Source organism: Xiphophorus maculatus, chromosome 8 (genome assembly GCF_002775205.1).
Source record: "Xiphophorus maculatus strain JP 163 A chromosome 8, X_maculatus-5.0-male, whole genome shotgun sequence".
In the NCBI taxonomy this organism is placed as follows: Eukaryota; Metazoa; Chordata; class Actinopteri; order Cyprinodontiformes; family Poeciliidae; genus Xiphophorus; species Xiphophorus maculatus.
In genome coordinates, this window is record NC_036450.1 from 5340163 (window position 1) to 5484341 (window position 144179).

Below are 144179 nucleotides of genomic sequence, written 5' to 3' on the forward strand. Positions count from 1 at the left end.
CTTGTAGCTCTAAAGAACCACAAGTGTCCCATCAGAACATCTCACCTTAACATCATTGCCAACAAATTCTGTCCATGGTCCAGATGACATCTGAAGACAGACTTCTCTGATGATACAAAGTTTTTAAGTTAAAAGTTAGCAAGGGTATATTTCACAACATAAAAATTATAAACATGTGTAAACTGACAGTGGTCCGTCCCGCCCCTTTCTGTTTGCTGCAGCGAGGTCCATCCCATAACTGTCTCCATGGGGACGGTTTCGTTTCAGAGCTCCGCCATCTTTAATCCTCTATCAACAGCTCCGTTTATGGATGACCAGCGGCGCCCTCTGCTGGATGGCGACCAAACTGCAACACAAAAAGTCTAAGCGGAAATCATTAGCTAATCGATTGGAACTAATTTTAATCTAATAAATTAATTAACAATTAAATGTAAGTCGGTTATTTGTGTTACTAATATACATGTTTTGTTTTGTTTGTTTGCTCCACCTGTAGCTGAGATTCCACATTTTCTGCAGCTTTTTCACCGTCACGTTTTTGTAATCTGTTTATTTTATTTTATTTTTTAATTAATCCTTTATTTAACCAGGTAAACCCCGTTGAGATCTAAATCTCATTTTCAAGAGGCACCTGGGCAAAATAAAATGCAATACATAGCAACCTGGTTACAAGATAAAAACAATTAATACATATGCACAAGTATAAAAAATCTGTACAGGATGTAAAAAGGTTTCGGTGCACACAGAACCAGAGGAACTGCTTTTGTGGCGTTAAGTGGCCAAATACCAAGTGCCTCGTTTACCACAAAGTTGTTAAAGTTTCATCTTTGCTCCGTTCAGATGTAAATTAAAGGGGGTTAAAGGGTTTAAGGGATTGCAGCGGAGGTTTTTATCACACATTGCAGACTGAATGCAGCGACAGCGCCTCAAACTATCTAATTTCCTGTTCAGAATACAAAATGTAATTAGAGCCGTCAACATTTATTCCCAGAAATCATCCTCTAATTACATGTCGTCCCTCATTTAGAGTAAGTGCTTACTAATACATCATGATTACTGCAGTGCATGCATGTGAGGAGGGATTGAGATGAAAGACAGGAGGCTGAGGTGTAAACTGGGAAGTTGAGGGAGAGCCTGAGGAGGAGGAGACGATTGCTGGTGGGAGGAGATGGAGAGAGTAAATTGGACCTTTAAGGCTCTTCAGACCTGAAGTTCATGTGCAAAAATAAAAAAGAATAAATAAAAATCACACAGAGTTAAATTAAGTAGTCTAAAATAATGAGAGCTGCAACAGAAAATGCTGCAGTGGCAGGAGGAGAGTTTAAAAGTTTCACTGTTTTAAGTGGCTCATGCAACTCAATCTAATTGCAAGAAATTCAATGAAATCTCCACTCGTTTCTGTGGCCAAAGTACAGAATATATGTAATGTGTTTGTGTCAAAGATGTGCAGTGCAGTATGACTTCCTATCCTTGGCGGCATCCTGCTGAAGGGCGGCAACTGTTTTGCGCTGAAAGATTTTTCTATTGTCTTTTTTCTTCTTTCTCTGTCCAACGAGGGGGGAATGTGTGTCCTCTTCTGTCCTACACAAACTATGGTGGCACATCACGACATGCTAATGACCCTGAAGTTTGAATCTGAATTGTAGCTTGTTGTTTTACCTGTAAGAGCTATTTCATCTGCTTTTAATTAAATCTGGAGTGCATTTAGTCATATCTGCTTCAAAACCTGAACTGAACTCTTCTAAAATGGACCCAGATTCTTTAAAACACAGTCGGAAGTTTGTACCTCAAAGCACAAAAAGACCATTTAAATTCTCTTGACAATGAGAATATAGACACCTAAAGGATTGGATTCTTTAGAAAACAGTTTGTGATTTGTTAAACTGTTATATATTACTTAAATTTACTGATATCTTATATTGTTGGAATTAGTTTATGAAATTAAGGCCCAAAAGAACGGACTTAACCAGGACTTCATGCATGCAGATACATTACACCTCAACAATTATACTTCTGAAAAGGATCAAGCTCTGGTTTAGGGAAAAAAAGTAAAAACGCAACCAATTTCCTTTAAGATGATCACAGGGTTTCCCCCAGTGTATTATAAGCCTGGCGGGCCACCAGGCTTTATTTGTTCTCCCATCAGGCTTAGCATTGCGCTTTAAAAAAAAATCTTTTTAAAATCTTAGCTTTTTTAAGGCTTTATAGTTGGTGTTCAGATATTAATCTTTCAATAACACATAATTATCAAGTGATATTTTCAAATTTCCTGTCAACTTTAAACATTTTTTAACTCAAAAACACGACAGACGGCTGGATGAATGACTGTCCTAACACCCAACTACCGGGTTTAGCAGGTTTTCTGGCGGAAACCTTTAATCAAAATAAATTAGAAGAAGATTTTATATACATTCACATGTCGGATCAAAACTCATAAGTTGCAAATTAAAAAATAAAAAAAGATTCCTAGATACTTCCTGCGTTCCTGATGTTTGATTCTCTGCACTTTTGTCAGGTTTAGTTACTGCTGATGAAGGTTCTGTTAATACAGTCGTGGAAAAGTGCCATCAGGATCAATTCTCGTTTGCCTGCAGCTTGGGATCAATGAGCTATTTAAATGCGACACATGCTCACATAATTGTAAACAACTGGAAAATAATTCATCTGGCGGAGTAAAAGTGGGGAAACAATGACTAGTTATCTGTATGTTTCCGATCCACCTGTTTGAAACGGGAACAAATGGATTCTTCAGTATGTAATAAAGATGTTTTATGCTCCTAAAAAACATGAGAAGTCAACAAGAATCTCAGGATCTGACTGAAATGTTTTTTGCACTTGCTGAGTGTTGAGTCAAGCTGCCAATAATGGAGAGAACTGCTTGTCTTACAATAGTGGATAATGGATTTTCATCAGGTGTTTGATGGAGTTGTTTCTTTTTTGACACAGATCTGGAGTGTTAAAGATGGTTCTTTACTGAAGGTTTGTTCCCAGGACAGTAAAGACGCCACTGATTCTGTACATGGAGGTTGGGTGACTGATCTGCACTTCTCCCCAAACAACTCTGTGCTCGTTTCTACCGGAGGCTACATCAAGGTAGGCAAACGCAAGATTTATGTGGAGTTCACAGTAGAGAACGACAAGGAAACACTTATTTTTCTCCTCAGAAAATCGAGTTTCTCTCAGTTATCCTATTAAACATGTGGGCGTTAGTTAAACACAATATAGCTCAGTAGGATACACAATCATGGGGAAGACTGGTGACTGAACAGATGACCAGAAAACGGTAATTGACACCCTTCACAAGGAGGGGATGCCACAAAAGATTGTTGTTATATTCAACTCTGTTCATAGAAGGTTGAGTGAAAGGAAAAAGTGTGGTAGGAAATTGTGTACCAGCAACAGGGTTTAATGCAGCCTTGAGAAGATCTTAAAGCAAAATTCGTCTAAGAACTTTGGGGATCTTCACAGCTGAACTAAGGCTTGAATCGGTTCATCAAGAGCCACTACACTCAGAATCAAACATATCTGGGATATGAAGACAAAGAACTCAGTGGTCCAAAGTCATCTGTTCAAATTAAAGTTTGCAATTCATTTTGGAATCAAGGTTACAGAATCTGGAGGACGAGAGGAGAGACAAAGAATCCACATTGTTGGAAGTGTCTCCTACTCATTTGTGCAGAATACTGCTGACATTCAAAATATTGATAAAATACGACATAAAAAATCATGATTTAGAGAATCTGAAGATAGCAAAAACCATTACATTCTGGAAGTGTTGAATTTATTATTCGGCTGATATGACACCAACTAGATCGTTTTGAATCATGAACTTCCGGCTTGCGTTTGAGGCGACGCTCGCAGTCACTCTGGCAGCTCGACTGGCTGCCACAGCCAATTCAGTAAGCCTCCCAGCAGTTCACAGATAGGCCTGCATTTATTGCAAGGACGATTATTGCTAAGGAAGGCAGAGAAATAACTAAACATCTGACACTTGGAGCTGGAGTTGGCGTAAGGGAGCAGATGGAGGAAGGCAATTGCTGTCTGCCAATCTAGCAGGCCTTAAAATATCACTTTAACCAAACAATCAGAAGAAAATGAGGCTGAGTTTAGCTGCTTTTCTTTTGTATTGCCACTGTAATGAAGCAGTGCATCTTTTTACAGTTATATATCTAGAGATTGACTGCAAACATGACCTCAGTACCACCTTGTGATGTGACTGGAGTTAGCATGAGCCTGATTGTTGCTGCCTTTACTCTTATAACAGACGGGGTCACGGAGCGGCTGATCTCAGCCTGCCTCTGATTGGCTATTTGCTGAGCAGTGATGTAATTCCCATGGGAAAGCACTACTGATCGATGAGGGTTTATGTTTGAAGATAACTCCTGATGCCGTATGTGTGGGAGCTGACATGTGCTTGTGTGTGTGGGTTGATGTTCCAGCTGGTAGCAGTGGATGCTGCTGCTGTTTGGGCCAATCATGTGGTGACATCACCCAGAGCTGAGAGCTACTGGTGAGATTAGAGACTCTGGGAATGAACTGAACTGAACAAGGTGTTCAGTAGAAATAAAGTTTACAAAAGTTGCAATAATAACATTAAAAATATACAAAACCAGCGACAGATGGATGATTAAACATTCACTCACAGACATTTGTGTAGCCATTAAATGATATGAAATTAACTTAATATTTTATAGCAATTAAGTTGCCTGGACTAAAATGTCTGAAATATAGTCGAGTGTGTTTTATTTCACATTTTGTTACAATAAAACCACAAACTTCATAGCATTTTATTTGGAAATTTATATAATAGACCAACTAAAGTTGGTGATTTTATACTTTTTTTTACTAGGAAACATAAAAAAATGTGTTATGCATTTTTGTATTCAGGCTCTTTAATATGATATATTCAACTTACAACCATAGTAGCAGTAAATAAAGCTCCCAGTGTGTAATTTAATCGAGGTACATTTAGTAGATCTACCGCATCTGCTCTGTGAAGAGAGACAGAAGATAGTCAGACTTGATTGGATGATGGATGGAGCCACATTTATTTCCTCTCTTCTGTTGCTGTTTTCCTGTATGTGGAAATGGAGGAGCTCGCCTCCCATGTTAAATAGATTCACACAGACGGCATCACACAGTCTTTACAACTAGAACGCTCCAGTAAAAGCTTCAACCCACTGATGTGACTCATGGTTTTTTTTATGTAGCTGGAAGAGGTTGCAGTCCCCTGCTTTGATGTGACATTATCATGCTAAATATTGTCAAAGATGAGCCTCTGCAAACACACTCATCCCAAGCCATCAATGATTGACTTGATGTGCCTTTGATTTTTCCCGGTGAGACTGAGCTGCTCTGGAAAATGTCGGCTTTAAACACAGATTAAACCGAATTGGTGAGGGAAGCCGAGGGGGATTGAGAGCTTTTCCATGTGCGTTTGTGCTACCCGATGCTAGAAATCCATCCTGGTCCGTTTTGCATACCTCCTAAAGCTCTCATGTGGAGTTGTCTTCAATTATTAAATGTGTTGTAGCAGATATGGAATCATATGTTTGAATTCATCGTTGTTGGTTACATTTAGTAGAGGAAGAAATACCTCACAGTCACCTGTTATGTTTGTTTAATTCAAGTTTTTCCATATCTAAAAAGCTGAAAAAAGGAATCACTTCAATGTACTTCACCGTAAAAGTTTAGAAATATTGAAAATGAAGTGATTCTCTCTTCTCTGTGTTGCATCCAGTGGTGGAACGTGGCGAGAGGTGAATCCCTGCAGACGTTTTATCCGACAGGAAGCGCCCTCAAGAAGATCCACGTGTCGCCCGACTTCTCCACCTTCGTCACCATCGACAACATCGGTATCCTCTACATCCTGAAGAGGGTAGCATGAGGACAGGACAACAACATTCACAATAACAAATCACTACTATTCAGAAAAATGTGTAGCAGCAAGAGCAAGTTTACATGTTCGCTCTTCACCGTTATCAGTCAGACATGAGCCATTATCAGCAATGTATTGCCGTAAACACCAGCAAGTTCTTTGGTACTACTTGACTTTAATGTTGTGGTTAGAGATGCACCAGCCAGAGATTTGTGGCAGATTGCTAAACTCAGGGTTCTGTAAAACCGATTTCCACCTATTTATATTTCTCTTTAAATATTTCTCTCTATCATTTGTATCAGGGAGTGGAAATGGTGCAGCAAAGCAAGATTTGGCTAATTGAAAATAAAACTACAATGGCTTCTTTAGCATCTTAAATCAATGGCTGGCCTGGTTAGCATTGACAATGTGAACCACATTCTCTATAGATTTTCATTAGCTGGCCAACATTTTCTAATCCAGCAAGTTTCAGAAGAAACAAAAATTAAACACTTGAAAGAATTGAACAAAGCGACTTTGCTACTGACGTTTGCTTTGCATCAATTTGCTACCTGGAGGCGTAGAGGGGTGAAAAACAAGTTGTTAGTAAACAAAACCAAGAAGTAAGAAAATAGTCACCCCAACATAATTTTTCATTTTGTATCTTTAATTTCTTATCGTAATAAGTTCTGTAGTGTTATTTCAGTTAGTCCGTGCAATTCTACACATGTCCGCTAGGGGCGCTGACGCGTTAGTGACCAAGAAAAGATTGAACACACCAGAAGAATAAATCTTCCTGTTGAAGGTAAAAGGAGCTCAACGTGTGTCTCGTCTTTTCTGTATCGCAGGTCAGTAAAAATGTATTTTGATGCATAAATGTTTTGTCCTTTAAGAGGTTATACACTCGAGAGTCAACTGGTGGGTCACTTTGTGCAGCTTTGGATGGACATTGTGTAGAAAACGGGACGTATTTCTGGAGGCTAACTAATGCTAATGCTAGCGAACATTGTACATGTTGAGCTGAGAAACAGTTGAAGGACTAGAGATTGAATTCATTCTGAACTTATTGTATTTTTCACTTTTGAAATGGTAAAAGACATTTTTCTGGTGTCTTTTCTTTATGGGTTATTAAAAAAACACAGAAACAAAGTTGTTGTCAAACTCAATGAGTAAATGGTTGCATGAAGAGACGATATTAACGGAGCAGTTTGTAGTTTTTTTGTGTAAGAGATAAAATACTGTAATGTTGTTAAAACAGTGGATACAGTTAAAAGCTACATTGCTTAAATATTAAAGTAAATGTGCAGAATAAAAATTGTAAAAGCTATTAAAATAGTTAAAAGCAAATCCATATATTTTTATTTTGACAGTTAAAAATACAAAAGGTCTGAGGAAAAGGGACAAGATATTTGAGTTGAAACAAAACTAATTGGTTTGGAGAATTAAAAGCTATCTAAAATATTTTGTCATTCAATAAAATTCATGATGGAGCATGTTAAAATAATTCTCGTTCTGTTTAAAGGGATATTGCAGTCATTTGTAATGTACTGAATCTAAGGGTTATTTGTTGAAGTTATACGGTGATACCTGAAGTATTTGATATGAAGTATTGCATATGTAGTGTTGTATATGGAGTACGGTCATCACCAGGAGAATAAATCTTCCTGTTGAAGGTAAAAGGAGCTCAACGTGTGTCTCGTCTTTTCTATATCGCAGCATCACACGTTGAGGGAAGATCATCTACTACATTACCCTCAGCCATCCGAGGCGGCAGGGTAACAGAGGCAGGTACAAACTGGCTTCCTGCACATCAGTGCTTCCTTCAGTAACAACTTCCAGAGAGTTGTGAGCACAATCAAATGGGTGTCATGTATGGAGCATCGCAAAAAGATCCGATTTTTGAGTTTACAGTTGAACTGAAATGGATTTGATTCAATTAGGTGCATCTCAGTTATACAGTTTTATACATTAAAAGATACAAAATCACTTGTTAGAATATATTTAGAAAGTTTTTTCCATCTATTTTTAAACTTTCTAACTTCTTTTCTGCAGTTCCAGGGTGAGTCTTTCTTCATGACTCTTTAAGGAATGAGAAGCTCAGCTCAATGTTTTTATCCAACCTTGTTATTAATCAGTGAAATAAGTTGGAGGAGAGACGTTTGGTTCCTGTTGCAGCTCAGTGTTAATCTGGTTAATCTGAGAGATGAGCTCCAGTCTAACACTGCAGTGAGGATTAAAACCGGCCAGACAAGGTGAGGGACGGAGGAGAGGTCACCATCAGGACGTTTGAACCTCTGCAACAAACTGCATTTTAATCACAACCAGCTGCTGATTTTACTGGGTTTTGCTTTTTCCACTTAAATCCTTTATTTTCCGGTTTGGGTTGAATCAGGTGTGGCCCATGTTGGCGCTGTGGCGGGTCATATCCATGTTGGTTTATTCACTAAAAACAGGTTTACTTTTTGTTATCAGATTTAAATATAAAATATAGCAGAGATGCAGCGATCAGACCTTTTCTGTCCAACACTGATCTCCAGTTTTCATTCTGCTCTGATCTTCCAGTTCCTGGGATTTTTCCTCCAAAGAGAAAAATGTTCTGCAGGTTCTGAGTTTCAGGTAGAAGTTCTGAATGAAACAGAAAATATGAAGATTTTCCCACTTTAGGCTTCAAAGCATTGACCTCTGACCTTCATGGGATGGGAATGTTTTACTTTAAATCAGGACTTTCTGAAAGGCAGAGTTGATGAAAAAATCTTTTTAATGCAAATATTTAAATTTGACCAGGAAAAGAACAGAATGAGCAGCAAATGAACCAAATGCAGAAGAAAAATGTTTTTATTTAAAACACATGAAGAAAAACTGCAGCAAATTTACAAAAGGAAGATTTAATATTCAAATCTGACATGTTGAGAAAAATAGGAGCCGATAGAAACAGAAAATGATCAGTGATTGAGAAAAACTGATCAACATTTCAATGAAATCTGATGAATGAAAGGAAAAAAAATAAGAGAAACAACATCTTGATATTCAGTGTGAAGCTTTAACTGGAAAAAGACAGAAAAACATGAGGATCCTGGAATAATCCTGGAATAATCCTGGAATAGTCCTGGAATAATCCCAGCTTCCATATTTAAAGGACTGGAAGAAGAAAAAGTTTCCAAGGACTCAATCAGAATTGTTTCACCAAGAAATAGATTGTAGAGACTGAACTATCTGTTCAACAGTGAGAGAGTTTCTCTGACAGGAGGAAAATCTTTAGACTCAACTCAGCACAGAAACACTGAGGAACCAGAACTGAACCAGAACCTAAATCCAGGAATCAGAAGTTCAGTGAATGTGGTGTTGAAAGTGTGGAGGAGGATCAGTGAGTCAGAGGAAACTCTGTAGAAGGACAGAATGCCAGCAGGACAGTCCACATACACTGCTACTCTGTTAGAGACAGAGGAGGAGGAGAGACGAGTTTCTCTGTTATTGTGACAGACATAGTAACCATAATCAGAGCAGCTCAGACTCCAGGAATGATCATTATATCCAAACCAACAGTCTCCACTGTCTCCTTTCCTCCTGATTCTTCTGTAACTCACTGATATATCAACATATCCTCTCCACTCGACCTCCCAGTAACAGCGACCAGTCAGACCAGTTCTACACAGCAGCTGATCCCAGAAATCAAATCTGTCTGGATGATCAGGATATGACTGAAGCTCCTTCACATGTGTCACCTTCCTGTTGTCTTCAGACAGTTTGAGTTTTCTGCTCACTGTGTTTGTGTCGATGGTGAGTTGACAGGAATCTGATGGAGAGAACAAACACAATCCAGCTGCAGTTATTGATCATTTATTGACACTTTGATGATGACTCCTGAATGAGTGATGTGACAGTTTGAAGATGGTTGAATGTGAGCTGCTTTGTTGTCATGAATCAGATGAAAAACACACTTACATCTCCATGGACCTGGTGTCAAGAATGGGACTCCAGCAGGCTCCACCCTGAAAGGAGGAGGGGGGTCAGACCATCAGTCTCTTTCAGCAGCAAACATGGACATTACATGTCTCTCAGACACACATTGTCCTCCACTGAGACAGGAACAGTCCAACATTTGGATTGCAAACTGCGGTGGATGTAGGAAGGACAGTTGGTGCTGCTGCAGCACAACTCATTTCTCCAAACACAGGAAAAGCTCCAACAGAGAGGAGAAAGGAAATCCCTCAGTAACAACCTGAAGAAACTCACTGAAGCCTAAAAGGACATCAGGAAACTAAGGAAACATTTCTGGAAGCTCAACCTGATTTAATAATCAGCATTAAAATACAATCAATCTAAACTCTGACACAACACCTGGATACCTGTTCCATCCACACTCCCACACACAGATGAAGGAATGAAACACTAAACAGCCCTGCTGCTGAAAACCTGCTGTGGCCTCACTGTAATATCCAGAAATACAAACATTAAAAAGGAGAAGCTGCATCACATTCAACAAAGAGTTCAACAAGAATCAAAGATTTGATCTCTGAGCTCAGACTCACAAACCAGGGAGAGGCTTCCATCATCACACACCTCTGACAAACACCTCCAACCTTTCAGCACTTCCTCTACCAACCAACACCACCAGGTGGCGCTGCTGCACACATTTACAATGAGACCAAGAAGAAGAAGCAGCATCCTGAATCCAGCAGCTGCAGTAATGGCTTGTGAAAGTGTCCAAGGAGCATCTGGAACCAGAACCAGCAGATCCAACAGTCCAGAGAGTCTTTGTTTGCATCTTTCCTCTCAGATTTCCAAGCTGCTCTGAGAGGGAAATGACATCATCATTCTACTGATGATGTCACGCTCTGATGTCACTGATCAGGAGCTGCTGGACTTGTACATTTCCAGCATGGAGGACAGAGAAGATCTCAGCTCTGATGAGGAGCTGGCCTGCCTTCAAACTGATTCAGGGTCAAAGAAATATTTCCAGATGAAGTCAGACTAAAATGTTGGATTGTCCTGCTGTTGCAATCAGAGGCCAAGAAGAAGCTTCAAGTTCTTCTCCTGTTCAGCTCTACGTTCCTGCCAGAGACTTCAGCTCCTCATGAGGAGAACAACTAAAGCCTGGAACAGACTGACACTAACATCCTGACATCTCATCCCTGAACAAAGCTTTGCAGCATCAAGGTGACTCTTAGCGCCATATATGGACAGATTTCCTCTAAAGGGGGCGGAGCCTGGATTGGAGGAACCAGCAGCAGCTTCCAGGAACAAACCTTGGGAACCTCTGGAGGAGAACATGGAGATGAGATTCCTGCTTTAATCAGTGGATTCATTGATAGAAAACATGATGACTGAAATATCTGAGAGCTGCAGCTCCATTTTCTACAGATCTGCTGGAACATCAGATAGAAATGAAGAATTTCATCATTTCACATCAAATCTGTTCATCTTCCACAGAAACAACTGAATTATTGACCTGAACTGGTTCTAAAGGTCTGGATGGTAAAAACATCCATTGTTTTTATGTCTCATTAGTTTCCAGAAAGAGTTGAAATGTTTCAGAAGCTTTTATCCAGCAGCTCAGTAAAGATCTCTCCTCTTTCCAACCTGATTTAGTCCATGAAGCAGAACATCTCTGCTGCTGCAGCAACAGGAGGAAACTTCTCCAGCTCTCAACTTCTACACTCTGACTGCTTGGAAACAGATCAGGGAGGAACAGCCTTTTCTCCAGGCTGCCTCCTCCTGACTCTAGCGCCACCTACTGGCTGTTCACCAGAGGTGGAGAAAGAACTCAAACAATGTACTGAAGTAAAAGTACAAATAAACAGACAAAAATGTTCTCTAGTAAAAGAACCACATTAACATTTTTACTTGAGTAAATGTAAGAAAGTACTGACTCTTATAAATACTTAAAGTATTAAAAGTAAAAGTACTTGCTGAATGTCTTACCTAATGGCTAATACAGTATCATTAAGTGTACCGATCATATTTAATTTTAATACATCAGTAATGAGCCATTTAATGATCAATGCTGCAGATAAATCATGTTTTATTGTGTTTACTCTCTGTGACAGTTTAGATTTAGATTTGTGATTCTATGCATCAGAATTTCAGGATGACCTGCGTCTCTCTAGCAGTTCTTAACTACAGTCATTTTCAATAAATTAGAATATTTATGAAAAGTATTTCAGTAACTCGGCTCACAAGTTAAACACATCATACAGATTAATTCCCCACAAAACTGTTTTAAAGCTTTTATTTGTTAATGATGATGATTTGTTGCTTACAGTTTCAGCTTCAAACTAAATGTTTCCCAGCAGACTGACTAAAGACATTTCTCCCTCTTCCTCCTCTATCAGACCTTCTCTGCTCCTGCAGCAGGTTCCTCCATACCTGAGAGCTTCCAGTCTCCAGTGTGGATCCTTCAGTCCAGCCGACAGCAGCTTCACTCCTGAGTCTCCTGGATGATTGTAGCTCAGGTCCAACTCTTTCAGATGGGAGGGGTTGGAGGTCAGAGCTGAGGCCAGAGAAGCACAGCCTTCCTCTGAGACCAAACAGCCTGATAAGCTGCAGACACACAATTCATCACATGATGAGAACATTGAGGTAGAACCCAAGGTCTGAACTGATGGATGGAGGGATGGAGGGATGGATGGATTTGTAATTTGTGGAATAAATAAGAAAGCCAAGCAACTGCTGGGATCTGTAATAATGTTTCTTTTTGCTCCTAAGATGCAGCAATTTGTCAAGTGCCCAGAGAAATATCTAAATATTTCTCTTCTTGGTTCATTCAGGCTGCAGTAAAGGAAAACCAGCCATGTTTGTGTGTCGAGACTTAGCATGGTTACCCATCTCACAGGAAGACATCTATTATTATTTTACTCTATTATTGAAAAAAGATTTGCATCATAACTGATAGAATATAATGGACAGAAATCTGGTTTCACCAGGATTGAGAATATTTTACCAGAGAGTTTCCAGGTTGCAGTTTGGACTCTTCAGTCCAGCAGAGAGAAGCTGCACTCCTGAATCCTGCAGGTTGTTGTTACTCAGGTCCAGTTCTCTGAGACTGGAGGACTGGGAGCTGAGAACTGAGGACAGAGCTTCACAGCTTCTCTTTGAGAGGTTACAGCCACTCAGTCTGAGGAGACAGAGAGAAAAATCTGTTATTCAGCAAATCAGAAATATTTATTTCTTTATTTCCAGTCAAGAATTTTCTTCTTGGAAAGATTGAAAGGACTTTTTACTTCACATATTTTTATGTTGACTTTTATTGTGAACTGGATCATTTTGTAGATGGTTCTGCTGTCTTGAAGGATTGAACAACAGACAACAAGGAGGCTGGCAAGAGAAATATTACAATCCACCATGAACTAAATGAATCCAGTGTCAGTTTTAACAGAAAGAGTCCAGTGGAAATCTAGGCTGAATAACAGCATCAGAGCTGGTTTGAGGGAAAACACCAGCTTCAAGCAAAGCAGAGAGAATCTCAGATTTCATCTTTCCCTTTTTAACTGTTGGATACAGAGATGGAAAACTGAGCAGCAACTGACAAAAGCTGTTCCTTTGAGCAACAAGCTAACTATTTAGCTTCAAACTAAATGTTTCCCACCAGGGACTTTCGGTTATGGCGTCTTACTGAGCAGCTGCTGGGCTCTGAGCTCCGACCAATAAATCCTGCATTTAGATATCTAGACCACTGCCAAGATATTTTCCGTACGAGCAAACTCCCTGGGATTCAATTCAACCTGCCAAGATGCCGAGTAAACAAATTAAAAGCGAAAACAACCAGCAAAGAGGGATCCGAGGCTGGAAGCGAAGCGGAAACCGATACATGGAGGAGGCTAACGCTAGCTCCCTGACCTCTGAAGCTAACCTCCTGGAAGCTATCCAAGCCTTGGAAACTCACTTCACCAGGCAACTACGGGAGATTATAACTTCAAATCAAGAAATTAAAGACACAGTTGGAGTATTCCTCGAGAGGTTTAGCTCTGCAGAATCCCGCATTAGCAACCTGGAGGACGGCGTCGCCTCGTTAACAGGCAAAGAAGCGACCATACAAAAGAAAACCCAGGATCTCGCTTTGAAGGTGGACGAGCTTGAAAACAGAAGATCCAACCTGAGACTCGTGGGTTTACCCGAGAAGACAGAGCAAGGGGACATCGCTGCTTTTCTGCAGACCTGGCTGATGGAGGTCCTGGGGCGGGACGCGTTTCCATCCCCCCCATTATCGAGCGGGCCCACAGGCTGCAGGGCCAGAGAGCTCCAGGCCGCCCGTGATCATCGTGAAATAACTAAACTATCAAGACAAGGTGAGGGTGATGACTGCAGCCCGTCTGAAAGGAAAGGTGATGTACAACGGCGGCCATGTGATGTTCTTCCCTGCTATCCACGGATGTGGTGAAACAACGGAAACAAAACGACCGGGTGAAACAACAACTCCGTAATCTGAATATAAACTTTGGACTGATATTCCCAGCAAAGATGAGGATTTTCCACCGCGGTAAAAGCTTCCTCTTCCACACGCCAACGGAGGTGGAGAAATTTATACGGGAAACAAAACAAACTGACGGGTAACCACATTTACACGCTAGATGGCGCCATCGAGGTTTAATAAGGATCAATACTCCAATTGATCGGTGATCCTGGACAATATACATTTCCACTAAGTCTCCCCCTCTTAGCGGTGGGGAACAAGTTTTAGATACCATGGTCGGGGTTCGCAGTTTAAGGTTGAGGTGCGAGTTGTTTAAGTAAATGTTTTTTCTGCTCCTGTTGTTCTGGGATCAGTAGCAAAGCCAAGTCACAGAATAGAGGGGAAGGGAAGGTGGAGATTCCCACTGGTGGGAAATCTCAGGAAAGTCTTTTGTGTTTGTAAATGTTCAGTGTTCTCAAGGTGCAATGTTCTTCAAGTTGTACATTTCAAGTTCCTACAGTTGAGACAAAAACAGAAAGAGATGATAAATGGACATTAAGCAGATGAGTACTGAGTCCATTGTTGATGTGATCTCCTGGAATGTAAGAGGCCTTAGGAAATTGATCAAACTCAAAAAAGTCATGAATAGACTTAAACAATATCATCCAAAAGTGGTTTTTATCCAAGAAACACATTTACTTACAAACCAAGTTGCACGACTAAGAAGAAGATGGACAGGTCAAGTATTTTCCAGCTCATTTTCTCCACATGCTGGGGGCGTGGCAATTCTTCTTCATAAATCTTTACCTATATGTATAAAAAGGACCATCATAGATCCTGCTGGGAGATTCATAATAATCCAAGCCTCACTGATGAACCAAAACTTAATTTTGGTTAACCTGTATGGTACTAATATAGATGACCCTGATTTCTCCAATAATTTGTTTCTCTCTATTACAGCTTTACACGGTGATGTGATCTTTGGTGGAGATTTTAACTGTACTTTAGATCCTAATCTCGACCGATCATCGGGTTTAGATTTGTCCCACCCTAAAAGTAGATGGGTTATACAACATTTTATGTCTGAACTAAACCTAAGAGATATATGGAGAGTACAGAATCCAACAAAGAAAGAATATTCTTGCCACTCAACTACCCATAATAAGTTATAGCTGTATAGATTATTTCCTAATTTCAAACTCCGTGGTTACCAAAATTAAGAGTTGTGCCTACAAAAGCATATTGATCTCCAAACACTCACTATGCATGCTTAAATTTTCACCCTTAATTGCGTTTAGACATAATCCTATTTATCGATTAAAACCCCACTGGTTGCAAATACCCAAATTTCTGAACTATATTGAGATAAATATTGATGATTACTTCAGCCTTAATAAATCTGAGACCACAGCATCTATTAGATGGGAAGCCTTTAAGGCTTTTATACGGGGTCAGATGATAAGGTACACAAAAAATAAAGCTAATAAAACTATCATGGAGATGCTAAAACTTGAAGAACAAATAAAAGAGACTGAGCTGGAGATAAATCTAAAGGGTTCTAAAGAAAAGCAACAAGAACTGCAAATATTGAGAGCAAAATATGACAAACTATCTACTAACAAAGCTTCATCAGAGATATTCAGATTGAAACAATCCTACTACAATCAGGGAGAGAAGGCAGGAAAACGTCTAGTGTGGCTCATTAAAGCTTTGCAGAATGAGAGGGCAATAAATGAAATTATAACTGCAAATGAAAACACTACTGATCCTCAAAAAATTAATGATCTCTTTAAAGATTATTACTCAAAATTATATACGTCTAAAGGGCACAAACCACAAGCATCACTTGACTCCTTTCTTAATTGTGTAAACATCCCCATACTTAGTGAAACAGCTAAATCAGAACTGGATATGCCAACATCTATAGATGAACTCTCAAATGCAATAGATAAATTAAAATCAGGAAAATCACCTGGTCCAGATGGGATTCCTTTGGACCTATATAAAATATTTAAAAACAAATTATTGCAGCCCCTGTATAATATGCTATTGGAAAGTTATACCATTAAAGAATTACCTCCTTCCTTGTGAAATGCGATCATAACAGTTCTACCTAAACCTGGGAAATTTCCCACTAGATGTGAATCTTTCTGACTAATCTCACTTATAAACTCTGATGCCAAAATAATATCTAAAGTTCTAGCAATCAGGCTTGAGAAATTTTACCATCCCTTTCTGACCCTGATCAGAACGGATTCATAAAGGGGGGCAAGTTCACCACGGTATCCGTCATGTTCTGAATATAATTCATGCTAAATATGAACATCCTGATACAGCTTTGCTTTCACTTGATGCAGAAAAAGCATTCGATAGAGTGGAACATAATTATCTCTACAAAGTTCTCTCTCAATTCGGTTTTGGTAGTTATTTCATAAACTGGATTAAAATACTTTATAATAAACCCTCTGCCTCAGTTGTAACTAATAACATTGTATCTAAATCATTTAATCTAGGTAGGGCACGCGTCAAGGCTGTCCCCTCTCACCCTCCTGTTTGTTCTGGGAATTGAGCCACTGGCTATTGCCATAAGGAAAAATCAAAACATACATGGTGTCAGAATAAAAATATTGAATCTAAAATTGGACTATTTGCTGATGATATTATTTTAATGTTGTCCAGTCTAAATTGCTCAATCCCCCAACTACTTAAAACTATCAGTGAGTTTAGTTATATTTCTGGTTATAAACTTAACAAATATAAATCCGTCATCCTATTTTTAAAACAGGCTGAAAGAAACAATCCTCCAATTCACACAACATTTCAGGTGGCAAAAGACAGCCTTACTTACTTAGGCATAAAAATTACTCCAAACATAGATGATCTGGTTCGGGCAAATTACACACCGGTGGTTAATTCAATAATGGAATCACTTGATAGCTGGTCTACCTTACCTATATCTATGATTGGCCGTATAAATATTCTCAAAATCAATGTTCTCCCTAAATTCCTACATCTTTTCCAGGCTATCCCTCTTAATCCTCCCAACAGTTTTTTTACAAAAAGTCAAACCATCCTAAATAACTTCATTTGGAACAGCAGACGAGCCAGATTACGTTTATCATTATTATATCTTCCATATGACAGAGGAGGGCTAGGTGTTGTTGTTGCGCAACACCCCCCCCCTCCTTTCTGTCTCTACTCTCTCACTCTCTACTTCCTCTTCTGAGAGGGGAGATGTGCTACCAGCTCTCCATCTAACGGGTTAATTGAGTTTCCTAAATCTGCCGGGATTTACCCTGTCCAGAACTGAAGTAAACTCTGTTTAAGCTGGTTTCGAGAAACGATTCACCTGATTTTTAACGGCCTACATCCAGGTGTCTCACCCTTCTTCCCTCTGTGAATTAGCCAGACTGAGCAGCCTACAGCCAACTAGTTTCACAGAGCACACCTGTTAACGGTCGCTCGTTCTCTTATTTTACAACTTGCATTTGTTATTGAACCAGGTAGGTTTTAGTGACTCGGGCGAGTCCCAAGGATGTTGTTTTAAATTTGGGCTACCAGCAACCTATAAAACATTTTAAACTTTTTCCTCTCCAGAATCAAACATCACAGCTATTTTACAACCATCAAAGAACTTTAAGGTGACTCATTAACTGAATGTCCACAACATCTTTTAGATTTTCTTTATGCTAAATATTTTATTAGTAAGGCATTTTTGCAAGGGTCAGTACAGCTTAATTCAGTAGCAGAAATAATCAAATAAGTAAAATCAATCATCTAGTCTATCTTTCCCTACTGCTGACACTGAAAACTAAAAAAGGAACCTTTGAGAGAGACGGACGGAGCCTGGCGCCTCGAACCCCAGACCTGGCACGACGACGAAGAAGGTGCTGCAGCAGGAGGAAGACGCCGATCGATGAAGGCCAGGATCTCCGCAGGTCTGATGATGAAGAAGGTGTTGCAGCAGGAGGAAGACGCCGATCGATGAAGGCCAGGATCTCCGCAGGTCTGATGATGAAGAAGGTGTTGCAGCAGGAGGAAGATGTTGATCAGCGAAGGCAGGAATCTCTGTAGGTCTGATGAGCCTCCTCTCCGCATGGATGGTGAGGTCACACAGGACTTGGTGCTGGCAGGAAGGAAGGCACCAGTTCTTCTTCTTTGTCTTTGCCTTTGTCTTCATCTTTGTCTTTGGGGTCTGAACCCAGCCGATGAGAGAAGTGCGATTTGAAGCCACAGGTTGTGGGGCTGACGGGTTGGTCCCCATGGCCGGACAGTCTTCGGCTCCGTGGCCCCGGCTCTTCTTCAGCTGCAGAGTTCTTTGTCCATCTCTTGGCTCGAAGCTGCCCGGAGGATCCAACGAAAGGTTCCTCTTTTGCACCCACCTTTTATAGGGTTTATCCACCCTTTTGGTGCGTTTTCATTGGCTGTCTGCTTAGACAGATGACCTCACATCCATCACTGTCCTTCAGACATTATGTCCTAATGTCTGTGCTAATGTCTCCAGGTTGCTCAACCTCCTATGTCCATTGCCTGCACAACCTTTTACCTAAATAAGGCGTTGATCATCTCTGCTCTCCTGTTAGTTCCCCTTTTTCCCTTCCTTTCACCTTTCACCTACCATCTACCTCCAACATATCAGTGATGTTTAATTGCAGTTACACCATTTCAAGTTCAATGTCAAAATCACATTTATATCACTTTTATTTTCTTTAGCTTCTCTGATTTTAGCATTCATTTATAATTTTATAACCATAACTTATATCACATTTATTTTCTTCAGCTTCTCTGATTTATCATTCATTTATGATTTTATAACCATAACTTATTAATTATACTTATTATAATCTTAATGTGAGTTATTACAGATGTTTTTCTGAAAAGAAACCAAAAGAATAATACATGATTCTAATTATTTACTACTAAAGTTACAGTTACTTGTTTTCCTTGTAAGTGTTCCCACAAATATAAGTGTAAGTATTATTACAAGTAAACCAATATTAATATAAGTATTTTACTTTGAATCTTATCAAATTACCAAAATGTTTAGATTTAATTCTTTAAACTTTCATGCTTTAAAATAAGAAATAGTCTCATCTATTTTTATGAATCTGCAGGCTGGAAACTTCCTCTTTTTCCAGGAAACCTGCTTTTCCTGTTTCATGACTCTCTCTGTCTGACTATGATTTCTTATGATTAAATAGAGAAAAGTAGAATTAAAGCAAAGTTTGCATGAGACAAAAACAACACACACAACCAGATTTATTTTATTGACACTTAAGTCTACTGTTGGGCCTAGATGTCACTTGAGTGATTCATTTTAAAGATAACTTTATTTATTATTACTGTTAAACTAACTTTATTGACACTTAAGTCTACTGTTGGGCCTTGATGTCACTTGAGTGATTCATTTTAAAGATAACTTTATTTATTATTACTGTTAAACTAAAATCTCCAGCATGGGGAAGTGGGATGAGCTCGGATTTTCTTGACAGTGTGCCAAATTTCAAGTGGTATTATTGGGCTGCTCAGCTCTCTAGCGCATCCTGCTGGTTTTCAGCAGCTGATCTGTCGTGGGTAAATATAGAAAATATAAATACCACTCCTTTATCCCTAAATTCATATCTATACTCAAGGAAATGCAAAGAGTTATTAAAAAATACTTCTAACCCATTTGTTAAAAGCACTATCCGAGTACGGTATGATGTACATAAATTCAAAATGAAATACCAACACTATCCCAATTCTCCCCGATCTGGGGCAACATGACATTTGAACCAGGTAGGAAAGACATGGGTTTTAAAACATGGTATGCTAAAGGTTTATGCAAAATTTCAGATTTATTTGATAAAGGGATTATGATGATTTTTGAAGATTTGAAACAGAAATTTGACATTCCAACTAAAAATTTTTTTAAGTTTATGAAATCAGAAGTTTTGTCTTGGGTACTCAAAAGTCTCTAACATTACCTAGTCTTGCTTCTATAGAAGAACTTGCAACAAATTACCATTTGAAGAAGGACCTAATATCCTGCTTTTATAACATCATCAGAGACAGAATCCCAGACATCCTCACAACACAAAAGACTGGCCTGGTGTGAAGACTTGAAATGTAATATATCAGTAGAGGAATGGCAGAGGGCCTGTCTGAAGGCACAGACACAATCTATTAATACTCAATTTAAGTTAATTCAATACAAATGGCTGATGAGAACATATGTTACTCCAACATTACTAAATAAATTTAATTCCAACATTCTGGATACATGTGCTAAATGTGGAGATAAAGACAAATTGATTCACTGCCTTTGGGAAAGTCCTGAGATTCAGAATATTTGGAAGGAGGTTTTGGATAAAATTTCACTTATCATTGGTACCAAACTTAATCCCTGTCCTGGTTGTGTATCTTAGGGATTTTTCAAACTCAAACTCAAATAAGCAAGGTTGATCAAAAGTCCATAATTTACTGTTTGGTGCAGGACAAATATAGTATAGCCAGTCCTGGAAATCTGTAACCAAACCCCAATTAAAAACTTGGATGTGTAAATTATCAAGATCTCTTGCCTTGGAGAAACTCACCTTTATGATTAAGGGTAAATACTGTGTGTTCAAAAAGATATGGGGAAAATTTTTGCTATTTTTGGAAAATATAAATACTCATAATGATGATTGACTGAACGTACTCTAGTTAATTTTGTTATGTTTTTATTCTTATAGTGGCTATAAGTCTGTTATTCTCATGTTAATACCAAATGTACTCACTGGCTCGAAAAATGTAGGAAACTAAAACACTGATGTCGGGATGCCTAGAACCAGGGAGGAAGTTGCCATCACCTCATACCTAGCTTGTGGACTGAGATTAAATCTCTTGGACTAAGTCTCAACATAAACCCTGAGATAATAAACTTAAAGTACTCTGTCTCACTGCAATCAACTGTTTGTCACCTTGAATGTTTAAGTTGTTAATGTGTTTTCTTTTGGTTTTGTTAGGGGTTTTGTGCACTTGTGAGTTACTTATCTTTTTCTCTTTTGGAATGTAAAAGACAATAAACAGATTTTGGAGAAAAAATGTTTCCCAGCAGACTGACTAAAGACATTTCTCCCTCTTCCTCCTCTATCAGACCTTCTCTGCTCCTGCAGCAGGTTCCTCCATACCTGAGAGCTTCCAGTCTCCAGTGTGGATCCTTCAGTCCAGCCCACAGCAGCTTCACTCCTGAGTCTCCTGGATGATTGTAGCTCAGGTCCAACTCTTTCAGATGGGAGGGGTTGGAGGTCAGAGCTGAGGCCAGAGAAGCACAGCCTTCCTCTGAGACCAAACAGCCTGATAAGCTGCAGACACACAATTCATCACATGATGAGAACATTGAGGTAGAACCCAAGGTCTGAACGGATGGATGGATGGATGGATTTGTAACATGGGGAATAAATATGAAACTCAAGAAACTGCTGGGATCTGTAATAATGTTTCTTTTTGCTCCTAAGATGCAGCAATTTGTCAAGTGCCCAGAGTTACCTGAGAGTTTCCAGGTTGCAGTTTGGACTCTTCATTCCAGCAGAGAGAAGCTTCACTCCTGAATCCTGCAGCTTGTTGTTACTCAGGTCCAGTTCTCTGAGACTGGAAGACTGGGAGCTGAGAACTGAGGACAGAGCTTCACAGCTTCTCTCTGAGAGGTTACAGACATTCAGTCTGAGGAGACAGAGAGAAAAATCTGTTATTAAACAATTCTTCAAAATGTGTCATTTTTCCCAATCAACAATGTTCCTCTTTACTGATTTAAGGGACTGTTTTATATATAATGTTAAGGAAAAATGATTATTTTAGTGCTAAAATACTTACAACATGTGTAAAGGTATATTAAGCATTCTTATTTGAAAAACAGGTTTTGTGTGACCCAGAGAGAGGCCCAAGGAGACAAGCAGACGCCTTCCACTGTCTGCTTAAGAGCACACAAGAGCCATAAAATTAGCATCTCCATGGAAACGGCAGCTGGAATGTGGGAGGAAGAAACTCCAGGGGAGTCGGCGAGATTTATATCAGGACTTCGGTGCTGGGGACATTCGTGCGTGGTACGCACAGGATTAAGGGCTTTTTCCCCTGCTTGGTTTGACAGAGAACAGATCACCTTTGAGCTGAGCTGTAAGGAGGGGAGTTTCGCGGGTTTCTCTGGGGCCGAAACAGGTCTCTGATTGGTTGAACAACAGAACGCCTTCTTTGCATATATTAAAGTGAGGAAACACCTACTCAGTATAAAGTACATGTAGCGCTAAAATAGAGAGTTTTTTCCATTTTTCTCCACGTGGGCGCCTTTGTCTGTCTCTGTGTTTCGTGTTTGTCTTTGTCTGTTATTTTGTGATAAAAATGCATATCTCTGTACCTCTGCAGCTTTGTTAACTGATTCATGCGTTGCTTTGTATGAATTAAACTCTGTGATCTGTGATGTCAACACGCCTTGTTTAGTTTCGTTTTACAGCTGCCCCGCTGCTCGCCGAGAGGACCCGGCTGTTTAAGAAAGATACGAGCCAAACGTTTTGTTCAAAGTTCTAATAAATATTTCTTCCTTTACAATAATTATGTTGCCTTTTGTTGTGAACTGGTTCAGTCTATAAATGGGCCTCCAGCCATGAAGGACTGAACTAAAGGCAACAAGGAGGCTGGCAAGAGAAATATTAAATTCCTCTATGAACTAAATTAATCCCATGTCAGTTTTAACAGAAAGAGTCCAATGAAGCCTGAGAATCAAATTGCTCAATAAAAGGTTTGTATTTTAAAAAATCCTTTTTTATTTGAGAAAAAAATTACAACAAAACTAATGTGGGAAAAAATAGAAACAAATTTGCTCCTAAAACAATCCAAAAACAATCACTAGCCAAACATTAAATACAGGGAAATTTAACCCAGTATTTAAATTAAAGAGTTCTGAAAACACCCCACCAACCTGACACTAAAGGTTACTAAACACATGGAAAACACACTTTCAGAAGTCACCACAATTAAAACTGCATTCATAAATATCACAACATTGAACGGCCCTCCAAATATGTTTTAAACATTTTGTTGGAATAGGATGGGCCACCAATATGTTACGATCCTCATGTCATCACACAGAACTCACAAAATACAAAGTCCAGACCAGATGATGTTTTTAACAAAGAGGTTTTATTAAACCCAAGTCTGGACACAAAGTAGTTCTGGCAGTCTTGGTAAAATAAAAGAGTGAGAGAACGAACAAATAAGGCAGCAGTTGGCCGTCGGATTCAGGCCGCTGTGGGGCTCATACTGATTCTAATCTAACGTTCATAATAGTTATCTCTTCTTTCATTTCTAATTAATTATTATCATTTCTAGTGATACAGTGAACCCTCGCTATAACGTGGTTCACCTTTCACGGCCTCGATGCTTCGCAAAGTTTTTTGTGCAGTTATTTTTTTTCACACTGCATTGTGTTCTGCGTCCTGATTGGCTAAACAGTCTCCGCGTTTCTTCTCTACCTGTAACGTTAATAACGTTACGGCATTTAAATGTACGTAATACAGCTTGGGAAATATTGGCAAATGTTTTTGCCCAGAAGAAAAAGGAGCGACAACAACTACCGATAACTTTGTTCTTCTCTCCAAAAAACACACCAGCACCTCAGGCTTTAGAAGAAAAAGACACTAGAGAGCGAAGTCAGGTCGCAGCGTCACAGTCAGAGGAACAGTGAAATACGGGAGTCACAATTTGTCTTACTGTACTTTATATTGGTGATTAAAATGATTATTTTACTGTACTTATTAGTTCTATTTGTTAAAAAAATGCTTAGGCTTGGTTTCAAAGTAGATTATTTAATTATGCTGTATAATAATTGTAAAAAATAAAGATAACTACTTCACGGATTTCGTCCATCACGGGTTCTTTTTGGAACACAACCCCCGCGAATGACGAGGGTTCACTGTACACTCAAATTCAAATTAAAAACAGCTTATTCATCCCAAAAGGAAATAAAATCTTCTTGTGACTCATATTAATTCAAATTCTTCAAAGGGTTATGTTATGTTTGGAAGCTAGGACGAGGTAGAAGCTCAAGTAGACAAAGAACCCTTAACAGCTTTTATTCATAACTCGCTCAGCAGTACAGTAACATCAAGTATTCCTTTCCTCCATCTTATCTCTTCTTCTTCTTTTCTCTCCTCTCTATAGTATTCTCGTACACCACCTAGTGGTAGACACAACATTCCCCCCTTACTTGAAAAGATTCCATGTACCCATTTAGTATAAGACTGAACATCAACCTCATTTAACAGTTTGTATGTCACAAATATAACTTTAGCTGTAATCAAAGTAGGTAATTACTTAAGTACACACAACCAAACAAATATATTCAGAAACCCTGTACTTTTTAAACTCTAGCACTTGAAGTTACTATGGAAAATAATTACCAAATGTAACTATTGTAAACATAAAATCCAGGTATTTGTAACCAGTTTGTACCATGAGAATTAGTTCACCTGAACCCTAAACATGTAACACACAATCATTTAAGTATTTAGTCATCTTTTGTTTAACCTGGTTGAAAGTCCTTGAACCACACAGGTCGAGCAGAAGTTCTAGCACTTTTCCTCTGAACCACAGGGTCATGCTTTTCTGGTTTTGTCGTTTTACATGGAATACCTGCAGAATAGCGTGAAAGTCTGGCAGCATTCCACCTTTTATTGTCACTGAGTACATAATACTTCCTCCAATCTTCACCACTGTCAACAGACAGTGGTGAAGTAAATCTTGATGAGCCTTTGCGAACATGATCAGGTCTTTTTACCCTCACCATGTCTCCAGGTTTGAATGTTGGTGTCTTTGCTCCACGGCGCTTGTCAGTATACTGTTTAGACTTCTCTTGTTTCTGTCTAACTGTTTCTTGGACTGTAGTGTATTTTCTGCTTTTCTCTGAACTTGGAAAGATGTTCACTTTTGTTTTCATCTTCCTGTTGTGCAGTAGTTCTGATGGAGATACTCCAGTTGTGTTATGTGGAGTTGCTCTGTAGTTTTGTAGGAAATCAGTCACTGTAGTTTTCCAGTCTTTCTGCATGTGTTCAGCAGTTAGGATTGTCTCCTTAAGAACTCTATTCCATCTTTCAACAGCACCATTGCACTGTGGATGGTACACACTTGTACGCAGATGAGATATTCCCCTTTCTCTGAAAAAATCTGCAAAAGACCTGGAAAGAAACTACGGCCCATTATCAGTGACTATGTAGTCAGGGTTCCCCTCTCTGCTGAAAATAGAGCGTAGAAATGTGAGAACATCAGTAGTTACTGTGTGAGAAAATGCCACCTCTGGCCATTTACTGTAATAGTCCACTAATGTTATAGCGAATCTACATGAAGAAGCAGCAGTTTCAAAGGGACCCACGATGTCCAGAGCCACTTTCTCCCACGGTCTGTTCGGCAGTTCAATGGGTTGGAGAGGAGCAGGAGCAGTTTGAGCAGATTTGTCGTTCATTTGGCAGGTCATACATGAAGAAATAACAGACTGAACCATTTTGTCCATCTGAGGCCACCAGTAGAGGTCACGAAGTCTCTGTTTAGTGCGAAGAACACCTTGATGAGTTTCATGTGCCAGATGAATGACAGTAGCACGTAAAGCAACAGGAACGATGTATCAATGTTCACCTCTCATGACCAGATCCTGAGATGCAGAAAGTTCATTCCTGATGTGGAAGTATGGTATTAAGACAGGCTCCACATCCTTCTTGCACTTTGGCCAGCCCTTCTCTATCTGTCCACGGAGGAGTGTGAGTTCATGGCATTGAGAGGAAGCAGAAGTGAACTCAGTGACAGACAGAGCTGACACAATGGATGCAACCATGTCAGGTTCATCTACAGGAGTAGAGTCCATAGGGAGTGGCAACCGTGACAAGCAGTCTGCAGCCTGGTTTTGTGATCCAGGCCTGTATTCCAAATCGTAGGTGAAGCATAGCAAACGTGCAGACCAGCGTGCGACTCTCATTCCAGCACGCCCAATGCCTTTGGTAGCGAGTAGTGTGTCAAGAAAACTGGCATAAGGGTATGAGATCTTTCCAGGCACACGCAGAAAAAGGTGCATAATGGCTTGGAAGAAATAAAGTAATCCTGTAGTTTGATTAAAAGTTAATTAAGTTGAATAAGTCTGAATAATATGAGTATAAGTAATCACTCAATAACTCTCTGCAAAGAAACTTTGTTTAATGATTATGTTGATGATTAACAAAATTAACTATGTAATGATTATGTTGAAGACTATCAATTAACTATGTAATGATTATGTTGAAGATTATCAATAAGAAAAAGATGTGACTTATTGTCACAGAATGTGAAGTTATGATCATGTGAAATCAATTCATGTGAAATCAATTCAAACAGGTTTAACAACAGGTTGAATGTGTTTAATGAGATATAATAAATGATAGTGAGTTATAGAAAGAGAGAAATGCAGTACAGTCCTGATAACAGGAAATGTCGCAAGCAGTTCTGAACAGATGGCCAAGGCGCACAGGAGGAATGGTGCGGTGAGTTTGGCTGAGGCAACACGGGAACTTCCACTACGGTCAGCGAAACCAGGTTGGGAAATGTGGGGACTTTTTCATGAGAGACAGCAGATGTGAAGAAAGTCACGTAGACCAAACCTCCCCCATACACACACATGGTGGAGAGATGCATAAAAAGGGGCTGAAAAGAGGAACCAGTTGTTCCCAGTCCGGCGGAGCAGAAGGAGAGACAACTTGCAGAAGCAGATTGAGCTACGGACCGCACTTCAGAACCACGGGGAAGCTCGGACTTCACATCGCTAAGAAAGGACTGGGTCCCATTGCCCCATCTCTGGTTCTTTATTCGACCGTTGGTCTCGTCTCAACCCAGCAACTTCAAACTCTGCAACAAGACTTGGAGGAAGGACAAAGCTCCCTCAGGGGTGAGGAACTGGGTTTTGCAAAAGGATTCGGACCCGTTCTGCTTTGTTTCCTTTCTAAGGAGGGCTTTTCCACACAAGGCAAAGACCTCAACCAAGGATGCTAGAAATTCCTGTTGCCAAAAGATCCACCATCTTCTGGGTATGAGTTGAATCTGCTCATTGAAATTCCATTTCAGAACGTGCGACTTAACTCTTAGGGAAAGGAGACAGGGTAGTATGATTGTACATGTAAATTTTATTACACTGTTTTTGAATTATATACGATTGATTATTGATCTGTATGTCGCATATCCCTGCTTAAGCTTGCTTAATAAATTTATACTATAAAATTCTAATGAGGTTGGTGGACATTGGAATTAATAGAGTCATTTAATTATTGTCCAGTTCTTTTAATCAGGGTAAAACTAATGTACATGATTCCAGTAAATAGGAGGCTTCATAATTTCCTTTGGTGAGAGTAAATAATGACCCTGGGACTTACATCTAAGTCACTAAATATAATCTAGCCGGTTCCAAGTGCAAGTTATGATTTAGAAAGTGGGCTACCGTTAACAGAAGTGGTTATTGGAATTATGCAGCTGCGAGGGCTACTCAGCTGATTGTTCCTTAACTGTAAAGGGTCATAACTTCTGGATTGGAGGTAGTTAGAGCTAGACGAATCACTTTCGCCACCAGTTTAAACAGATAATCTCTTATAGAGTACTTTTAGGGTAATACCCAGGTCTCAGAGATTTTCCGGACCTGTTAGACGGAGAACTGGTCAGTAGGCAGCCCTGTGAGGTAATGAGGAGTGGGCGGGGCTGACTATTGCAGGATAACCTTCAAGTGTTGTCAGTGCCTGATGATCAGTTCTTAGTGTGAAACGTCGGCCCCAGAGATAAGACCTCCATTTTTCCACGGCCCACACACAAGCAAGAGCCTCCTTTTCCACTGTAGAGTATTTTCGTTCTGTAGAGGTCAGAGTTCGAGATGCAAATGCCACGGTTCGTTCAGTATTATCTGGGTGTATTTGGGTCAACACACCACCCAGTCCGTAGTCTGAAGCGTTTGTAGTGACAATGGTTGGGAGAGATGGGTCAAAAAGAGCCAGAACACGACTGTTCAGTAAAAGCTCTTTTAACTCCTTAAAGCTTTAATCAGCCCCTTCAGTCCATATGAAACCAGAGTCAACAGTGTCTCTCAGTACAGCCCGCATTGGTTCCACTACTGTGGCAAAATTGGGAAGGAATTTACTGTACCAGGAGATTAAACCCAGGAAGGAGCGCAGAGATGGTAGATCATGTGGTGGTGGGGCATCCCGGACAGCTGCACTATGGTCTGGATCAGGAAGGATGCCATCTTTGGAAATGATGTGGCCAAGAAATCTGAGGCTGGACTGTCTAAATGTACATTTTTGCATGTTGAGTGTCAGACCTGCATCTATAAGACGCTGGAGCACAGCACGCAGGCGTCTGTCATGTTCCTGTAGAGAAGATCCTGCAACAATTACATCATCCAAGTAATTGTGCACACCAGGTAGCCCTTTAAGCACAGTTTCCATCATTTCTTGGAATGCAGATGGAGCAGAGGCCAACCCGTAGGGCACACGGCAGTAGCGGAAAAGTCCTTTGTGTGTAATGAAAGCCGTGAGGTCCCGACTGTTCTCATGTAGTAGAAGTTGGTGGTATGCAGATGCCAGATCTATGGTGGAGAAAACATAGGCACCCCTGAGCTCACTTAAAAGCTCATCCATCTGGGGCAAAGGATGACTGTCTGCAACAATAGCTATATTAGGTTCTCTTAAGTCAACACATAGTCTTGGTCTGCCTTCCTTTCTTGTTGTGAGCACAATAGGAGAAATCCAGGGAGAAGCATCAATGTGTTCGATAATGCCCTCCTTCAGAAGTAGATCCAGTTCCTGTGACACAGCTTCTTGTACTGCAAATGGAAGTCGTCTGAGTTTTTGCTGAACTGGGACTGCATCCTCACGTACTTTAACTTTGTGCACAAACCCAGCAACACAGCCAATAGAAGCAGAGTCTGTTTTTGTTAGCAACACAGGTGCAGCAGAAGAAGCACGTTCAGGAGGTGGGACATGGATTGAATCATGGCTAAATGTCCATTTCAGAGCTTTTATTAGGTCCATTCCGAGTAATGCAGATCCTCCTTTAACCACATACAAAGAAGCAGGAGCAGTGTGGTTGTCAAGGGTAACTGTCGCTTCCAAACATCCTATTACAGGAATGTCCTCTTTCAAGTAAGTGACTAATTTCACATGAGGTGCAGTTAGATCACTCTCAGGAAAATGTCTGTTGTACAGAGTCTCTGGTATGATAGAAACTGATGATCCTGTATCAATCAGTAATTCACAATCAGTAGACTCCCCTGACGCAGCTTTAATGTTCACTTTGCAAAGCAGTCTGTCAGTAGAGTTAACTTCTTTTTAGTGATGGGATTTTCGGCTCCTTTTCGAGATGCGGCTCTAATGGCTCTTCTTACTGTGGAGATCCGGCTCTTTCGGCTCCCCATATATATTTTTGACATTATTAATTAATTAATAGCTTAAACCTAATTTTATAATATTTTGTTTCATTATTGACATTGTTAAGCACTTATGATGAGTAAAAATGCCACATAACAATGCTATAGCAATACCGATGCGTGTGATGTCCGCATGTGCCTGTGCAGGTTGTTTGTCGAGCCTGCACGATAGGAAATGCTGACTTTGCACAGTCTGCACTCTGCCCTGGAGCTTGATGTAGCATTAAAATGAGTCCAAATCTTGCTCCGTTTTCTGTCACTCATTTATTTTCACCTATTTAGTTCTCACACTGACTCCCCTTCTTTCTGTGCTTCTTGACCGCTGAGTGAGTGTCTGTACATAAACACCTGCCGACGAACGCTATACAGCTTGGCCAACTGCCTGCCGTTTCCACAAAAAAAGTGGAGATAAACTTTTTTGTCAGTGTTTTCCCGCCACATTATTAATTGAAACTATGTGTGATTGGTCAGATGTGGAGCACACGCTTGACATGAGGGCAGTGGACCGACCAAGGGAAAAAAACTCTCCGCTCTAGCACTGGCAGAAGAGCAAAATGCGCAAGGAGAGGGAGAAGGGGGGGAGAGACAGCGAGGCACTGCAGGATAAAAAAAAACAACGATGTGGGGAAAAACTATCGGCTCTGGCACTTGCAGAGCACAAGCACAACGACAGGGAGGCGGAGAGACAGCAATATACTGTAGAAAAAAACCCGGCTCCCAAATAGGATCCTAAAACGGCTCCCATTGTGGAGCCGGTTCCAATCCTTCACTTCAAAGAGCCGGCTCTTAGAGCCGGATCGTTCGCAACCGACACATCACTACTTCTTTTGCGGTTAACATGAGCACAACCACTTCAGGCATTACTTCTCTAACTTGTTTAGCAGAGCGGCAAAGTTTAGAAAAATGTCCAGTCTTACCACAGCTGTTGCATTTTGCTGCGGCTGCAGGGCAATCTCGTGCATTCGCCAGGTGATTTGTCGATCCACAGCGATAACAAGCTCGCGCTGTCTGCTGCAAGGTGCGCGTGTGGCTATTTTTAGAAACGCCTTTCATCCATGTTTGTAAAATGGCCGATTTCACCAAAGGTTAAAGAAACTCACTTCAAAATCTCTCACAATTTTTACCCAGTGGCTGAATTTTTGCGCCTTTTGTGAATGTCCAGAAGAATCCCTTAACCATCTCTTTTTTTCCTGTCCTTTTTCTTTTAAACTATGGAGAGACATTAAAAACTGATTGTCCCTTAAAATTGAAGACATCCCAGAGATAACCATCACCCACATATTATACTATGTTGATGGCCTTGATAGTCAAATATCTGACATGGTAAATATTGTCTTCTTGCTTGTTAAATATCATATACACTGCTGTAAATGGAGAGGTTCTACACCTTGTTTTGATTTTTTTCTTAACCAATTTAAATTGTATTATACCTCATTGAAACATTTGAAATCTATTTCTGCAAAAAAGTAACTGCCAGTATCTCTACTTTTCTTTTGTTTTAAAATCTTGCTCTATTATTATTCATTTGCCTTACTGTTTGTGTGCTTGTCTTTATTCTTAGCCCCTTGTTTTTTTGTTCATTTTTTCTACCTATGTTGCAATGTTCGTATACCTCAACGAGTCTTTGTATACTGTTTATTTAATAAAAAATAAAAAAATTTTAAAAAAAGAAACGCCTTTCCGGTTCCTATCCTTGCGTTGAGTAAGTCCGCGCTGGGCAACCGTGTGAACATCACTGAGGAGTTTGGACGACTGAAGAGCATGTTCCACTTGACACGCCAGCGTGATAGCCGGTGTCCAACGTAAGTGAAAATTCCAATAAAAGTCTGTTTCTCACCTCCGGTGCATAAGCCTTCTCAATAAGCTGATCCCGTAGCATCTCATCTTCCATGGTTCCATAAGCACATGTGATAGCCAACTCACGTAAAGCAGCCACGCATTGAGGCACAGTCTCATCCGCCATCTGCGTTCTCTGTCGGAATTGATGTCTTGCCACAACAACGTTCACCTTCGGTGCAAACTGTAGTTCCAACGCCGTCATTGCCTCATTATATGAAGTACCGACGTTAGGCAAGGTGTAAAATAAACGTTGTCCCTCGAAGCCAAGTGCATGAATTAGTAGAGCACGGCGTCTAGCATCGGACCAGGAATTTCCAGTAGCATGAATAGCCGTTAAGTAATTCTGGAACATCTTCCGCCACGTGGAAAACGGAACCGTAGGTTCTCCACTGCAGGGCAGGAACGATGGGCACAGACGTCATCGTCGCCAATTGTTATGTTTGGAAGCTAGGATGAGGTAGAAGCTCAAGTAGACAAAGAACCCTTAACAGCTTTTATTCATAACTCGCTCAGCAGTACAGTAACATCAAGTATTCCTTTCCTCCACCTTATCTCTTCTTCTTTTTTTCTCTCCTCTCTATCCTATTCTCGTACACCACCTAGTGGTAGACACAACAGTTTATTTTAAATATTAATGACTGTTTAGCTTAAAAGATCTCTTGTGGTCTGTATAACAGTGAATTTCAAGAAGGTTCTGACTTTATATTATATATATTCTAGATAAATTCCTCTACTTGTTTCTCTGAATATAGATGATTATTTTAACATGTTGCTCATCCTCTTCCTGTTACTGAAACATTTCCACTTATTCTAGAATCTACAATTTCTCTCAGCCATATCTCTTCAATGCCAATAATATCTGTTAATGTAATTTATCTGAACAGTCTAACTTCCTGTCCATCAGCCAATTTAAAAGAAATGTAAAAAGTTATAACAGTTAAAGTTATACCATATAACAGCCAGAATGTAATAATTATTGAGTTTGTTAGGAGCAGTTCTGGTTAGAAAGTCTAACAACTGCAGGATGAAGGATCTGCAATAATGCTCATTTGTGCACCTAGGATGCAGCAATCTGTCATCTATCCAGAGTTCCACTATCAATGGAAGAATGACCGCCGCCTTTCTAAATACCTCTCTTCTTGGTCCTTTCAGCCTGGAGTAAATGAAAACCAGCAACGTTTATGTGTAGAGATTTGTTAGCCACATGTTAGTGATAGGATGCCACTTGTTGCACATCCTGTTGATGGTATTCACTGAGTTCCTGAGGGGAACCCATTCTTTCACAATTCTTTGTAAAAATAGGCTGCATGTCTAGAGGACATGGAAGTTATTGGAGCATCTGATTCTGATCATTTGGATGGGTGGTCAAATACTTTTGACAGTATAATGTATCTCTGCTAGGCAGTGATGTCAGTAACGCGTTACTGACTTCGGACCACTTTTTTCAGTAGCGAGTAATCTATCGCGTTGCTATTTCATATCCAGTAGTCAGACTACAGTTATGTATCAAAATCACTTTGCGTTACTGTGTGTTACTATTTTCTTTTGGAATTTAATGTTATTTCCTCTACGCGTCTTGTCAAGTCATTGCCGTTTTTATGCGACAGTATCAGCAGCGACAGAAATGTAAACAATGGAGGGAAGAGGGAGACGCGCATTTTGTTGGTAGAAAAACAGGAACTATTTTGAGTTTCTGTCGCCAACTCCAATTATTATAAGCGGCTGTGGCCTTTTTTTTTTTAAAGTCGCTTGCAAATTTATTGAGTCGCGGGTTGCGCTTTTTGGGCTCATTTTTTAACGTGAAGTTACTCATTTGGGCTTGGAAATAAGCAGAAATAAACCCCAGAATGTGTCCGACCTCCAATTAGTTTTAGTCAGGCTCTCCCTGTCCATCATTTCCTGGATGATCCGTCCCGCTGTGTCTTTGTTAATGTCAAGTTAATATACTACCTGTCAATCATGTTGAGCTATCCAGAACATTGGAAACATCGAGACTAATCTGAACAGCGCAATAAACGTGAAAACAGCCACGAATGAACGAGTCTGTAAAGTTGTGCAACTAAACGCCATTATAATTATTAATAATAAGATAAGTGCCACAAATCTTTGCAGGAGCCATTTGAGTTGTGGAGCTGCAGGAGGAGCTCTGTGCTCTGACACCAAACTCAGGGCTGTAACGCACAACCTGGAGGCTGGTGGGGTGGAGGGGGGGTTAAAATCCTTCTTAGAGTTTTCCAGACAATAGTGGACCACACAAAAACATGCACAAATTACTAACGTTTTCTTTGTACTGTAACCATTAAAAAATCTCCCCTTCAGTTCAACCTTATAAGTGGAGACACATTGTTGATGTTACCATTATAAAATAGCTTACAATTAAGTATTGGTAAAGATCAATGTCATTTTCACAGCGTTGTTGTTAGCAGCTGCTGAAAGTAACTAAAAAAGTTACTTTTAATGTAACTTAGTTACTTTCCAAAACAAGTAATCAGTAATCTAACTGAGTTACTTTTTCAAGGAGTAATCAGTAATCCGATTAAAGTTACTTTTTCAAAGTAACTATGCCATCACTGCTGCTAGAAGCTAGTAGACAGAAATCTGGTTTCACCAGGATTGAGAACATTTTACCTGAGAGTTTCCAGGTTGCAGTTTGGACTCTCCAGTCCAGCAGAGAGAAGCTTCACTCCTGAATCCTGCAGGTTGTTGTTACTCAGGTCCAGTTCTCTGAGACTGGAGGACTGGGAGCTGAGAACTGAGGACAGAGCTTCGCAGCTTCTCTCTGAGAGGTTACAGCCACTCAGTCTGAGGAGACATGGAGAAAAATCTGTTGTTAATCACTTCTTAAAAAATAGTATTTTTCTATGTTTTTCTTGGACAGAGAAGGAACTATCTTATTTTACACATATTTACGTTGCCTTTTGTTGTGAAATGGTTCATTCTATAGTTAGTCATCCAGCCTTAAAGGACAGAACTACAGGCAACAAGGAGGCTAGAAATAGAATTATAAAATTCCACAATTAGCTAAATTAGTACAATTTATATTTTAACATAAAGAGGAGTAGTTTTGCTGCTTTTATATGTAATATTAATGTTCAGCTGCTGAAGTAAGTCTCTGTCTCCTTTACACATCCCCCCCAGTGAGATAATTTGAAGAGACAATGCACCAATATATAAACTGAAACATCAATCCATCCATTTTCTTACACCCTTGTCCCTAATGGGGTCGGGAGGGTTGCTGGTCTCCAGCTAACATTCCAGGTGAGAGGCGGGGTCACCCTGGACAGGTCGCCAGCCTGTCGCAGGGCAACACAGCAGAGATGCACAGGACAAACAAACATTCACACACACACACACACACCTAGGAAGAATTTGGAGAGACCAATTAACCTAACAGTCATGTTTTTGGACTGTGGGAGGAAGCTGGAGAACCCGGAAAGAACCCACACATGCACAGGGAGAACATGCAAACTCCGTGCAGAAAGACCCCAGGCCGGGAATCGAACCCAGGACCTTCTTGCTGCAAGACAACAGTGCTACCAACTGCACCACTGTGCAGCCCTAAACTGAAACACTAATATATATATTTACCTCATCAGTAGCATATTTCTATCAAAATAACTGCCTAAACAATCAGTGTCCTTACAGAGCTTTGTTGGAGGCTTTAACCACTGGCAGCAGCCTCAGAAGAACCTCCTCTGAAGCAGAGTATTTCTTCAGGTCAAAAACATCCAGATCTTTTCCTGATGACACTAAGATGAAGATCAGAGCTGACCACTGAGCAGGAGACAGTTTATCTGTGGAGAGACTTCCTGAACTCAGAGACTGTTGGATCTCCTCCACTAGAAAACGATCATTCAGTTCATTCAGACAGTGGAACAGATTGATGCTTTTCTCTGCAGACACATTCTCATTGATCTTCTCCTTGATGAGCTGAACTGTTTTCTGATTGGTCTGTGAGCTACTTCCTGTCTTTGTCAGCAGACCTTGTAGGAATCTCTGATTGGTCTGCGGTGAAAGTCCCAGGAGGAAGCGGAGGAACAAGTCCAGGTGTCCATTTGGACTCTGTAAGGCCTGGTCAACAGCTCTCTGATGGAGAGATTTTAGTTTAAGTTTATTAAAGAATGAAGATTTCTTAGGTGTTTGTTTTTCTCCCATCAAGATGACCCCAGAGTTGATAAAGGTCAGATGAACATGAAGAGCAGCCAGAAACTCCTGAACACTCAGATGGACGAAGCAGAACACCTTGTCCTGGTACAGACCTCTCTCCTCTTTAAAGATCTGTGTGAACACTCCTGAGTACACTGAGGCTGCTCTGATATCGATGCCACACTCTGTCAGGTCTGATTCATAGAAGATCAGGTTTCCTTTCTGCAGCTGATCAAAAGCCAGTTTTCCCAGAGACTCAATCATCTTCCTGCTCTCTGGACTCCAGTGTGGATCTGTTTCAGCTCCTCCATCATACTTGACCTTCTTCACTTTGGTCTGAACCACCAGGAAGTGGATGTACATCTCAGTCAGGGTGCTGGGCAGCTCTCCTCCCTCTCTGGTCTCCAACACATCCTCCAGAACTGTAGCAGTGATCCAGCAGAAGACTGGGATGTGGCACATGATGTGGAGGCTTCGTGATGTCTTCATGTGGGAGATGATCCTGCTGGCCTGATTCTTATCTACGAATCTCTTCATGAAGTACTCCTCCTTCTGTGGGTCATTGAACCCTCTGACCTCTGTTACCATGTTAACACACTGAGGAGGAATCTGATTGGCTGCTGCAGGTCGTGTGGTTATCCAGAGGAGAGCAGAGGGAAGCAGTTTCCCCCTGATGAGGTTTGTCAGCAGAACGTCCACTGAGGTGGACTCTGTAGCATCAGTCAGGATCTCCTTGTTGTGGAAGTCCAGAGGAAGTCGACTTTCATCCAGACCATCAAAGATGAACAGAACCTGGAAGTGTTCAAAGCTGCAGATTTCTTTGGTTTCACTAAAGAAATGATGAACAAGTTCCACCAAGCTGAACTTTTTCTCCTTCAGCACATTCAGCTCTCTGAACGTGAATGGAAATATGAACTGGATGTTCTGGTGGGCTTTGTCTTCAGCCCAGTCCAGAGTGAACTTCTGTGTTAGGACTGTTTTCCCAATGCCAGCCACTCCTTTTGTCATCACTGTTCTGATTGGTTGATCTCTTCCAGGTGGGACTTTAAAGATGTCTTCTTGTCTGATTGTTGTTTCTGGTCTGTGTGGTTTCCTGGATGCTGTTTCAATCTGTCTGACCTCATGTTCATCATTGACCTCTCCAGTCCCTCCCTCTGTGATGTAGAGCTCTGTGTAGATCTGGTTCAGAAGGGTTGGACTTCCTGCTTTAGGAATCCCCTCAAACACAGACTGGAACTTCTTCTTCAGACCAGATTTAAGTTGATGTTGACAAACTGGAGCAAGACGTTCTAAAATAAGACAAAAAGTAAAATCAAGAACTAGATAAAATTTTATTCTCAAGATGTTTTGCATAAATGTGATTCCATCTCTTCAAATTTCAGTAAATGTCTGATTTATCCATCAGGTTAAACCTTTGTAAAAATCCTCTTACTGCTCTGCAGACGGTCAGCCAGCTCCTCCTGCTTCATCCTCCTCAGGAAGTTCAGTGTGATCTTCATCACTGCCTCTCTGCTGTTCCTCCTCTGCTCTTCATCCTCACCTTCCAACACCTCATCAGCATCTCTCTGACTCTCTGTGCATTCTGGGTCATCTGGACTCAGAATCTTATGGATCTTCTTCAGCTCGTTCTTCAGAAAAGTGACAATGTTGTCCTCCAGCGTCTGGAATAGAATAATAGATTAAGGAAACATCAGACTGAAATCAAGGAGCCAAACACCAGATGGATGTTTGACAGACTGACACTCCTCTGGTCTACAAAGTGCAGCATGGAGATGACTGAGCAGAACTCATGGAAAGTTGTTGTTCATGTACAGACCATAAATATGGAGTCCAGTTGTGTTTGATGTTGCTGGGCAGATGGACAACTGGGAACCTCTGAGTTCTGCTGGTCCACTCTGTGGAGGAACCAGGAACAATTAGGAAGTCAGGAAATATTCATCCAGCAGTATTCAGAAATGAAATCACCAAGACTTTCTCATTAAATGTACTTGAAGCAGAAAAACAGAGCATCATATGAACAAAATGGAGTGAAGTTAAAAAGAGGAAGATGAACTACAAGGATGAAGAGCAGTAACACCAAAATCACCTAGAAGACATTTTAAAAGGTTGATGCTGAACTTGGACTTCAAACTGTCCAAACTGTCATTAGATCTGATGCTGGTGGAGACAGTTTCCCAGAGCTTGGGGACAGTGGAAGTGAAGGCTCTGTCCACACAGGTCTTCAGGACAGTGTGGGACATCCATCAGGTTCTGATGACTAGATCTGAGGTGATGTGGACATGGAGGAGGTTTGAGATATGTGGGTGTGTGTCCATGTGTGGTCCTCTTCTGGATGTTATAGAAAGGATTTTAAAATGGATCCTGTAGATCCTTGAAAGCCAGTGAGATCACATTGTATCTGTCCACACAGAGACAATCAGAAGGTAAAGGTCCATGAAGTAATATCTGGATGTGAGCAGTGAACCAGGTGATCAAAGTAGTTGTAAAGATTTAATGTTCCTGCTGATCCCACTAAGAACCAGTAGAACCTCTGATGATCCACATCAGCTCAGTTTGGTTGAGTTCCAGCAGATCTCACCAACCACATCATGAAGCTTTCCTTCCCTGCTGAACTGCTCTCACAATGCACACAGGAACCAAGTCCTGATGGACCAGACTGGCTTTACCAGGTATTTCCCAGTGGAAATGTGTTTGATGTAAAAGCTCTTTTCATAAACTTTGAAAATATACTTTAAAATAAACACTAATCAGGCTTTTAATGTTTCTAAATCATTCTTTAAACTTTGCATACAGTCCAACAAATATTAGTCTAATATTTGCCGTTATTATGAAAAAAATCATAACAATATATCAAGTAACGGTTGAACCCATTGTAACAGTTGACCAGACTGTAACGGGGTTGAAGATTTTTACTAAAAGTTGCCATAAGTCCACATTAGCTGGGTTATGGAGCAACATATGATATGAAGAAAACAAGAATTAATATGTTTCAAAGACCATTCTTTACTTTTTCCCAAACAACAATAATTATCATTTACATGCCTAAAGGTGTTGAAAGGTTGAGCTTGACAATGACGATGTTTGGATAAAAAATAATCAAATATCGGTAAGAAACTATATTAACACTTAAATCTCTTTACAATGTGAGCGGGAAAAAACTTGAGTGATGTCACTTCCAGGATGCTGAGGAAATTGAACTGAACAATTATTTATAAAAAGGAGGGATTGGTCTGCTGTTACAGGGTTAAACAAAACTGGAGGGACATGATTAAAAAGTGATATTTTATAAATAATGAATGTATTTTTCTTCATATTTCTTTTATTTAGATTAAAGTATACCTTAAATGTTTAAAATGGTACAAATAAGTTGCAGTTACTGGTTAGTTTAATTTGTTTTATATTCAGTGAAAAATTAACATTGGTCAGTGGGGACATGCTCATTTGGCTGATCTCTACGCTTCAACAACCCATCAAATCTTTCAAAACATAATTTTTAAAATATATTTGCATGTTATATTAACAAGACACATGGATATTTCCATTACTTGATTTTTCTTTAAAAATGTGGGTTGAATTATATGAAAATATTTGAGATAAACCTGTGAGACACAAAATGTACCAAATTCAGAGAATGACCCAGTTGCTTATTTATGATGTCAGTTAGAGACCATCTGGTTCTGAAAGATATCCACATGAGATATTTATTTATCTTAACTGTGTAAATGGTTAATAATCCACTATGTTGGATGATGTTTGAACCACAGAGATGAAACTTTAATCATAAAATTAATTCATAAAAGCCTTTTTCTTTCAGCATTACTCTGTCTGGAAAATTTATTAAATTTATATTTAGAGAACAATCCAAATATCAATCTAGAAATTAAACTCACTTCTGACGTTTGTGTTTGTGTGTTAAATTTATATTGGATGGTCATAATAACAGATATAAACTGAACAGTTACAGCAGTTAGAAACAGCTCACCTCTCTGATGGTGGAGATCCAGGAGATTTAAAGTCAATGAGACGAGGGTTTGACCTGTCACTCTTAAAGGACACACAGCTGGGTTCTGGTTCTGGTTCTGGTTTGAGTCTCTGATGGATCCTGACAGAAACATGATGATTAAAACTTAATCAGCAAAGAGGAGCAGCAGCAGCTTCATCACCACGTCTGTTCTGGCCTGATATAGTGAACGCTGTGTGAAAAGGGCTGTGGACAGTTAGAGATGGTGACCTCACCTCTGACCTTTGCTCTGGCTCTCATCTTCCCCACACTGAGTGGTTTTAGAGGGAGGGACTCCCTCCTCTCTGTCCTCACACTGATCCATGCTGCTGAATTCACATCAGCTCACACACACTTTCTACCTTCACCTGCAGAGGAAACACACATCATTCATCTGCACATCAACTCTGATCATCCTTTACATCATTAGAGCTGGAAAAAGATCAGCTGCTCCTCCTCTGATTGGCTCTTCTTCTCTGCTTCATATCAGTGTCAGGTGAATGCAGTCAGACAGCAGAGAGGCAGAGGAAGCTGCCATCAGCTGCTGCACTTCTACTATCAGTCCACTAGATGGAGACATGGAGCAACATTTACATTCACTGATTCAACCTGAACAAGTCTTATAGTTCACAATTATTAATTTCTACAAGTGGATTATTCGCTCCATTAAAGATGAACTATTTAATCATCTGACTGAATCAAACCCATTTTAATAATATTTTATTTTTAAAGGAAGCAACAGGAAACTGTTGCTGACGTTAATGGTGGAGACTAGAGTTCGGTACCAGGAAATAAAAACATGAATCAGTTCGGAGAAGAAAACAGTGAAACATCAGCTGTTCATCATGTTGTTTGATTCCAGTTCATCAATAATCTAATAATCCTGTAGATTAGCCTTCAAACAGCAGAGATATTAAAGTTTCAGCTGAAATCAGAAGTGAAACTTTTCTCCAAACGTCAGAGATTAAAAACAATCAGGAAAAAGTTAAAGTGATGGAAAAAATTCAAGAAATAAACAAATCAAACTTACAGTTTGTTCAAACGATCCAAAGAGTTAAAGAAGAAAATTTAAACAACAGACTGAGACCCAACTAACGGACTGAAGCCACACATGAACAGGTAAATTCAAACCGAAAGTAAATGTGACGGATGTTGCGTAACTGATGACGTCACAGTCCAGTTGGCTTGCAGTTTTTTCCTTCAGAGCAACAGAACCAGGAAGTAGAAGCTCTGAGGTGAAATCAGAGGCAGGTTGATAAAATCTTCATGAGGAAGGAGAGAAGTTCTGATCAAAAGGAGGGTGTACTTACTTTTGATCATGACTGTAGTGATGATTGATAGTGACAAAAAATGAAGAACAGTATTTTAGTTTTGTGGAATAAAATAATTATTCCCAGTGTCTTTACTTTTATTAGAAGTTTATTTAATATTAATCTTACAATGTTTAATCAGTTTATTATGTCTCACTCAGTCTTACAGAGTCATTGTTTCTCTTTTTAGCCTTCACAGTTTGCCTCAGTGTGTCAGAAGCTTAGCAACAGGCGATAAGTAAATAGTTGTCATACCTTGCGGAGGGACAAGACCAGACCGACGGCGGAGCGATTATTATTAGGCACAGAATATTCTGTCTGAAACCCATTTTTAACTGAAAGTTGCATTTTTCTCTGTGTGTGTATTAATCTGATAAGCTCCTTGGGAATGTTGGTGATGACACTCTGTCTGTGGGAGAAGGACAGTATACAGTATATATAGAGAGGTGACTCCTTTGTCTAGTTAGATCTCTTCTGAGTTCTCCATCTGTGCAAATGTGAAATAAAGCTGTGTTTTGTTCTTTGTCTTTAACAAGATTTGGACTTTGTTAATTTTTCTCGTTCCACAATTTGGCGTCACGAACAGGATTCTTCCCGGTTCGTCCTTCCGGTGGACAGCCAGGAGAGGGCTGATCACCAAGACCCTCATCTCCATAGCAGGCCTGTCAGAGAGCGAGGGCTTTTCTGGAACTCCACCGGGTGGATCGATCGAAACAGAATCCGACAACCTGGTCTGGGGAGAACAAACCAGCAGTGTTTAAGGTAAAAAGGCTGTTTTCAAATATATGTAAGAAATTTACAGGGTTTTAGGCTTAAAACACCTCAGAGTTAGATTTTCCTGGGCGTAGGAAATCTAAAGTCTAAAGTAAAAGGTTTTTGAAGGATTCTCCTGGGCGTAGGAAATCCAAAACAGTATTCAGAGTCTAGGCTTAGCTCTGAAGGAATTTTAGTAGGTTATTTTAGGCTTAAAATAACTGAGGATTTTTGTAGATTGTTCTAGGCTTACACAATCTATATAAAGGTTTTACTGGTTTAGAAAAATCAGAGGGTATTTATTAAGGTTTTACTGGTTTAGAAAAATCAGAGGGTAATTAAAAAGGTTTTGATGATTTAGAAAAATCAGAGGATAAATAATAAAATAAATAAATAAAAAAAATTAAAAAAAGGGAAAATGGGAGGATCTTTTAATAAAGGTCAAAATACTGAAGAATACGTTCCATGTGGCCCAGAAATAGATCATATGGTTAGAATTCATGGCAGAGTTTGTTGTCAACATGTTCCACAGTGGCACACAGAGTTTGGTTTTCCTAAGAATGGCAGCTTAGAGGTAGACCACATCAGAGACTTAGAGCAGAAACTCTTAGCACAACGCGCCAAACTGATGCAACACACAAAGATTTCAAAGACACACCTGCAAGCACTACAATCACACGAAGACAGATGGTTCAGAAATTTGCACACAAGGGGAATGAAAAATATAAGACTAAAAAAGAACAGGAAAGATCTAATAAAACAAAATGTGTTTCTTCTCATGCATGTACATCACTGGCTGTACCTGGCTTGAGTCCAACGGCACCAACTGACCCTTCAGCAAACCCATCTGTGGCTCCACTTTACCCAGCGCTCCAAGTCCTTGGAACTCCACCACCGTACCGTCCAAAGACTGATGGTCCAGAACCGAAGAATCCATTCTGGGATCCCTCGGACGACTCCCTGCCTCTGGCTATCCTCCACCAATCAAAGACTGAGCAGAAACCCCGTCCTGTTGACCTTGAGCAACAACAGGACCAGGACAGAGTTCCCTCACGAGGCATGAAAGGCCCGCCTCCACGACCCCCTACAACTGAACATGGTCATCACCTTCGCTCTAAAGACCAACCCCTGACCCCACCATCACCTGGCATCTCTGGAAACCGGTACAGAGGACAGAAGGTTGAAACCTATCCCATGGTTGAAGTCCCTGGCCTCAAAGGCCCTGACCTTCTCTACAGAGCTTGGGGACCAGATGACCTCATTGCTGTAGCCAAACAGCACCTTCCCCCTATAGAGAAAGGAGGCAGAGCCATCGCTGAAGCCCTAGAGTATCTCAGCAAAACCATGAGACCAACGACCTATGAACTTAAGACTGTTTTGCTCCATGTTTATGGTCCAACTGTGGTCTCCAAACTTGGTCCAGTCTTCTCACAATATCTCCGTCTAAGAGGAATGGATAACCCTGACGAAACCGACAATCCACTCAATGCTGACTACAACAAGGCTCTACGAAAAATAGGCGAAGCCTTCATAGAGCAGTTTCCAGTCCGCCCCAGCTACAATGTCATCTCAGCCTGCATCCAAGGTCCAATTGAAGGTTCAAATGACTTTTACAGATGCCTGTTTGACATTTTCTCAGCTCACTCTGGTCTAGAAGTCCCCAAAAATGACTGGATGGGAAATGATCCGGCTGGTCCCTTTGAACTGCTTCTCTGTCAAAAGTTCCTGGAAGGACTGAGGCTTGACATCAGAGATGGAATCTTGGTGTGATGGGATATCACACCAAGAATTAAAGAACTTCTGCTTCATGCCCAACACAATGAGAAACTCTGCAACGATCGCCAGAAGAAGAACAAAGACCGCAAAGAAAAGCGCATGGAAGATGCTCAGCTCACCCTGATTCAACACATCACTGCTCAGAGCTCCAACCACCGCCCACCTGCAGTTGATCAATATGGAGGTCCCTCACAAGATCCAGGTTTCAACTGTGGCCAGATTGGACATTGGGCTCGAGAATGCCCTCAGAAAAAGCAAGACAGAAGCAGAGGCAGAGGTTTCCACCACCATGAAGGACGTCCAAACCCACGTGGCGGCTTTGGCCCACGCGGCCGAGGGTTCCTAACTCAGGGTGGTTTCAACAGTCAAAGAGGACATTATTCCACCTAACTAGAGCCAGCAGCTAGCCCGGTGCCGTTGGATCAACCCATGGTTCAGCAAACCGCAAGTACCAGCACACACACATATATGATATATCATCAAAGTGCATATCAGAAGTTGCCAATGTTGACAGTGCAAGTTAAAGGGGTTGACATACATTTTTTAGTAGATTCTGGGGCCACCCAGTCTCTAATAAAACATGAATGTCTCCCTAGAGCTCCATTATCTGGAAAAACAGTTCATTCCACGGAAGCTTCTGGTCAAGTAACACCTGAACCAGTCACAAAACCATTGAATCTCATTGATCCTTTCACGGGACAGGAACTGACACATCAATTTTTGTTGTCACCTGTCTGCCCAATTAATCTATTGGCTCGAGATTTAATGTTAAAAATGTCTCTGTGTCTAAAATGTGCACCAGAGGGCATCCAAGTGGTTAAACAAACGGAAACAACCACATTCTCTAAATTACCAAAACTTCTCTACATTTTTGAATGGTCTATTGCTGATCAACAAACTGAAACCATTCTGAGGTTAGCACGTAACCGTGTGCCTCCAACAGCTGATGTGATGCCTCAACAACGCTTGCATTGCACAACACTGGCAACCACAGACCCAGCTGATGAGCTCGGCGATGAGTTCATCTGCTCTCCACCCACATCATTGTATGTGACACACATGTGTTGGCAGCACAACACAACGTTCTTACTGGTTTGTCTAAGCCATGCCCAACAACATTTTTTCCAAGTCCCTGAGTCATTTCCACATATCTCTCTGGCTAAAGATCCAGCTGATAAGTGGAAGTCACTAGGACCTCTGGCTAAATCTACCCACGAAGCAACTGATTGGATGTTCCATTCTCCTGGAATAAAATACTCCCCCTCTCTACAAATGTACAGAGAGCAGTTAATTGCTGATTTGTCTGTCCGCCCCTCAAAGGAAGTGATTGATGACAGCTCATGACTGACACTTGCTCAGCTCTGTAGCCCTCATCCAGCACTTGACACATTACCTGATCATCTTTGGGCTGTTCACTGTTTAATGGGCGTTCCTACACATTTACTAGATTGTGTCAAGGTTATTGTGAATCACCAACCATTTTCCATCAAGCTCTGAATGACAACTTAGCAGCTCTAACATTACATCCGAAATGTGCTCTGTTGCAGTATGTTGACGATCTCCTATTGGCAGCACCTGATGCTGAACTCTGTAAAAATGAGTGTTTGAAATTACTCCATTTTCTTGCTGATAATGGACACAAAGTTAGCAAAACCAAATTGCAGTTTGTGCAACCTTGTGTGACATTCCTGGGACACGTGATTTCAGAACACGGCAGAACTATTTCTGAAAAACGCATTTCAGCAATAGTTCAGCTGCCCCTCCCACAAACAAAGAAGCAGTTAATGTCCTTCCTAGGACTGTGTGGTTACTGTAGGCATTTTATCCCAAATTATGCTGAGGTTGAGAAACCATTAAGAGAAATATGTCATGAAAAAGGGTTATTGATGAGCTCGAAGGTTACATGGACATCTGAAGCATTAACATCATTTGAAGCACTGAAAAAACAATTACAAAAAGCACCCACTCTAGGCATTCCTGATCCAACTCGTCCGTTTACACAGACAGTGGATGACCGGGGTGGCTATATGACGTCAGTTTTGCTCCAAAAACATGGTGACAGATTGAAACCAGTCGCCTACTTCTCCTCCAAATTGGATGTTGTCACAGCTGGGCTTCTACCACAGTGCGCGAGTGGCAGTCGTATAAAAAGCTGTTTTAGCATCCAGAGACATTGTGGGTTATTCTGATCTGACCCTACTCGTTCCCCACTCTGTCACACTCATTCTAAATGAGCAGAGGACGGCGCATCTGTCAACTGCCAGATAGCTGCGTTACCACTGTTCTTTTAGATATGTCAAACATAACCATTAAATGCTGTACAGTTTTAAATCCAGCTACTCTTTTGCCAACACCTGTGGAAGGCCAACCACATGACTGCGTTGCTGAACTGGACATTCTGTATTTTCCCCGACCTGATCTGAAGCAAGAACCGCTCTCAGATGCAGAACTCACATTGTTTGTTGATGGAAGTGCATCCAGAGATCCGCACTCTGGCGCCATCTTTCACCACTTCAAAAGACCCCATTTCTTTAGGAGACGCGGCAGCTGATGCTGCTGCAAAATCTGCAGCCAGAAGGTCTCTACCCAAGAACCATTCGCTACTAAAAGTAAGAGCACTGACACCTTTGCCTCTTACTTTACAAGATTTTCAATCCCATGCAATCCCTGCCTTCCTGAAAAATTTTTCAGACCCTTCTGCGTGACGTCACATGGTGTTGACCATGTGTCGAAGGGAGGAATGTTGAGGGAGATGGACAAATTATGGTTTACAGTAACTTTTTCAAAATCAGCTCACATTTTTTGTGAAAACTGCATTATCTGTGCTCAAAGCAACATTGCAAAAGGTCACAAAATGCAAGGAACAGGAGTACACACACAGACACACACACCTTTTCAACATGTAATGATTGATTTTATTGAGCTCACTCCATGTGAAAAGAAAAAATATTGTTTAGTGATGGTTGACATGTTTTCAAAATGGGTTGAAGCGTTCCCAGTTCAAACAGCAGATGCCTCCACAGTAGCAAAGATCCTCTTAAGGGAGGTAATTTGCCACTGGGGAGTGCCTAGAAGAATTTCTAGTGATAATGGAAGACACTTTGCAAATCAAATACTTACTGAACTGTCTAAAATGTTGAATCTGGATCTAACAAAACATTGTTCTTACCATCCACAGTCAGGTGGCGCTGTTGAGAGGGAAAATGGTACACTAAAGTTAGAAGTAACTAAAATATGTGAAGAAACAGGTTTGAACTGGGTACAGACTCTTCCAATTGCCCTAATGTATATGCGAATGAGACGTCGTCAGAAAAATAACCTCAGTCCTTTTGAAATTCTCTTTGCAGGTCCTCCAAACATGGGGATGGGACCCCCAGATAGTTCTGGGAAAGATCTAACCACATGTGATGATAACATGATTAATAATTGCATTTCTCTAGCAGATCAGTTGAAAACCTTTAGACAACAGGCCCAAGGAGGCCAACCAGCACCAGCTACTAAACCACTGCATGATATACAACCAGGAGATTTTGTGTTTATTAGGAATTTTAGGAGGAAAAACTGGCGATCCCACCGGGGCCATCCATCAGAGGATGCTGAGGCAGCATTAAGAACATGGAGGGAACCAGACGACATCATCAGCGACACTGTATCACAGAGGCCTTGTGGCATGTGTATTAATTGTGGTGGAAGACAGAAAAGACAGCGACATTGAGGAGTTATTACTTAATCCAAGTTTTTATTGCACTAAGTAGTTGTATTATCATAATATGAAGGAATTTGAAGTTTCTAACTCTTGTGAAACTTTTTATTGTACGTGTTTTCATCTATATTTTTATTCATCTTACTATGGAAATAATTATTTTTAAGTTGTTTCAAGAGAAACAAAAGGGAGGAATTGTGGAATAAAATAATTATTTACAGTGTGTTTACTTTTATTAGAAGTTTATTTAATATTAATCTTACAATGTTTAATCAGTTTATTATGTCTCACTCAGTCTTACAGAGTCATTGTTTCTCTTTTTAGCCTTCACAGTTTGTCTCAGTGTGTCAGAAGCTTAGCAACAGGCGATCAGTAAATAGTTGTCATACCTTGCGGAGGGACAAGACCAGACCGACGGCAGAGCGATTATTATTAGGCACAGAATATTCTGTCTGAAAGCCATTTTTAACTGAAAGTTGCATTTTTCTCTGTGTGTGTATTAATCTGATAAGCTCCTTGGGAATGTTGGTGATGACACTCTGTCTGTGGGAGAAGGACAATATACAGTATATATAGAGAGGTGAATAACTCCATGTTTAACTTTAAGCATTATGTTCTAGAAATAGTTAGGATAATTTTCCTGCTACCAGGAAAGTTTGGAGAAAATGTTCCCCATAATTTGAACTCAAAGTTTAATCTCTCTTCCTTTTGAAAGTTAATCTACAGGATTATTAGATTACTGATGAACTGGAATCAAACAACATGATGAACAGCTGATGTTTCTTTGTTTTCTTCTCTGAACAAACTGCTTCATGTTTTTGTTCCCTGGTATCGAATTCTTGTCTCCACCATTAAAGTCAGAATCAACAGTTTCCTGTTGCTCCCTTTCAAAATAAAACAAATATTGTTCAAATGTGTTTGATTCAGTCAGATTATTAAACAGTTAATCTTCTCCACTTGTAGAGTTTAATGATTGTGAACTAAAATACTTCCTGTTGTTCAGGTTGAATCAGTGAATGTAAATGTTGCTCCATGTCTCCATCTAGTGGACTGATAGTAGAAGTGCAGCAGCTGATGGCAGCTTCCTCTGCCTCTCTGCAAATCTTTTTTAGCTGCTGTTGCCAACAGCAGACATGGCTCAGTTTAATGTGCCATGTCTGCACCATGTTGGAGGAAGAAGAGAGGAAAATATTCTGCTTCTCTGACCTGAAGAACAGGCCTTCTGATGGTCGTCATTTTATTACCAATTTGGTCATAAAAAAGTTAATATTTTTGTAAAGACCGTCACCGGTTCTGTAAGAAGGAATGGACCAGAACTCCAGCAATGTATCATGAGAACCTTGTGGAAGGAAACCAGAACATTTGACCCAAATTAGACTGAAGGAGATTCTGACAAAACCTGAGGAGATGGAAGCAAACTTCTGAATATTAAGTTATGAAACTGTGTCCAATATATATTTTTATATAATTATTCTCTTTCTTATTTCTGAATCATGAGGCTTTTCACATTCCTGGGTAAAAGTTACTCAAGACATCAAAATGTACAAATAATATGAATTCTGATTTACTAGAAGTTACCTGTGGAAAACCACAAGGGTCAGAACTGGGTCCTAAACTTTTCTTACTTTACATAAATGATTTATGCAATGAATCTAATTTGTTAACATTTACTTTATTTGCTGATACATTATTTTGATCTGGTCAGTTTGGAGCAGCAACAGTTTAATGGAAGGAGAATTACAAATATTAATGATGAGACAAAAATTTCAGGTAGAAGTTCTGAATGAAACAGAAAATATGAAGATTTTCCCACTTTAGGCTTCAAAGCATTGACCTCTGACCTTCATGGGATGGGAATGTTTTACTTTAAATCAGGACTTTCTGAAAGGCAGAGTTGATGAAAAAATCTTTTTAATGCAAATATTTAAATTTGAACAGGAAAAGAACAGAATGAGCAGCAAATGAACCAAATACAGAAGAAAAATGTTTTATTTAAAATATATGAAGAAAAACTGCAGCAAATTTACAAAAGGAAGATTTAATATTTAAATCTGACCTGTTGAGAAAAATAGGAGCCGATAGAAACAGAAAATGATCAGTGATTGAGAAAAACTGATCAACATTTCAATGAAATCTGATGAATGAAAGGAAAAAATAAAAGAAACAACATCTTGATATTCAGTGTGAAGCTTTGACTGGAAACAGACAGAAAAACATATGGATCCTGGAATAATCCTGGAATAATCCTGGAATAATCCTGGAATAATCCTGGTATAATCCCAGCTTCCATATTTAAAGAACTGGAAGAAGAAAAGGTTTCCAAGGACTCAATCAGAATTGTTTCACCAAGAAATAGATTGTAGAAACTGAACTATCTGTTCAACAGTGAGAGAGTTTCTCTGACAGGAGGAAAATCTTTAGACTCTTTAGACTCAACTCAGCACAGAAACACTGAGGAACCAGAACTGGGCCAGACTGTAAATCCAGGAATCAGAGGTTCAGTGAATGTGGTGTTGAAGGTGTGGAGGAGGATCAGTGAGTCAGAGGAAACTCTGTAGAAGGACAGAATGCCAGCAGGACAGTCCACATACACTGCTACTCTGTTAGAGACAGAGGAGGAGGAGAGACGAGTTTTTATGTTATTGTGCCAGACAGAGTAACCATCATCATCAGAGCAGCTCAGACTCCAGGAAAGATCATTTCCTCCAAACAAACAGTCTGTACTGCCTCCTTTCCTCCTGATTCTTCTGTAACTCACTGATATATAAACTATTCCTCTCCACCCGACCTCCCAGTAACAGCGACCAGTCAGACCAGTTCTACACAGCAGCTGATAACAGTTATCAAATCTGTCTGAATGATCAGGATATGACTGAAGCTCCTCCACACGTGTCACCTTCCTGTTGTCTTTAGACAGTTTGAGGTCTCTGCTCACTGTGTTTGTGTTGATGGTGAGTTGACAGGAATCTGATGGAGAGAACAAACACAATCCAGCTGCAGTTATTGATCATTTATTGACACTTTGATGATGACTCCTGAATGAGTGATGTGACAGTTTGAAGATGGTTGAATGTGAGCTGCTTTGTTGTCATGAATCAGATGAAAAACACACTTACACTTCCTCAGACCTGGTGTCAAGAATGGGAGTCCAGCAGGCTCCACCCTGAAAGGAGGAGGGGGGTCAGACCATCAGTCTCTTTCAGCAGCAAACATGGACATTACATGTCTCTCAGACACACATTGTCCTCCACTGAGACAGGAATAGAAAGAGTTGAAATGTTTCAGAAGCTTTTATCCAGCAGCTCAGTAAAGATCTCTCCTCTTTCCAATCTGATTTAGTCCATGAAGCAGAACATCTCTGCTGCTGCAGCAACAGGAGGAAACTTCTCCAGCTCTCAACTTCTACACTCTGACTGCTTGGAAACAGATCAGGGAGGAACAGCCTTTTCTCCAGGCTGCCTCCTCCTGACTCTAGCGCCACCTACTGGCTGTTCACCAGAGGTGGAGAAAGAACTCAAACAATGTACTGAAGTAAAAGTACAAATAAACAGACAAAAATGTTCTCTAGTAAAAGAACCACATTAACATTTTTACTTGAGTAAAAGTAAGAAAGCATAAAAAACATGTTTAATATCTGCTGAAGTTGTTTTAAAACCTGACAAACGAGCCTCATGGGAACCAATATTCTAATTTATTGAATATGACTGTAAATGTAAATATGAGATGGAGATTATTCACATTAATTCAGTAACCAGGATGTGGAAGAGTTTAACGTTACTGGGACATTCATGGCAGGAGACGCTGCGCTCCATGCGCCCCGACCGCAGTAATCAGTGTTACTGCCAGTTCAGCTGCTTACAAATATTTAATTGTTTTATTTATTGCAGTCGATTTAAACTACAAGCTGGTAAGATTACATAAAACTTCTCTAACCTAAATCAGTTTAACACCCAAAACTCAGACAGCGTTTGGCAGCTTAACTTTCCTCGATATGTTTTTCAGATTTGATGGTGAATTTTTGAAAGCTAGCAGTTCATGATATCAGGGAGGCAAAGGCGGCACCAGAATCATTGATTACTTTCAAACTAACCAACAAATCAAAAAGCGCAAAGCGACTTGGATGTAACTTGTAATGCAACGCTTTATAAAAATGTAGTGAAGTAGAAAGTACAGATACTGTAAAATGTAGTGGAGTAAAAGTTCCCACCATTAAATCTACTTACGTACAGAAACATGAAAAATGTCCTTAAGTTCAGTAACAAAGTTCTTGTCCCAACAACCAGGATCAGGTGAAGGACCTCTGCAGTCCCATGATGCTTCCTCTCCTTCTTCTAAACCATCTGATGGGCTGATATCATCCCTCTACTTTATCAATAAAATGTTTTTCTTTCTCTTATTACGATTCCATTATTTATCCAAAATGTGACGTCAGAGCTGTGGATCTGGAATCTGATTGGTCGGATGGATATTTCCCTGGTTTTCCAATATGAAGGGTCTCTGCCTTTTTCCAAGACGTTGGGAATTTTTCCCAAACTTTATTGAACAATCCCAAAAGCTTTCCCAACTACTGAAAACCTAAACACATTAGTCTTTTCTTGGATCTGTCTAAAAGGTCTTATTATTGTTTTTTCATTTCTACCACAGTCAACAGAGCACAATTCTACTTTTTCACCATCATTCACTGCAATTCTTCATTTCCTCTGGAAAACAAGGGATTTCCATTCTCTCCTGATTCCTTTCATTCTTTGGATCATTTTCCAGATGTCGCCCCCTGGTGGAGATCAAACTACTAAATGGAGGAAACTGTTAAAATTCTCACTTTCTTTATTTGCCTCATGAATAGTTTTCTTCACATTTTATGTAATTTATATTTAATTAAATCCTGAAAGTCGTGAGTTTTGTTTAAAATCTAAAGTTCTTTATTTTTCTCTCCCATAACTTTTAAACATCCATCTGACCAACATGGAGTTACTTTTCTTCTCATCTTTGCTTCTTGGGGCTGATTGGTCTGGAGCTCCATCTAATATTGTTTTAAAGTCCTTTCTGTCATCAGTAGATCATCATGGAAATCTAACTGAAATTCTTTTATTAATTTAGTCAAAGTCCCTATTAAACTATTAAACCCATCCCACTCTTTAATTTTCCTTGTGAGCCGTTCTTAGTCTGGAGAATATTCCAGAAAACTGGGTAATGATCTCTGCCTCCAGATGAGGCATCTAAATATTTAATTATCAAATTAAACATTCAGCTTCAAACTAAATGTTTCCCAGCAGACTGACTAAAGACATTTCTCCCTCTTCCTTCTCTATCAGACCTTCTCTGCTCCTGCAGCAGGTTCCTCCATACCTGAGAGCTTCCAGTCTCCAGTGTGGATCCTTCAGTCCAGCCGACAGCAGCTTCACTCCTGAGTCTCCTGGATGATTGTAGCTCAGGTCCAACTCTTTCAGATGGGAGGGGTTGGAGGTCAGAGCTGAGGCCAGAGAAGCACAGCCTTCCTCTGAGACCAAACAGCCTGATAAGCTGCAGACAACACAATTCATCACATGATGAGAAAATGAGAACATTGAGGTAGAACCCAAAGTCTGAAGTGATGGATGGATGGATTTGTAACATGTGGAATAAATAAGAAAGCCAAGCAAATGCTGGGATCTGTAATAATGTTTCTTTTTGCACCTAAGATGCAGCAATTTGTCAAGTGCCCAGAGTTACCTGAGAGTTTCCAGGTTGCAGTTTGGACTCTTCAGTCCAGCAGAGAGAAGCTTCACTCCTGAATCCTGCAGGTTGTTGTTACTCAGGTCCAGTTCTCTGAGACTGGAGGACTGGGAGCTGAGAACTGAGGACAGAGCTTCACAGCTTCTCTCTGAGAGGTTACAGCCACTCAGTCTGAGGAGACAGAGAGAAAAATCTGTTATTAAAGAATTCATAAAAAAATTTTTACTTTCCAGTCATTTATGTTCTTTTTTGAAAGATTGAAGGAACTATCTTATTTTGCACATATTTATGTTGCCTTTTGTTGTGAATTGGTTTGGTCAATAGTTTGGTCGCCATCTTTAAAGGACTGATCTAAAAAGAACAAGGAGGCTGGCAACAAAACTTTTGAATTCCACAATAAAACTAAATTCATCAAGTCTCAGTTTTAGCAGAAAGAGTTTTGCTTCTTTAATAATTTGTAATGATGACGGTGTTGTTATGGTGATGATGTTACATATTAATAGACATTCTCCGCGATGTATCCCTGTGGGCGACATCTAGGAGACAACGCATCAATAAATAAACTAAATCAACATGAATCAATATTTAGCACATCATTAAAAGTTTTCACTTGTTCAGTAATAATTGCAGTAACAATCTGTGACCTTACAGAGCTTTGTTGGAGGCTTTAACCACTGGCAGCAGCCTCAGAAGAACCTCCTCTGAAGCAGAGTATTTCTTCAGGTCAAACACATCCAGATCTTTTCCTGATGACACTAAGATGAAACCCAGAGCTGACCACTGAGCAGGAGACAGTTCATTTGTGGAGAGACTTCCTGAACTCAGAGACTGTTGGATCTCCTCCACTAGAGAACAATCATTCAGTTCATTCAGACAGTGGAACAGATTGATGCTTTTCTCTGCAGACACATTCTCATTGATCTTCTCCTTGATGTACTGAACTGTTTCCTGATTGGTCTGTGAGCTACTTCCTGTCTGTGTAAGCAGACCTTTTAAGAGTCTCTCATTGGTCTGCAGTGAAAGTCCCAGGAGGAAGCGGAGGAACAAGTCCAGGTGTCCATTTGGACTCTGTAAGGCCTGGTCAACAGCTCTTTGATGGAGAACCTTTAGTTTAGGTTTACTAAATAATGAAGACTTCTGAGATCTTTCTTCCATCAGGTTGACACCAGAGTTGATGAAGGTTCGATGAGCATAAAGAGCAGCCAGAAACTCCTGAACACTCAGATGGACGAAGCAGAACACCTTGTCCTGGTACAGACCTCTCTCCTCTTTAAAGATCTGTGTGAACACTCCTGAGTACACTGAGGCTGCTCTGATATCGATGCCACACTCTGTCAGGTCTGATTCATAGAAGATCAGGTTTCCTTTCTGCAACTGATCAAAAGCCAGTTTTCCCAGAGACTTGATTATCTTCCTGCTCTCTGGACTCCAGTGTGGATCTGTTTCAGCTCCTCCATCATACTTGACCTTCTTCACTTTGGTCTGAACCACCAAGAAGTGGATATACATCTCAGTCAGGGTGCTGGGCAGCTCTCCTCCCTCTCTGGTCTCCAACACATCCTCCAGAACTGTAGCAGTGATCCAACAGAAGACTGGGATGTGGCACATGATGTGGAGGCTACGTGATGTCTTCATGTGGGAGATGATCCTGCTGGCCTGGTCCTCATCACTGAATCTCTTCCTGAAGTACTCCTCCTTCTGTGGGTCATTGAACCCTCTGACCTCTGTTACCATGAAAACACACTGAGGAGGGATCTGATTGGCTGCCGCAGGTCGTGTGGTTATCCAGAGGAGAGCAGAGGGAAGCAGTTTCCCCCTGATGAGGTTTGTCAGCAGAACATCCACTGAGGTGGACTCTGTAGCATCAGTCAGGATCTCCTTGTTGTGGAAGTCCAGAGGAAGTCGACTCTCATCCAGACCATCAAAGATGAACAGAACCTGGAAGTGTTCAAAGCTGCAGATTTCTTTGGTTTCACTAAAGAAGTGATGAACAAGTTCCACCAAGCTGAACTTTTTCTCCTTCAGCACATTCAGTTCTCTGAACGTGAATGGAAATATGAACTGGATGTTCTGGTGGGCTTTGTCTTCAGCCCAGTCCAGAGTGAACTTCTGTGTTAGGACTGTTTTCCCAACGCCAGCCACTCCCTTTGTCATCACTGTTCTGATTGGTTGATCTCTTCCAGGTGGGACTTTAAAGATGTCTTCTTGTCTGATTGTTGGTTCTGGTCTGTGTGGTTTCCTGGATGCTGTTTCAATCTGTCTGACCTCATGTTCATCATTGACCTCTCCAGTCCCTCCCTCTGTGATGTAGAGCTCTGTGTAGATCTGGTTCAGAAGGGTTGGACTTCCTGCTTTAGCAATCCCCTCAAACACAGACTGGAACTTCTTCTTCAGACCAGATTTAAGTTTATGTTCACAAACTGCAGCAAGACGTTCTAAAATAAGACAAAAAGTAAAATCAAGAACTAGACAAAATTTTATTCTCAAGATGTTATGCATAAATGTGATTCCATCTCTTCAAATTTCAGTAAATGTCTGATTTATCCATCAGATTAAACCTTTGTAGAAATCCTCTTACTGCTCTCCAGACGGTCAGCCAGCTCCTCCTGCTTCATCCTCCGCAGGAAGTTCAGTGTGATCTTCATCACTGCCTCTCTGCTGCTCCTCCTCTGATCTTCATCTTCACCTTCCAACATATCATCATCTCTCTGACTCTCTGTGCATTCTGGGTCATTTGGACTCAGAATCTTATGGATCTTCTTCAGCTCGTTCTTCAGAAAAGTGACAATATTGTCCTCCAACGTCTGGAATAGAATAATAGATGAAGGAAACATCAGACTGAAATCAAGGAGCCAAACACCAGATGGATGTTTGACAGACTGATAATCCTCTGGTCTACAAAGTGCAGCATGGAGATGACTGTGAACAGAACGCTTGGAAAAGTTGTTGTTCATGTACAGACCATAAATATGGAGTCCAGCTGTGTTTGATGCTGCTGGGCAGATGGACAACTGGGAACCTCTGAGCTCTGCTGGTCCACTCTGTGGAGGAACCAGGACAAATTAGGAAGTCAGGAAATATTCATCCAGCAGTATTCAGAAATGAAATCACCAAGACTTTCATATTAAATATACTTGAAGCAGAAAAACAGAGCATCACATGAACAAAATGGAGTGAAGTTAAAAAGAGGAAGATGAACTACAAGGATGAAGAGCAGTAACACCAAAATCACCTAGAAGACATTTTAAAAGGTTGATGCTGAACTTGGACTTCAAACAGTCCAAACTGTCATTAGATCTGATGCTGGTGGAGACAGTTTCCCAGAGCTTGGGGACAGTGGAAGTGAAGGCTCTGTCCACACAGGTCTTCAGGACAGTGTGGGACATCCATCAGGTTCTGATGACTAGATCTGAGGTGATGTGGACAAGCAGGAGATTTGAGATATGTGGGTGTGTCCATGTGGGGTCCTCTACTGGATGTTATAGAGAGGATTTTAAAATGGATCGTGTAGATCCCTGGAAGCCAGTGAGATCACATTGTATCTGTCCACACAGAGACAATCAGAAGGTAAAAGTCCATGATGTAAAATCTGGATGTGAGCAGTGAACCAGGTGATCCAAGTAGTTATAAAAATTAATGTTCCTGCTGATCCCATTAAGAACCAGCAGAACCTCTGATGGTCCACATCAGCTCAGTTTGGTTGAGATCCAGCAGATCTCACCAACCACATCATGAAGCTTTCCTTCCCTGCTGAACTGTTCTCACAATGCACACAGGAACCAAGTCCTGATGGACCAGACTGGTTTTACCAGGTATTTCCCAGTGGAAATGTGTTCCACTGTTAGTCTGACATGGAGCCATGAAGCAACAGAACATCATCATCAACATCCCAGAGATAAAGATATGAAGGTGTTTTCATGAGAACAGATCAGCTGATTTCTGTAGATAATGGATCAAACCTCTCTGTAAAAATAACTGGTAACATCTGAGTTCTTACTGGTTCAGTTTCCATAGTTACAGCAATTAGATACAGCTCACCTCTCTGATGATGGAGGTCCAGGAGATTTAAATTGATTGGGAAGATCCATTGACCGGTCGCTCTTAAACGACACACAGCTGGGTTCTGATTCTGGTTTGAATCTCTGATGGATCCTGAAAGATAAACTCTCATTAGAAAATTTCTGTTGTTTGTTTTCAAGATAATTTTTATATGACTGTAAAATAAAGAGCTGTAAAACAAAAAACAGACAGATCATCAAGCTTATGTTCTAAATGATTCCTATCAGAACCGGTCCAATCCTCCAACATGTTCCTGATCATTGTTCCTCCTGAATAATGTCCAGCCTTCTTTAAAGAGCAGAAAGATTTGTTTCTGAGACCAACATGTTGGTTTGAAATGACTGACAGAAGCTTGGTGATTTTAGTGTTGAGCTCTGACATGGAGAAGAACCAGGAATCATTTCCACTCTGACCATCCAAGGAGGATCTGATGGAGCTTCAATCAGAACCAGATGGTCCGTTAGAGACACTGAAGCCCACTGCTCAATCAGATCCACAAAATATTTAGTTTAACTGTAGAAATGGTTGATAATCTGCCATGTTGGATGATGTTTGAACTTCAGAGGTGGAATCATAAAAATAATTAATAAAATCTTTTTTATTTCAGAATGAATCTGTCTTTTGTCAGATTTTAGAGAAAGATGCAAATATCAACCTAGAAATAAAATTCACTTCTGTCTATTTGTTCTTGTGTTAATATTAATATCGGACAAAATAAATGAGTGTTTCATTTGGAAAAATTGGGCTTATAAAAAACTGAGTAAAACACAGTTAAATGTTTCTGGTTCAAATGTCATGTCAACATAATAGTTTATAAGAGTGTGTCCTGACTGAGGATTTTTAAGTTTCTTTCTGTATGGTGTCAATAACTGACCAATGAATGATGGTTAAATTGATGTCAGGTAAACATCAGATCAGATTTTGAGTTTTCTGTTAACTAGTGAAGCTCTGGGTAGAGACTGTGGATCTAAACGGACCTGTTTGATTTTTGTACAAAGGAGCCAGTTGAACTTTATTGTGTTCATAGTAACATGTTCCTTATTGGATCATGTTTCCATGGAGACATCATACGTATTACATCTTTGACGTAATGCGTATGAAAAGAAAAATAACCTGAAATTCAGTCCAATGTTTTCATGACAACAGAACCCAACAGAACTTGTTATCATCACATGGCCACAATAACAGATATAAACTGAACAGTTACAGCAGTTAGAAACAGCTCACCTCTCTGATGGTGGAGATCCAGGAGATTTAAAGTCAATCATATCATCCTTTGACATGTCACTCTTAAAGGACACACAGCTGGGTTCTGGTTCTGGTTCTGGTTTGAGTCTCTGATGGATCCTGACAGAAACATGATGATTAAAACTTAATCAGCAAAGAGGAGCAGCAGCAGCTTCATCACCACGTCTGTTCTGGCCTGATATAGTGAACGCTGTGTGAAAAGGGCTGTGGACAGTTAGAGATGGTGACCTCACCTCTGACCTTTGCTCTGGCTCTCATCTTCCCCACACTGAGTGGTTTTAGAGGGAGGGACTCCCTCCTCTCTGTCCTCACACTGATCCATGCTGCTGAATTCACATCAGCTCACACACACTTTCTACCTTCACCTGCAGAGGAAACACACATCATTCATCTGCACATCAACTCTGATCATCCTTTACATCATTAGAGCTGGAAAAAGATCAGCTGCTCCTCCTCTGATTGGCTCTTCTTCTCTGCTTCATATCAGTGTCAGGTGAATGCAGTCAGACAGCAGAGAGGCAGAGGAAGCTGCCATCAGCTGCTGCACTTCTACTATCAGTCCACTAGATGGAGACATGGAGCAACATTTACATTCACTGATTCACCTGAACAGGAAGTATTTTAGTTATTTATTAATTTCTACAAGTGGATTATCTGCTCTATCAAATATTAACTATTTAATATTCCGATTGAATTAAACATATTTTAAGAATACCATTATTTTATTTTGAAAGGAAGCAACAGGACTTTCTGACTTTAATGGTGGAGACCAGAGTTTGATTCCAGGAAATAAAACCAAGAAGCAGTTTGTTCAGAGAAGAAGATAAATAAAACCAGCTGTTCAGCAGAGAACTTCAAACCGCAGATTTTAGTTTTTTAGCTGAAATCAGAAGTGAACATTTTCTCCAAACATCAGAGAGCAGAAACAAGCAGGAATATCCTGATGACAAAGTTCAAGTAGGAAACAAAGCAAACTTACAGTTTGTTCAAATTATCCAAAGAGTTGATGAAGAATATCTGAACAACAAGCTGAGACCCAACAGAACCACGGTAGATCCAGAGTGGTGCCACAAATAAACAGGTTAGTTTTAACTGAAAGTGTTATGAGGAGAAAAGAGCCCAGACTGGTCTGACTGGTCAGACTGACTGGGAGTCAGAGGAAAGTTATTCTGTTGACGTCTGAAGACAGAATCACTTCTCATAAATCTGTATCCGCTGTTATTCTGCTGATCCAGGTTCTGTTCAACACCAACTGAACCAGAACCTTTTTTAACTTGGAACCAACTGAACTCTTCATTAGTGGGGGTTTGTCTCCCTCTGCTGGTGAAACTCTTACCTGCATATTGTCTGGTTATTAATAACAGATTAAGTGATTTTTAAATTATCCAAATACAGCTCTTGAAAAAATTAAGAAACCTCTTAAAATGACCAGTTTCTCAGATTTTACTTTTTATACATAAATGTTTGAGTAAAATGAGCTTTGTTCTTTTTTTCAATGTGTCGGAGTTATTTATCTATTTTCAGTTAAAATTTAGATTATTTAGTTCATATTTATTTGTTTATTTTCTAGTTGATTTATAGTTAGAATTTTTGTTTAATTTGTTATTTTAAATAGGTTCTTTGGTTAGTAATTCACTTAATTAGTTAATTAATTTCAGTTTGGGAAGTGGGTGTTTCACCGTATAAATAGGTCTTAGGCAGGCACGTACAGAGGGGGGGTGAGGGGCGCTTGAGCCCCTGCTCTTTTTATCCTTTTTTTAAATGTTTTTATTTTTAATCTGTGTGTCAGAAGGCCTGTTTGTGCCCCTCAGCCATAATATTTAGCTAAATATAATAATTTAGTAAAAATAAACTAGTCTGGCTGCCCTCAGTCTAATAATGACTCTCAGAGCCTCCATGTTGTTCAGACTCCGGGTCCATGGTGAGAAGGAGGAGGATCTGTGTCCTCTAACTATCAAGTTATGGGCAAGAATATTTTTTCATGCACTGGTTTGTGAATAAAAACGTAGGTCTGATGTTGACGTTAGAAAAACTGTTTCTATTTATATTTTCATAATCGTCCTTGCAATAGCGGGACAAAACCCGCCTCGCCACTAAACTCAGAAATGCTGCAGAGAAACTTCTGATTTTAACTTCATCATTCTGCTAAAGGCCCGGTTCGCTACAGGCAGCTTGAGTCGGTCCACCGACAGATAGAAAGAATATCTGTCTTTGTATCAGACATCCTGATATAAAACACGATACCGACTGTCACCGCGAGTCGCAACGCAGTTCAAAGCCCCGGTACCACCTGGTACCACCTGGTACCACCTGCTCTCTCTTCGCTCTGCTTCTCCTTAACGTTTCTACCAGGCGGGTTAAAGCCGCTGCTGACAGGATCTGGGCTGGAGGTTCTGGGCTGTAAACAGAAGTTACTGCAGAACCTCAAGTGTTAAAGGAAGATTCGGCCCATTTAGAGTCACAAAATAAACATCAGAGAAAAAATTGTAGCAATAAATAGAACCGCAGCAAAAAGCCAAACATGCCACAATGAAAAGAATCAAAATGTCCCCAAAGCATCGGGGGACTGACAGGTGCCACCGGGGGATTCCAGGTAGATTCCAGGTGGATTCCAGGTGGATTCCAGGTAGATTCCAGGTAGATTCCAGGTGGATCAGTCTGCATCCAGGTTGTTCTAGAGGTTAAATAAATATTATTAGGGCTTAATTAGTAAAATGGCTTCAATTTTGCTTATTTCATAACTTCATAACCTTTGACCTTCTCTCCTCTGGTCTGTTTAACAGCTACAGTCTCAGATCAGCTCAGCCCTCCAGGACTGTCAGCAGCAGAAACAGAAACTTTATACCTGTTGGGGAAAATATAGATTATATTTGCTTTGCATTTCCCCACATGATGGCAATGATACAGTAGGATCCAGTTAGATTCTTGATTAATATGGGTTGTTGCTGTGTTGTTGTACGGAGTTTTTGTTCAATGTGCCATTTTTTAAATTTGAGCCCCTGCCCCTCCATAGGTCTCTGCACGGCCCTGCTCATCGGCAACAAGCACCAAACTGTCATGTCTCTCATGAATAACCGAGAGTTTTTTTGTTTTTCTGCCAGGTAGAGAGAAATATGGGAATGTGAGATGAGAAAACGTTAGACCAACTGTCAATGATTTAACAGGAACTAAAAGGAAATCTTAAATATGAGATCAAAAAATGGACAAATGGGTAAATGTTCTTCCTGCACCTGGATTGTCTCCGTTTGTGATATTTATCACAACATTCTTGCAGTAAAACATTTGTCCACCTCAACTCTGACCTGCCTTTCAGAACCCAAACTCAGTGCTACAGTACTCCGTTTTCTCAAAGTTACCCTGACATCCTAGTTCATTTCTTCAAGTCTCCCTTTATGCTCAGTCCTGTAAATAAGACAATAAAAGCAACAGCTTACTATCTGCAACATATAAAAAGTTATAAAGCAATACAGAAGATGTGTATTTTCTGAAATGTAGCAGAGAAGTTTTACAGATTCCTTCCATATACATGATGTTTATTGATATATAAATACAAAAAAAGCATATTTGAGTGAGTTCTGGTAAAATTGTACTGTACAGAGTAAGTGCCACATTCAATGCTCAGATTTATCTGGATTTCTTTGTTGTTTCTGTGTTGCTCTTTTTTTTCTGAACACTTAAAATGCAAACTTCTGTGTGTTTTTCTGCACTTGTTAAATTTGTTTGTTTGAACAAGTTGAGGAAAAAGGTGCTGAACTTGCAGGAGATTTTGATGTGGAAACTTTTCCAGCAGACCTTAAAATGCACAAGGAAGAGCAGTTTACAGGAACATGTGGGAAACTGATTTTCTCTGTTACCGTAATTATTATAATAAAACTTGAATTGTTGAATATATGAAACCAAGTGAAACAATTAATTTAAAGCATTGCAAAAAAAATAAAATGTAAGGTTTATTCTTTATGTTTAAATGAAACAAAAAACAGTGACTAAGATGATATTTGGAGGAGCTAAGAGAAGATGTTAAATCTACAAACACTGTACCAAATATCAAACATGGCAGTGGCAGCATCATTCTGTGGGTCTGTTTTTCTGCCACTTTCATCCACTTTCATAAAGTGGATGAAATAATAAAGGATGATGCTTTTATATTCTTTAATATTACCTCAGCGAAGTTCCCAAATTGTGATTTAAAACACTCATAACCTTTGCATAAAGCTTACTGATGTCAAGCTTGAAGAAGCATCCTTACCTGAAACCTAATAGAAATATGTGCACAATGTTTCAAAAGCAGTTCTGTTTAAATAAATAAATAAAGGTCCGGGTTTACCTCCAATGTATTTTTCCTTGCACATTTCATTTTGTTTCTCTGTATGTTCACTTAATCTTAATGTTTTTTATTTGTTTATATCACAGTTTAAAAGGTTTACTGTACCTGGAATCAGCATGTTTTAAAACATGTATTGTTGCTTTAAGAGGACAATGATCTCACACACACTTCTAAAGTGGTTTTGATATTAATACTTTACATAAGCAATAAGCTCTTGGAGAGCCATGAACTCTGATACTGAAAATATGCCGTTGTTTAATATGCCAGTGACGTTTACATTGGAATAAACCTATGTTGTCATCTGTACACGTTACCAGGCAACACCAGTTACCTTCAGGTGTCGTATGTTTCGTACAGCTGACAGTGTTGGACTGACCTGTTCCTGTTATTTTTACTAAATGACTAAAATGTCTGAAATATAGTCAAGTGTTTTTTATTTCACATTTTGTTACAATAAAACCACAAACTTCATAGCATTTTATTTGGAAATTTATATAATAGACCAACTAAAGTTGGTGATTTTATAATTTTTTTTACTAGGAAACATAAAAAAATGTGTTATGCATTTTTGAATTCAGGCTCTTTAATACGTATATGATCCATGCAGCTTAACTGTGAATAATAAATGTTAATCACTTATTTCTTTATTTTGGGAACTTGGTGTCAAAGCAATTTTCTGACTTTTCTTGCATGTCATTAAAAGTATTTGATTGGAAATGGTTTTAAATTTTTCATACAGGCATAAATAAGTAAATGTTTCATGTTTTATCTCTAAACTTTACCTTCAGTATAAATTATGTTTCGCCTTTAATTTCCACTTCTGCCTTAATGTTAAAGAGAGTTGCTGGTGTTACAGGAGCATGTTTTCTATAAGTTTATTCTGCCTCTTCAGCTCCACCAGCACGCATGAAACTTTTGGTGCAATTTGACGCACATTAAAAATAAATGGTAAGGTGAAGTTTTAATGATTTAAAAACATTTAAAATTGCATCCAGCCAGAGCCAGGGAGACGATCTGTACTTGGAAAGCTTTTGTTCATTTGAGCTTGGATCAAAGGTAAATGTTTCATACAGGGGGAAAAAACGTGATTTATAATTTATAAGGAAGTTGTGATTCATGCTGTGCTTTTATAATGTTTTCTACCACTTTGTCAGCTCTGAATCTCATGTTTTATGCCTATTTTGAACCTTTTTCTTATTCAGAGCACTTTGAAATGAAAGTTACAATCTTTCTGTAACTTTTACACCGTTAAACTTGCTATAGTAACTGTTTATTCTTGCAAGGAGTCTGTTTTTAAGCTACATTTGAGATGTACAAAATTAATAAGTAATAATTAGGTGCATTTTAAAATTGGTGTCTGAATTTTCTGGTTAGTTTTCTTAGTATGTATCATATTTCTATATATCTTTATCCTGATATATATTGATACTGTTTACTGGTGGTTATATGAGTGTAATTTATTCAGGATTAAACTATATTAGTTGTTCTACCTTGTGCTTGTCTTTATTGATCTGTATTGTTCCTATAGTCATAATCCTGCTCTAGGAAGATGTTAAGATGTTCTGGTAAAGTTGTTTCATTCCCCAAATGACATATTTATGTTGCATTTAGCAAACAGAAATTGTTTTGGTTATCCTAACTTAATGACTTAATGTTTGAAAATGGCAACAACTTTTTATACAGTTTGTAAATATCTGGTTTCTACTGTACACTATCTATGGGTGAGTAAAAACTCAAATAACTCAAGATGTGGATCAGAAAAATCTGCCATGAATAGATCAAATTTGGTCTCAGTGAATGTCAAAAAAACCAAAAAACATTTATTTAGACCAGAATTAATCACTTTATTTTGTACATTTAACATGATGCTACCATTATAAAGAATATTCCTTCAGAGTTAAAGAATTTCTGCTAGTTTTTCTTTCAGTAAGTCTCTCCATGAGGATTAAAATATTGCAGCAGAGTTTCTGACAGGAGTTAGAAAGACGTCAGTACGCGCAGTCCCAAAGATCTTATACAATCTTATTTCAGCACTGCACATTGAATTTAATCCCCAAAAGCAGGACTGGAACCAGAACCCTCAAGTTTTTGCCTCTTATAGAACCAGCTTCAAGTTTAGATGGGAAGATATGAGCTTTGCTTCTAATTTTGCTCTAAAATTGTTCCCCAAAGCTGCTCTGTGTTCTCTCAGTGTGCCTTACTGCAGCCATTTCTGTGTTTATTCTCACCCTCATACTGTTGGCTCTGTTTTTCTCTTCTTTCTTCCTGTGCCCTCTCTGCAACTGGTCCAAACAGACGGCGGCATCTTGGTTTTTTTGGCTCACTTTCTGTGAGAAGTTTTAACTTTAGGGATGAAGTGAGAGCTAAACCAGGAATAGATCATTACAAGGTAAAAGACATAATCTATACCCAAGTTTTTAAGCACACGCTTTATGCATGAGGCCCCTGAGCTCCATGTTGGCTAATGATGGCTAACTGTTTTCCTTACAGTACGACGGTTTCCGTGTAGCAAATGAAAACACACATTGAGGTAAGACAGCTTGGTTTATTGTACTGCACTGAAATGTTTAATTTGTACATTTTACTTGTGGTTTTGGGTCGGCTGTAGTTTTTGGTCTTTGCTGTTGTTGACGTGTGATGCTAACTGAGCAAGTATTCACTGATTTTAGGGGATTAAAATGGCTGAAAGCAGATTTTTAACGCAGTACTTTGATTTTATAATACAGGCATGTAAATAACGAATGCTTTGAAACATTTTCACGTTATGTTTTAACCTCAAACTGAAATGTTTGTCTTGGGATTTTATGTGATAGAGAAACAATGTAACACATAATTGTTGTGAGGTGGAAGAAAAGTAAAATAATGCTGTTGTTTTTTAATTATTTCGATTTTGTTATGTTTAAATATTCTGAAAAGTGTGTTGTGCATTTAGTTCAAATGGTTTCCAGGCATGCATAAATATGGAAAAACAAAGCAAAAATACAAAAATATATTTTTTCTTTATTTCTGTCCATCCTTTCATTCTAGTGTCTGCCCTTCTTTCTCGTTTGTATTTTAACTTTTCTTCCTCTCTTCTTCCCTTTGTGCCTTCACTGATTTTCTTTCATGTTTTTTGTTAGAAAAATGTGCAGCAACCTTGTTGACAGTTTAAAGTTTTTAGCTGCCTCTTTTCTTAGTCTTGCAAAGCTCTGTCCAATATTTCAATAAAATATATTTCAGTTTGTGGCTTTAAAATACAGATTTGAATCTCCAGTCACTTGAGGAAACTGTATTAGTAATTAATATTTCTGCTCCAGAAATTAGATATTCCATTTTTAGTTCAATACATTTACTTTTTAATTGGTCACCAAATGATTTATAGAATAAATGTCGGCAGCAAACGGGTCAAAATCCTTTAAAAAATAAAAATAGTATTACATCCAGTAACAGTACATTACAAAAAACACAAATTAAACACACCAATTTAATTCACATAAAAATTTATGCAGTTATCAACTTTGTAACAAACATTTCAAACAGATCCTCATAAAATCAGAAAGTTCAGTAGATTGATTTTATTTTCTGAACTTTTTAAAGTTTTATTTTAAAAACTTAATAAAAACAGAAATGTTCAATCTCCCAAATGTAAGAACAATAATGACAATAGAATAATTCAGTTGAATTGAATTATTTTAAGCAGAACCAAGTATGATAAATAATGTAATCATTCACAAGTTCCCCAAATGTGAGCTTCTTTCAAAACGGAAAAGATTTCAATGAACTTCTAAACCATCATATTACTCCTGGGTAGAGACGCTCCCATCAGGGTTTTTCCTGCCGGTTCTGATCACCATGAGGTCCGATCACTGCCGATCACAGATACCGATCACATGGATTGGCTGTTAATGTTTGGCTTTAGGTAGAAATGCTACTATGTGATCTGGCAAAATGGAGCCATAAAATCACCTCATTTAGACAAAAACATGTCCAATAATTTTCTCTGAAAAGAAGCTGGAAAACTGGTTGCAGGTGGCAATACATTGGAATTCAGGCGGTAACGTCACAGGAGGGTTTGTGATTCTGTCAACTGTTGCAAATAAAGCTCGAGCATTGTTAATGTTTTTGTTTATGACATCTGCAAAGAAAGGCTCTCTTGCATGTTTTAGTGTTAAATGATAGTTACGTAGTCTTTCTTTATAGATGTCACAATGAACGTGAAGTTGAGTTTTACGCCATTTTCGTTCTGCCCTACGGCAGAGTTGTATTGTAGATCTAACTGTTTGTGTATTTCTCCATGGAGATTTCTTTTTACCAGACACAACCTTCATTTTAATTGGGGCAATGGAATCAATAATATCTGAAATTTTAGACTGAAAATCATTTACCAACTTATCTACGTCATTACAGCTTAAGGATGAGGAAGAAGAGTAGATTTGATTAAATGTTTCTGCTGTGTTTTCAGTGAGAGAACGTTTTGTGATGGTTGCTGTTTGTCCAAGTGGGTTAAAAGATAAAGAACTTTCAAAGATAACAGGAAGTGATCCGACAGGGCGACATCAGTTACAGAGACATTGGAAATATTCACACCCTTACTGATAACCAGGTCCAGTGTGTGTCCTTGAGTGTGTGTTGGTTGTTTGACATGTTGTGTTAGACCAAAAGTCTCTAAAATATTAGCAAGCTTTTTTGCCCCTCTGTCTTGGGGGTTGTCAACATGAATGTTGAAATCACCGACAATTATTAAACAATCATAATCAATACATATAAGAGATAGAAGCTCATTCAAGTCAGTAAAGAAATTTTCCACAAAAGTTGGAGTTTTGTATAGAGTTACTGTCAAAGTTCATTTGTGGCCTTTAACCTCAATTCCAAGATACTCAAAAGAGGTGAAGTGACCCAAAGAGGTTTTACTACAATTTATGGTATTCTTAAATATTGAAGCCATGCTTCCTCCTTTTTTATGTTTTCTATTCTCACTGAAGAAATTGTAGTTAGGAGGCGCAGATTCAATTAGTACGATTGGTTCATTATTATCATTAAACCATGTTTCTGTCAGAAACATAACATCGATATTATGCTCAGTGATTAAATCATTAATTAATAGAGCTTTAGCACAGAGAGATCTGGTATTTAAAAGAGCTAGTTTAAGTGACTTGGAGGCCAAGAAATCTTCAGTCTGAGGTTCCTTTAGGCAGGGGAACAGTCTGAGGTTTGAATTAGGTCCCCTATATTTTATGTTTCTGTTTCTTGTACATTTTCTTGTAGTTATCCGGACAGGTAATGTCCTGTTCTGCAGTGCCGGTGGGTCAGACACAGAGCAAGAAGGGTGTAAAGATAAAGTCTGGATCCCGGCCTCAGACCTCAGAAACGCAGAGTGATGGATCCTCTGGGACGGTAGAGTCAGGTGGCTTAAATGTAGTGAGGTCTGCTACGTGAGCGCTAAGGAGAGACGTCCCAAGTACAACCTGTTGATTGATTCCATCTGTAAATTTAAGAAACTCCGGTCCAGAAGACATTTCTTCATGTGTATCTTGTGAATCCTGTGAATTAGTGGGTGAGCAGAGAGGCAGGGGGGAAGGAGGAAGGGAACCAGTCGCTCTGTCCTCAGTCGATGTTGTATCAGCTTGTTTTGGAACTGGTTGATCCTGATAAGCGGAGGGTTCCATCCTAGTCAGACATCCTTGAGTCTGTTCTTCTGAAGTGATGTTCTGTCCTTGTTGATAAAATGAATAAGATTTGCAGTGAGTAGCTTTATCCCATGTTTATCAAGATTGCGTCCACCTCTTCCGAAAAGGTGAAAGCACTGCCAATAGTTAATGTTTGGCTTTAGGTAGAAATGCTACTATGTGATCTGGCAAAATGGAGCTATAAAATCACTTCATTTAGACAAAAACATGTCCAACACTTGCAGGCTCATGGCTAATTGGTCTGGTTCTGATGGCTTGTTTCTGACCCAGTAGAGTAATGCAGCAGAACACAGGGAGGAGGCAGAGGAATTCCATTTGTTCTCTCAGATTATCTCATGTTAGGACATAGAGAAAGTTACATTAAAACTTTTTTAAAGTTTCCTCCTCAGTACCGCGTAGCGATGGTCCAACAAAAAATTATTGTGATGATTAATCAGGTTAAACATTGGCTCATTCTGAAGATTTTTAACCATTTACACCTTTTTTATACAGTTTTATACATTAAAAGATACAAAAATAAACAGATAATTAAATCACTTGTTAGAATATATTTACAAAGTTTTTTCCATCTATTTTTAAACTTTCTAACTTCTTTTCTGCAGTTCCAGGGTGAGTCTTTCTTCATGACTCTTTAAGGAATGAGAAGCTCAGCTCAATGTTTTTATCCAACCTTGTTATTAATCAGTGAAATAAGTTGGAGGAGAGACGTTTGGTTCCTGTTGCAGCTCAGTGTTAATCTGGTTAATCTGAGAGATGAGCTCCAGTCTAACACTGCAGTGAGGATTAAAACCGGCCAGACAAGGTGAGGGACGGAGGAGAGGTCACCATCAGGAAGTTTGAACCTCTGCAACAAACTGCATTTTAATCACAACCAGCTGCTGATTTTACTGGGTTTTGCTTTTTCCAGTTAAATCCTTTATTTTCCGGTTTGGGTTGAATCAGGTGTGGCCCACGTTGGCGCTGTGGCGGGTCATATCCATGTTGATTTATTCACTAAAAACAGGTTTACTTTTTGTTATCAGATTTAAATGTAAAATATAGCAGAGATGCAGCGATCAGACCTTTTCTGTCCAACACTGATCTCCAGTTTTCATTCTGCTCTGATCTTCCAGTTCCTGGGATTTTTCCTCCAAAGAGAAAAATGTTCTGCAGGTTCTGAGTTTCAGGTAGACGTTCTGAATGAAACAGAAAATATGAAGATTTTCCCACTTTAGGCTTCAAAGCATTGACCTCTGACCTTCATGGGATGGGAAAGTTTTACTTTAAATCAAGACTTTCTGAAAGGCAGAGTTGATGAAAAAATCTTTTTAATGCAAATATTTAAATTTGAACAGGAAAAGAACAGAATGAGCAGCAAATGAACCAAATGCAGAAGAAAAATGTTTTTATTTAAAACACATGAAGAAAAACTGCAGCAAATTTACAAAAGGAAGATTTAATATTCAAATCTGACATGTTGAGAAAAATAGGAGCCGATAGAAACAGAAAATGATCAGTGATTGAGAAAAACTGATCAACATTTCAATGAAATCTGATGAATGAAAGGAAAAAATAAGAGAAACAACATCTTGATATTCAGTGTGAAGCTTTGACTGGAAACAAACTGGAAAACATGAGGATCCTGGAATAATCCTGGAATAATCCCAGCTTCCATATTTAAAGGACTGGAAGAAGAAAAAGTTTCCAAGGACTCAATCAGAATTGTTTCACCAAGAAATAGATTGTAGAGACTGAACTATCTGTTCAACAGTGAGAGAGTTTCTCTGACAGGAGGAAAATCTTTAGACTCTTTAGACTCAACTCAGCACAGAAACACTGAGGAACCAGAACTGTACCAGAACCAGAACCCAAATCCAGGAATCAGAGGTTCAGTGAATGTGGTGTTGAAGGTGTGGAGGAGGATCAGTGAGTCAGAGGAAACTCTGTAGAAGGACAGAATGCCAGCAGGACAGTCCACATACACTGCTACTCTGTTAGAGACAGAGGAGGAGGAGAGACGAGTTTCTATCTTATTGTGATGGACAGAGTAACCAACAAGATCAGAGTATCTCAGACTCCAGGAATGATTATTCCATCCAAACAAACAGTCTCCACTGCCTCCTTTCCTCCTGATTCTTCTGTAACTCACTGATATATCAACATCTCCTCTCCACTCGACCTCCCAGTAACAGCGACCAGTCAGACCAGTTCTACACAGCAGCTGAGGACAGTAATCAAATCTGTCTGGATGATCAGGATATGACTGAAGCTCCTCCACATATGTCACCTTCCTGTTGTCTTCAGACAGTTGGATCTCTCTGCTCACTGTGTTTGTGTCGATGGTGAGTTGACAGGAATCTGATGGAGAGAACAAACACAATCCAGCTGCAGTTATTGATCATTTATTGACACTTTGATGATGACTCCTGAATGAGTGATGTGACAGTTTGAAGATGGTTGAATGTGAGCTGCTTTGTTGTCATGAATCAGATGAAAAACACACTTACACTTCCTCACACCTGGTGTCAAGAATGGGACTCCAGCAGGCTCCACCCTGAAAGGAGGAGGGGGGTCAGACCATCAGTCTCTTTCAGCAGCAAACATGGACATTACATGTCTCTCAGACACACATTGTCCTCCACTGAGACAGGAACAGTCCAACATTTGGATTGCAAACTGCAGTGGATGTAGGAAGAACAGTTGGTGCTGCTGCAGCACAACTCATTTCTCCAAACACAGGAAAAGCTCCAACAGAGAGGAGAAAGGAAATCCCTCAGTAACAACCTGAAGAAACTCACTGAAGCCTAAAAGGACATCAGGAAACTAAGGAAACATTTCTGGAAGCTCAACCTGATTTAATAATCAGCATTAAAATACAATCAATCTAAACTCTGACACAACACCTGGATACCTGTTCCATCCACACTCCCACACACAGATGAAGGAATGAAACACTAAACAGCCCTGCTGCTGAAAACCTGCTGTGGCCTCACTGTAATATCCAGAAATACAAACATTAAAAAGGAGAAGCTGCATCACATTCAACAAAGAGTTCAACAAGAATCAAAGATTTGATCTCTGAGCTCAGACTCACAAACCAGGGAGAGGCTTCCATCATCACACACCTCTGACAAACACCTCCAACCTTTCAGCACTTCCTCTACCAACCAACACCACCAGGTGGCGCTGCTGCACACATTTACAATGAGACCAAGAAGAAGAAACAGCATCCTGAATCCAGCAGCTGCAGTAATGGCTTGTGAAAGTGTCCAAGGAGCATCTGGAACCAGAACCAGCAGATCCAACAGTCCAGAGAGTCTTTGTTTGCATCTTTCCTCTCAGATTTCCAAGCTGCTCTGAGAGGGAAATGACATCATCACTCTACTGATGATGTCACGCTCTGATGTCACTGATCAGGAGCTGCTGGACTTGTACATTTCCAGCATGGAGGACAGAGAAGATCTCAGCTCTGATGAGGAGCTGGCCTGCCTTCAAACTGATTCAGGGTCAAAGAAATATTTCCAGATGAAGTCAGACTAAAATGTTGGATTGTCCTGCTGTTGCAATCAGAGGCCAAGAAGAAGCTTCAAGTTCTTCTCCTGTTCAGCTCTACGTTCCTGTCAGAGACTTCAGCTCCTCATGAGGAGAACAACTAAAGCCTGGAACAGACTGACACTAACATCCTGACATCTCATCCCTGAACAAAGCTTTGCAGCATCAAGGTGACTCTTAGCGCCATATATGGACAGATTTCCTCTAAAGGGGGCGGAGCCTGGATTGGAGGAACCAGCAGCAGCTTCCAGGAACAAACCTTGGGAACCTCTGGAGGAGAACATGGAGATGAGATTCCTGCTTTAATCAGTGGATTCATTGATAGAAAACATGACGACTGAAATATCTGAGAGTTGCAGCTCCATTTTCTACAGATCTGCTGGAACATCAGATAGAAATGAAGAATAACAGATTCAGGTTGAATCTAAAGGAGGCTGAAGATCTCAAAGTTTAATGAGAGGAAACCTGATGAGCTCTACAGTCCACTAGATCCAGATCAGAACATCTACACTGGAAGCAGAGCCACAAGCTAGAAAAATATAACATAACATTACATAAAACTTCTCTAAGCTAAATCAGTTTAACACCCAAAACTCAGACAGCGTTTAGCAGCTTAACTTTCCTCGATATGTTTTTCAGATTTGATGGTGAATTTTTGAAAGCTAGCAGTTCATGATATCAGGGAGGCAAAGGCGGCACCAGAATCATTGATTACTTTCAAACTAACCAACAAATCAAAAAGCGCAAAGCGACTTGGATGTAACTTGTAACGCAACGCTTTATAGAAATATAGTGAAGTAGAAAGTACAGATACTGTAAAATGTAGTGGAGTAAAAGTTCCCACCATTAAATCTACTTACGTACAGAAACATGAAAAATGTCCTTAAGTTCAGTAACAAAGTTCTTGTCCCAACAACCAGGATCAGGTGAAGGACCTCTGCAGTCCCATGATGCTTCCTCTCCCTCTTCTAAACCATCTGATGGGCTGATATCATCCCTCTACTTTATCAATAAAATGTTTTTCTTTCTCTTATTACGATTCCATTATTTATCCTAAATGTGACGTCAGAGCTGTGGATCTGGAATCTGATTGGTCGGATGGATATTTCCCTGGTTTTCCAACATGAAGGGTCTCTGCCTTTTTCCAAGACGTTGGGAATTTTTTCCAAACTTTATTGAACAATCCCAAAAGCTTTCCCAACTACTGCAAACCTAAACACATTAGTCTTTTCTTGGATCTGTCTAAAAGGTCTTATTATTGTTTTTTAATTTCTACCACAGTCAACAGAGCACAATTCTACTTTTTCACCATCATTCACTGCAATTCTTCATTTCCTCTGGAAATCAAGGGATTTCCATTCTCTCCTGATTCCTTTCATTCTTTGGATCATTTTCCAGATGTCGCCCCCTGGTGGAGATCAAACTACTAAATGGATGAAACTGTTAAAATTCTCACTTTCTTTCTTTGCCTCATGAATTGTTTTCTTCACTTTTTATGTAATTTATATTTTATTAAATCCTGAAAGTTGTGAGTTTTGTTTAAAATCTAAAGTTCTTTATTTTTCTCTCCCATAACTTTTAAACATCCATCTGACCATCATGGAGTTACTTTTCTTCTCATCTTTGCTTCTTGGGGCTGATTGGTCTGGAGCTCCATCAAATATTGTTTTAAAGTCCTTTCTGCCATCAGTAGATCATCATGTAAATCTAACTGAACTTCTTTTATTCATTTAGTCAGAGTCCCTATTAAACTATTAAACCCATCCCACTCTTTAATTTTCCTTGTGAGCTGTTCTTAGTCTGGAGAATGTTCCAGAAAACTGGGTAATGATCTCTGCCTCCAGATGGGGCGTCTAAATATTTAATTATCAAAGTAAACAATCAGTTTCAAACTAAATGTTTCCCAGCAGACTGACTAAAGACATTTCTCCCTCTTCCTCCTCTATCAGACCTTCTCTGCTCCTGCAGCAGGTTCCTCCATACCTGAGAGCTTCCAGTCTCCAGTGTGGATCCTTCAGTCCAGCCGACAGCAGCTTCACTCCTGAGTCTCCTGGATGATTGTAGCTCAGGTCCAACTCTTTCAGATGGGAGGGGTTGGAGGTCAGAGCTGAGGCCAGAGAAGCACAGCCTTCCTCTGAGACCAAACAGCCTGATAAGCTGCAGACACACAATTCATCACATGATGAGAACATTGACGTAGAACCCAAGGTCTGAACTGGACATTGGGAGGAAAAAAGTCAATAAATTAACCTGTCAATAAGATGAAAGAGTAATAACGCTCTAATTTTTTTTCTCAGTAATAAAAATCAACATTTGTCACATGTAGAACGGATCAGAACAGAAACATCCTTCATTGTTCCGCAGCAGGGAGTTCAGGTTTACCAGAAACAAGTTTAAGGTAAATGGAAGACTCGGATATTCAAAACTAATAGGAGACTGTAGAGTAAGGACACATTTAAAACAGAGGAATAATAATGCTGTGCATTTAATAAAAACAGTATAATCAGTTTGACAGATGTGCAGCCGAGTAGAGCAATTTATAATCATGTATAAGATGTGTATATTTGTGTATTGAAACAGCAATAGACTATTTAAAAGAAATTTAAAAAGTTATAACAATTAAAGTTATACCATATAACAGCCAGAATGTAATAATTATTGAGTTTGTTAGGAGCAGTTCTGGTTAGAAAGTCTAACACCTGCAGGACGACGGATCTGCAATAATGCTCATTTGTGCACCTAGGATGCAGCAATCTGTCATCTATCCAGAGTTCCACTATCAATGGAAGAATGACCGCCGCCTTTCTAAATACCTCTCTTCTTGGTCCTTTCAGCCTGGAGTAAATGAAAACCAGCAACGTTTATGTGTAGAGATTTGTTAGCCACATGTTAGTGATAGGATGCCACTTGTTGCACATCCTGTTGATGGTATTCACTGAGTTCCTGAGATGAACCCATTCTTTCACAATTGTTTTTAAAAACAGTCTGCATGTCTAGAGGCTTACTTTCCACAGAAGGGAAAGTAAGCCTCTAGACATGCAGAGACTTACTGCATGCCTGGAGGCTTATTGGAGCATCTGATTCTGATCATTTGTATGGGTGGTCAAATACTTTTGGCAGCATAGTGCATCTCTGCTAGGAGCTAGTGGACAGAAATCTGGTTTCACCAGGATTGAGAACATTTTACCCGAGAGTTTCCAGGTTGCAGTTTGGACTCTTCAGTCCAGCAGAGAGAAGCTTCACTCCTGAATCCTGCAGGTTGTTGTTACTCAGGTCCAGTTCTCTGAGACTGGAGGACTGGGAGCTGAGAACTGAGGACAGAGCTTCACAGCTTCTCTCTGAGAGGTTACAGCCACTCAGTCTGAGGAGACAGAGAGAAAAATCTGTTGTTAATCACTTCTTAAAAAATAATATTTTTCAATGTTTTTCTTGGACAGAGAAGGAACTATCTTATTTTACACTTATTTATGATGACATTTGTTGTGAAATGGTTCATTCTATAGTTAGTACTCCAGCCTTGAAGTTTAGAACTACAGGCAACAAGGAAGTTGGAAAGAGAATTATGAAATTCCACAATTAAATAAATTAATACAATTTAAATTTTAACATAAAGAGGCGGAGTTTTGCTGCTTTAAAATGTAATAGTATGTTCAGCTGCTGAAGTAAGTCTGTCTCCTTTACACATCCCACCCAGTGAGACACTGAAGACACAATGCACCAATATATAAGCTGAAACATGAATATACATATTTACCTCATCAGTAGCATATTTCTATCAAAAATAACTGAATTAACAATCTGTGTCCTTACAGAGCTTTGTTGGAGGCTTTAACCACTGGCAGCAGCCTCAGAAGAGCCTCCTCTGAAGCAGAGTATTTCTTCAGGTCAAACACATCCAGATCTTTTCCTGATGACACTAAGATGAAGATCAGAGCTGACCACTGAGCAGGAGACAGTTTATCTGTGGAGAGACTTCCTGAACTCAGAGACTGTTGGATCTCCTCCACTAGAGAACGATCATTCAGTTCATTCAGACAGTGGAACAGATTGATGCTTTTCTCTGCAGACACATTTTCATTGATCTTCTCCTTGATGTACTGAACTGTATCCTGATTGGGCTGTGAGCTACTTCCTGTCTTTGTGAGCAGACCTTTTAGGAGTCTCTGATTGGTCTGCAGTGAAAGTCCCAGGAGGAAGCGGAGGAACAAGTCCAGGTGTCCATTTGGACTTTGTAAGGCCTGGTCAACAGCTCTCTGATGGAAATCATTTAGTTTAAGTTTATTAAAAAATGAAGATTTCTTAGATGTTTGTTTCTCTCCCATCAAGATGACCCCAGAGTTGATGAAGGTCAGATGAACATGAAGAGCAGCCAGAAACTCCTGAACACTCAGATGGATGAAGCAGAACACCTTGTCCTGGTACAGACCTCTCTCCTCTTTAAAGATCTGTGTGAACACTCCTGAGTACACTGAGGCTGCTCTGATATCGATGCCACACTCTGTCAAGTCTGATTCATAGAAGATCAGGTTTCCTTTCTGCAGCTGATCAAAAGCCAGTTTTCCCAGAGACTCAATCATCTTCCTGCTCTCTGCACTCCAGTGTGGATCTGTTTCAGCTCCTCCATCATACTTGACCTTCTTCACTTTGGTCTGAACCACCAGGAAGTGGATATACATCTCAGTCAGGGTTCTGGGCAGCTCTCCTCCCTCTCTGGTCTCCAACACATCCTCCAGAACTGTAGCAGTGATCCAGCAGAAGACTGGGATGTGGCACATGATGTGGAGGCTTCGTGATGTCTTCATGTGGGAGATGATCCTGCTGGCCTGCTGCTTATCTCTGAATCTCTTCCTGAAGTACTCCCCCTTCTGTGGGTCATTGAACCCTCTGACCTCTGTCACCATGCCAACACACTGAGGAGGGATCTGATTGGCTGCTGCAGGTCGTGTGGTTATCCAGAGGAGAGCAGAGGGAAGCAGTTTCCCCCTGATGAGGTTTGTCAGCAGAACGTCCACTGAGGTGGACTCTGTAGCATCAGTCAGGATCTCCTTGTTGTAGAAGTCCAGAGGAAGTCGACTCTCATCCAGACCATCAAAGATGAACAGAACCTGGAAGTGTTCAAAGCTGCAGATTTCTTTGGTTTCACTAAAGAAATGATGAACAAGTTCCACCAAGCTGAACTTTTTCTCCTTCAGCACATTCAGCTCTCTGAACGTGAATGGAAATATGAACTGGATGTTCTGGTGGGCTTTGTCTTCAGCCCAGTCCAGAGTGAACTTCTGTGTTAGGACTGTTTTCCCAATGCCAGCCACTCCCTTTGTCATCACTGTTCTGATTGGTTGATCACTTCCAGGTGGGACTTTAAAGATGTCTTCTTGTCTGATTGTTGTTTCTGGTCTGTGTGGTTTCCTGGATGCTGTTTCAATCTGTCTGACCTCATGTTCATCATTGACCTCTCCAGTCCCTCCCTCTGTGATGTAGAGCTCTGTGTAGATCTGGTTCAGAAGGGTTGGACTTCCTGCTTTAGCAATCCCCTCAAACACAGACTGGAACTTCTTCTTCAGACCAGATTTAAGTTGATGTTGACAACAACTTACTGTAGCAAGACGTTCTAAATGAACACAAAAATAAAATCAGCAACTAAATAAAGTCATATTCTGAAGATGATGTTAATAAATGTGATTCCATCTCTTCAAATGTGAGTAAATGTGTGATTTATCTATCATTTCAAATCTCTGAAGAAATGTTCTTACTGCTCTGCAGACGGTCAGCCAGCTCCTCCTGCTTCATCCTCCTCAGGAAGTTCAGTGTGATCTTCATCACTGCCTCTCTGCTGATCCTCCTCTGCTCTTCATCCTCACCTTCCAACACCTCATCATCATCTCTCTGACTCTCTGAGCATTCTGGGTCATTTGGACTCAGAATCTTATGGATCTTCTTCAGCTCGTTCTTCAGAAAAGTGACAATGTTTTCCTCCAGCGTCTGGAATAGAATAATAGATGAAGGAAACATGAGACTGAAATCATGGAGCCAAACACCAGATGGATGTTTGACAGACTGACAGTCCTCTGGTCTACAAAGCCCAGCATGGAGATGACTGTGAACAGAACGCTTGAAAATGTTGTTCATGTACAGACCATAAATATGGAGTCCAGTTGTGTTTGATGCTGCTGGGCAGATGGACAACTGGGAACCTCTGAGCTCTGCTGGTCCACTCTGTGGAGGAACCAGGAACAATTAGGAAGTCAGGAAATATTCATCCAGTTGTATTCAGAAATGAAATCACCAAGACTTTCACATTAAATGTACTTGAAGCAGAAAAACAGAGCATCATATGAACAAAATGGAGTGAAGTTAAAAAGAGGAAGATGAACTACAAGGACGAAGAGCAAAATCACCTAGAAGACATTTTAAAAGGTTGATGCTGAACTTGGACTTCAAACTGTCCAAACTGTCATTAGATCTGATGCTGGTGGAGACAGTTTCCCAGAGCTTGGGGACAGTGGAAGTGAAGGCTCTGTCCACACAGGTTCTTCAGGACAGTGTGGGACATCCATCAGGTTCTGATGACTAGATCTGAGGTGATGTGGACATGGAGGAGGTTTGAGATATGTGGGTGTGTGTCCATGTGGGGTCCTCTACTGGATGTTATAGAGAGGATTTTAAAATGGATCCTGTAGATCCTTGGAAGCCAGTGAGATCACATTATATCTGTCCACACAGAGACAATCAGAAGGTAAAGGTCCATGATGTAATATCTGGATGTGAGCAGTGAACCAGGTGATCCAAGTAGTTATAAAAATTTAATGTTCCTGCTGATCCCACTAAGAACCAGCAGAACCTCTGATGATCCACATCAGCTCAGTTTGGTTGAGTTCCAGCAGATCTCACCAACCACATCATGAAGCTTTCCTTCCCTGCTGAACTGCTCTCACAATGCACACAGGAACCAAGTCTTGATGGACCAGACTGGCTTTACCAGGTATTTCCCAGTGGAAATGTGTTCCACTGTTAGTCTGACATGGAGCCAGGAAGCAACAGAACATCATCATCAACATCCCAGAGATAAAGATATGAAGGTGTTTTCAGGAGAACAGATCAGCTGATTTCTGTAAATAATGGATCAAACCTCTGTAAATATAACTGGAAACATCTGAGTTCTTACTGGTTCAGTTTCCATAGTTACAGGAATTACATACAGCTCACCTCTCTGATGATGGAGGTCCAGGAGATTTAAAGTCAATGGGATGATCCATTGACCCGTCGCTCCTAAACGACACACAGCTGGGTTCTGATTCTTCTTGTGTGAAAATCTGATGGATTCTGCTAAAAAAAGAAACTCATTAAAATCTTTCCTTTGAATTTTGCTTTGAAGATATTTTTAATGTGGTTCATTGTAAAATAAAGAGCTGTGAGACACAACAGAACCAGACAAATCATCGACTTGATGTTCTAAATGATTCCTATCAGAACCGGTCCAATCCTCCAACATGTTCCTGATCATTGATCCTCCTGAATTATGTCCAGCCTTCTTTAAAGAGCAGAAAGATTTGTTTCTGAGACCAACATGTTGGTTTGAAATGACTGAGAAGTTTGGTGATCTTAGTGTTGAGCTCTGACATGGAGAAGAACCAGGAATCATTTCCACTCTGACCATCCAAGGAGGATCTGATGGAGCTTCAATCAGAACTGAATGTTAAGTTAGAGAACATGTCGTTCTGAATGCGATTCACAGGAGACATTATTTAGTTTTACTGTAGAAATGTTTGATAATACACCGTGTTGGATGATGTTTGAATCTCAGAGATGCAGCTAGAATCATAAAATTAATTCATAGAGACTTTTTCTTTCAGCATTAATCTGTGTTTAATCAGACTTAGAGACTAATCCAAATATAAACTTAGAAATTAAATTTACTTCTGCCTTTGTGTTTCTGTGTTAATATTAATATTTGGTTAAATAAATGAATCTGTTTCATTTGGAAAAATTAAGTTGATGAAAATGCAGTTAAATGTTTGTGGGTCAAAGGTCATGTCAACATGATAGTTTCTGTGTCTTGATTGAAAAGTGAGTTCATTATGGGTCATTTTTATCCCCGTTATTCATCAGCAGTAATTGGGTGATTCTCTGAATTTGGTACATTTTGGCGTCTCAGATTACTTAAAAATATACCACAATAAATTGTGTTTTTGATCACTGCATCTATTGAAGGACTCTTTAAACCTCCAGGAAAATATGTCTCCCCACCTTATTCATGAAATCCCAAACAGTATTAAGAATTTCTTTGTTACTTAAGTTGCTTCAAATTCAACCCCATAACAGGACAATTTCATTCCTCTGTGAGTAAAACTCTAACATAATTAAACTAATTCTTCCAGTTCCTTTTAGATGACCTGTCCCTTGATATTAATGTATATCTTATTTGATTCTGAATTATAATAATTAGACTGATAAGTAGAATATGGCAACTTGATGTAAAAGCTCTTTTCATAAATCAGAAAAATATACTTTAAAATAAACATTAAATCAGGCTTTTTAATGTTTCTGAATCATTCTTTAAACTTTGCATACAGTCCAACAAATATTAGTCTAATATTTGCTGTTATTATAAAAAAATCATAACAATGTATCAAGTAACGGTTGAACCCATTGTAACAGTTGACCAAACTGTAACGGGGTTGAAGATTTTTACTAAAAGTTGCCATAAGTCCACATTAGCTGGGTTATGGAGCAACATATGATATGATGAAAACAAGAATTAATATGTTTCAAAGACCATTCTTTTATTTTTTCCCAAACAATAATAATTATCATTTACATGCCTAAAGGTGTTGAAAGGTTGAGCTTGACAATGACAATGTTTGGATAAAAAATAATCAAATATCAGTAAGAAACTATATTAACACTTAAATCTCTACAGTGTGAGCGGGAAAAAACTTAAGTGATGTCACTTCCAGGATGCTGAGGAAATTGGACTGAACCATTATTTATAAAAAGGAGGGATTGGTCTGCTGTTACAGGGTTAAACAAAACTGGAGGGACATGATTAAAAAGTGATATTTTATAAATAATTCATATATTTTTCTGATATTTATTTTATTTAGATTAAAGTATACCTAAAAATGTTTAAAATTGTACAAATAAGGGTGTGCTGTGGTGGCGCAGGGGTTAAGCACGACCCACATATAGACGTCTTAGTCCTCGACGCGGCTGTCGCAGGTTCGATTCCTGGCCTGGTGACCTTTACCGCATGTCTTCCCCCTTCTCTCATTACTCTCTTTCCTGTCAATTTACTGTCAAATAAAGGTCACTAGAGCCAATAAAATCTTTAAAAAAAAATTGTACAAATAAGTTGCAGTTACTGGTTAGTTTCATTTGTTTTATATTCAGTGAAAAATTAGCATTGGTCAGTGGGGACATGCTCATTTGGCTGATCTCTACACTTCAACAACCCATCAAATGTTTCAAAACATGATTTTTAAAATATATATGCATGTTATATTACCAAGACACATGGATATTTCCATTACTTGATTTTTCTCAAAAAATCTGGGTTGCATTATATGAAAATATTTTAGATAAACCTGTGAGACACAAAATGCACCAAATTCAGAGAATGACCCAGTTGCTTATTTATGATGTCAGTTAGAGACCATCTGGTTCTGAAAGATATCCACATGAGATATTTTTTATCTTAACTGTGGAAATGGTTAATAATCCACTATGTTGGATGATGTTTGAACCACAGAGATGAAACTTTAATCATAAAATTAATTCATAAAAGCCTTTTTCTTTCAGCCTTACTCTGTCTGGAAAATAAATTACATTTAGATTTAGAGAACAATCCAAATATCAATCTAGAAATTAAACTCACTTCTGCCTTTTGTGTTTGTGTGTTAAATTAATATTGGATGGTCATAATAACAGATATAAACTGAACAGTTACAGCAGTTAGAAACAGCTCACCTCTCTGATGGTGGAGATCCAGGAGATTTAAAGTAAATCATATCATCCTTTGACCTGTCGCTCTTAAAGGACACACAGCTGGGTTCTGGTTCTGGTTCTGGTTTGAGTCTCTGATGGATCCTGACAGAAACATGATGATTAAAACTTAATCAGCAAAGAGGAGCAGCAGCAGCTTCATCACCACGTCTGTTCTGGCCTGATATAGTGAACGCTGTGTGAAAAGGGCTGTGGACAGTTAGAGATGGTGACCTCACCTCTGACCTTTGCTCTGGCTCTCATCTTCCCCACACAGAGTGGTTTTAGAGGGAGGGACTCCCTCCTCTCTGTCCTCACACTGATCCATGCTGCTGAATTCACATCAGCTCACACACACTTTCTACCTTCACCTGCAGAGGAAACACACATCATTCATCTGCACATCAACTCTGATCATCCTTTACATCATTAGAGCTGGAAAAAGATCAGCTGCTCCTCCTCTGATTGGCTCTTCTTCTCTGCTTCATATCAGTGTCAGGTGAATGCAGTCAGACAGCAGAGAGGCAGAGGAAGCTGCCATCAGCTGCTGCACTTCTACTATCAGTCCACTAGATGGAGGCCCTGAGGTGCAAACCACTTCACCACATTCAGAAACGCTACAACATTAACAAAATGGAAAGGGTTTGTCCCAGTTGGAGACTTGAGAAATCACTGATTGGACGACAGCGCTTTTGAACCGGACGTTATCTCTTGATAACTTCCGGTCGGCTCGTTGTTTCGATGCTCTATAGCGTCCGCCATATTGAAAGTGGCTTATCTGCCAGCAAGTTAATACAATTAAATGGACCGAACTTCGTAAAGTTCTATTCTACAAAGTATTTTAAGGTAATGAATGCCACTGACACAATCTCTCACACACTATTATATATATAGGAATGACAAAAGAAAACTAAGTGCAACGTTTCAAACTTTTTGATGTGATTATTTAATTGTTTTGAGGCACAATAATTACATTTGATACAGCTGATTCTGTTAAATTATTTTTATTGATGAACACACATACACACACACACACACACACACACACACACACACGCACCTTAACAGTGATTTATTCAGAGCACAGGCAGGGGTTCAGTCTGCTGGTCAAACTGGGAGCAGTTCAGTGACTGGGCCTTCTGAGACATCTGACCAGCTACAGGTTAAAGCGAATGATAAAAATGATCTAACAGTGTAATAGAAAATACATCCCTGATTCATTCACATTCAGGAAACAAAAACATATCATCACCATATGGGGGCATTGGCTTAGCATCTAAACACAAACATTGTGGAGATGAGCTGCGAATCAGAAGTCTGAAGAAAAACATCTCCAGCTCTGATCTTTATGGACGTGTCCTGATTAAATCCCCCGCTCTCCGCGCTGCTCTCTGGATTAATGTTCTTTCAGTCTGTTATATCAAACAAATTATTTTAATCTACTTAAATTATAAGAAACATCTTACAGACACCATTAAAGTACCTTAAAGTAACCATGTTTGAGACAAACAGCGACTTGTCTTGCGAACTTCTAGGTAACCATGGCAACAATAAACAAATGGCTATAAGGCCCTTTACAGGTTTCTCATTGCCTCTCCCTCTTTAGAAAAACTACACAGTATAAAAAAAGTTAGCTAAGCTGATAGTCAGAGTAGTTAACTGGAGCAATTTAGTTACAAAGGAAATATTTCTCTGTTGTTTGGAAGTTTGTTTCACCACAGAAATGCACAGTACCGGCCACAAAGTCAAGAAATTCTGCTCGTAAATTTACGATATTATTATCTTTAATTCTTACCTGTGAAAGGTAAACGCAGTGGGTCCACTTTGTACTATAAAACGGTTGAAACTAGACAACGCAGCACGTTCTCTCCACTGCCACTTTCAAGATGGCGGTGACGTAAATAGGACTCGGCGTATACATATTAATGCCTTATTGTCCAATCAACAATTTCTCAAGTCTCACACTGGGACATACCTCTTCCATTTTGTTAATGTTGTAGCGTCTCTGAAATTTGTAATTGTGCTATGTTAATGTTGTGTTCTTGAATTTGTTGAAGTGATTTGCCCCTCAGGGCCACCGTAGCTCCAGGGTCCGGGGGACAGAGGCATAGAGGCAGATCCACACCTTCAACACGTCTGATGGGAGCTAGAGAAACCATCAGAGTTCGGAACGTGTCAGATTAATTGCCATATTGCCCCAGTGGATTATATAGTAGGTTGCCCTTGTCATTGGTTGCTAAAAACTTTACAAGACCGACTGATTTTAGTGACATAGTGGGTGTAAAGTATTGAATAAAAATGTTGTGCTACATGACTGGCTTTATTTTTACTATTACATTTAACTTTATGACACACAAAATTACAAGTGGATCGTCCATCTTGTCTCCAAGTGTATTCTGGGTAAAGCTTGTCACCAGCCGTCCACCAACGTCATCATCAGTCACTTGGCAACAGATGGCAAACTATCTGGAGCATTTTTACAGACTAAGTTAACATGACTGGAGCTCCATGGAGTGAAAAGGATGGAAAAAAAGAGAGCAAGGAAAAGCCAAAAACTGGACGCATATTTTGTCTTGGAGATGAAGCGGATTTTTTGTTGGCAGCGATTCAGACCCACCAAAACTGGCAGCCCAGCGAAGGAGCCGGACTAGTTACAGGTAGCAACTCTGACATTATTCACAGCTTGTGAGTTAACTGTAGACTGATTGTTAACTGTATCAGCCCAGCCGCCTAGTTTACATCCCCTTTTCTCTCTGTCGGTGGTACAGCGGTGCCACTGAAAACAATGAACTTAGGGGGTTATTACATTAACAAAAGAATATCATGTACTTTTAACTAAATAATCTCATGTTTCAAACAAAAATATGATACAATCATGTTGGATAAACAAGAAATTCAACAACTTAACGTTTATGAAATTGAATCATGTTGAGATAACATGATTCATTATAGTCAGACTGATCCTGTGCTGAAGACGATGAGTGAGATCATGGGAAATCACACGAGATCATGGGGAATCACGGGATATCACACGAGACAATTGTTTCTTCTCTCAACTTGGATAAAATGTATTCAAGTTGAGATAACCTGATTCAATTTAGTCAGATTGATCTCCCTCCAAAGAGGGTCTAGCGAGATCAGGAGAAAACTTGGGAAAACTTCAAGGCGGCTTTAGTTACACATTAAACTATAGATCTCTCTTTCTTTGCATGTCTTCCAAATTGTAAACTATGGATCTGGGTTTGATGAGGAGAATGAGCAAAGGAGAGCCTTCCTGCCCCAACAGGACATTTGCACCTGGATACATGATGAATTCCTGGGGGAAGTGAAAGACCCTGCATCTGTCCAATATTGTTGGTTGAGGATTTTTAAGATGTATATATAATTCATTTTTTGATGACAGGATTTCTGCTGTTTGGACTTGGCTGTTATCTGGTGTATCATGAAATTCAGAAAACATTGGCAGCTGTTCTGCCCATTGAGAGGCTGCCTGTCTCATACAAGGAAATGTCTTGCTGTGAACATTCAGACTCAGATGCTGTGTGAGCAGAACCACAAACAAGAAGAGATTCTTGCTGAGAGAAACATTTCAGTTGCAGTTCCTGAAATCTAAGGAACAAACCTTGGAGAATTTACAAGCTCGGCTCGGCAGGACTGATCATGAGTTTGGCTGTCTGGAGTTGGCATTGAGGTTTATCAGTGAGAACAATTATTGTCATCTGAATCTGAATGTTAAAAATAATAATAGTACATGACTGAATATCAAAATAAATTTGCAGCATTTTATTTCAGGGAGGGAAAAAAGACCAAGACATGCAGACAAGAAGGTGTAATTACTGACAAACACACTGGATTCTGATGGGTTTGGGCCACCAGGCTGAACTAAGAGCAGCAGGTTACTGGCAGAGGATTAATTACCATGTAACATATGTGCTATTGGTTTTGTGAAACCAAATCAAGGTTTAATTAAGTCAGGATATCTGATAAATCATGGTTTAATCTTCTATCCTTTTTTGGGAAACATCACTCAAAGTTTGAATCCAGCAAATAGAAACATGAAATAGTTTGTTCAGAGAAAAACCAAAGAAACATCAGCTGTTCATGTTGTTTGATTGCAGTTCATCAATAATCTAATAATCCTGAAGATTAACCTTTGAAAGGAAGAGATGAAACTTTGACCAGAAATCAGAAGTGGATGTTTTCTAAAAACATCAGAGAGCAAAAAACAAACAAGAAAGTTCCTGAGGTCAAAGTTCAAGAAGGGAAAAAAGAAGAAAACTTACAGTTTGTTCAAATGATCCAAAGAGTTGATGAAGAAAATATGAACAACAAAATGACTCTAAACTGAAAGTAAATGTGAGGGATGTGGTGGGACTGATGACATCACAACTCACATGATTTTTAGTTTCTTCTTTCAGAGCAGCAGAAAGTCTGCAGTGAAATTAGAGGCAGGTTGATAAAACCTTCATGAGGAAGGAGAGAAGTTCTGATGAAAATGTTTCATGATGGAATCATGAGGAGAAAAGAGTCCAGAGAAAAGAACAGCTGATTCCTGCTGCAGTAACTGGTCTGACTATAAATACAAACAGGAAATAATCAGAAAGATATATATTTTTATATAATTATTCTCTTTCTTATTTCTGAATCATGAGGCTTTTCACATTCCTGGGTAAAAGTTACTCAAGACATCAAAATGTACAAATAATATGAATTCTGATTTACTAGAAGTTACCTGTGGAAAACCACAAGGGTCAGAACTGGGTCCTAAACTTTTCTTACTTTACATAAATGATTTATGCAATGAATCTAATTTGTTAACATTTACTTTATTTGCTGATACATTATTTTGATCTGGTCAGTTTGGAGCAGCAACAGTTTAATGGAAGGAGAATTACAAATATTAATGATGTGACAAAAATAGATTAACACTAAATTATGGAAAAATTTGTAATATTTAGTAACAAGAAAATATAAAAATGAAAGTTCATACTTTAAAATGTTATGATTTAGTAGAGATCAGAACAACATTGATTATTTACAAAGTCTATAATAAACTCCTTTCATGGTGTAAAGAAACATTGTTAGAAATGAAAGAAACAAACTATAAACTAATAGAAAATGACTTATTTAGGATGAATATTAAAAACAATTGTAGGTAATTTAGAGGGATTTCTAGTTTGCAATAAATTAGTGAGGAGATAAAAGTGTTTTTCTCTCTTTAAAATATTTGCTAAACAAATAAAATAAGGTTTATGATGTTTTTTGTGAGTTTGTCTACAAACTTAGCTGGAAATCCTTGAAGATGTTTTAGAAAAATATACAGGAAATATTTTGTTGCTTTGATTTTGATGATGATTTATGTAGAACAGAGTGAAAGTTTTATATGTTTGTTTTTCTATCTAAACTTTTTTCAGTTTAAACTTTGTATTCTTGCCATTGACAGTAATTTAAACTTTGTTTAATTATTTCTATTCTTGTCTTGTTTTTCCAGTTTTGTGTTTTTTCTTGGTTTTGTGTTTGTTGGTTTTCAGCTTTTTTCCTTTAATGAATAAAATCATCATTTGAAAACTGTTTATTGAATTTAATCAGTTTTTCTTCATCAAATATTAAAATCAGTTTGATGATCTGAAACATTTCAGGTGGACAAAAAGGAAAACAGAAGAAATCTGTAAAGGAGCAAATACTTTTCACAGCACTTTATGTTTCAGGTCCAAAGAAATCAAGCGGTCCAGTCTGGATTTAGAAGCAGAATGTTCTGTTTAAGGTGTGACTGGAGTCCAGTTGTTCTGGGTTTCTGGATGAGTCCAGAACTTTCTGGATCAACCAAACCAGATGCTCAGATCTTCTCATCTGGAACATCTGGGAGAGCTTCTGACTAAAACTACAGACATCAGGTTCAATGAGGATCTGAGATCTGAGAAAGTTTCTATGAAGCATTTTAATCCTCTTGTCTCTGTTAGGTGGACAGTGGAGAAAAAGAAGCAGAAAAAAGCAGAACTAAGAACTGGGACATGATGGAAACCAGAACTTTCTGACCTCAGATCTGGAAAACAAACTTTAACTGAGACGTTACTGAAGCTTGATGTTCAGTTGATCCAAATCTAAAGCTGGTCTGCAGGGACGACTTTAGGGTTTGTTTGTTTCTGCTCACCTGGAGCACCAGCCGGGTGGAGTCAGTCTGAGTTCCTTCATCATCTACAGAGAGCTGGAGAACATTGAAGATCCTCCTGGAAAAAATGGGAGCTTTGGAAAGAAATGAGCAGGAAGAGAAAGAAAAATGGATCTTCATCACTTCTGAAGTGGACGACATCAGAGTTGGATTCAGTGGAGTCACATGAAGAACAGAACACTGAGGCTAGAATAATAAACATCATGCTAAATATTAGCTGCAGCTCCGTCAGAAGAAGCTTCAGGTTGAATCTAAAGGAGGCTGAAGATCTCAAAGTGGATAAGAGGAAACCTGATGAGCTCTACAGTCCACTAGATCCAGATCAGAACCCTGGAGAACATCTACGCTGGAAGCAGAGCCACAAGCTAGAAAAATATCCAGGTTTCTATCCAACCTGAACACAGGAAGTCCTTTCTTCTTCTGCTGCAGCTGAGAAGGTCCTGCTGCAGAACAGAAGCCACACAGTTCCTCCACAGCAGAACAGAGGAGGTTCTGGAGGAGACCAGGGTCCACATCTGGACTCAGAGTTCTCCTGAGCTTCAGCAGAGCTGCTGGCTTTGGTTCTGATCCGCCTCTGTTCTGGTGTCTGATCTTCAGAGACCATCTGAACCGACCCATCAGAACTCAGTTGAGGTGGTGGAGGATGAGGATGGGGCGCGGCGAGGAGGAGGAGGAGGAAGAGGAAAATCCCACCTGATTAAATGTATTGACTCTGAAGCAAGCACTGCTCTGGATCATCAGATCCATCAGTAGCCTCTTCTACTGATGGAGAGGAGGCTGACATATCAAATCAAACTGTCATGTTGACTTCATTTACAGGAACAGCAGCTTTTTCTTTCAATGGCTGTTTGTTACATTCACTGCTCAAACTACCCAGGAGTCTAAAACCTCCCATTCAAGGACTTGATACTCAACTAGATGAAGTCAGATTTGAGCTTTTAAATGCTGAAATTATTGCTGCTGATGATATTTCAGTGCTTTCAAAACCTCTTTCTGCTGATGTGGATGCAAGACTGAAAGAAAAGGAAATCACTGAGATTTTGGAGGAACGTCTGTTTCAGGGTCGTTGACGTATCAGGATTTCCATCAGGGGAAATTAAACATTTAAAAATATGTTTATCCATTGCAATTATTAGAACATTTCAAATGTTGTGCACACAGAAATTATCATTAAAAATTAAAATGAGACGTTTTCAGAGGTTTTTTATCAATATGATTCGGCTGTGGTCTTAAAAATGTCATGTGGTGCGACCGTGATTTATCTTAAAATAAAGTATTTTCCATCATTTATTAAACATCTTTTATAAGTTTAATTTTACTGAAGGTGTTTAAAAACAAAACTTTTAATTTTCTTTGTATTTCTCTGACAATTATGACAGTTTTTCCCCAAAAATGAACCAGTTCAATTTATAATTGTTTTATATTTTTCTTCACCATTTCATCAAACTGTGTTAAAAATAAATAAACTCCAGTCACTTGAGGAAACTGTATTAGTGATTAATATTTCTGCTCCAGAAATTAGATATTCCATTTTTAGTTCAATACATTTACTTTTTAATTGGTCACCAAATGATTTATAGAATAAATGTCGGCCAGTAAACGGGTCAAAATCCTTTAAAAAATAAAAATAGTATTACATCCAGTAACAGTACATTACAAAAAACACAAATTAAACACACCAATTTAATTCACATCAAAATTAATGCAGTAATCAACTTTGTAACAAACATTTCAAACAGATCCTCATAAAATCAGAAAGTTCAGTAGATTGATTTTATTTTCTGAACTTTTTAAAGTTTTATTTTAAAAACTTAATAAAAACAGAAATGTTCAATCTCCCAAATGTAAGAACAATAATGACAATAGAATAATTCAGTTGAATTGAATTATTTTAAGCAGAACCAAGTATGATAAATAATGTAATCATTCACAAGTTCCCCAAATGTGAGCTTCTTTCAAAACGGAAAAGATTTCAATGAACTTCTAAACCATCATATTACTCCTGGGTAGAGACGCTCCCATCAGGGTTTTTCCTGCCGGTTCTGATCACCATGAGGTCCGATCACTGCCGATCACAGATACCGATCACATGGATTGGCTGTTAATGTTTGGCTTTAGGTAGAAATGCTACTATGTGATCTGGCAAAATGGAGCCATAAAATCACCTCATTTAGACAAAAACATGTCCAATACTTGCAGGCTCATGGCTAATTGTTCTGGTTCTGATGGCTTGTTTCTGACCCAGTAGAGTAATTCAGCAGAACACAGGGAGGAGGCAGAGGAACTCCATTTGTTCTCAGATTATCTCATGTTAGGACATAGAGAAAGTTACATTAAAACTTTTTTAAAGTTTCCTCCTCAGTACCGCGTAGCGATGGTCCAACAAAGAATTATTGTGATGATTAATCAGGTTAAAAATTGGCTCATTCTGAAGATTTTTAACCATTTACACCTTTTTTATACAGTTTTATACATTAAAAGATACAAAAACAGATAATTAAATCACTTGTTAGAATATATTTACAAAGTTTTTTCCATCTATTTTTAAACTTTCTAACTTCTTTTCTGCAGTTCCAGGGTGAGTCTTTCTTCATGACTCTTTAAGGAATGAGAAGCTCAGCTCAATGTTTTTATCCAACCTTGTTATTAATCAGTGAAATAAGTTGGAGGAGAGACGTTTGGTTCCTGTTGCAGCTCAGTGTTAATCTGGTTAATCTGAGAGATGAGCTCCAGTCTAACACTGCAGTGAGGATTAAAACCGGCCAGACAAGGTGAGGGACGGAGGAGAGGTCACCATCAGGAAGTTTGAACCTCTGCAACAAACTGCATTTTAATCACAACCAGCTGCTGATTTTACTGGGTTTTGCTTTTTCCAGTTAAATCCTTTATTTTCCGGTTTGGGTTGAATCAGGTGTGGCCCACGTTGGCGCTGTGGCGGGTCATATCCATGTTGATTTATTCACTAAAAACAGGTTTACTTTTTGTTATCAGATTTAAATGTAAAATATAGCAGAGATGCAGCGATCAGACCTTTTCTGTCCAACACTGATCTCCAGTTTTCATTCTGCTCCTGGAATAATTCCAGCTTCCATATTAAAAGGACTGGAAGAAGAAAAAGTTTCCAAGGACTCAATCAGAATTGTTTCACCAAGAAATAGATTGTAGAGACTGAACTATCTGTTCAACAGAGAGAGAGTTTCTCTGACAGGAGGAAAATCTTTAGACTCTTTAGACTCAACTCAGCACAGAAACACTGAGGAACCAGAACTGAACCAGAACCTAAATCCAGGAATCAGAGGTTCAGTGAATGTGGTGTTGAAGGTGTGGAGGAGGATCAGTGAGTCAGAGGAAACTCTGTAGAAGGACAGAATGCCAGCAGGACAGTCCACATACACTGCTACTCTGTTAGAGACAGAGGAGGAGGAGAGACGAGTTTTTATGTTATTGTGCCAGACAGAGTAACCAACATCATCAGAGCAGCTCAGACTCCAGGAATGAACATTATATCCAAACACACAGTCTGCACTGTCTCCTTTCCTCCTGATTCTTCTGCAACTCACTGATATATAAACTCCTCCTCTCCACTCGACCTCCCAGTAACAGCGACCAGTCAGACCAGTTCTACACAGCAGCTGAGGATAACTATCAAATCTGTCTGGATGATCAGGATATGACTGAAGCTCCTCCACATGTGTCACCTTCCTGTTGTCTTCAGACAGTTTGAGTTTTCTGTTCACTGTGTTTGTGTCGATGGTGAGTTGACAGGAATCTGATGGAGAGAACAAACACAATCCAGCTGCAGTTATTGATCATTTATTGACACTTTGATGATGACTCCTGAATGAGTGATGTGACAGTTTGAAGATGGTTGAATGTGAGCTGCTTTGTTGTCATGATTCAGATGAAAAACACACTTACACTTCCTCAGACCTGGTGTCAAGAATGGGACTCCAGCAGGCTCCACCCTGAAAGGAGGAGGGGGGTCAGACCATCAGTCTCTTTCAGCAGCAAACATGGACATTACATGTCTCTCAGACACACATTGTCCTCCACTGAGACAGGAACAGTCCAACATTTGGATTGCAAACTGCAGTGGATGTAGGAAGGACAGTTGGTGCTGCTGCAGCACAACTCATTTCTCCAAACACAGGAAAAGCTCCAACAGAGAGGAGAAAGGAAATCCCTCAGTAACAACCTGAAGAAACTCACTGAAGCCTAAAAGGACATCAGGAAACTAAGGAAACATTTCTGGAAGCTCAACCTGATTTAATAATCAGCATTAAAATACAATCAATCTAAACTCTGACACAACACCTGGATACCTGTTCCATCCACACTCCCACACACAGATGAAGGAATGAAACACTAAACAGCCCTGCTGCTGAAAACCTGCTGTGGCCTCACTGTAATATCCAGAAATACAAACATTAAAAAGGAGAAGCTGCATCACATTCAACAAAGAGTTCAACAAGAATCAAAGATTTGATCTCTGAGCTCAGACTCACAAACCAGGGAGAGGCTTCCATCATCACACACCTCTGACAAACACCTCCAACCTTTCAGCACTTCCTCTACCAACCAACACCACCAGGTGGCGCTGCTGCACACATTTACATTGAGACCAAGAAGAAGAAGCAGCATCCTGAATCCAGCAGCTGCAGTAATGGCTTGTGAAAGTGTCCAAGGATCATCTGGAACCAGAACCAGCAGATCCAACAGTCCAGAGAGTCTTTGTTTGCATCTTTCCTCTCAGATTTCCAAGCTGCTCTGACAGGGAAATGACATCATCGTTCTACTGATGATGTCACGCTCTGATGTCACCGATCAGGAGCTGCCGGACTTGTACATTTCCAGCAGTGGCTGAGCCAGAGGGGTGGCATTTGCCACCCCCAACAGAGCCCTTGCCACCCCTACTGCCACCCCACTGGAAATGGTAATTTTAAAATATAATACTTATGGGATCGGCAAAGATTTGCCAGGAAAACTGTAGTTTCTGACTGTCCCTGAAGGCAGCCCGATGCAGTAGCAGCCTACATGCTGCTCACTGACGCTGTTCATTGGTTAAGCTGACATGTGGTTCCTGCTTGATCCAAAACACACCCGCGGCTTTAGATTACACCGTTGAGGAGTTTTGCAGGTATTTACAACGTTTTACCGCTCAGCGGTAACCGCTGTGTTACCTTCCTAATGAGAGGCGACACTTGTCATACATTTCTAAAAAGAAAAAAAAAATGGTTGTGCACCGCTCCGTAGTGCCTCGTTTATTATATTAGCCACGCTAGTGCTGATAGATCGTGTTTTAGACAGATTCTTTTAACATATGTTTTAGTGCACATGCTGCCCTGTAATGTTTCATTCATTTGGCCAGGATTTATCTCCCAGCTCTTGCTTGAAATATGTGTGGTAAGAATATGTGAAAAACCATTGTTAAGTTTTATAATGACTGAAATGTAAGTAGGCTATGTCATATGAAAGCTTTGAATTATAACCTAACTAGTTATATTAATTAATTTAATTAATCTATTTTTAATTTAGTATTATTTTAGCTAGCTACAGAAAACTAAAAACTATAGTTTAAATAATAGTTAAAATAGTGTTGTCTCTGCCAAACAGTCATGGAGTCTAAATACCAGGCTGTCTTATTTTGTTTAGAGCCCAAATGAAGAGAAAAGGGAATATCTCCCAGTTCTTCTTAAAGAGGCAAAAACCAGGGCCAGACCAGGACCAGACAGAACCCTGCAGCAGTGACCAACCTGGAGAAGCCAGCCAGGAGACACCAGGCCCAAGTGTATCACCAGCAGGTTAGAGGCTGTGTCAGAGAGTTATATTAAGTAGTAAAATCCAATAAGCCTAATGCTAAAGGTTAGCATGATGCTTTTTGCATTTTTTATTGTGTCTGTTTATGCATTTCACAATTAAGTTCCAGAGAGAGATGAGGGTGATATAGATTCAGAGTCAGACTCTGGGGAGGAAGACAGTGAAGCAGAAGGAAATGGCACTGAACTCCCCCCACCCGGCACAACCTATTGCACCAAAAGGACCAGTTGGTAGGCACACACTACCCATGTTATGCTACAGAAACTTAACTAATTACAACTTAACTTATTGAGATGTCTGCCCAAAAATACTCTTAAAATACTTAATATAATTACCTAATATTTATTCCAGACATCTCAAGAACTAAAGCGGAAGGTCCAGCTCAGCCATGTCTGTCAAAGTTCCCAAGAACTCAGCATGGAACAGGAACAAGGGCTTTCAACAGCTCTTGGTACAAAGACAATCCATGGCTTGAGTATCTGTATCTCAAAATGCCAGTTACTGTTTTGCATGCAGGCATTTCTCCCTCCCTAGTTATACAGAATCATCCTTCACATCTGAAGCAGGGTTTTTCAACTGGAAAAAAGCCTTGTTTAAGGATGCTGGGTTTAAAGTTCATTCAAAATCAGAGCAGCACATAAATGCAATGTATGCCTGGACTGAGTACAAAAGGGTCAATGAGTGTAACAGATCTATTCTTGATGCCTTAAATGAGGGTAGAAAACAGAAAGTTGAAGAAAATAAAAAATACATTAAAACAGTTGCTGAGGTGTTACTATTAACAGCAACTCAAAATACCTCACAAAGGGGTCACAGGGAGTCTGATGACTCTGACAATAAAGGCAATTTTTTAGCCATTTTGAATGAAATTGCAAAGCATGACCCCTTTGTGCAGAGAAGTTTAGATGCACATGGCAATGCAAAGTATACTACCCACCAAATCCAAAATGAGATTCTGCAGGGATTGGCTGAAATGGTTAAAAAAGAAATCATAGCTGAAGTTAAACAAAGCGAGGTGTTCAGTGTGTTGGCAGATGAGACTAGAGATTTACAAAAGAAAGAACAAATATCTTTAGTAGTTCGTCACTATTACAGTGGTGCCATACATGAAAGCTTCCTTCACTTTCAGTCGGCAGAAAGCTTGGATGCTGAGGGTCTGACCAAAATGATAGTGGGTTGTCTGGAGAAGCATGGTCAGGCTACAGAAACAACCTTGTAGGACAGGGTTATGACGGTGCCTCTGTGATGAGTGGGAAGCATTCAGGTGTTGCTGCACGCATTAAAAACGATGCCAAGTTTGCATTTTATGTACACTGTAACGCACACTGTTTGAATCTCGTTCTTGTTGATGTGGTAAAGTCAGTGCCTGAAGCTGAAGACTTTTTTTTCTCTTCTTCAGAATATTTATAAATTTGTAACTGGTTCTGTTGTTCACATCAAGTGGCTTGCTGTCCAAAAAGAGCTGTATCCACAAGAGAAGCCTAGGGAGCTCCAGAGACTAATAGATGTTAGGTGGGCATGTAGATACCTGGCATGTCGCAATGTGAGAGACAGGCTTCCAGCGGTTTTGAGGCTTCTGCAAGATATTTCCCTTAAAAATAACAGTGGGGATAGAAAAGTGAAAGCAAAGGCTCAGATTTTGGCTCAGATTGATTTTCAGTTTATAGCACTTTTAGTTACTTTTTGTAAAGTGCTCGGGGATATCAAAATCCTGTCTGACATGCTTCAATCTAGCAATCTTGATTTATCAAAAGCCGTAGATTTAGTCGGCTCCCTGACAGACACATTGAAAAGCTACAGAAGTGAAGCTTGCTTTGGTGAACTACTGAGGGACTCAAGAACTAGTAGAACGCTGCAAAATAAGCACCCTGCCACTCAGCAAGAGACAGCCTTAGGCCAGTTCCAGGTTTTTGGACTCACTGGTAATGACTACTGTAGGACAGAGGCACAGTGACCAAAGTAATGAGAATTTTAACAGAAGTGTCTTTTATCAGATACTTGACTGTCTCACAGCTGAGCTTGAGAAGCATTTTTCCCAGAAGAATTGTGAGATAATGCTAGGGCAGGGGTCGGCAACCAATGGCTCCGGAGCCACGTGTGGCTCTTTCATCCTTCTGTTGTGGCTCCCAGTGACTTTGGGAAATAGAATATTTTATTAAAATTAAATCATTTAAAAAATTAGAAATTAAAATCATTTTAAAATAAATTTCTAAATCTGAAGATTATGGTAAACTTGTAACATTAAAACAAAAGTTTTGAACATTTTTAGCACCCAAAATATACGTTATATCCGATGATGTGCGACAGGCATTCCTGGCGAACCCCACATGTCTGGCAGACCGCATTTTTTTAGCGCACTGATTTATTGACTTTTTGACCCTTGCCTGGAAGATACATCATGAATAAATCCAAGAAAAGGAAACATTCTGAAGATGGCAGAACATTTAATGCTACGTGGACAGATCATTTTGCTTTCACTGCTGATAAAACTGGTTCACCAGTCTGCTTAATATGTGGCGAAAGACTGGCAAACAACAAGAAGTCAAATGTTGAAAGACATTTCGAGAACAAACACTCTGTCTTTCCTAAAAAATATCCCGAGGGAGAGGAGAGAAAAAAGGCCGTTTCAGAGCTGCTGCGAAAGGCTGAAGCGAGCAGGAGTCACTTCAAGAAGTGGATTAAGACGCAAACTCCACTACAGTACATGTGCCAGTTTCGTGGCTATTCAGGAAATAATCAAGCATGGTAAGTCATTTACAGATGGAGATTATCTACAAATATAAATACATAACTATACATTGTTAAGTGAAATAGTCTTTTTTTATTTTTTTATTCAAGAGGACAGGTGACCGCACACCTGGGACACAGAAGCAGACTGCGCATTTTTTGGTTTGCTTGGTTCGTTCAGTGCCGGTGGATAATATTTGGATAAGTTTTGATTTTTATCTCCTGAATAAGAGGAGGACAGGTGACTGCATTCTGTTTCTATTTTTCCTTCAGTGCGGGTTGGGTAAGTTTCGATTTTTATTTCTTAAATACAAAGACCCAAATAGACAGAGGGTATTTTGTTTGAAATTGAGCATCAACAAAGTGTAAAATGCGTTTTGTTACATGCAGAAATGCAATTTTGTGTTCTCTGCAGCAGTTCGTTAATTTCATAAACGTAACATAGTATCGATTTTTGTACATAGCATATAGGTTTTATATATATGACGTCAAAATGGGTTGTGGCTCCAAGTGCTTTCTTTTTATTGGGAGGCGGTCCCAAATGGCTCTTTGAATAGAAAAGGTTGCTGACCCCTGTGCTAGGGGATCAGTCTCTAGTCCCAAAAAGCCCATTATTCTTGAAAGAGGAAACACTGTATGCTTTTGGACAGACATTTGAGTCAGATCTAGAAGATCTTAAACATGAGGTTCACCAAACCAGACGGCTTCTTCTGAGGAGAGAAAAAGGTGGGTTAGAGAGACCCTCTACTTTACTTGACTTTGTTGTGTTCCTGGAACCTTATAAAGAGGTTTTTCATGAGCTGTTTAGACTTTGTAAGATTTCAGTTGTTATCCCAGTCAGTACTGCGTCCTGTGAGCGAAGTTTTTCTGCTCTAAAACTGATCAAAAACCACCTTAGAACAACTATGGCTGATGACAGGTTAAGTCATCTTGGCATTCTCAGTGTTGAGTCAAGGAGGGCACATACCCTCAACATGGATGACTTTGTAAAACATTTTGCTTCTTCCCACCAAAATCGGAGAATTATGCTCTCTTGAGTGTATCCTGGCTTTGAGTTTGCAGTATGTTGTTCCCATTCAAAGCTTATTTGACCATAGCAGTGTTTCTCAAACCTTTATAAATACCACCAGGGTAATACTGGTCAGCTCTGGTGGTATTGTCTTGCAGTTTACTATTTGGAGCCAGTTTTATTTATTTATTTTTGAGAATTTGTTTTTGGTCATATTCTGGGCTCTGAGTTTACATGTTCACTGTTCCATAATGCCATTTAACGTCTCCTTTGGTCATGGCAAATCTTTGTTAAATAAACCATTTTAATTTGAGTGTGTGTGAGAAAATATTTGTTTCCTTTCGTTCATCATTTGTATATGGATAAAACCTTGCTCACCCTTTGGCCACCCCTTGAAAAAAAGTCTAGCTCCGCCACTGATTTCCAGCATGGAGGACAGAGAAGATCTCAGCTCTGATGAGGAGCTGGCCTGCCTTCAAACTGATTCAGGGTCAAAGAAATATTTCCAGATGAAGTCAGACTAAAATGTTGGATTGTCCTGCTGTTGCAATCAGAGGCCAAGAAGAAGCTTCAAGTTCTTCTCCTGTTCAGCTCTACGTTCCTGTCAGAGACTTCAGCTCCTCATGAGGAGAACAACTAAAGCCTGGAACAGACTGACACTAACATCCTGACATCTCATCCCTGAACAAAGCTTTGCAGCATCAAGGTGACTCTTAGCACCATATATGGACAGATTTCCTCTAAAGGGGGCGGAGCCTGGATTGGAGGAACCAGCAGCAGCTTCCAGGAACAAACCTTGGGAACCTCTGGAGGAGAACATGGAGATGAGATTCCTGCTTTAATCAGTGGATTCATTGATAGAAAACATGACGACTGAAATATCTGAGAGCTGCAGCTCCATTTTCTACAGATCTGCTGGAACATCAGATAGAAATGAAGAATTTCATCATTTCACATCAAATCTGTTCATCTTCCACAGAAACAACTGAATTATTGACCTGAACTGGTTCTAAAGGTCTGGATGGTAAAAACATCCATTGTTTTTATATCTCATTAGTTTCCAGAAAGAGTTGAAATGTTTCAGAAGCTTTTATCCAGCAGCTCAGTAAAGATCTCTCCTCTTTCCAACCTGATTTAGTCCATGAAGCAGAACATCTCTGCTGCTGCAGCAACAGGAGGAAACTTCTCCAGCTCTCAACTTCTACACTCTGACTGCTTGGAAACAGATCAGGGAGGAACAGCCTTTTCTCCAGGCTGCCTCCTCCTGACTCTAGCGCCACCTACTGGCTGTTCACCAGAGGTGGAGAAAGAACTCAAACAATGTACTGAAGTAAAAGTCCAAATAAACAGACAAAAATGTTCTCTAGTAAAAGAACCACATTAACATTTTTACTTGAGTAAAAGTAAGAAAGCATGAAAAATATGTTTAATATCTGCTGAAGTTGTTTTAAACCTGACAAACGAGCCTCATGGGAACCAATATTCTAATTTATTGAATATGACTGTAAATGTAAATATGAGATGGAGATTATTCACACTAATTCAGTAACCAGGATGTGGAGGAGTTTAACGTTACTGGGACATTCATGGCAGGAGACGCTGCGCTCCATGCGCCCCGACCGCAGTAATCAATGTTACTGCCAGTTCAGCTGCTTACAACTATTTAATTGTTTTATTTATTGCAGTCGATTTAAACTAGAAGCTGGTAAGATTACATAAAACTTCTCTAACCTAAATCAGTTTCACACCCAAAACTCAGACAGCGTTTAGCAGCTTAACTTTCCTCGATATGTTTTTGCTGATTTGATGGTGAATTTTTGAAAGCTAGCAGTTCATGATATCAGGGAGGCAAAGGCGGCACCAGAATCATTGATTACTTTCAAACTAACCAACAAATCAAAAAGCGCAAAGCGACTTGGATGTAACTTGTAACGCAACGCTTTATAGAAATGTAGTGAAGTAGAAAGTACAGATACTGTAAAATGTAGTGGAGTAAAAGTTCCCACCATTAAATCTACTTACGTACAGAAACATGAAATATGTCCTTAAGTTCAGTAACAAAGTTCTTGTCCCAACAACCAGGATCAGGTGAAGGACCTCTGCAGTCCCATGATGCTTCCTCTCCCTCTTCTAAACCATCTGATGGGCTGATATCATCCCTCTACTTTATCAATAAAATGTTTTTCTTTCTCTTATTACGATTCCATTATTTATCCTAAATGTGACGTCAGAGCTGTGGATCTGGAATCTGATTGGTCGGATGGATATTTCCCTGGTTTTCCAACATGAAGGGTCTCTGCCTTTTTCCAAGACGTTGGGAATTTTTTCCAAACTTTATTGAACAATCCCAAAAGCTTTCCCAACTACTGAAAACCTAAACACATTAGTCTTTTCTTGGATCTGTCTAAAAGGTCTTATTATTGTTTTTAATTTCTACCACAGTCAACAGAGCACAATTCTACTTTTTCACCATCATTCACTGCAATTCTTCATTTCCTCTGGAAAACAAGGGATTTCCATTCTCTCCTGATTCCTTTCATTCTTTGGATCATTTTCCAGATGTCGCCCCCTGGTGGAGATCAAACTACTAAATGGATGAAACTGTTAAAATTCTCACTTTCTTTCTTTGCCTCATGAATAGTTTTCTTCACTTTTTATGTAATTTATATATTTTTAAATCCTGAAAGTTGTGAGTTTTGTTTAAAATCTAAAGTTCTTTATTTTTCTCTCCCATAACTTTTAAACATCCATCTGACCAACATGGAGTTACTTTTCTTCTCATCTTTGCTTCTTGGGGCTGATTGGTCTGCAGCTCCATCAAATATTGTTTTAAAGTCCTTTCTGCCATCAGTAGATCATCATGGAAATCTAACTGAACTTCTTTTATTAATTTAGTCAGAGTCCCTATTAAACTATTAAACCCATCCCACTCTTTAATTTTCCTTGTGAGCCGTTCTTAGTCTGGAGAATATTCCAGAAAACTGGGTAATGATCTCTGCCTCCAGATGAGGCGTCTAAATATTTAATTATCAAATTAAACATTCAGCTTCAAACTAAATGTTTCCAGCAGACTGACTAAAGACATTTCTCCCTCTTCCTCCTCTATCAGACCTTCTCTGCTCCTGCAGCAGGTTCCTCCATACCTGAGAGCTTCCAGTCTCCAGTGTGGATCCTTCAGTCCAGCCGACAGCAGCTTCACTCCTGAGTCTCCTGGATGATTGTAGCTCAGGTCCAACTCTTTCAGATGGGAGGGGTTGGAGGTCAGAGCTGAGGCCAGAGAAGCACAGCCTTCCTCTGAGACCAAACAGCCTGATAAGCTGCAGACACATAATTCATCACATGATGAGAACATTGAGGTAGAACCCAAGGTCTGAACTGATGATGGATGGATTGATTTGTAACATGTGGAATTAATAAGAAAGCCAAGCAACTGCTGGGATCTGTAATAATGTTTCTTTTTGCTCCTAAGATGCAGCAATTTATCAAGTGCCCAGAGTTACCTGAGAGTTTCCAGGTTGCAGTTTGGACTCTTCAGTCCAGCAGAGAGAAGCTTCACTCCTGAATCCCGCAGGTTGTTGTTACTCAGGTCCAATTCTCTGAGACTGGAGGACTGGGAGCTGAGAACTGAGGACAGAGCTTCACAGCTTCTCTCTGAGAGGTTACAGCCACTCAGTCTGAGGAGACAGGGAGAAAAATCTATTATTAAACAATTCTTCTAAATGTCTTTTTCCAGTCAACAATGTTCCTCTTTACTGATTTAAGGGACTGTTTTATATATAATTATGTTGCCTTTTGTTGTGAACTGGTTCAGTCTATAGATGGGCCTCCAGACATGAAGGACTGAACTAAAGGCATCAAGGAGGCTGGCAAGAGAAATATTAAATTCCTCTATGAACTAAATTAATCCCATGTCAGTTTTAACAGAAAGAGTCCAATGAAGCCTGAGAATCAAGGCTGGGCTGAAGATCAGCATCAGGCTTAGTTTGAGGATCAGCATCAGAGCTGGTTTGAGGGAAAACACCAACTTGAATCAAAGCAGAGCAAATCTGGAATTTCATCTTTACATTTTTTAACTGTTGGATACAGAGATGGAAAACTGAGCAGCAACTGACAAAAACTATTTTTTGAACAAGAATTACGACAAAACTAATGTGGGAAAAATAGAAACAAATAGAAACAAATTTGCTCCTAAAACAATCCAAAAACAAGCACTAGCCAAACATTAAATACAGGGAAATTTAACCCAGTATTTAAATTAACGAGTTCTGAAAACACCCCACCAACCTGACACTAAAGGTTACTAAACACATAGAAAACACACTTTCAGAAGTCACCACAATTAAAACTGCATTCATAAATATCACAACATTGAACGGCCCTCCAAATATGTTTTAAACATTTTGTTGGAATAGGATGGGCCACCAATATGTTACGATCCTCATGTCATCACACAGAACTCACAAAATACAAAGTCCAGACCAGATGATGTTTTTAACAAAGAGGTTTTATTAAACCCAAGTCTGGACACAAAGTGGTTCTGACAGTCTTGGTAAAATAAAAGAGTGAGAGAACGAACAAATAAGGCAGCAGTTGGCCGTCGGATTCAGGCCGCTGTGGGGCTCATACTGATTCTAATCTAACGTTCATAATAGTTATCTCTTCTTTCATTTCTAATTATTTATTATTCTTTCTACTGATATACTTAAATTCAAATTACAAAACAGCTTATTGATCCCAAAAGGAAATAAAATCTTGTGACTCATATTAATTCAAATTCTTCAAAGGGTTATTTTAGATATTAATGACTGTTTAGCTTAAAAGATCTCTTGTGGTCTGTATAACAGTGAATTTCAAGAAGGTTCTGACTTTATATTATATATATTCTAGATAAATTCCTCTACTTGTTTCTCTGAATATAGATGATTATTTTAACATGTTGCTCATCCTCTTCCTGTTACTGAAACATTTCCACTTATTCTAGAATCTATAATGGCTCTCAGCCAAATCTCTTCAATGCCAATAATATCTGTTAATGTAATTTATCTGAACAGTCTAACTTCCTGTCCATCAGCCAATCAGCTTCCTGTATTTCCTCAGTAGATCCATCAGTGGAAGCCCCGCCCAGCCCATGATGCTCCTGGTTTGTGAAGACAGAGAGACAAACTGAACTCTGATAGGAAACAGTTTCAAACTGATTTTCTCTCTCCAACCTCTTGGTTCCACATGGAGCTATATTTGGCCCCCTGCTGCTCTGACTACCATGTTATTGTGGTTCCAGTAGATGGGTCGGTTTCCCAGGTTCATACAGTACCATGTGGAAAATGGTGCTATATGGTAATAGGCTGTTCTTTGCAAAGTTACACAGTCAAAATTAACAGAAATAATTTTAGTTATTCAACTGTCATAACAGACAAAATGATGTTCAGAATATCAAGTTATATTTTCACCATGTTATTCATTCACTTATAAATCCCATCGTTCCAAACTAAATATTTAATTGTCAAACTACAAATTCAGCTTCAAACTAAATGTTTCCCAGCAGACTGACTAAAGACATTTGTTCCTCTTCCTCCTCTATCAGACCTTCTCTGCTCCTGCAGCAGGTTCCTCCATACCTGAGAGTTTCCAGTTCTGTAGGTAAAAATCAACAACAGTCACATGTACAATGGATTAGGAAGTCTAACAACTGCTGGGAGGAAGGATCTGCAATAATGCTCCTTGTGTACCAGGATGCAGCAACCTGTCAAGTATCCAGAGCTACACTATCAATGTTAGCCTGAACCCAACCTTTCTAAATATCTCTCTTCTTGGTTCATTAAGGCTGCAGTGAAGGAAAACCAGCCATGTTTGTGTGTCCAGACTTAGCATGGTTACCCATCTCACAGTAAGACATCTATTATTATTTTACTTTACTATTGAAAAACATTTGCATCATAACTGATAGAATATAATGGACAGAAATCTGGTTTCACCAGGATTGAGAAAAATTTACCTGAGAGTTTCCAGGTTGCAGTTTGGACTGTTCAGTCCAGCAGAGAGAAGCTTCACTCCTGAATCCTGCAGGTTGTTGTTACTCAGGTCCTGTTCTCTGAGACTGGAGGACTGGGAGCTGAGAACTGAGGACAGAGCTTCACAGCTTCTCTCTGAGAGGTTACAGTCACTCAGTCTGAGGAGACAGAGAGAAAAATCTGTTATTAAACAATTTCTCAAAATTTATGTTCTTTCAAATCAACAATGTTCTTATTGGACAGAGAAGGAACTATTTTATTTTACACAATCTTTACATTTGTTGTGAACTGGTTCATTCTATAGTTGGACCTCCAGCCTTAAAAGACTGAACTACAGGTAACAAGGAGGTTGGAAATAGCATTATAAATTTTCATAATTAACTATATTAATCCAATTTCAATTTTAACAGTGGAGACGTTTTGCTGCTTTAATATGTAACATTATGTCTAGCTGTGAAGGAAGTCTGTTTCTTTTTTTGCTCATCCCTCCCAATGGAACATTTTGAAGAGACAATGCACGAATATATAAACTGAAACATGAATATTTACCTCATAATTAGCAGATTCCTATCTATAAAAAATACAGTAACAATCTGTGTCCTTACAGAACTTTGTTGGAGGCTTTAACCACTGGCAGCAGCCTCAGAAGAACCTCCTCTGAAGCAGAATATTTCTTCAGGTCAAACACATCCAGATCTTTTCCTGATGACACTAAAATGAAGATCAGAGCTGACCACTGAGCAGGAGACAGTTTATCTGTGGAGAGACTTCCTGAACTCAGAGACTGTTGGATCTCCTCCACTAGAGAACGATCATTCAGTTCATTCAGACAGTGGAACAGATTGATGCTTTTCTCTGCAGACACATTCTCACTGATCTTCTCCTTGATGTACTGAACTGTTTCCTGATTGGTCTGTGAGCTACTTCCTGTCTGTTTCAGCAGACCTTTTAAGAGTCTCTGATTGGTCTGCAGTGAAAGTCCCAGGAGGAAGCGGAGGAACAAGTCAAGGTGTCCATTTGGACTTTGTAAGGCCTGGTCAACAGCTCTCTGATGGAGAGACTTTAGGTCAGATTTATTAAGTAATGAAGATTTCTTAGATCTTTGTGTTTCTTTCATCACATCAGAACCAGAGTTGATGAAGGTCAGATGAACATGAAGAGCAGCCAGAAACTCCTGAACACTCAGATGGACGAAGCAGAACACCTTGTCCTGGTACAGACCTCTCTCCTCTTTAAAGATCTGTGTGAACACTCCTGAGTACACTGAGGCTGCTCTGATATCGATGCCACACTCTGTCAGGTCTGATTCATAGAAGATCAGGTTTCCTTTCTGCAGCTGATCAAAAGCCAGTTTTCCCAGAGACTTGATCATCTTCCTGCTCTCTGGACTCCAGTGTGGATCTGTTTCAGCTCCTCCATCATACTTGACCTTCTTCACTTTGGTCTGAACTACCAGGAAGTGGATGTATATCTCAGTCAGGGTTCTGGGCAGCTCTCCTCCCTGTCTGGTCTCCAACACATCCTCCAGAACTGTAGCAGTGATCCAGCAGAAGACTGGGATGTGGCACATGATGTGGAGGCTTCGTGATGTCTTCATGTGGGAGATGATCCTGCTGGCCTGTTGCTTATCTCTGAATCTCTTCCTGAAGTACTCCTCTTTCTGTGGGTCATTGAACCCTCTGACCTCTGTTACCATGCCAACACACTGAGGAGGGATCTGATTGGCTGCTGCAGGTCGTGTGGTTGTCCAGAGGAGAGCAGAGGGAAGCAGATTCCCCCTGATGAGGTTTGTCAGCAGAACGTCCACTGAGGTGGACTCTGTAGCATCAGTCAGGATCTCCTTGTTGTGGAAGTCCAGAGGAAGTCGACTCTCATCCAGACCATCAAAGATGAACAGAACCTGGAAGTGTTCAAAGCTGCAGATTTCTTTGGTTTCACTAAAGAAATGATGAACAAGTTCCACCAAGCTGAACTTTTTCTCCTTCAGCACATTCAGCTCTCTGAACGTGAATGGAAATATGAACTGGATTTTCTGGTGGGCTTTGTCTTCAGCCCAGTCCAGAGTGAATTTTTGTGTTAGGACTGTTTTCCCAATGCCAGCCACTCCCTTTGTCATCACTGTTCTGATTGGTGGGTCTCTTCCAGGTTGGACTTTAAAGATGTCTTCTTGTCTGATTGTTGTTTCTGGTCTGTCTGGTTTCCTGGATGCTGTTTCAATCTGTCTGACCTCATGTTCATCATTGACCTCTCCAGTCCCTCCCTCTGTGATGTAGAGCTCTGTGTAGATCTGGTTCAGAAGGGTTGGACTTCCTGCTTTAGCAATCCCCTCAAACACAGACTGGAACTTTTTCTTCAGACCAGATTTAAGTTGATGTTGACAAACTGGAGCAAAATATCCTAAATTAACACAATAACAAAAATCAGATATGAAAAAAATCATTGCTGAATTTGATTACATCACTTCTGAAGATGTTTTTCATTAATGTGATTCCATCTCCTCAAATTTCAGTAAATGTGTGATTTATCCATCAGCTTAAATCTTTGTAGAAATCCTCTTACTGCTCTGCAGATGGTCAGCCAGCTCCTCCTGCTTCATCCTCCTCAGGAAGTTCAGTGTGATCTTCATCACTGCCTCTCTGTTGCTCCTCCTCTGCTCTTCATCATCACCTTCCAACCCCTCATCATCTCTCTGACTCTCTGAATGTTCTGGGTCATTTGGACTCAGAACTTTCTGGATCTTTTTCAGTTCTTTCTTCACAAAAGTGACAATATTGTCCTCCAGCAGCTGGAACAGAATAATAGATGAAGGAAACATCATAAGCCAAACACCAGATGGATGTTGAACAGACTGACAGTCCTCTGGTCTACAAAGTGCAGCATGAAGGTGACTTTGAACAGAACTCATAGAAAAGTAGTTCTTGTACATATACAGACCATAAATATGGAGTCAAACACACCATGAAGCTGTTTTTGTTTCTGCTGGGCAGACGGACCACTGGGAACCTCTGAGCTCTGCTGGTCCACTCTGTAGAGGACCCAGGAAAAATTAGGAAGTCAAGAAATATTCATCCAGCAGTATTCACAGATGGAAACACCAAGAGTTTGACATTAAAATTCCATAAAGCAGAAAAACAGAGCATCACATAAAAATAATACAAAGAAGTTAGGAGGAAGATTAACTACAACAATGGAGACCAGTAACACCAGAAACACCCAGTAGACATTTCAAAAGGTTGGTACTGAAGTTGGACTTCTAACAGTCCACAGTGTCATTAGATCTGATGCTGGTGGAGACAGTTTCCCAGAGCTTGGGGACAGTGGAAGTGAAGGTTCTGTCCACACAGGTCTTCAGGACAGTGTGGGACATCCATCAGGTTCTGATGACTAGATCTGAGGTGATGTGGACATGGAGGAGGTTTGAGATATGTGGGTGTGTGTCCATGTGGGGTCCTCTTTTTCTTTCAGCATTAATCTGTGTTTAATCAGACTTAGAGACTAATCCAAATATAAACCTAGAAATTAAATTGGTACAATAATGTTTTGTTATCACTTTTACATTAGTAGTTTTACTAAATTGTTTTTCATTTAAAGGTTTAGTGTTCTCACCCCAGAGAGGAGGAATTTGTTAAACTGTGTGAAAGACAAAACTTGATTTTTCCCTTAACCTTGAACATGTTTTCTGCAGCTGTTTCCCTTTCTACTGAAATACTCCTTACTTGTGAAACTGCCTGTGTGTAGAATGTAGTTTCTATGTTCCTCCTTCCTTGTTATCAGAATAGCCCTTTTCTGTTAAGATCACTCTCCCACATCCCATTCACTCCTTCCCTGTGTTAATAAAAACCAAGCGCTGCAGCAGAGTGTGGGAACGCACGATGAGCGGCTTGAAGAAGCAGTTTTCTGTGTCTTCCCTCTTTTGCAAAAGCTTGGTTGAAAACTAATAAACGTTGTTTGTGGTTCTCTTTTATGTAGGTCGAGAAAATATCTATCAGAAATTTACTTCTGCCTTTGTGTTTCTGTGTTAATATTAATATTTGATTAAATAAATGAGTCTGTTTCATTTGGAAAAATTAAGCTGATGCTAAACAGAAGAAAATGCATTTAAATGTTTGTGGGTCAAAGGTCATGTCAACATGATAGTTTCTGTGTCTAGATTGAAAAGTGAGTTCATTATGGGTCATTTTTGTCCCAGTTATTCATCAGCAGTAATTGGGTGATTCTCTGAATTTGGTACATTTTGGCGTCTCAGATTACTTAAAAATATAACACAATAAATTATGTTTTTGATCATTGCATCTATTGAAGGACTCTTTAAACCTCCAGGAAAATATGTCTCCCCACCTTATTCATGAAATCCCAAACAGTATTAAGAATTTCTTTGTTACTTAGGTTGCTTTAAATTCAACCCCATAACGGCACAATTTCATTCCTCTATGAGTAAAACTGTAACATAATTAAACTAATTCTTCCAGTTCCTTTTAGATGACCTGTCCCTTGATATTAATGTATATCTTATTTGATTCTGAATCATAATAATTAGACTGATAAGTAAAATATGGCAACTTGATGTAAAAGCTCTTTTCATAAATCAGAAAAATATACTTTAAAATAAACATTAAATCAGGCTTTTTAATGTTTCTGAATCATTCTTTAAACTTTGCAAACAGTCCAACAAATATTAGTCTAATATTTGCTGTTATTATAAAAAAATCATAACAATGTATCAAGTAACGGTTGAACCCATTGTAACAGTTGACCAGACTGTAACGGGGTTGAAGATTTTTACTAAAAGTTGCCATAAGTCCACATTAGCTGGGTTATGGAGCAACATATGATATGATGAAAACAAGAATTAATATGTTTCAAAGACCATTCTTTACTTTTTCCCAAACAACAATAATTATTATTTACATGCCTAAAGGGGTTGAAAGGTTGAGCTTGACAATGACGATGTTTGGATAAAAAATAATCAAATATCGGTAAGAAACTATATTAACACTTAAATCTCTTTACAGTGTGAGCGGGAAAAAACTTAAGTGATGTCACTTCCAGGATGCTGAGGAAATTGGACTGAACCATTATTTATAAAAAGGAGGGATTGGTCTGCTGTTACAGGGTTAAACAAAACTGGAGGGACATGATTAAAAAGTGATATTTTATAAATAATTCATATATTTTTCTCATATTTATTTTATTGAGATTAAAGTATACCTAAAAATGTTTAAAATTGTACAAATAACGGTGTGCTGTGGTGGCGCAGGGGTTAAGCACGACCCACATATAGAGGTCTTAGTCCGGCTGTTGCAGGTTCGAATCCTGGCCGGGTGACCTTTGCCCCATGTCTTCCCCCTTCTCTCATTACCCTCTTTCTTGTCAAATAAAGGTCACTAGAGCCAATAAAATCTTTTAAAAAAAAATTGTACAAATAAGTTGCAGTTACTGGTTAGTTTAATTTGTTTTATATTCAGTGAAAAATTAATATTGGTCAGTGGGGACATGCTCATTTGGCTGATCTCTACGCTTCAACAACCCATCAAATGTTTCAAAACATGATTTTTAAAATATATTTGCATGTTATATTACCAAGACACATGGATATTTCCATTACTTGATTTTTCTCAAAAAATCTGGGTTGCATTATATGAAACTATTTGAGATAAACCTGTGAGACACAAAATGCACCAAATTCAGAGAATGACCCAGTTGCTTATTTATGGTGTCAGTCAGAGATCATCTGGTTCTGAAAGATATCCACATGAGATATTTATTATCTTAACTGTGGAAATGGTTAATAATCCACTATGTTGGATGATGTTTGAACCACAGAGATGAAACTGGAAACATAAAATTAATTCATAAAAGCCTTTTTCTTTCAGCATTACTCTGTCTGGAAAATAAATTACATTTAGATTTAGAGAACAATCCAAATATCAATCTAGAAATTAAACTCACTTCTGCCTTTTGTGTTTGTGTGTTAAATTAATATTGGATGGTCATAATAACAGATATAAACTGAACAGTTACAGCAGTTAGAAACAGCTCACCTCTCTGATGGTGGAGATCCAGGAGATTTAAAGTCAATGATCTCATTCTTTGACCTGTCACTCTTAAAGGACACACAGCTGGGTTCTGGTTCTGGTTCTGGTTTGAGTCTCTGATGGATCCTGACAGAAACATGATGATTAAAACTTAATCAGCAAAGAGGAGCAGCAGCAGCTTCATCACCACGTCTGTTCTGGCCTGATATAGTGAACGCTGTGTGAAAAGGGCTGTGGACAGTTAGAGATGGTGACCTCACCTCTGACCTTTGCTCTGGCTCTCATCTTCCCCACACAGAGTGGTTTTAGAGGGAGGGACTCCCTCCTCTCTGTCCTCACACTGATCCATGCTGCTGAATTCACATCAGCTCACACACACTTTCTACCTTCACCTGCAGAGGAAACACACATCATTCATCTGCACATCAACTCTGATCATCCTTTACATCATTAGAGCTGGAAAAAGATCAGCTGCTCCTCCTCTGATTGGCTCTTCTTCTCTGCTTCATATCAGTGTCAGGTGAATGCAGTCAGACAGCAGAGAGGCAGAGGAAGCTGCCATCAGCTGCTGCACTTCTACTATCAGTCCACTAGATGGAGACATGGAGCAACATTTACATTCACTGATTCAACCTGAACAACAGGAAGTATTTTAGTTAGTTATTAATCTCTACAAGTGGATTATCTGCTCTATCAAACATTAACTATTTAATAATCTGACTGAATTAAACATATTTTTAAAAATTACATTATTTTATTTTGAAAGGAAGCAACAAGACTTTCTGACTTTAATGGTGGAGACCAGAGTTTGATTCCAGGAAATAAAACCAAGAATCAGTTTGTTCAGAGAAGAAAATAAATAAAACCAGCTGTTCAGCAGAGAACTTCAAACAGCAGATTTTAGTTTTTTAGCTGAAATCAGAAGTGAACATTTTCTCCAAACATCAGAGAGCAGAAACAAGCAGGAATATCCTGATGACAAAGTTCAAGTAGGAAACAAAGCAAACTTACAGTTTGTTCAAATTATCCAAAGAGTTGATGAAGAATATCTGAACAACAAGCTGAGACCCAACAGAACCACGGTAGATCCAGAGTGGTGCCACAAATAAACAGGTTAGTTTAAACTGAAAGTGTTATGAGGAGAAATGAGCCCAGACTGGTCTGACTGGTCAGACTGACTGGGAGTCAGAGGAAAGTTATTCTGTTGACGTCTGAAGACAGGATCACTTCTCATAAATCTGGATCCGCTGATATTCTGATGATCCAGGTTCTGTTCAACTCCAACAGAACCAGAACCTTTTTTAACTTGGAACCAACTGAACTCTTCATTAGTGGGGGTTTGTCTCCCTCTGCTGGTGAAACTCTTACCTGCATATTGTCTGGTTATTAATAACAGATTAAGTGATTTTTAAATGATCCAAATACAGCTCTTGAAAAAATTAAGAAACCTCTTAAAATGACCAGTTTCTCTGATTTTACTTTTTTATAAATAAATGTTTGAGTAAAATGAACTTTGTTTTTTTTCTATGTGTAGGAGTTATTTATCTATTTTCAGTTAAAATTTAGATTATTTAGTTCATTTTTATTTGTTTATTTTCTAGTTGATTTATAGTTAGAATTTTTGTCTAATTTGTTATTTTAAATAGGTTCTTTGGTTAGTAAATTCACTTAATTAGTTAATTAATTTCAGTTTGGGAAGTGGGTGTTTCACCGTATAAATAGGTCTTAGGCAGGCACGTAGAGAGGGGGGGAGCAAGGGAGGCTTGAGCCCCTGCCCTTTTTATCCATTTTTAACATTTTTTAATTTTTATTTTCTTATTTTTAATCTGTGTGTCAGAAGGCCTGTTTGTGCCCCTCAGTAATAACATTTAGCTAAATATAATAATGTAGTAAAAATAAACTATTCTGGCTGCCCTCAGTCTAATAATGACTCTCAGAGCCTCCATGTTGTTCAGACTCCGGGTCCATGGTGAGGAGGAGGAGGATCTGTGTCCTCTAACTATCAAGTTATGGGCAAGAATATTTTTTCATACACTGTTTTGTGAATAAAAACGTAGGTCTGATGTTGACGTTAGAAAAACTGTTTCTATTTATAGTTTCATAATCGTCCTTGCAATAGCGGGACAAAACCCGCCTCGCCACTAAACTCAGAAATGCTGCGGAGAAACTTCTGACTTTAACTTCATCATTCTGCTAAAGGCCCGGTTCGCTACAGGCAGCTTGAGTCGGTCCACCGACAGATAGAAAGAATATCTGTCTTTATATCAGACATCCTGATATAAGACACGGTACCGACTGTCACCGCGAGTCGCAACGCAGCTCAAAGCCCCAGTACCACCTGGTACCACCTGGTACCACCTGCTCTCTGTTCGCTCTGCTTCTCCTTAACGTTTCTACCAGGCACTGCTGACTGGATCTGGGCTGGAGGTTCTGGACTGTAAACAGAAGTTATTGCAGAACCTCAAGTGTTAAAGGAAGATTCGGCCCATTTAGAGTCACAAAATGAACATCAGAGAAAAAACTGTAGCAATAAATAGAACCGCAGCAAAAAGCCAAACATGCCACAATGAAATGAATCAAAACGTCTTCAAAGCATCGGGGGACTGACAGGGGCCACCAGGGGATTCCAGGTAGATTCCAGGTGGATTCCAGGTGGATCAGTCTGCAGCCAGGTTGTTCTAGAGGTTAAATAGATATTATTAGGGCTTAATTAGTAAAATGACAGCAATTTGCTTATTTCATAACTTCATAACCTTTGACCTTCTCTCCTCTGGTCTGTTTAACAGCTACAGTCTCAGATCAGCTCAGCCCTCCAGGACTGTCAGCAGCAGAAACAGAAACTTTTTACCTGTTGGGGAAAATATAGATTATATTTGCTTTGCATTTCCCCGCATGATGGCAATGATACAGTAGGATCCAATTAGATTCTTGATTAATATGGGTTGTTGCTATGTTGTTGTATGGAGTTTTTGTTCAATGTGCCATTTTTTAAATTTGAGCCCCTGCCCCTCCATAGGTCTCTGCACGGCCCTGCTCATCGGCAACAAGCACCAAACTGTCATGTCTCTCATGAATAACCGAGAGTTTTTTTGTTTTTCTGCCAGGTAGAGAGAAATATGGGAATGTGAGATGAGAAAACGTTAGACCAACTGCCAATGATTTAACAGGAACTAAAAGGAAATCTTAAATATGAGATCAAAAAATGGACAAATGGGTAAATGTTCTTCCTGCACCTGGATTGTCTCCGTTTGTGATATTTATCACAACATTCTTGCAGTAAAACATTTGTCCACCTCAACTCTGACCTGCCTTTCAGAACCCAAACTCAGTGCTACAGTACTCCGTTTTCTCAAAGTTACCCTGACATCCTAGTTCATTTCTTCAAGTCTCCCTTTATGCTCAGTCCTGTAAATAAGACAATAAAAGCAACAGCTTACTATCTGCAACATATAAAAAGTTATAAAGCAATACAGAAGATGTGTATTTTCTGAAATGTAGCAGAGAAGTTTTACAGATTCCTTCCATATACATGATGTTTATTGCTATATAAATACAAAAAAAGCATATTTGAGTGAGTTCTGGTAAAATTGTACTGTACAGAGTAAGTGCCACATTCAATGCTGAGATTTATCTGGATTTCTTTGTTGTTCTTTTTTTCTGAACACTTAAAATGCAAACTTCTGTGTGTTTTTCTGCTCTTGTTAAATTTGTTTGTTTGAACAAGTTGAGGAAAAAGGTGCTGAACTTGCAGGAGATTTTGATGTGGAAACATTTCCAGCAGACCTTAAAATGCACAAGGAAGAGCAGTTTACAGGAACATGTGGGAAACTGATTTTCTCTGTTACCGTAATTATTATAATAAAACTTGAATTGTTGAATATATGAAACCAAGTGAAACAATTAATTTAAAGCATTGCAAAAAAATAAAAAGTATGTTTTATTCTTTATGTTTAAATGAAACAAAAAACAGTGACTAAGATGATATTTGGAGGAGCTAAGATAAGATGTTAAATCTACAAACACTGTACCAAATATCAAACATGGCAGTGGCAGCATCATTCTGTGGGTCTGTTTTTCTGCCACTTTCATCCACTTTCATAAAGTGGATGAAATAATAAAGGATGATGCTTTTATATTCTTTAATATTACCTCAGCGAAGTTCCCAAATTGTGATTTAAAACACTCATAACCTTTGCATAAAGCTTCCTGATGTCAAGCTTGAAGAAGCATCCTTACCTGAAAAACCTAATAGAAATATGTGCTCAAAGTTTCAAAAGCAGTTCTGTTTAAATAAATAAATAAAGGTCCGGGTTTACCTCCAATGTATTTTTCCTTGCACATTTCATTTTGTTTCTCTGTATGTTCACTTAATCTTAATATTTTTTATTTGTTTATATCACAGTTTAAAAGGTTTACTGTACCTGGAATCAGCATGTTTTAAAACATGTATTGTTGCTTTAAGAGGACAATGATCTCACACACACTTCTAAAGTGGTTTTGATATTAATACTTTACATAAGCAATAAGCTCTTGGAGAGCCATGAACTCTGATACTGAAAATATGCCGTTGTTTAATATGCCAGTGACGTTTACATTGGAATAAACTTATGTTGTCATCTGTACACGTTACCAGGCAACACCAGTTACCTTCAGGTGTCGTATGTTTCGAACAGCTGACAGTGTTGGACTGACCTGTTCCTGTTATTTTTACTAAATGACTAAAATGTCTGAAATATAGTCAAGTGTTTTTTATTTCACATTTTGTTACAATAAAACCACAAACTTCATAGCATTTTATTTGGAAATTTATATAATAGACCAACTAAAGTTGGTGATTTTATACTTTTTTTTACTAGGAAACATAAAAAATGTGTTATGCATTTTTGTATTCAGGCTCTTTAATACGTATATGATCCATGCATCTTAACTGTGAATAATAAATGTTAATCACTTATTTCTTTATTTTGGGAACTTGGTGTCAAAGCAATTTTCTGACTTTTCTTGCATGTCATTAAAAGTATTTGATTGGAAATGGTTTTAAATTTTTCATACAGGCATAAATAAGTAAATGTTTCATGTTTTATCTCTAAACTTTACCTTCAGTATAAATTATGTTTCGCCTTTAATTTCCACTTCTGCCTTAATGTTAAAGAGAGTTGCTGGTGTTACAGGAGCATGTTTTCTATAAGTTTATTCTGCCTCTTCAGCTCCACCAGCACGCATGAAACTTTTGGTGCAATTTGACGCGCATTAAAAATAAATGGTATGGTGAAGTTTTAATGATTTAAAAACATTTAAAATTGCATCCAGCCAGAGCCAGGGAGACGATCTGTACTTGGAAAGCTTTTGTTCATTTGAGCTTGGATCAAAGGTAAATGTTTCATACAGGGGGAAAAAAACGTGATTTATAATTTATAAGGAAGTTGTGATTCATGCTGTGCTTTTATAATGTTTTCTACCACTTTGTCAGCTCTGAATCTCATGTTTTATGCCTATTTTTAACCTTTTTCTTATTCAGAGCACTTTGAAATGAAAGTTACAATCTTTCTGTAACTTTTACACCGTTAAAGTTGCTATAGTAACTGTTTATTCTTGCAAGGAGTCTGTTTTTAAGCTACATTTGAAATGTACAAAATTAATAAGTAATAATTAGGTGCATTTTAAAATTGGTGTCTGAATTTTCAGGTTAGTTTTCTTAGTATGTATCATATTTCTATATATCTTTATCCTGATATATATTGATACTGTTTACTGGTGGTTATATGAGTGTAATTTATTCAGGATTAAACTATATTAGTTGTTCTACCTTGTGCTTGTCTTTATTGATCTGTATTGTTCCTATAGTCATAATCCTGCTCTAGGAAGATGTTAAGATGTTCTGGTGAAGTTGTTTCATTCCCCAAATGACATATTTATGTTGCATTTAGCAAACAGAAATTGTTTTGGTTATCCTAACTTAATGACTTAATGTTTGAAAATGGCAACAACTTTTTATGCAGTTTGTAAATATCTGGTTTCTACTGTACACTATCTATGGGTGAGTAAAAACCCAAATAACTCAAGATGTGGATCAGAAAAATCTGCCATGAATAGATCAAATTTGGTCTCAATGAATGTCAAAAAAACATTTATTTAGACCAGAATTAATCACTTTATTTTGTACATTTAACATGATGCTACCATTATAAAGAATATTCCTTCAGAGTTAAAGAATTTCTGCTATTTTTTTTTTCAGTAAGTCTCTCCATGAGGATTAAAATATTGCAGCAGAGTTTCTGACAGGAGTTAGAAAGACGTCAGTACGCGCAGTCCCAAAGATCTTATACAATCTTATTTCAGCACTGCACATTGAATTAAATCCCCAAAAGCAGGACTGGAACCAGAACCCTCAAGTTGTTGCCTCTTATAGAACCAGCTTCAAGTTTAGATGGGAAGATATGAGCTTTGCTTCTAATTTTGCTCTAAAATTGTTCCCCAAAGCTGCTCTGTGTTCTCTCAGTGTGCCTTACTGCAGCCATTTCTGTGTTTATTCTCACCCTCATACTGTTGGCTCTGTTTTTCTCTTCTTTCTTCCTGTGCCCTCTCTGCAACTGGTCCAAACAGACGGCGGCATCTTGTTTATTTTGGCTCACTTTCTGTGAGAAGTTTTAACTTTAGGGATGAAGTGAGAGCTAAACCAGGAATAGATCATTACAAGGTAAAAGACATAATCTATACCCAAGTTTTTAAGCACACGCTTTATGCATGAGGCCCCTGAGCTCCATGTTGGCTAATGATGGCTAACTGTTTTCCTTACAGTACGACGGTTTCCGTGTAGCAAATGAAAACATACATTGAGGTAAGACAGCTTGGTTTATTGTACTGCACTGAAATGTTTAATTTGTACATTTTACTTGTGGTTTTGGGTCGGCTGTAGTTTTTGGTCTTTGCTGTTGTTGACGTGTGATGCTAACTGAGCAAGTATTTGCTGATTTTAGGGGATTAAAATGGCTGAAAGCAGATTTTTAACGCAGTACTTTGATTTTATAATACAGGCATGTAAATAACGAATGCTTTGAAACATTTTCACGTTATGTTTTAACCTCAAACTGAAATGTTTGTCTTGGGATTTTATGTGATAGAGAAACAATGTAACACATAATTGTTGTGAGGTGGAAGAAAAGTAAAATAATGCTGTTGTTTTTTAATTATTTCGTTTTTGTTATGTATAAATAATATGAAAAGTGTGTTGTGCATTTAGTTCAAATGGTTTCCAGGCAATGCATAAATATGGAAAAACGAAGCAAAAATACAAAAATATATTTTTTCTTTATTTCTGTCCATCCTTTCATTCTAGTGTCTGCCCTTCTTTCTCGTCTGTATTTTAACTTTTCTTCCTCTCTTCTTCCCTATGTGCCTTCACTGATTTTCTTTCATGTTTTTTGTTAGAAAAATGTGCAGCAACCTTGTTGACAGTTTAAAGTTTTTAGCTGCCTCTTTTCTTAGTCTTGCAAAGCTCTGTCCAATATTTCAATAAAATATATTTCAGTTTGTGGCTTTAAAATACAGATTTGAATCTAAGATACTGGATTGTTAATTTTCTCTGGGCCGTATTTTGAATTGTAACGGTTGAATGTTTTCCACTTGACTTTAGGTGAACATTTGACAAAAATTTAGTTTCTTTGCTGTGATTATTGAAGCTATGATTTTAGTCATTAATGCTTGAATAATTAGAGTGAATTTGAGTAAAACATAATGACTATAATGAATCTTAACCTTCTGAATGGTTTGCTATAAAATATTTTCTTCTAAATGTGCAGGAAGCACATTATATATGATTTGCTGGGTTTCCTATCAACTAATGTTAATTAAATCAACTCCTATTAACTGCATGTAAAAGATGGGAATCAATGACAAACTACTAAGTTGGAGCTTAAAATGTTGTTGTACATTTTTGTTTTTAAAAAATCAGTCGTAGGAAAATGAATCCGGACTATTTCTGTAGCGTTGTTCCAGGGTAAAACATGGCTGCCATGACCTTGCCTCCTGTTTTCTACGATGAGAACCAGCTAAATAAATCTGTCCTGCATAAATTTAGAAAGTTGATGAGCTGACACACACACACACACACACACCGCCCTACACACACACACACACGCACACACACACACACAGATTGTGAGGACGAATTTTATCTCATGAAGAAATGCTACATATCAGATCTAGATCAGAGTGACATTTAGTTTTGATTCTTGTCCTAGAATAATACTGAGCTTTTTAAGGCAGTTTGAACCTTAGTGATTAAGTTTAATCTTTCCTTGAAGATTCCTTGCATTGAAAATTTGCTGCTGCCAGAATTTCAGCTCATTAAATCTTATTTTCTAATCTAATCTAATCCAGATTTGTTGCTGACGGACCCATTATTAAATGATCAAATCTGTGCAGCAGCTGACAGTAGATTTATATTTGCAACATGTTGCCGTACGAATGAGTCAAATGTCCCGTGGGTGTAAAATATGCTAAATCGTTGCTGCTCCACCTTCGTTCTGCCTGCAGGTGCAAAATAAACACAAGAATGCTGTGATTCAAAGTGTGGCTTGGGGGCCTTTTGCGGCACATGGCCTGACTTTGTGCGGTCCCTGGCTGCACCTCTACCGAATATCAGAATTATTTTATTAGATCTTGTGTTTTCAAATAAAAAGTTACCAAATTACTGGTTTCAATGCTGAGAAAAAACTAAATATTTCTTTCTTTTAACCCTCTATGGCATGGCGTTGCCCTCAGGCAACAAACCACATAGCTGTACCTCACATTGCTCCTTTATTTTATTTTTTGGGGGGCATGATTTTTGACATATTTTTGTCCAAAAAATAGTTCTTTTATGAATATAGTTTTTGTTTGATTTGTATTTCATTTCTCATAATCAGTGTAGACAATCTTGGTGTTCTAGACCAATGTTACCCTGAGGCAACAAACCCAAATCTGGTTCCAGGAGGTGTCAGAGTCCGATTTTATGATTGACATGTAATTAGGGACCACCAAGCTCCCAAAGAATGCAGGAAAATATTTCTTCCCCACAAAAATAAAAAGTCATGCCATAGAGGGTTAATAGAAAAAACATGCAAAACTCGTATAGTTTTGGATTTATAATAAATTATACATCCGTTTTCTACGAGAAAAGATTTTTCTTTCTTTTTAAATTAAAAACTGGTGACATTTTATTTAAAGCAGTGTGTATAAAACTGAAATGACACTCATGAATATGAAGGAGTCTTCATAAATGTTTACGACTGTCGTCATGAAGTGTCATTCGGAAAATAAAGACAATTTTAATGCAAAGTCTCATTAAAACTTGCATTGAAAGTCCATTAAACATCTTCATCTCTGCTTTCGCTTGAAAAAGCAGAGATGTAAAGTTATTTACATTACAAATAATGTAAATAACTTTACATTATTTGGTAAATAATGAAACTTTTAATGTAAATTTCCATAAAAAATTGCATTTAAAGTGTCTTTCTTTACCAAATGACACGTCATGACGACAGTCGTAAACATTTATGACGACTCATTCAGTGTCATGTCAGTCTTATACAAACCCTTTCAACTAAAGTATCACCAAAAAATTTTAGTTTAATTTAAAAAATGTCATGTCAGTTTATTGTTCATTGTTTATTGTTAATGCCAAAGCAACAAAAGTCCTCCAACAGTTTTTGGCTGTAAAACCTCCAGCTGTGAGACTTTTCCAGTGAACCTACCTGAACGTTTAATTGTTCCTGTAACTCAGGTCTGAACATATTTGAAGGAGGTGTGTAGCATTTTCCTGTAAAGCGAAACTATGTGTTAATGGAAAGAACAAACGTTTTTGAACATTATTAAATAAGCTCTTAGAATAACAATGTCAGTCCAGAATGCGTCATGGGATGATTGAATCAGGTCAATCAGAACATTTAGTTTGTTCTCTGTGCATTCACCAAAACATTACATCTTACCAAGTTTTTTTGTCTCATTTCTGGTGCAAATGTTTTAGTAAACTTTAAAACAAAACTAGCTTACAAGAAACTTTTCAACAAAACACAGGAGCTTGTTTTAAGGAAATAATCCCTTAACATTGGAGCAAAAGTTCTGGTTCTATTGTCACATTATTTCACTTATAACATGGAAAATTGTCTTATTAAAAGTAAATTCATCTTCCAATAGAACGAGGACATTTTCATCAAAATTAAGGAATTATTTACTTAAAACAAGCTCCTTAAAGATACTTGCAAGTTGCAAGTGTCTTGATTCTTGCATTGTGTGAATTGTGAGACAGTTATTTTTTGTTTTTGGGCATGTGCACCGACTGATGGCACCCTTTGAATTTCGTTGTCCTTGTGACAATGACAATAAAGATTTATCTTATCTTAGTTGGTTTTGTCTTATTTAAAGTAGCTACACAGACATTTGCACTAGAAACTGCACCAAAAATACATGGTAAGATTTTGTGTTTTTGCAGTGTTGTATTGTAGCCAGTGTGAAAAATATGCTAAATCATCCTGGCTCCACATCCATGATTCTGCATTTGTGCCTAATTGAGAGTAATTAGTTTACTGTTGTCGTTATTCACTGAAACTGTCTCATGCAAAGGCAATTTAACTTTAACTGGCTTTACATATTTCCATCTATTAGTTTGTTTGTTTTATTTGCAGCAGTCCTAGTTTAACAACAGTGACACTAAGAGTAGATAGAAAATGTTTAAACAACATAAAATTTACATTTCATTTTTATAAACTTGTTCAAGTTGTTAACACAGGGTATCAGCCAATCAAATGGTAGCTGTTAGGTAAATTGTATATATTATTATCAAATATTTGTTGTTTCATGTGCCTTTATAATGTTCTTGTCTTATATGCCTTTATTTGTTTCATCTTAGCATAAAGAAAGTTTCTGTGTTGTTGAATTACTTTGATTCCTTTCTCAGAAGGCCTCTCTGAGGAAGAGCAGAGACAACCAGCAGGGTTATCGCTCAGCAGAAACATCTGCATCCTTGACCTGTATTAAAAAAGAGGATCATTTAATGCTAGCTTTGGACAAAACGTTTGGCTCTTTTCCTCTTTAATCTTGCCCGGGATCGGTGAGTGACGTTCTCCGTGAGCGACCTGCAGCGACCGCGTGCTGCTAAAACGAAACAACGACAAAGCGTGTTGACGTCACAGATCACAGAGTTTAATCTCATACAAAGCAATGAACAACAAAGCTGCAGAGGAACAGAGATATGCATTTTCTCATGAAAATAAAAACACACAAGGGAAGACAAACGAACACAGAGACAGACATAGGCGCCCACGTGGAGTAAAAAGATGGAAAAAAAACTCTCTGACTCTCCGGTGCTGTCCTGAAATTTTAACCAAAGAGGCGTTTCCCTATTTAATATATGCAAAAAAGGCGTTCTGTTGTTTTGACCAATCAGAGACCTGTTTCGGCCCCCCAGAAAACCCCGAAAACTCCCCTTCTCACAGCTCAGCTTCCAAGGTGATCTGCTTTTTGTCCAAGCGAAAGGGGGGCCGCTCCGTGTCCCTCTCCGCCTGATACGGGAGAGGCGCCAAGAAGTCTCTTCTGCTCTATCGGAATTGTAAATTTTATTGCTGTGTCTGTCAGTGGGGGAGGAAAAGGCCCTGCTTTGTCTGCTGAATTCCCAACTGCTCAACAGAAACTATTCCAAATTAAAGTGTTGGCTATACCTTTACACATGTCGTGGATTAGCTGTATTAAGCACCAAACAATAATTATTTTCTTTACAGTTCCCCCTTTTGAGGTCTTAATCAAAAGACCTCAATAAAAATTGATTAAGCCTTCTAATACAGAACCAAAACTATGTATTAAAAAAATAAAACAAAACAAAAAATAGAAAACAAAAGGTTTACGTAACCTAATTATATACAGTTCCCCCTTTTCAAACAAAACCCAAGGGTAAGAACGACTTATCCTTACAGAAATGTAAAACCATAAAACAAAATTATCACAAAACACCCAAAAACACAGGACAAACAAAAACCCAAAGTGTAAAACAAAAATAAAACATAAAGCTGGGACATATATAGAAAATCAGGAAGAAATGTTCTGCAACTTAAAAGACAACATTCACCACAAAATTACAATCTATCAAATGAGAAAGACACAAAATTACAATCTGCTGTTCGTCTTTTTCTGTTTTTTTTTTTTTTTAAATGTCCATCGACAGTCTCTCAAAAAATATGAAGTCTTCGTCAGGAATTGTTCAAAAAATGCGCGCAAAAAACGAAACGAAAGTCCTTGCCAGAGCTCACAACGAACGAAAAAAACACGCAATAAAAAGTTAATGATGATCCTCTTGCAGCCTGATCTTCTTCGGTCGGAAACCTCAGGTTTCCACCTGAGCGTCCGTTGCCCACTGAAAATTGGATTATTATGTCAATGTAAACAGCGAGTTTTCAAGGAGACAGTGAAATCTCCTCGTGTGGAAACTAAGTCTCGTGAAACGACCTGTCACAGGTTATTAAACAGACATTTTGTTTTCAACATGAATTTCCTTAGCATCAGAAACACAATTACAACATTCTTTATTATCATCTTCATTAATGTCAGTATAATCAAACGATGGTTTCACCTAAAAAATAAATTTGCTTTGTTATTTTCCATCCGGGAAATTATTTTAATCCTTTTTATCAAAGAACGCAGATTTTGAATGAGATCACATCCACAGGGCACCAGGAAAACGGCTGCAAACTGAAACGACAAACAGAGATCAGATTTTCCAAAAGCATCATTCATTTTGTGTATTCAACACAAACATCTCCAAGTCACTCCGTGTCTGAGTGAATCCTCCACCCCTCGTGACTCTGTGGCTGCTATCGTCGAAAAAGTGTGAAACCGCTCCTCCAAGCAGCCGCACTCCTCCTTTAACGACAGCTTGTGTGACAGAGTCCAGAGACCCACCTGGAGCTCGGAACTCCAGGGCAGTCTGTGTGTAAAACCATGAGCAACTCATCCCATGAAGCCTTATCTCCTAGTTTGTCCAGTTCTGCTCATCAAGTAGTGGATGTGATCCCCTCAATTTACGTTTCTATTATAATATACTATAGCTCCTAACCGATGGAAAACACCAAAACCCTGTAATCATTTGCTTCAAAAGACATGTTTCCAAAGTAACGTTTTGCCAGAATATCAAACAAATGCAGATCTTTTCTTAAAGCAATCTTGTAAAAATAGGATCAAACAAACGAAACAAAACAAACACAAAACCCGAAAAATGTAGTTGTAAAGCTTACATTTACCATCAAAAAATGAAAATCACTGTGAATTAAACCGTCCCGTTTAAATTACTTTTATAGAACAAACTAGATCCTACTGTTTATTTGTCTAAATGATGTTACATGCGTTCCTTAAACAAAAGTCAAAAGAGTTAGACCTGGACAAATTACAATGTCAATGTATGCCTTAACAAATCCAAATGTAACCCACAATTAGTAAAGGACTTTTATTTTTGCGGGCCCACTTCCTGTTTTGCCCGAACGCTGCTAACTTATTTAAAGCCACGCCTCCAGTGCGCAGTAAAAGATCCTCACCTGTTCCACTGTGATTGTGGCTTGCTGTTGGCGTCTTCCTCAGGAATTCCTCAAAAAATCTTTGAACATATTGATTTGATTGCTGGAATCACTGGCATTGCTTACCTGGACCGTCACCAGGATTCTGTTAGTGCTGATTGTGGCTAAGTACGCCCCACTCTCTTCAAAAAGGTCGGGTTTTTTTTTCCACCTGTCGGATTAGATCCTCATCTGGATCGAAAGATGGCGAGCTAGAAATGGACTATGGACTTTATGATTTGGAAATCAATTTATTCTGAGTCAATTCTCATGTGTCTCATTGTGTTATTGTAATTGTATGTTTTTTTATTCAAATCACTTAATATATATATTCACCAAAACTAAAAGCACTGCCTCCTGTGTTATTTCACACCTCAGGCTCCTTAAAAGGACACTCTTCCGATGCTGCTTATGTAGCCGCAGTTAGCTGCCTAGCCCATAACTGTTACACAAACATTTTCAAAATATACCAAGTTTACCTAGGCTTTTACTTGTCGTCGAATTTAAAGTTTTATTCGAAATCGTTTTAAATGTTTGTAAATCAAAAAATCAAAATCAAGTTTAGAAAAATCATTATAATCCCACCTGTGTACTTTTCCTGATTAGTGATAACTTTAATCAATAACAGATTCTTCAAAACATTTCTTAAAACATTCATGCTCCATTAAATTAATGCTCTGAAAATGGCTGACACAATAATATTTTAATTTCTATAATTATTTTCCCAAGTTAATTAACCAAACTATGCTTCATTATCACTATAAATTTGTTATCTATTGTTTCAACATACCTTAGCCCATTGTCAGAAAATCTTTTAATGGAGAACAACTCAAATCCATTTAAAATAAGCACATATAATACCAGACCATATTTTCGTTTCACTTTTATGTGTAACACAGATCAGACATGTTCTTCAAAAAATTTGTTTAAGTAATAAAAGTTTCAGTAAATTACGTAAGTAATATAAAAATAAAAATAAATCCGTAACATATTCTCCCTCTTTATGATACATTACTGGCTAATGTATCATCATTACCTAATATGTTAACTAACGATGTTGATGAAACAGGGTCATTATTTTACTGAGAAATTGTACCCAATACTGCCCCGTCCTAACAGGCAAACTGTCAAAACAAACAGAACAATTTATTATAGCATGCTTTAAACCTTCAAGATTACTATTTTCAAAAAACATTTCACATTACAGTTTCAAAACTCAGTATTCAATTTTACTCTCATGTTATCAAATAATTCGTTGTAGAAACTTCTCAAAAATTTTCAGCAATATTTGACAAAACGTGTATACCAATTAAAAACTCAGTGAAGGTTATGCATAAACCAGCCAGAGAGACGTTGAAAAGGAAAAAAAAAAAAAATTCAAAATATATTCTTAAGAAAATCCAAAAATGATAAATTTTGACAAATACTGGTCAGAATATTACCAAATCAACAAATGAAAGAAATTAAACTGAAGACTGAATTTCCCCCTCCCCCTTTCGAACGGGTCAAGAGGAAACTGGTAACTCAAAAGAAAGAAATTAATTTGGTAGATTTAACAAAATATAAAGAACTGACATTTAAAATTAACTAAATGGGAGTCAAACTAATGAAAACAAATTTTAAAGAAAACGTTTCACTAAATCTAGGAAACCAAACTGCAGCAAAATCTTGTCTTATGTGATGAGAAAAGACTCTCTACAACTTCCTATAATCTATAATGTGAAACAATACCCTAAAATTTAAACAGCCAATCTCTATGTTCCTCAGGAAAAAAGAAAAATTAAATCCTTTTGTACTTTTAGATTTCACAATTTAAATTTGAAAACCACTACACCAGTCTGAGCAATCTCTATTGTCAGAGCACAAAGCAAATCTATAACCCCACCATAAAACCCCTCCCTCACCTCTTGGAGGGGCTGATTTTATGGCAGGAAGAGAGCCGATAAGGATTTCAGGAGGAACTCGTAATTCTTTATTAGGCTTTGGCACTGGAATCATCCGATATGTTTCAGTTTCTTCTAATTTTAAAATTTGAACTTAAAAACCTTTTTGTCGTTCCACTACTAAAATTGTAACTTATATACTGATATTCTGTCAGGAGGTACTTCAAATGATGGGAGAGACGAGGATTTGCCTTACAGCTGCTTGTCCTTTTCTGCTGAGCTGCTGTGAGCAGAGGTTGTTTCGCACTTAAAAAAATGGTATGCAAACAGGCTTCACATGTCAATTAGTTGAATCTAGTGGGGGTAGAAGTTACAGCCCAGCTGTTGCTTGTTCTCCCGTGCTGAACTTCTGTAAGTGGGGGTTGAAACTCCTCCTTGGGCTACATTATTCTCATATCTAAACAAACATACTCGGCGCTTTGACTTGTTTTGTACTATTTAGTTATTTTCCATAATGATCTTATTTTATTTGGAGCCCTCTCGCCTTTCTGTAGGCACTGTTTAATCATCTCTTATTACAGTTTAATATTGATTCTCTACAATAGTTCCATATGATCTTTACCGTTAACCCATAAGGTATTTCAAACTCAATATTATCCTTCAACAACAAATTTGTATATTTTAGCAAACTTTTCTATATTTAACCAATTTCTATTTAACAAGAGAGTGACTTCTAATTTATCCTGTCTAATTATCCGTAAGTCCTGTAGATTTAACAATATTTTATCTATCTTAAAGTTTTGGTCAGTCTGAAAAAGACTGATTGTGAAAATATCTAGAGTCAGTTGCATATTGCAGTTTGTTGTTATCTGAGCAATTCCTCTTACAGTTAGAGCCTGTTTCTCTAAAAAAAACTTCGTTTTTTCTTATCCTCAACTCATGAAAAAAAGTCCTATTTTACTCATTGTAATTTATTCTATTTTACTACTTCCTCGTCAGCCTAAAAGGAATACTTAACATTTAAGCTAATATTTTAGTTGTCAACGCTATATACTTTTTAGTTTATTTATTTCTCTACCCAATCATGTGTGTATTTATCTATTAATTTGCCAAGACAGCATTTCTACAATCCTCTGTGACCTAATTGTCTTGGCTTATTCTTTCTTTCTTTCTTTCTTTATTTATTTATTCATTTATTTAACCTTAGAACCCATAATTTATTCTCAATTTGTTCAGATGATTTATTTTATCAAGATTCTATCCTTTAATCACCTTCCAAACTTTTCACTGCAGGTCACACTTACTGCTGTTATTGTTTACTTTTAATAAGTCAGTCCAATTTAACACAGAGGATGTTTGCAAAAAACTGGAAATTTTGCACCATGAAACAGCACTAAGAAAAATTCAGTATTTATATGACATAAAATACCAAGTGGTATGTTTACTCCAATCACACACTCTTTCACAACAACATAAATTGCAACACAATACAAAAACACAAAACACAAAACACAACACATCTGGCCAGTTTTGTAGTCAGTCAAAGTTTTAGTCAGTCATCAGTTTATCAAGTTTTACTGTAATTTTATCAAATTTACTGAAGTTTATATCAAATTTACTGAAGCTTCAGAAATTGTCCAATGTTTTATTAATCTATTTTAATGTGTCAATTTAATTAATAGTAAACTCCAATCTTCAGGAGCCTTTTCAAATCCCCGTGCACGTTTAAAAGAGACATCTCAAAGTTATGTGAAAATTAAACCACAACCAATAATTTTGTTTTCTGGTACCAGTTTTATTTACTTATCTCTTATTTTTATTTATTTATTTATTTTTAAACTAAACGACCACGTTTTCGCCATCGTTCTACTTTCCCCGTTACGACGAACCCCGACCATAAAATAGCGTATAGCACGTGTCGCAACTCAGTGTCCATAATAACTTTACAATAAAACGCAGCAAAAGCAACGCAAATTCACACAACAGCGCTTTTCAAACAACTTAACACTCCGCTCAAACACACAGCCAGCCCGAACTCGTGCACGCGCACACACACGACCACACACACACACACGCATATACACACGCATATACACACGCAGAGCTCTGCCCGCACACTTCACACAGAAGAGCCGCTAGCTTCAAAAACACCACAAACAGACAAAGACAGATAACACTAAACAGAATGATAGACAAATTAGAAAGACAAGAGGAGAATGAAAACAAAAATACAAAGAAGGCGCCAGCTAAAAATAAAAAATGCAACGTCAAAGCTCACCGCAAGCTGTAATAAGAATTTACCACAAATTCTATCCATCGGTCTACCCCAGACCTATCTAGTGTACCACACACTCAAAGTTTACCACAAACTATAATAAGAATTTACCACAAATTCTATCTGTCGGCCTACCTCAGACCTGTGTAGTGTACCACACACTCAAAGTTTACCACAAACTATAATAAGAATTTACCACAAATTCTATCTGTCGGCCTACCTCAGACCTGTGTAGTGTACCACACACTCAAAGTTTACCACAAACTATAATAAGAATTTACCACAAATTCTATCTGTCGGCCTACCCCAGACCTGTTGAATCCAAAAACAAAATACAACTCAAACTATTTAAAGTGTACCACACACTAATACTTGATTCCTAAAGCCTACCGCAGGCCATTTCCAAAGCTTCCCGCAAGCTATTTTTTAAAGTGTACCAAACACTAATAAAGTGTACCAAACACTCAAGAAACCTACCCCAGGTTATCCTAAATACACAATCGCTAAATTTCTTTCTTTAAGGAGCACAGTCATGGATCTCCCGGGAAAAAAGACATAAACTAAGAAAACCCAGCTTTTACGACGGAGGGAGCGCAAAATCCTACGTCTGAATCCGCCACGATTCACTGTAAGTGTATTTTCCATAAAGTGTACCACACACCATTGTCAAAGTCTACCTCAGACAAGCGTTCCAGCCTTTTTAATCCAAATATAAGTCAACAAACTCTTGTAGAAACAACCTATCCTCTCCTGCAGCTTCGAAACTCCGAGCAGCTGCAGCTGGCTACGACAAGTCACGCCGGCCCGACCACAGACGACCAAAAAATAATCAAATTGTATCTTACCGCATCAAGCCGTCGAGCCGATCGGGGAGAGACCGCCACCCGCCAAGATTCCAGAACCGGACGAAGCCCCCAATTATTAAAAAAGAGGATCATTTAATGCTAGCTTTGGACAAAACGTTTGGCTCTTTTCCTCTTTAATCTTGCCCGGGATCGGTGAGTGACGTTCTCCGTGAGCGACCTGCAGCGACCGCGTGCTGCTAAAACGAAACAATGACAAAGCGTGTTGACGTCACAGATCACAGAGTTTAATCTCATACAAAGCAATGAACAACAAAGCTGCAGAGGAACAGAGATATGCATTTTCTCATGAAAATAAAAACACACAAGGGAAGACAAACGAACACAGAGACAGACATAGGCGCCCACGTGGAGTAAAAAGATGGAAAAAAACTCTCTGACTCTCCGGTGCTGTCCTGAAATTTTAACCAAAGAGGCGTTTCCCTATTTAATATATGCAAAAAAGGCGTTCTGTTGTTTTGACCAATCAGAGACCTGTTTCGGCCCCCCAGAAAACCCCGAAAACTCCCCTTCTCACAGCTCAGCTTCCAAGGTGATCTGCTTTTTGTCCAAGCGAAAGGGGGGCCGCTCCGTGTCCCTCTCCGCCTGATACGGGAGAGGCGCCAAGAAGTCTCTTCTGCTCTATCGGAATTGTAAATTTTATTGCTGTGTCTGTCAGTGGGGGAGGAAAAGGCCCTGCTTTGTCTGCTGAATTCCCAACTGCTCAACAGAAACTATTCCAAATTAAAGTGTTGGCTATACCTTTACACATGTCGTGGATTAGCTGTATTAAGCACCAAACAATAATTATTTTCTTTACACCTGCTAGTTGGCTATAAAACTGTTGCCATGAAGACGTACAACTTGCTCTGTGTTATCCTGTGTCTGGAACAGAATAATCTAGTCTGTAGATACCATGTGTTTTGTTAGTGACTAGCATTTGCGTTGCAATCATGTGATTGAAGTGTTTTCCCCAGCCCTTTGAGACGCTCTCTGTAACAGGGATCCTAACAGCAATAAAAAGGGAGAACGGACACATATGTTTTCAGAACGGAAGAGATGTGTGACTGAAAACATCTCTGGCTGTTCTCCTCGCGAGGACAAAAGAATCGAACTCTCTTGTCTTTCTTGTGTTTGTTTAATTTGTCTCAATAGGTGTTTAAACCTGACAGTAGCAAATGGAAAAAGATAGAGATCGAGACATGTTGGAAATAAACAGAGTTGAGTAGTAACTAGTTACATTTACTCAGTTACATAAACTTAAGTAACTTTAGAACAATTTACTTTTTTGATCATTTTTATTTCTGTACTTTTGAGTAATTTTATAAAGTATTTATACTCTTACTTCAGTACTTTATATTTTGGTCCATCTGTTTATGTAATTTTTAAATATTAAATGATTGATAGTTTGATCAGTTACTCAGTACTTGAGTAATTTCTTGGTCGGCCACTTTTTACTTTTACTTGAGTAAAAACACATTGAATTAGTTACATTCTTACTTAGTTACAGTTTTTGGGTTTTCTACCAATAGAAAACAATAGAAAATCATGGATCCATTGAATCAGCAGTCTGGGCTGCAGGTGGAGGTATAACGACCAGGGAGGAACAATATTGTTTCTGAAAATGTCACAAATCTCAAATAATCTCCAACTAGTTCCTTGAGCACGATAACTAGTTCAGTTTTCCAGTAAACTCCAGTTCTCAACAGAACCGGTGTGGCGTGTGGAGGAACACGAGATTCTCACCTTCGGTGTGATGAGACGAATCTGCAGCCAACAGGAAATGTAATTATTTTAATAAGCATTAATATCTGAGGAATGTTAAAGAAGCCTTTTTGAATCTATGCCAGAAGTAATTAAATCAGATTAAAGTAGGTTAGTCCAATCTAGGTCAAGCACTGATACGGTTTGCCTATAATGAAGTTTGATGAAGCTGCAAGAATCGATGGCAACTGAAGATAGAAAAAATTTTTAAAAAATATACGTGTGACGGGGTTCTATTATGATTTAGTCAAACACAATGACTGGTCCAAGTCGGAGATCGTTTTAGAGGATTTATTAAACTCTCACAAAGATGGCAGGTGCAGACCACACACGAAGGACACCCTAAGATTTCGCAGTTCCTTCAGCAGCCCTTTCTCTCGCTTTTGCTGACCTGTCATAAAATCCTTCATCAAAGTGAGAAACTCACTGCCAGATGCACTTGATCCACTGGGGCCAGGCTTTGGTTCACCTTCCTCATCTGATCCATCTGACGTTGGCATGCTTTCCCATGCTTTGTCAGTCACCTGTTCTTCCATCTTTGATTGTGATCGAAGACCAGATCTTTGCTTCACCAAACGAGATCCTCTTCTCCGGCTTGCCATAATCCCACTCCTGACACCATGTGTGCGCGTATTCTGACACGGACTCTAAGTCCCAGCTCGTGACGGCTCCTCCGTCACAATACGCTATTAATTGCAGAAATTTTCTAGAAAAACTTCTACATTTCTGAGTTTCAAAACTCAATAATTTGAGAGAAAAAAATGGGAAATTTCTGAATCCCAAAATGAAACATTTGGAGAAAAGAAATCAGAAAATTTTAAAACTTTCCAAAGTCAAAGACTTTCTCCTTTATGAGCTCAGAAAATTTTAACTTTTTTCAAAGATTAATGTCTTTTTTTACCCCTCCAGGGGGTCTTTTGTGGGCTCTAGTGTCCCTTATATGATAGGCTGACAGGAAACGGGGGAAGACACGCGGCAAATGTCGTCGGGTCCGGGAGTCGAACCCGCGACGGCCGCGTCGAGGACTGAAGGCCTCCAAATACGGGTCGCGCCAACCGCTACGCCACCACCGCACACCCCAAAGATTAATGTCTAAATTTCTCAGATTTTTAGCAAGTATTTTCTCATTGTTTCTATCTTCATTGGCCCTAATAAACCATAATATCTTCCAAATGACTCATCTTCAAGCTTTACTGGGGCAAATAAAGACAGCATAGAAATTATAAGGCAGTTTTGGCCTTTTTGTATTAAAAAAAACATCCAACAGTTTCTGCAAATATCAGGTTTTCATGCAGTTGGTTCAACAACTTAGGAGCATAAAAACCAAAACCTGCAACATCAATTTGTTCAAACTTTTAAATCTTGATGGTTCGTCCCGTTTTTGTTTTCGGCTTTTTCTTTTTCCCACAAAGCCTTTTCTGTTTGGCAGGAAAACATCCAGTTTGGCCTGAAGGTCGAGATGAAGGTGAGTCAGCTGAAAGAAGCTTTTCCAGGTAAAACCTGTAATGGCTGCAATGACCAAGAAACGGAGTCGTATTGCAGTAAATCCTCAAAACAATGCAGTCAGTATGGATGCGAAACAAAGTTTAATCACCGACGTTGATAAAGTGATACTTTTCCTTCACGAACTCTGAATGATTTTCAGTAAGAGCAGCAGCTTTGGGTGAACCGGGAAATCTCTGTATTGTGGTTGAGAATAAGGGTGGCACCTTTAGATTCTTTTCTCTTGTTTTTTTTTTAATACAGTACAATCATGAACACGCGGAAAAACGTTCCAGTTCAGAGAAAAACCACTGTTGCAATCATTGTTAGTGTTCATTGTTCCTGTTGGCTCACTGCCGAACCGTGATTACTTATTGTTTGAACTCGAATGCCAAACAAACGCCTCCAACGCTGCTATCAGATGCTAAGCTGAAAGTGTCTGTACTGACAGATGGGCTGTCAAATCCGTCTGGTACCTTTGTCAGACTTTAATTGAGTTACTTTACTGGTGTAAAAACACAACAAAGTTACATAAACATTGTTACGGCCCCTGGCCTCTTCAGGCTGTGGAAGCTCTTTGTTTTTTTTCTATTATGCAGGATCAGCTGTGCGGGCACAGCTTTCTGATTGGCTGCCTAGAGGCTGCAGGAGAGCAGCCACCCCATTGGATCAGCAAAGCCAATCAGACGTTGATGAGACCCACCTGCACCGTATAAAAGACGTCTGAGTTCATTCCTCCAGGGGGGGCAGCTAGCAGGAAGAGGTTAATAAAAACTTCACTTTAACACACGCAATACCAGAGAAAGGTCATTTAACATTTCTACCTTTGGAGTCCAGAGACGGGTCAACTGACCTGAAGGATTTTAGCTAGCAGGTGCTTTTGCTCTGTAAATAAGGCCATTACCCTGGTAATTACCCTGGTAATTACCCTGGTAATTACCCTGGTAATGGCCTCAACGCATCTCACAGTTGCACAATTGTTCCTTAGACTTAGACTTAGACTGACTTTATTGTCATTTTGCATGCACAGGGTGTATACAGAACGAAATTTCGTTGCATACGGCTCAGGACAATGTTTGAGGTTCCAATGTTGTGAGGTTACTCCAGAATAAAATAAAATACAGTATAAAATATGAATATAAATCTAAATATAAAATATAAAGTGCAGGAATGACAGAAAATAGAAGTTATTTAGCTCTGTACATGTGCAAGGTATAAAGTGGAGACCAGATTTTGAGTGCAGTCCAGTTAAGAGTTCAGCAGTCTGATGGCAAGTGGGAAAAAGCTGTTTTGGAACCAGGTGGACCTGCACCGGATGCTGCAGAACCTCTTTCCAGAGGGCAGCAGGGAGAACAGTCCATGGTGGTGGTGTGAGGGGTCACTGACGATGTTTCGGCCTCGGGACACGCATCCTGCATCGATGGTTGACCTGACACTTCGCCCTTTTGCCTGAGCTGGGTGTGGAAGGTTGTTGCCGAAGCAGTTTCTCCTTGTGTGCCTTCTTCTCACTCACATGAGAGTTACCCAACTCTTTTGCAAGCTCAACCAGGAAGTCCACCCGTCTCTCCTGCACCCCAATGCATGCCTGATAAATGTTTCCATGTTTGCCAGGTTTGCTGACCAGCTGTCACATAGTGATGGAACCTTGGTCACCCCCCGCAAGATTATGACTGAAATAAATGCCATTAGTTCTTGTGAACTAAATAGGTGAAGCAGTCACCTATTTATCCTCCACAGCACAAAAGGCTGCATGCAAATTTGCATGTGCAAAGTCTCCCAGATTTCTTTTGCTTACACTTTTTGCATGATTTTTTTGAGGTGGATCAACACAATTAATTTGGTTAGTTTATTTCTAAACTGTCATTTTAAACCCACTTAGCTTTATTTAAAAGAGAAACATTACTAATTTCTTTTAGAAAAACCTTTGCATATTTCTTGAAACAGATTGTATGTTTTGCAAACTCTATGTACATTTGGCAAAATGACCTGGATAATGCAGCACAACATCATGGATCAGCTGCAAAAGGTCACATCTCTCCAAAAACACTTCATGTATGCTTCAAAACTAGACTGAAGAGCATTACCTACAGGAGAGTCTACTGTAGAGCTGCCTCCATCATAGATCGCACCCACCCCCAACATGGACTATTCACACTCCTACCTTCTGGCCTGATGGTCAACGGCCACATTTACAATTGAAGAAGGGATGCTAATTTGAGCCATCAGAGTCGTCAGTTTGGACTCGGGGTCTTTTGACCCTGTTTCGGGACGTCAGGGGAGAGGTCGGAAACCCTGGTAATACCAACTTTCAACAAGATTTATAAATCAATAGTTTTAGTTTTTATCTTTTACTTTTTCATGTTGTTTACATCGATTTATTATAAATTTTCTTTCACACTCTCTTTTTCCACAATACAAAAGAAAATTAACTTCAAAATGTATAGATATTGAAAAAAGTTCTATAGATTATCATATATGGCAAGTGTGTCAAACTCAAGGCCCGAGGGCCAAATCTGGCCCACCATAGCTTTTTATGTGGCCCTCTAGACTCCAAATCATAGCAATGGGCCCCTCCAGTTTTTACAAATAACCGCACAATTCACACAAAAATCAACAGATCCCCACATGTTTTCTGAGTTTATCAACATGTTTTCTGAGTTTATCAACATGTTTTCTGAGTTTATCGACATTTTCTGAGTTTATCGACATGTTTTCTGAGTTTATCGACATGTTTTCTGAGTTTATCGACATTTTCTGAGTTTATCAACATTTTTTCTGAGTTTATCAACATTTTCTGAGTTTATCAACATTTTTCTGAGTTTATCAACATGTTTTCTGAGGTTATCAACATGTTTTCTGCGTTTATCAACATGTTTTCTGTGTTTATCAACATTTTTTCTCAAAATTGACCATAAACATTTGGGTTCAAGTGCCTGCTGTCTCAGCCTGACCTGATGTCAAGTTATAGTCCATGACCGATAGAGCGATTAATAAAAGATTACATTTAACATCATATGTTAGCGCAAATATTGTAAAAAATTCCTTACAGATATTTCTAAATTAGCGCCACAAAATCTGTGATGATTGCAGAAAAGCACAAAAACAATCCTGGATGAACTGATTAGTGTGAAAAGATGTTCAATATTATGTTATTTTAAGAAACACGTATTGATGCTGAAACACCTATTTATTGATATTTTAACAATTTAATTGGTTTTTATCAATATGTTCTGGCACAACAGGCCCTTTATGAACATTCAGGTTTTTGATCTGGCCCAAAACGGAAATGAGTTTGGATAAAAACGAGTGAATCATGGACTATTTTGAATGTAAACAAGAATAAATAGTGAGATATTTGGTGGTGGAATGATGTCACACCGCCAGCAAAGGAAGATTCTGTGATGTCACTGGCCATGCAGTCTGTGATGTCATCAACTCAGAATTGTATGTGACACAATTCTGCATATTTTTCATTGCTTGCAATATCACTGACCAGTTCAGACGTGCGCAAAGCTCTTTAAGGTAGTTTACCAATCGACAACTTTAGTGATTGTATTGAGGAGAAATGTTTCACTTATTTCAGCAATACTGCAACAAAATGATGGGACCCCAGGCGAGAACGGGAGTCCAGCAAGACCCCCAAGGCAGCTTCGCTCCTGCACATCTGGATATCTTAGATGAGGAAACCCAAAGACTGGACTCCAGTCTGGAAATGGAGAGCGCCAGGATAGAAGACAACCAAGACATGGCCGACCTGGAGGCGGAGCTGGAAGAGATGGAACTCCGGCTAAAACAGCAGGAAGCCCTCAGAGAGAGATTTATTAATGAGATCAAAGAGACAAAAAGAGAACTAGAGAGACTAGAGACACAAGAGAGTCAAGAGATGTCCAGTGATCCAGGAGACCTTAACTCTGATGTCACTGCTTCCAAGGTTCACAACGATGTGAAAGACATGAAGGAGAAGCCTTTGCAACAAGACTTTGAGGATTTGAAGTCTTGTTGCAAGGGGAGGTTAGAAGACGACCAAAACCCGGCCGAGCTGGAGGCCAAACTGGAAGAGATGGAACTGAGACTAAAAAGGCAGGAAGCTCTCAGAGAAACTCTTATCAACGAGGCCGAAGAGGCAATGAGGGAACTGGAGAGACTAGAGAGAGAAGAGATGTCCAGTGATCCAAGAGAACTTTACGCTGCAGACATTGATTCCACATTTTATAACGGTGTGAAAAACATGGAGAAGACCTTGCAGCAGGAGTTTGAGGATTTAAAGGTGGCCCACCTCCTCAGCCAGGAAGCATTTGTTGCTGGAATACAGGCTGAGAGAAAGAAAACTGAGGCTGTCCAAGAAGAACTGGACCAACTTAAGACTTCCTACAAGGAGCTGCAATGTAAATATGATGCAGACATTTCTCTGGTAAGGCAGGAGGTGAAACGTGAGAAAGACGCAAACAAAGAAAGACAGAAAGAGAGTCTGAAGCTAGTCAACAAGCTGAAAGCTGAGAAGGAGGAGCTCTTTCGAAAAATGGCTAGAGAAATCATAATACTGAGAAAGAGAGAGAAGCAGATGCTGAACAAACTGGATCAGGTTCACATTTCGCACGAGGAGATAAAACGTAGGTTTGAAAGAGACAATATGGATTTACAGCAGGAGGTTGAGACATACCAGCAGCAGGTAGAGCAGGAGAGAAAAGCTCACCTGGAGCAAACAGAGGAGGATAAGAAGCTTCTAGACCATATGAGAGCTGAGAAGGAGGAGCTCCTCCACAAAATGTCAGGTGAAATCGAGACATACCAGCATCAGGTAGAGCAGGAGAGAAAAGCTCACCTGGAGCAAACAGAGGAGGACAAGAAGCTTCTAGAGAAGCTGAGAGCTGAATATGCCATCCTCCAAGAAATAACAACATCAGAGAAGAAAATCCTGCAAGACAAGGAAAGTAGTGCAAAGGCTGAGCTGGAGAATGTTAACAGTTTGTACATGGAGCTAAACAGTCGGTTTGAAACCGAAGTAACTGCATTTAAACATCAAGTAGAAAAACACCAGGAGGAGCTCATTTGTGTGAAAAATGATTTACAAAGAGCGAGAGACGATCTACTGCTGGCCGACACTCTGAGAGCCGAGGAAGAAGGTTTCCAACAACAACCCATCACAGTTTCCCAAAAGAAGGAAGAAAACTCACAGAACCAAGTTAAAGTATTAAATCAAGAGGTTTCTTCAGAGGAGGATCTCTCAGGAGAACCTTTACCAGGTTCTTCCACGGATCCAGAATCCTCAGAAGAGACCGAGGTCGCTGGAGAAACCATCCTGGAGGATTTGGACAATCCAGATGGTAAAAAGAAAAAGTCTAAAATTTCATTTTGGAAGAAGGTACGAAACACTCTGGGATGGAAGAAGTCAAAAAAGAAACAAACAAGTGAAGACAATCAAGATCGTGTCTAAAGTTCTTGATTTTGATATTTAGAGAAGGAGAAAGACGTGCAGGAGACGAACCGAGGACTGGAATCAAACACATGGAGGTTGTAGCCTCTGTGAACGGGGCGCCATGCCACGCTCCGTCAAGACCTAATTTAAAAGGTTTTTCCCCCCATTGACAATCTAGAAAATAGATCCCTTCCCAACCAAATTGGAAAAAATGTGGGCAGCACGGTGGTGCAGCGGTTAGCGCTGCACCTTCACAGACACCATCTGTGTGGAGTTTGCATGTTCTCCCCGTGTTTGCGTGGGTTTTCTCCGGGTGCTCCGGTTCCCCCCACATCTCCTAAAACATGTCGGTCAGGTCAGTTGGTCACTGCAAATTGCCCCCAAAGATTTGAAGAAACCCCAAACACATGTGCAGCAGAGAGACTATATGGGCCACCTTCTGTCAAATTTTAATCGGAGTTTGATGGATGAGTGATTAATGACCCTAATTAAATAATTTTGATTTCCGGTCACATGATGCATTTGTAGCCATTTAGGTTAGCGTGTCTTTAATATCTTTTCTTTTTTCAAACTATTTACCCAACGATTCATTGTTCAGTGTTACCTCAGTTTAAATTCTACAGGCATAACCAAAATCATGAAACTATTTTATAAGTCTTAAGTGAAAATACGGTCTTGCCACTTCTTTTTGCAAACATGGTTGTTAATTTTTTTTCAGCTCATGACATGACAGCAGATTTTTCTGACATCAGCAACATTCTGACCGAGCAGAACAGCAGCAGCAAGTTTCCCTCCATGAACGCTAACTTCACTGAAACGGCTCCACGAGCTGAAGACACTTTAAGGTTGGTCAAACCTTTAAAAAAATTTGGATCTCGTTAAAAATTGAATTCTACTCTGAAATGAATCAAACTCATGTGTAATGTTTTGTCTTAGTGTAATGTTTCACCTCTCTGCAAAACTTTGAGTCACTAAGCTTTATTCTGTTATTTAAACCCTCGCTATTTGATTTTAGAAGGGGAACAATGACTTTTTAATATAACAGAAACATAAAATCTAGTCTTTTTACATCTTTAAGATGACTAGAACAAGACTCACTGTGTACACTGAGGGCGATGAGTTCAGCCAAAAGTAAAACATTCCCAAACAGACAGCCGCACCGAGGCAGAGCCTCTCTTTGGAGATGCTCCAACCTTAACAAAAACCTCAACCTTAGCAAAATTAAATTCAATACATACTAGATTTCTCTGTAACTTTGTTCTTACCTGTGTGATTAGATGCGGTTTGTCCAACAGGTTCCATATTGACGTAAATTTCCTCCATCACTTCAGACTCTGTGTTGGCTTTAAACATTGACTATAAAATCCACAGCAGTAGTGGAACTAAGTGGAAAAAAAACTGTGGGAAAGAGATGAGATGTCTGGTGTTCAACAAAACAAAAGGTAAACGTATTTTAGAGATAACGATCAAATAAAGAAATTCATGAGCGCAGATTCAGTATTAGTTTCTTAAATATCTTACACAACATAAAATTCTTGAAGGTTTCAATAGTTTCATAAGTTCATATTTGCTGATTCGGTTCTGAATCAATGAATATTTATTTCTCCTTTTTCTTTATTTTCCTTCAGCTTGGTTAATCCTACTCATAATAAACACATTACACTTTTCCATGGGTGAAAAAATAATTGACTCTTTCCATCTTTAAGATGACACAAAATTAAAAATAGTTTTAAATCAGGGATATAAGGATGAAAAAATACATCTGATGTTGTGATGTTCTTGCTTCATCTTGCTCCTGCGGATGGCTGTGTCCAAAAATATTTCCTAAAGGCCAATAAATTATTGGAGCAGATGACTGGTTCCCTCCTTGGTCGTATGGGCCCAACAGTTTTACAGATCTCATTCTGTCCTGATAACTAGTCACAGCCTTGCTCTCGGTAAAAACAACTATCATCTTTGTATTTTGCTTTCTAAATCCTCTTTTAACCCTGTTTCTTGTCCAGTAGCAGAAACACTTACATTAAGAAACCACAGGTGTTGAACTGAAATCCTCCTTTAGTCCAGAAAATGTAAAATACCTGAATTGCATTATTACAAAACGTCTATAACCGTTGGATTGAATAATTATGGAATTGTACGTATTTATTCATATTTTAAAGATATGTACTTTTAGGACTGCCATCTAGTCAAAACAAGCTGCGTGAGCCGGCTAGTACTCTCTAACCCTCAGTCACCATATCTTCTAAAACAGCCATGAGGCAGATCAACAGTTTGACAAACAGTTTGCTTTGTGAAGCATCGCCTCACTGGGAGGGAATCAAAAGGCTAACATGCCAATCAGGTGCAAGTTGGGCGGGTTAAAGTAAGAGAAACCCGATACTGCATTCAGAGCACGATGAAGACCAGCAAGCAAAATATCAGAGTTCAGGAGATACAAGATAGAAAATTTGACTGAATCAAGACATTGCCCAGAAGTTCAGACTGGGAAGCTAACTGGCACATTGCTAGCTAAGTATGTGGAGCAGGAAAATAGACCGTATTTACTTTAATTTATGCAAACCAAATGCCTCAAAAAGATTCAATTACTGCAACATATAAAAGACAAGTGTAGTTACACCGTGTGATTTTGGCAAACAATATTCTTAAACTCATCCAAAATATTATTCTCCGTAAAACTTATTTTATTTTCTGCCTACAGCAGCAGCAGCAATATATTTGCTACATAGATTAAAGATTCACGGTCTCATTATTTGACATGGTTGTTCTGTTCAAAACCTTTTGGTTTGCTTGAGCAGAAATGGCGTAGTGTCTGGGCATGTTAAAATGTTCAACTTTTACCACCTAAAATCCTCACTACTTTCCAATAGTTCACTTTTTATTTTATTTTACTTGTTGCATGGACTCAACTTAAATAGATTAACTTATAAAGCTTTTTTTTATATACATCCAAATGTTCCTGCCACTTGTTTAAGATGAGTACAAACAACAAGTCGATGATAATTAAGTGATGTTCGCTTGAACTTTTTTTTAAGTCTAATGTTTTATTTTACAGTGAGGAAGGCCGGAGTCTAGCTTTAGCAGATGGCTGAAGGCGTCTGATCCGCTTCAAACTCAGTACCTGTTTGCTCCAAGGCAAAACTTTGGTAAGGTTAAATTTAGTGGCTAAAGAAAGTCAGACGGTTTATTCTCCAATGTGAGAAATCCCTTGAGGTAGTCAGGTTTCTTGTTTGATCAGATCTTGTTAGTCAGTATGATTACTAATTAACGGTTGATTCTTTTGTGTCTAGATGCAATGTAATCATTCAATTCACAATTTAAGTTTTATTATGGGGATGCAGCAGATAAAATATTTCATAGTATATTTCATTGATTCCTTTCATACAGTCTAAACTCCCTGAAAAAAAAAGACCTTTCAGAGAAATATAATTTTGATTGCTTTGAGTTTAATGATATTTTACTTAATCTGACTGATATGATCTTCTTTAGCGCATACTGATGCTTCGCATTGATCATTTATAAGCTTATCAATTACAAGAGATGTACGGTCTGTTAGAGAACATTAGTGAACAGCATCAAGGAACAAAAGCTGCAGATCATTTTTAAGGTAACATAACAATTCACCAATTTTGTGAGCAACTCTTGGAGCCTGGTTGTGTAGTGAGTATGTTTAATTTTAATTTTTAGGTAAAGTGTACCAATAGCAAACTTAGTCAATGTTATTATAAGTGGGACTAGCTGTCAGAAGATGTAAGTAAGTCTCGGTGAGAGGGAGTATTTAAGAAAAAACACAAATTCACTGATTGAATTTTTGGCTGATAGCCGGTATATATTTAAATTTGTGCAACAAACACCAAAAGAAAAAAATACTATATAAAAAACGGAATAGCTATTCAGTTTGATAAATATTTACACATTGAATAAATCAATATAAATCCAAGGGCACACATTAAAACATCAAATCTAAATAAATAATATGAATTATATTAGCTATTTTAATACAGACTGATGGTTCACATTGAACATTTAAAAGTTTTAATAATGAAAAATAAAAAAAAATAGAGGTGTATTATATTTTGTTAGTGAACACACTAAAGCACATGTGTCAAACTCAAGGCCCGCGGGCCACATGTGGCCCGCTACGTCATTTTATGTGGCCCTCTCCCCCCCACCACCGTTTTACAGCCCCATTGATTGACTTAAAATAGGTTTTGAGCACGAATTGACTACAAACTACATCTCCCATAATGCCTTCCGATTCTTACCAACCAACATTACGGCTTCTCGCCACTAGAGTGCAGCAGAGTCACCTCAAGCTGATTATTAATTTTCCCAGCGAATAAAACTGAAACATCGACAAGCTAACAAGCTAAAGAGCGAAGTTCCCGTAATGTTTCAATCGAGGACTTTTACCGTCTCCTGCCCCCTGATTTGATGCCACAGCTTCGACTCCATGCAGCTCGTGTTTTGTCCACGTTTGGAAGCACCTATCTGTGCGAACAGATGTTTTCAATAATGACTTTAAACAAGACCAAGACCAGATCGCGCATTACTGACGAAAACTAGCCGTTTTGCGGATTTCCTCAGCACAAGAACTAAAACCAGACATCGACGAACTGACCAGGGTAAGACGGTGCCAGACATCCGGCCAGAAAACATTGGTAAGCACAAACAAACTACATTTAAATAGAATGAATGTAAAACCAAAACTCAGTATACTGGAATATGCATATAGTTTATTGATTTTGCTTGTGTTTTGTTTATTTACAGAACACAACACAATGAGGATGTGTGTGAGTTGGTGACAGGGTGAAGAGGGATCAGCGTTGTGTTCAAGGACAGGCAGCATCACCTCATTGTTTTGTTCTTATGTGAAATACATGTTCGTTGTGTCATAAATAACGAAAAAGTTTTGTGAATGAAGTTGAGAGTTAATATCAAAACTTGTTTTTTATTATTTGTCTGCTTATCTTCAAAGCAGACAAAGAATAATTTTCCCAGCGAATAAAACTGAAACATCGACAAGCTAACGAGCTAAAGAGCGAAGTTTAGCTGAGCACATAAAAAATACTGAGCATATTTTTAAACTGCTCAGTTTAAAAATACTGTAATTTTTAAACTGAGCAGTAATTTTACATCCATGCAAACTCAAATGTAATATTTAAAACTTGAATACATAAAATCAGTTATTTAACAATATGAGGTGTTGTTTAATTTATTTTTAACATTGTATTTTCATACCTTTATGCTAGGGTTGCCCAAGTCTAGTTTTCCAGACCTATCACTCTGCAACTTTAGATGTGTTCTCTCTCTAACACACCTGGATCATTGACTCATTCATACAGAACCTCTACAGAACTGAGTTGCTGCTAATGAGGGAAGTCAACTTTTTGTCTGGGGTATGTTTTAGCAGGGACACATCTAAAAGTTGCCGTCTGGAGGACTGCACTTGGGCATTCCTGATTTATACCGTCAATGTGGCCCATTGAGGGTGGCCAATATGCTGAAGTGGCCCTCGGGGAAATTGAGTTTGACACCCCTGCACTAAAGTGTGTAAGATAATGGGTGGAGGGAAAGCTGAAAGATACATATGAGCAACCTCACCGTGGCCTGTTTAGTCCCTGTCAGATATTGTTCAGAAGTACGTGTACAAATGAGGAACATTTCCTGACATGTTTCACTCTAGCAAGTGTTACAGAAAAAAAATCTACAAGAGTTTAAAATTTAAGTGATGAAGGAAATCACAAACTCATAGGCAGCACTGACTAGTCGTGCTACCATAAAATAAAGCAGTAAAACAGTTAAAACTCTAGGCTTTCTGTAGAGGTATGTGTTCAGTCTTACGGGTGCGCGCACACACACACACACACACACACGCACACACACCCCCACACACACACGCACACGCACACACAGCGGCAGTGTGTGTTATCTAGTCAAAACAGGACCACATTAGTTGCCTACTCCCTGACACTGAACTCGGAGCCATTTATCTTATGGGGTCTCTGGTTACTGTTGCTGCACTTAGAGCATTGCGACTGTCAGGTTTGGGAAACTATCAGCCACGGTGCAGCACTCTGAGCAGATATATGATGGGGGAATGAAAAGTTGATGTGTGTGTCGCTTTATTTACTGTTTGTGGAGTGATACATAGTCATGAGTGTTATGCTGCGTTGTAGATTCGGTGCGATACACTATAGGATTAAGCTTGAATGATTCAGAGTGCTGTGATACTCAGACTGATACTATGCACTTGTTTTTTTTCAGAGGATTTTCTTTTCTAAGTCCATTCACAAGGCAACAGGAGAAATAAGTGAGAATGTTTACTTGGTTCTGATTAGATCTTGTTTGCTGTTCACACCTTTTGTGTGATTCTAGTTTTTTTTTTTCTATAAAGTTGGAGGAATACTGATTTCTGCAACTTTTTCCCCACTACTTCTTTTGTCAGTTTGCCTCAATCATTCAGTCATTCACACACTTTGAAACCTCAACAGAAGTGGTTTTCAGTTTCTAAGGCCTGGCTGAGGTGTCTGTGCTAACCTCATTAATTCAGCTTATTCTGGCCTAATTAAAGTAATTACAGCTATCTGGAGTTAGCGACATAGATGCAGCAATCTCAGATGTTTGTTGTGGTGTAAAAAGCTGATCCAATGCGAATTCAGTTTGCATTTAATTGTGGTGCAGAGGAGATTAATATCTTGAAGTTACAATTTGGTACTTTTAAATATTGATGCACCATATTATCGGCATTGTATCGGTATCTGCTGACATTAGCTGTAAAATTTAATATAACTCACAGATATAAAAGCCATTGTTTTGATGAACCAGTGACAATGAGTGTTTGAGTGTTGTCATCGTCTTAGAGAGAGCAAATGTCAAATAAAGGTGACATTAAACACAATGCAAGTTGAAAGTGTATCATTTTAGCATTAGCATTTGGTAGCTTGCTAAATTGATCAAATTAATGCAGTATTTTATTTCCACAGTAGAGAAAACCATATAGTTTCAGTAAGTAGGTATAGGACCGAAATATCGGCATTGGTATCGGTTATTGGTTATTGGTTATCTGCCAAACGAGTTTTAGTAAATCAACATTTAGGTCAAAAATCCAATATTGTGCATCTCTAGTTTTAAATTAGATTTTGAGATTTATTTTAAATTCAGATTATAATCTCCACCTGGAAAACATGTCTATTTAAAAAAATGCTTCAGCCAAGTTAATTAGTCACTGGAGCAGCAGTGAGTTTTCAGAAATGCAGAATAATGGAAATATGAATCTGTAGTCACATTGGGACTAAAGAGGATTTAAAAAGGTTTTGTTTCCAGCTTCCTGTCTGCTGTCTAACACCTATTCTGCTCTCTTTTTGTTCCGCTCACTCACACATTCTCATTCATTTTACACTGTTTGCTATCTCTCAAGCTGGTGGCTAAACAAACTACTATGACCCAACTAA

The 144179-nt window shown here is 39.0% G+C and overlaps 4 protein-coding genes across 4 annotated transcripts; all 4 read right to left on the reverse strand.

Moving 5' to 3' along the window:
• Positions 1–9107: 9107 nt before the first annotated feature.
• On the reverse strand, positions 9108–39989 carry LOC111609489 (NACHT, LRR and PYD domains-containing protein 3-like). Its single transcript, XM_023338234.1, has 10 exons — positions 39901–39989; positions 39647–39766; positions 37481–37559; positions 37097–37325; positions 35162–36953; positions 34147–34320; positions 21753–21926; positions 21395–21568; positions 9797–9843; positions 9108–9647 (listed from the first exon to the last, which is right to left on the reverse strand). Exons 1-10 carry the CDS (start codon positions 39987–39989, stop codon positions 9121–9123), a joined length of 3405 nt encoding a protein of 1134 aa, XP_023194002.1. The 3' UTR covers positions 9108–9120.
• Positions 39990–49407: 9418 nt separating this feature from the next.
• LOC111609494 (NLR family CARD domain-containing protein 3-like) lies at positions 49408–82052 on the reverse strand. The gene is made up of 10 exons (XM_023338242.1): positions 81964–82052; positions 81710–81829; positions 77881–77959; positions 77497–77725; positions 75557–77339; positions 74934–75107; positions 73730–73903; positions 70702–70748; positions 69995–70552; positions 49408–49630 (listed from the first exon to the last, which is right to left on the reverse strand). Exons 1-9 carry the CDS (start codon positions 82050–82052, stop codon positions 70017–70019), a joined length of 3231 nt encoding a protein of 1076 aa, XP_023194010.1. The 3' UTR covers positions 49408–49630; positions 69995–70016.
• Positions 49619–58476, reverse strand: LOC111609492 (NACHT, LRR and PYD domains-containing protein 3-like). The gene is made up of 10 exons (XM_023338240.1): positions 58459–58476; positions 58205–58324; positions 56957–57070; positions 55881–55959; positions 55497–55722; positions 53568–55353; positions 52916–53089; positions 52553–52726; positions 50323–50369; positions 49619–50173 (listed from the first exon to the last, which is right to left on the reverse strand). The coding sequence occupies exons 2-10, from the start codon at positions 58258–58260 to the stop codon at positions 49644–49646; spliced, it is 3186 nt and encodes a 1061-aa protein (XP_023194008.1). The 5' UTR covers positions 58261–58324; positions 58459–58476; the 3' UTR covers positions 49619–49643.
• Positions 82053–91150: 9098 nt separating the features above from the next.
• Positions 91151–109770, reverse strand: LOC111609495 (NLR family CARD domain-containing protein 3-like; the record flags this gene model as incomplete). Its single annotated transcript, XM_023338243.1, has 10 exons — positions 109750–109770; positions 109496–109615; positions 106412–106479; positions 106014–106239; positions 104060–105851; positions 103439–103612; positions 100947–101120; positions 100590–100763; positions 91812–91858; positions 91151–91662 (listed from the first exon to the last, which is right to left on the reverse strand). Coding segments are annotated over exons 2-10 (3213 nt in total), but the record flags the coding sequence as incomplete, so codon positions are not given.
• Between the last annotated feature and the right edge of the window lie 34409 nt (positions 109771–144179).

Excerpts from the sequence above, each read along its gene's own strand:
- LOC111609489 (XM_023338234.1), bottom strand. The coding sequence starts at position 39,989 with ATGGATCAGTGTGAGGACAGAGAGGAGGGAGTCCCTCCCTCTAAAACC. Across the intron at positions 9,844-21,394 it reads TGGAGACTGGAAGCTCTCAG|GGTGGAGCCTGCTGGAGTCC; the intron begins GTATGGAGGAAC and ends TCCTCCTTTCAG. Across the intron at positions 9,648-9,796 it reads GACACCAGGTCCATGGAGAT|ATTCCTGTCAACTCACCATC; the intron begins GTAAGTGTGTTT and ends TCTCTCCATCAG.
- LOC111609494 (XM_023338242.1), bottom strand. The coding sequence starts at position 82,052 with ATGGATCAGTGTGAGGACAGAGAGGAGGGAGTCCCTCCCTCTAAAACC. Across the intron at positions 77,726-77,880 it reads AACTGGACTCCATATTTATG|ACGCTGGAGGAAAACATTGT; the intron begins GTCTGTACATGA and ends ATTCTATTCCAG. Across the intron at positions 77,340-77,496 it reads GGCTGACCGTCTGCAGAGCA|TAAGTTGTTGTCAACATCAA; the intron begins GTAAGAACATTT and ends GTCTTGCTACAG.
- LOC111609492 (XM_023338240.1), bottom strand. The coding sequence starts at position 58,260 with ATGTCAAAGGATGATATGATTGACTTTAAATCTCCTGGATCTCCACCA. Across the intron at positions 57,071-58,204 it reads GGATCTCCACCATCAGAGAG|GATCCATCAGAGATTCAAAC; the intron begins GTGAGCTGTTTC and ends TTTATCTTTCAG. Across the intron at positions 50,370-52,552 it reads TGGAGACTGGAAGCTCTCAG|GGTGGAGCCTGCTGGACTCC; the intron begins GTATGGAGGAAC and ends TCCTCCTTTCAG.